The sequence below is a fragment of the Varroa jacobsoni genome, unplaced genomic scaffold (genome assembly GCF_002532875.2).
Source record: "Varroa jacobsoni isolate VJ856 unplaced genomic scaffold, vjacob_1.0 contig00775, whole genome shotgun sequence".
Taxonomy (NCBI): Eukaryota; Metazoa; Arthropoda; class Arachnida; order Mesostigmata; family Varroidae; genus Varroa; species Varroa jacobsoni.
This window is the reverse complement of record NW_019214523.1, coordinates 1-121,698: the sequence shown is the minus strand read 5'-3', so window position 1 is coordinate 121,698 and position 121,698 is coordinate 1. Positions and strand designations below refer to the sequence as shown.

The following is a 121,698-nucleotide window of genomic DNA, read 5'->3' as shown; positions in this document are numbered from 1 at the left end:
ATAATTTTAAAGTAAAGTGCTCTAAAAACTTTATCCTATGATGAACAGAACGACGTTAATAGGTCATAAAATACACTACCATAAAAACGCGAAGAGTTGATCGCCCAGATATTTGAATATTTCCTGTTTTTTTTTAATGTAGGAATAACGATAACTTACTATTCAAGTATGCCACACCAACAACAAAAACGAAAATAAAAAGGTAGTTCTACAATATTTAGACCGGTGCTACCAAATTGATCTATAGCCGCTCATTTAAGGTCGATAAAAGTATGTGTCAGTGGCGAAACGGAGCGGCGTATCTGAGCATCATGGTCGCGTTAATATGAGGAAACGCTTGTTTTTGCCTAGTAGATCCCGTCTCACGTGGCAAATAAGTCACTGAAGTCTACCGGCTGTGCAGAAAATTCAATAACACAAAGCAGATGATCTGTAATATCTAAAAATTTACTCTTATTGAATAAGCAACTGTTAGTGAATGGCATGCATATATCTACGGAGTATATGTACGCGGAGGTAGCGCATATGCTACTCGTGATGTGATTGATTGTGTTGAATACGACACAAACAATGTTGCTTTCAATTAATGGTCCGTTTAATCAATGATCTATGAATAATGGATTATTTCAGTGGCAAAGAGAAGAATAACGAAAAACAGCGAAAAAATATAACTTTATTAGATATGCCTGTGGGCGCTTTGTGACGTTGTATTGGATTTATGATTCACCGTTTTATCCTTTGAATTCTCCGATAGTTCCCTCTGTGTACCGGCGTACAAATTCAACCTTATTATTATATGTTGGCCAAGCGAATTAAACATGCTATTATTTGCGATCAAAAATCCCACGATCACTTGTAAGGTTTCGTTCTGTAAAGCAAAGTAAGTGAGCTAGCTAAACGATCTATTTGACCCAACTCATAACCGGCGATCTCTCATCTGTTGCACTACGCGAATGGGTACTTGTTTCTTGCACTACTAGTCTTATAAAGTATATTACGAAAAACAAGCGCCTGTACAGTATTCGATATATATAGCCATAGCGACTATTATTAATGATCAATCATTTTAATTTTGCAAAAAAGAGCAAATTGTATAGACAGCAATGTACATATATATACGGAGGAGCTTTAACAGCATTGCGCTTACAATTGTGTGATCATCTACATGCATATATATATATATATATATATATATATATACATATATTATATACATGAGATAAAGAGAGATGGCCTAATAAGAAAAATATATTGATTGATCGGTTACGTCATTGACATACTGCTTGATACTGAATGAAAATAGCAATTGAGTGCACCGCTGCAGCACCACGCATAGATTACCAGTGCTGACACGGCTATTCGAAGCAGTGTGAAGAAAAGTGGCCCTAGGAACTAATTACATTAATTAACAGTTGAAGATATTATATAAGCAACTATCAAGAACTTTGAAAATCCAAAAGGAATGACAAAAAACCGTAATGGCTGGCGTTAACCAATTTTCACATTGGAATGAATCATTAGCACGTTTCACGGTGAGTCCACCTAGAACGCCAGCACCAGCTTCCATGCTGAAGTAATCACTTTTAACCTTGCCATCCAAGTGTATGCATATGAGGCGGACAGCGAATGTTTGAGGCCGACTTCATACCTTTAGTAACCCCTTTCAGAAACTTGGTGAAAACATATCAATTTCTTCAAACTCTTTGGACTTTGGACGAATGAACTAAAATGAACACCTTTATTGACAAGTTTTCATCGCTAAAAAGATAAAAGAAATTTCTGTAAGGATTCCACAAATGACTCATAACTTTCACGTATTACAAAATTAAAAAAGGAAGGACTTTGCACCTCTCATCTATATGGTCTGCGCCTGTCGATCATATGCTCAACATAGATAAACGATATTGTGGAATAGTAGGGATATAGTTACGGAAGTACGCATTAGACAAGAAGTATGAATAGGATATAAAATGGGGTATACAAACACATCGGGAACAATAATAGACGATAATGAATAATAAGGAAATCTAAAGGTCCCGAAGAAGCGAACAAAAGTAATCATGGAGACGACCCGCTTTACGCCAAGATATCAGTTACATCTGTTATTACAACAATGTTATTTTAAGATAAAACGCACACCCTCTCAATAATAATAGCACACACCACTCTAAACACGATATACTGCTCATTAAGACATTAACCTCATAAACATTGCAGCAATGATTATTGTTACACTTTTAGTGTTTGCATGCTATATTATTATTATTCCTATTATCAGTATTATTTATTACCATTTTAAGCAAGACAAATCATATATTTCCTTTACTTCGACGAAGGCGTCTCAATGGGCTGAATACTGAACAGCGGAATGAGGCTATCAGCAAACTGCAAAAACAGACCGTGTATTGCGTAATAGTAGATATGTGGCATAAAAACTACACCTATATCATGTATAACCAACAATATATGTGTTATGTTACATCTGAAAGCCATTCATGGTTTTCGCAATATACTGTCGATAGAGAGGGGGTCAGCTGCGTACAGTTTCGTTGGTAAATATATTTCAATAATACCTTTTCGCATGACTGAGCTTTTCGTATTGTCGAGAATATTTTGGATGCAAGCTTTAACACGCTGTTTGGCTGGTCTAAAAAGCTGCGTGAGACTGAACAGATACTCAAAAAGTGAACATTAAAAAAAAACTAACGGGAAAATGACTGGAGAAAACAATGTTTTTAATTTGTTCTGCGGGTATGGAAAAAGGAGGCAGAACGCCAGTGCTATGTAGAACCAGTGGCAGTACTAGCGATCCGCCTTTCGCAATCAAGAAAGAAACGATTAACGAAAAAAAAGGAAACACTTGAAAAGTATAACAGTCTTCAGCTAGATGTTTGTTACGTGCGAATTTTATGGGTGCCGTTAATTGTGTCTATGGATAGATATATATGATGATATTTAAATGAGTCTGATATAATACCTGATAACAAACAGCCCCAGAAATATTGCAGTGCAAGAAGTATACTCACATGTTTATATCTGAGTACGAGTGGCAGGCAGGCTCGGTTTAGTAATGGCTATCACACGTAAGGATGCTGCAGCCGTTAGGGCCAAACCATACTATCATATACAAACGGATTCACAACAAAAGCTTATGGGTTAGTCTATAAGTATGCGTTGGCAAGTCTACATACGATTAGCTGGCACCAGTAACAGACACCTACGAACATCAGCAATGGCAAATGTAATTAAAATCTCACCATAAAACTTTTTGTTGCGTATCGTTAGTTTACGCATTATATAAAGGCTATATTAGTTATATGTAAGGACAGTGGAAGGTAAAGGCCTAAGTCTAAAATAGGCCTAAAATAAAGGCCTAAGTATAATATTAGAAATCATAATTACTATTTTGACTGAGCTTTTTTTTACACTCGTATCGCACAGCGAAAGTAGAACATGAATCAAAAGCACTTTACTCACGGGGCCACACGTAAACAGCGCTATAGCAAAACCATGTCAGAGCGATGTCACTGATTGAGTGACTAACGAAGTCAATATATAATATAATAGCGTATTACTTCACTATACGTTTATTAGCTAAATTCTTAATATGAGGAAAACAAGATAATAATGATAATGGGGCGTAAGTGATTGTGAAAATAATCATTTGCACTCTATTATCATAGGGATGAAAGGGTAGCATAGACATAAATCCGGAAATAAATAACCTCGTTGATAATTTTATACACCAAATTTGCAAGTACATAATGTCTTCACTTTTAAATAAGACTATCATTGAACAAAGTGACCTAGAATTATAATTAGTGATTTATAACAGTAGGAATGCACTCACGCAATACGTAGTCCTGATCATATATGATTATTACATTCGTAGGTGCAGTTTCTTGAAGTATCTGTTAGTTAAAAAAAAAATAGTAAAACTAGAGCCTTTGTTGGCTTTCAGCCGGCGGAATTGTTCTTTTTTGGATAGAGAACCTGTATGGATAGCTCAGATGATTGTATGGGAAGCAAAGGTTTTAGGTAGCAACGTATCAACTTGACATTCTATTTTGCATAAGCACGGTTATCTATCTGCTGCCTGAAAAGTCATCTTAGTACGATAATTACATAGGAGACTGCACAGGTCTCGACATAAAAGAAAAATCTGACAAACTTGGGTTTTTGTTTATGCAATACCTATAACCTTAAGAAGCAAAAGTTTACGCGACGTAAGCTAAATAGATGCTTCTTTTAATTTTCAAGGCGTATCTTTAGGAAAGAACCTAAAACATAGGTTTCTTATCAGTTCCTTACATAGATAGCAGATATGCTGGTCCTGTACGTAAAACATAAATATAAAGCATGTAAAGGTAAAAGCGAATAACAGATGCCTCTGTCTACACACCTCGTACAAAATGAGCCAAACCGTATTTAGACGTAACTTCTGGACTCGCACCTAGGCCACCATGTGATTCTAATCTTAGCAGGCAAACACGTACATCATATCTGTCATTCTGTAGCAATATGCAATGTGGCATAAATAGTACGATAAATTTGTAACTTTAGGCGAGTTTAGTGAGTACCTAAGATTACCTATCCATTAACTCTCCTTGCCTCCGTTTCAGGCGATAGCCTTTCAGTATATGATCACAAAAAATAAACAAACCATTTAGATTTTTTTGTAATAGTATTTTGTTTCTTAAAATATTAGGTGACTACATTTAGCCAATAACTTCAATATCTCCATCATGTTTTAACTGCAATAATTTACAATTAATTCCTTACTATAATCTTTTTTAACATTTGATTGATAGACAACTTTCGATTAAAAAAAAGCTCAATTTTCTAAGTATTTGTTTGTTTGTTGGAGAGTGTCTGGTGCATACCGAGTTCATTTAAGACTCGAAATACTAAAACGGTCTAATTTGAGGTATTGCACACAAAGGCAGTTCCGAAAACTACCAAGTGTGTTTAAATAGTCGCTAAATGTTGCATTTTTTTACAGCTAAAAATTGTAAGCTTGCTCATTTGTCAGCTCTGTTCCAACTACGGGTCTGTTTGCTTTAAACTTGAGTCTACTTTCGCTCCTTCCTTTTGTATATTAACTCTATATCTATATTGACCTGGTTTCCTTTATTTATCCAAATTATTCCCATTATGGCAGTTTGCCCAACTCGACGGGAAAAACTGCCTTGTATACATAAAATATATCAAGCTAAACGTGCAGATTGGAAAACAGATACAGCGTACCGCTGGCTACTTAAATCAGGTAAAATCTTGCATGCCCAAGACTACAAGGGTATTGTGTGCTCCTACGTGAAAGTAGAACATGCATCTTTGGATACTCATGAACTGCCCAAAATGCGAAATGTGAATAAGGCGCGATTATAAATATTCCAAAATCTTTCATACTGTTCTAGACCAATACTTTTAATAAAAATTATTTTTTAAATAATTCACGTTCACATGTATATTTAGTCTTTTGTAAGCGCTTGTTACGTGTAAGTTATCTGTGGTGATATAGTGAATAAGAGAGAGGTTTGGAGAAATAGTTATTTGAAAGTGCCCGCCCTCGCGTAAGCTAAAAGTTACCGCCCAGCGGCGCACGTCAAGGAGATCAGTATGTGTCAGACAGCAAACCAGCAGTTATTCTAAGCTAAATGCGCTGTCAGCATCCAGCATTGTTGATAGTGCAATTCGTTGAGAAAATAAATCGGCTGCTAGGGACAGGCATCAAAGCTGGACAAGTAACAATATACATATATATTTTATTTACTATCACGTTAGTATACACGCTAATTGTAATGACTGTACGTATGTAATGAAATGCTCGTTTTTGTAAATTTTTATGATTCAAAGATTGTTAACCATATTCCTTACAAAAAGTCATAGCTCATCTTGGAATATAACATAATCACTAATATTACCTTCGATATGGATTAACTGTAATATGTCGAAAATTAATTTTCGGGATCGTTTTCTTGATTACTTTGCTCGTATGTATTCAGTTTATAATATTTGAAGACACAAAGTAACTAGTTTCGATGTTCTTGATTGAATCGTCATATCACTGTTGGAACCGAGCCTATTCAGAGCAGACTATAACAGGAACTGTAATGTATCTGCCCTTTGGAGCAATGAAATCTCACGAACGCCACCTAAGGATTGAGGCGCATACAACTCGAGAGAACACAATGAAGACGTAAAGAAAAGCACGCTTTTCTCTACGTCTTCGTAGACGTTCGTTGTATGCAATCAATAGAGACTTTTTTGAAGAAGCAATATATTAAGGCTCTCTCATATATACGTTTTAGAAAACGCAGTATGCCTATATTTCCATTTGCTTGAAGCGTCTAAACGAAATTAACTCTCACAAACAGTGATACTTTGTGCACTCATATCATTCACTGAAGCAAGTCAGCTTATCGGCACCTCTAAGTAACTGTTTCCATATGAGTTTTTCGTGTACTGGCATCGATCTCGTGTGCAACGATTAGAGACAAGGGGAGAAAACGTATAAGCGGGAACTTTTCGGGATGATTCTGTGCTGGTTTTTGACTGTGCCAACGGCATCGTAGGATCATACAATGTGGCTTTCATTCATTTTGTCTTCGTCTGCATAACGACTCTTGTGCTGTGCAGCGTGCGCTACCCGCTGAGTGACGGGGCTCACATGTGTGCATTGGACGAAATGCGTCCCACGTTAGCTTCAATATTATGTCTGCTTTTTTCCAAGCTGAAAACCTAATTCGCTGGAAGAATCCGTTTCTGACGCACTGCGAGGTTACAGTAACGGCCTTGGTAATAAAGAGTCGATTGACCATCTGTTCTGAAGTTTACTTTCAATGATTTAAATCGACGAAACGGGCAACCTCGAGTGCTTCAAATTGGCAGAATGGAAATGATGGTAAGTTCACGACGCTATTTTCGCTTCTTCGGGGCAAACAAATGAGACTTTCTGTTAAGCTTCAATGGGTTGTAGGCCATCTTGAACCTCCAATCGGAGGTACATGCATTCATCATAAAATGATTCTACTTCTCTTAAATAAAGAATGTCTAACCCAATAAAGCTTAGATTTGGTAGTAGAAGATAAAACCTGTAGTGAGCGTCACAACGGCTCATCATCAAAGATAACAACTATAGTAACACGCTATAGATGATTCTGTGTAGCACTATTGTATGTATATATATATATATATATAACACTATATTGGTGATGTAGCAAGTACAATGTGGCGTTTATAGAAGTAGTTTTCGGAGACCACTGGAAAAGCAGTATTCGAGCTTATTTTTATCATCTAGAGGAACAGGCTGCCTAAAAACAATGTACCGTTAAAGCCAGTGTTGTTAGCTTTCCTAATAACACTAATGAGACTAAATAACAAAGGCAAATTGAAGACTGTAGTGTATTATGCTTTACACAATGTATGTACAATACGTGCTGTTTTCAATTTCCCATGCAGGTGACGTAGGGACGAGAATTCTATAATAGGTGGACGCTTCCCGATCGGAGCGATGAGACTGCTTTGGAATTCACGATGCATTTTCAAACTTTTCCGCGCACTTCTTGGCTTTTACTGTGTACTGCCCGTTGCTTTCTACCTGTCTCCACAGTTACGGCGTATGCTTATATTCGGAACGTATATCATATGGCCATTCCATGACTACAGCAGACCAGAATCGTATGGCCTACCGCACGCTAAGAACTTCTACATCAACTCGGCATGTATCGCACTGTTCTAGTGATTACTAACGTTGTATATTAAAAAGGAGTCTTTGTTACCATGGGTGTCAGCAAAGGCGCCTCGTAAAGTTATGTTACATTTTTAAAATTGCGAAATTAAACTTCCGTGGTCCATAATCAGGTTTAAGATTAGGTTTCGCATCTTGATCTGCTGTAGATATAGTCATACTTATAACTATTATCGAATTTCCTCAGTTATATCATTTTGTACTTTAAAACTTAGAATGTGACTGTGTAATGGATCTTAACAAAAGCTTTTTTTGCGATACTTCGGTTTGTTTAGATAATTCAGTTTAGTTCAAACCTAGCTAATATTTCCTGCTGCCTTCCTGCAAACCTTCATGTTCGTATCTATTATTGTAGAATTAATATGTTATATATATATGGTCAAGGATGTAAAGAATAAAAGCTGCTACTTCAGGTGCAGCTACGGTATGAAAGCCCTGATCAGCAGCCTTGGACGAACAGCGGTTCTTTACAGCCCGAATCCAACGACTTGGCATGCTAAACAGCGATTAAAGGAGAATCAGCCGGCGAAAGCAATCAGATTTATGTCGTATGAGGAGTAAATGACCACACACCGTGCCAAGTCGTTGGATTCGGGCTATGAAGACGTCATGATAGGCAAAAGTTCACGTCGGAGGACTCGTGCAGTTACCAGGAAGGACGCTAGCTGGCAGGCACTGTAGCAATAGGACGCAAAACTGCGAATGGCGCAACCGCACGCGAGGCATGGGGGAGTGTTGCGTGGACGCGGCTGGTAGCGATGGCCGAGTGTTACGATCAAAGATATAAATAATAAAAACGAATAGTTCGGACGCGGTTAGGGTATAAATGCAATAGCCGCTAGCTAATACCTTTACAGTTCCCGACCAACGGCCCAGTCCTTCTCGATATATACATGTAATAGTCATTATGTAATTACGCTATATAATCATAAGATTATGATATTCCAAGAATAATAATAATTTTATTTACGTTCGATTATTGATGCAATTGCACAGGTAGGTGATATCCGATTAGGCACGTGGTATATACCCCCTAAAGGCTTCTGGAAGCAACTAGAAAGGCATTCTAGTCGAGAGCCTGAGGCCTGGATGTTCCAAGATCGACGACCTGTTATAATCTACTATCATGGCCATGCCAACTGTCGAGCCTGTGACTACCGAATTGGATTATATAGGGCACTTTCGCAGAGTGAAAAACTTGACGCCCATGTTTTTGCTATCGATTACCGAGGATTTGGAGATTCAACCAAAGTACGGGTGCAATTGAACTCTTTGTTACAAGAATTAAAACAAATTTACACAACGCAAACATCTATGATTTCAGGCTTATCATGCGAGGAGCGCTGCCATTGCAGTAATTATTTTATGCCTTATATTGTTTAATATGTATAATATTCATAAAAAAAACAATGCGCGTTTTCCGAATTTAGCTTCTTCCAGATCGTGAGGGAGTACTGCATGACGCGACTGTGGCTTTTGACTACGTCCGAAAACTGTTAAAAAATGACGAGTCGCGTATTCTTATCTGGGGGCATTCTCTAGGTACAGCTGTAGTCATGCAGCTTGCAGAGGCTTTCACCGAATTAAAACGAAATCCAATGGGAGTTATACTGGAAGCTCCGTTCAACTCGCTTGTCGAGGCTTCTTTAGAGTGGCCGTTGGGAAAGCCCTACAAGTACTTCCCTGGTAAGACCAAACGCTTTATATTTTGTATCTGCAATATAATCAACACATAAGCTTTTTCTATGAGAATAAAATATTTTAGAATTTTTTAAATGACTGATAGACGAAAAGAGGTGATACAGGCTAGCTAAATCATTTCTTCAAAAGTTTAACCTTTTTTGTACCAAAATATGCCGAAGATATTTATTAATTTGGAATCGTATATGATTTCTCCGTCACAAAATATCTACCTCAATCTGGTTGAATAACCAAATCTTCAATGGTATGCTCTCTTCGGTGCTTGAACATTTACTGATTATAACTCATGTACATACATTATATATGTCTACTGTGATCTGGCTTCTTCCCACATAATTTAAGTTTAAGGTTTTCGCTAAGACGCCAGCGTGGAAATGCGTTTTAAAATGTTAATATCTATACTAGATGTTTTTTCTGCTTTTTTTTTTCATTCATTGAATGGTGCTCCAATTTTATCCTCCAGTCCGATTTTTTGTTTTAGTAAAAACTGAATTGCGTCTCGCATACTTAGTTATTTACAAGGTCATAGATAATTTCTTCTATCGATTCGCAGGGATTTCAACGATATTCGGCACGCTTCGTGATGATGACGAGACGTTCTTCGAGTCGGAACAACTTGCGGGATCAGTTCGTTTGCCTATGCTCATTATGCACTCCCCTGATGATGCCTTAGTACCCTATTCTCTTGGCGTAAAATTATTTGAGCGTCTTCGAGTTTTGTGCCCCGTGCAGCCACGATTCTATAAAGTAAACGACACATACGGGCCCGGCCATCGCTATATTCATCTTGACCCAGGAGTGCAGTCTGCGGTCGCAGATTTTATTCAGTCATTTAATAAACCTGTACCTGATAAACGAGCGGATCGAATAATTACAAAACTACAAACGCCTGAAGAAATATTAACTCACGATTTTAGCGGAGACGAAACTGGCCTTGGGGCTTCTACAGAGACCGGCTCAACGCCATTAACATACAAATAGCGATAACTGTGGATCGAAACGCGAAACTGTTTTAGCTACGCAACTTAATGTGACAGTAGAATTTAAAGCTAAATACTAATCAAATAAGTGATCCAGGGAGAAGCTTACAGATATAGATGAAAATACGTCTACAACGCTCTAAAGCTCTGGACTGAGTGCTGAGCTCTGCAGGTAGTACGCTTCTAGCATATAAAGTAAAGGTAATCTTATTTGTATCCCATCGAAATATTTTATAGTGAATTAATCGTTGAACATACAGGTATTTACAGTTATGAGCTTTTAAAAGGGGAGAAGACCGAAGTAGCGACATTTGACAACTGTTGAAGGCACGGAGATAGGTATGCAGACAGACTGCATCAGAAGACTAAACGACTTTTAGGTGGAAACTGAGTAACGTTGAGGCTGTTAACTTCATCATTTGGTTCAATGCGTCGACCGAATCGCTATGTTAGTCATCTTCAAACGTACATTTTCCTTTTATCAAAGCATTTGTGTGCAAGATGGACCCAAAACTTTGGGGTGCAAGACTGTGGATGGGGGTACAGTCGTACATAGTGTGTAACATTGTGTGGCTTATTTATCAAAATAAAAATATCACTTCGTAATAGACCTTTTTTCAGTTAAATACATCCTAATCGACAAGTAATTTTTAGACCACTTATTTTAAGCGGTCGTGTTTTATTGTGTTCACAATGAACTCACTTGTATAACAAGAGAATTATAAGTAATTGTGGGGATCATTTTATCGAGAATCTGTAGCTAATATATGAAATAAAATGGCTAGTAGACGCAACTATGATTAGATGAGTACTCGATCGGGGCGAGTAGAAAATAGCGTCTTGCTCGTAATTTTTTTTTACTCGTAATTCTTTCAATGAAAAGCTTATTAGTACGTAGTGATAGTGACGTATACAGGGAAAATGGAGCTTTGTAAAATTACTGCGAAATCGTGTGCACCAGAACAAGCCAGATCCTTCGAACGCTCCTAAAATAGCATTAACGATTTTACTAATATCGGCTTTCTTGAGAAACGTTTTGATAATATCTTAGACTATTTACCAAATACTGTCTCCTAATAGTGATTACTTTAAGATATATTTTCATTTTTCAGCTCCGTAAATAATTTCGGTCAGTCTCTCACGAGCCTATGCGTTGCTGCTCCGCTTACAATAGAATGAGGCCCCCGGTATCGACGTTGCAACTTTTTGGATAGCTCCAGCGTTTTCAGTGCAACTCTGCCGGCACGTTTTTATCATTTTCGATTTTCTCTAGGGCGGACTTTTGTTGCCTGAATCCCGTTTTCGGCTGCCGATACCAGAATCGAATCCGTGCTCATACTCGTGCAACTATTCGCGCTATACGGCACGGTAACTGAAAAACAATTTAAACGGCAACCCGTTTATGGATCTGTAAGATGAAAAGGCACCTATGGTAGCAGCTTCTGGTCGTTCATAAATCAAAGCGAGAAACTAATTATGGCGAAAAACAGCGCGTCGTCCTCAGAATTTGAGCGAAGATTAGTTGTTACTCAAATTTTTCGCGCTGAACTAACACGAATTTTTTGCTCAGACTCGATTGCCTGCGTTACTGCGACCTACGAAAAGCCAAAAAAAAGACTTTCATGAAGTAACCCGCAAGATCCGCAGTAGGGCTTAGATTTAGATGGCTTGAAAACGTATCAAGCAGGCTCAAAAAGCCATCTATCGTACACCTAAACTTCGAGATACACAAATTATTCGCCGGTTTAAAGAGAAGAATATTAATTTCCGATAGGGCCGTCTGTATGGGCTCTAATGGTAAAATTTTTTGAGCCTTTTTGCACCTTTTACACTTGTTGGCAGTTTCTGGCTTCTGTATTTCTAATATTGTTAGCCTGTTTTAATGCAACGCACTTCAGCGATCCGACTTTATCAGAAAGTCTTCTTTTCTAATATGGTTCAACACAAGGAAACTGATGCGTATTCGTAAATTTGTTATAATTATTATACTCACGGTTATTTACGAATTAACAAATATTTTAAAAATTATTCGTGAGCAGTTTAGGCCCTGAGTTGGACAAACATACCCATCAGAAACAGCACCTTTTATCGAACGTGAAAAAGTTAGGTGAACCATTTATCTTTACTTAATTATTAAAATAAATTTATCAGTAACGTTGGGTATTTTTTTGAAGAAATCTTTTGTCAACAGAGATATATAACCTAATAGTTAGCTAGCGAGTAGTATTGTTTTCATTGCCAAAATTTTGCGATTAAAGGTATCTGAGAGATATATTGTTGAAGTATCACATTAAGACGAAGCTGGACATTTTCCTGGAGTTCAGGTATTACCGACGAGTTATTATACAAAGCAACACATAAATAGGCTCACAGTTATGAAAGACGTGATGCACAAGTTTAGAAAGAACTGACACGTTTTTTCCTTTTATAGATTTCTATTTTATAACTTTATTTACCTTACCTTTGTCTCCAACAAAACGTTTCAAATTGAGGTAGTTGGTTAGAACGAAAACCCTACGCCATGCTGCTTTCCGGAAATAAACAGGAGACAGAAATGCGAGGGTAACGCTCGACACAAGAACCATAGGCAACATCATGGACCGACACACCTTTTATGTAGCTCCGACAAATTTCTTCAATTGAAAATGTCTTGTCGATTACAATATTCGCCAGAATAAGCACACTTAAGAAAAATATGAAATCTCAAGTTGTGTACGAAATGCTTTTGGCTTAGAAGAACTGATTTAAGTTGAAAGTCTAAATACGGCTGTGCGGCAAGACAAAGACAATTTCGAAAGCTGTTTAAGAAACAAAACATTGTCCAGTATACTTTGGCCACTACTAACTACTGCAACTAATGAAATACCACGTCACTAAAAAAGTTCGAGTGATCCAGCGAAACAACTGACCTCATCTGTTGTTTTCGTGCATGCCATCGTTTACCATACAAAATGTCATCGTTTTATGTCAACTTGGACAACTTGAGATACGTTTCGTAGCTACGTTCACGTAACAGCGCCAGGTAGAGACTACGATATCACATTCACACGCTCAATGACACACACTGCTCTTTTGGTGATGCTCAAATATTGTCGGTTTTATATGGTAGAGGCGGGCTTTACTAGACGCTGCTAAAGTCACACGGTCGAGACCGCATAGCTTCGACTTCTATGGGCAGATACGTCGGTACTTCATGGTACCACGGGGAATAGTGATTAGCAGGTTTAAAGCAAACACCTGAATGTAGCACTAGCTGCAAAATGTAACTTATCTTGGAACAGATAGATGGCTTCGACGGACACCAGCAAAACTACAATGGGCTGAAGGTGGACAAGCTATGAACGGCATATCATAGTTCAAGGAGCAAGTTCATCAAACTATGAAAATTCCGCGCGAAAAGCGCGCAGTCATCGCAATTTCTAGTGGTCGGGCAACAGGTTTGAGTACAACCCATGGATGCTTTATCGAGAACATCAAGAATCTGTACAGCAACGGGTATTAAATAATTGGAAATATACGACGCTTTATTGTGATCGTTAGCACAAGTGATAGAGCGAATAATTCTCAACGCCTGTATCTGTAGCAAGCATCATCTTAACAGTACCAAATAGTCCGCAACCCAGCAGTGCATCGACCCCAACGATGCATCAGAAGAGCGAGCCAGAGATGAACTTACTCACTGAAAATCGTGCCGGCTCACAGATGACGACGATAGGGACTCAAACATGGCCGAGAGTTGACAAAGCACAACGGAAAAATCATAAAACAAGTCGACCATCACTTGTTGGTCACTCGCAAATCGCAAAAAATCCTAATGTCACCACCATTCGCGAACGTACAAGATGGCCACCTGGTGACAATGAAAACAACGCCAATCGCTCAGCTGAGATATCCAACTAGGGCGAACGCAGCGCAGCAGCGATCACGTATTTTCAACTCAAAAACCGCGTTACCAGGTGGAGAAACACACATAGTTAGATCCGTTTTTTCCCCAGCTAGCGAAAAATGCGCCATCATTCTTTATGACTGACCTTCTTGCATTTCTCGCTTAAATCGTTTCTTCTGTCTTGCCAGGAATGTTCCGGCCAACTCTTAAAAAATTTGCAGCTAGTTTTTGAGATCCTCCTCGTTGCCAAATAAACTACTACGAATTTCATTCTCGAATAATTAATAACGATGGTAATTTTTCACCCTGAAATCTGTAGAGTGGTGGGTACAAAAGAATCTCTCACCCAATGCGACTTTAACGGGTGTAACATATATAAACTGGCGTCGTCATAAAGATGACCTGGTCCTCTTCATCTAGTGTTTTCTGATGGATAGTTTCGTTCTTTCGGGACAAATGATATATAGACCCTCATTGACAGTCCATCCTGTTTCAAACATTTTCTAGTGTCCAAGGCCTTTTCGGCTTTTCCAAATGCAACTTGTGGGCGTTTTAGGGCGACGATCTAGCTCAACTATGGGCCTAGACATATGTCTCGAAGTTCACCTTCCCTTCTCTGCTTCACATTGACATAGCGACGTCATATCTTAAAACAACAACAATTCTATGTAAAAGCTTGCAATTGTGACTTTACGCTGCTTAATGCCGGGCGAGTTGTTGAGAGACAATGAGAAGTTATGTTTGCCAGTACCCTTTGCTTAGTCTATGCGGCACCTAGGCTGCCAATTTTTAAGCAAATCCCATAGAAGTAAGGTGTCTGTGGATGTGTTTATTACTGCGGTTTATCTTTTGAGCTAATTCAAGGATCGCTGATCGGCTATATTTCTTTACGAATGCCTCAAAATGGTCCCCATCGACCTCGGGTAGCCGACCGGAGAGGTGCATTTTGCAGTTTCAAGGTAGCGTTATTGGGCGACACAACCTACTTTTGAGCAATCTGCTTGAGCATGCGATCCACACGACAGACGTCCGCGCTGCGTCAGCAAACTTGGCCTCGACAAACGCCAAAGAGAGCAGGTACCGAAAACGCACGTTTGTTCACAAGGGTCACCCGTCTTTAGAACCCGAACTCCATGAAGAATTCCATTCATTGCCCAATAAACTTACAACAGCTTATGAAGGAAAGATAGCATTACTGAACGGTAAAGAAACAACCAAAGGAAAAGAAAACGTTTGAAAATTATTACTTATGCAACAGCCTAATACAATTATAAATAACAAAATAATACGTAACATTCAAGAAACAAATAAGTCATCCACATTTTTACATATGAATGAAAGCACTAAACATTTTCAAGTGTACCTGCAGTTTTGGCCTAAAAATGCCTTATTTGATAATGCAGCCACAATGGCAATTGGTAAAAATTCGGGATGCTGGAATCCGCTACAACATTGCCAGGTGCATAGCGGATAACATTTTTTTTTACCATTCTGATAACCCGTTGTAAACATCAGATGTATAATGAACTTGACCTGTAACATCATTCATCCTAATGTAGTGAAAGAGAAAAAAGTTACAGGAAATTGTTATTTCAAAATACATACTTACGGTCGCCACCCACGGACCATCGCCCAATGTCGTATGTCGCGCAATGGGCCGTCGGTAGGAAATGAAACTGACAGCTACCCTACGACTCTTTCTTTGTTAATACCGATCATGTTTTTTTACCAGTTTATGTTTACACCATGCCTATAAATACCAATTCTTGAATGCAGTTACGTATAAGTAATACGCCGTAGAACTTTGCCAGCCCATCTTAAAGGATCAAATTAGTGCAACTTAGGCTTTCGTTCAATGTAGACTCAAAGACAGAGTTGTTATACAAGTGAACAACTAAGTGTTGATGCCAAAGATTATGATTTGTGTAAAGTACTATTTCGAAAGATTTTGTGTGAAAGAAACAGCTTAGACGTTTTCAGCGTAAGTGAAATGCGTACGACGTTAATGTACAGCAGATTATAATAATAACTGTATTATAAATACAATATAAGCTATAAGTGCTATAAGACACTGTGGCTGTTAACTCATAGAGCTGGAGTGTCGTTGTTAGGCCAAACGCACCTTGTACGGCAAATCGCATCTTCCGGTTCAACTGGCCCTCAAGGGATTGCATCATTTATTTAGGTCTTGGTTTTCTAGATCCGCCTGAAATGCCATTGCGCTGGTATTCGAACCTAGTAAACTTTCGCGAAACAATATCAGAATTCTTAAAAAAAACTACTGTGTAGTTACACCATACATAATGGTTTAGAAGTTTGTTGTAAGTTCTGTTGCCTGATGTCGAAATGCGGAGTTAGCTATATTTATCAACTTCAACTTATCTCGAAGTTGTAAGCCTACTTGTTTCTCATACCTATCTTTTGAGGAAGTATACTGACTAAATTAATTGCATTAGACTTAATCATAAAATAGTCGGGGTAGTATCAAAGCAGGATCAGGGTCAGAGGCAGGTATATGGCAAGCTTATAGTTGTTGGCTGGAAGAGATCGAGACGGGCGTGCTGCTGCGTGGCGGTACTGATTTTGGCAACAGGAAGGTGCTTGAATATTCGTTCAAAATATATACAGCTGAAATGAAAGCCCATAATCCGATAGTGCCAAAATCCAATTGCAAGCTGAGTGGCGGTGCATAACATCAAGATGAAGCTGGTGGCATATCGCTAAAACTTGTCCTTACACCTATGGGTGAGCTAGTAAGACTTTTCCAAGTTGTAAGATATTTCGAAACCCCGTTCGTCGTTTGAACATATGTTTCGGATTCTCTGTTCTGTAAAATATAACACGTTTAATCTAATAATATTTACGAAACTATGATGAGTCTTACAATTGCTTATTATAAGGAATAAGTTTAATAAGAGCTCTATAATAAATATTATGTACTATAATAATAATAAATGCTCGATATACACGTCACATATCGTTTGAACTCTGCTGATAAGCCCACAGGCCCAATGTGACGCTGGCAATCAAGATTATAGTCGTTGTTCTAGTCTGCACGGAAAACAGTATGTTTCCTTTACTGCCCACAACATCTGTCCGGAACTTTAGTTCACTGCCCTCAGTTCATCCGGAACTGTCTTAGTTCAAGCCACGCGTGTGTACATCTTTTTTTCATTTGCGCAGATAACGTAGTAACAGAAGTTCCATGACACAGAGCTATTCCCTAATCCGAATGGTGAGACGGCGCCGGACCTTGCAAACAATCTTATGGCTACTGCTCATCCTCCTGAGCGCTTACTCTGTGATCCCTACTGCCTTCTACTTATCATCATTAGTACGGCGTACGCTCATATTCGGCACGTTTGTCGTTTGGCCATCCCACGACTACAGCAAACCAGAACTGTATGGCCCACCACACGCCAAGAATTTCTACATCAAGTCGGTACGTTTCATATCATCATGAGTAATTATCCTGCCTGATAGCAAAAGAGCTTCTGTTTCCGTCGGCATTAGCGAAAACGCCTTTTAGGTGTATGTTAGGTTTTCCAAACTATTGTAGCAGAGCTGAGGGATTGTTCAAAAGTGTCAAACAACAAATTCAAGTAAGTAAGACTCGAGGTTTGTTTTAAAATGTTTTTTCCTGTTCTGTCTCTTTTTTCGCCACGCTATACCCACGCTGATCATCTTAATTGACCAGAGAGTGAATTTTATTCGTTATGAGATATGAATCGAGCTTGGATGTCTAGAGTGAGCTATATTTTTGTTAACAAACATTCATATGTACGCACCACGTACGATACTATACTACTCTGGGAGAAATAATTTAGTTGACTTCTTGTCATTGGTACAATTGTGCAGGTGGGTGATACCCGTCTAGGCACGTGGTATATACCTCCTAAAGGCTTCTGGAAGCAACTAGAAAATTGTTCGAGTCTGGCGCCTGGGTCATGGATGTTCCTGGATAAGCGAGCTGTCATCATCTACTATTATGGCTTTGGTGCCTGTCGAGCTTGTGACTATCGACTGGAACTATATAAGACACTTTATCAAAGTGAAAGAATTTACGCCCATGTTTTCGCTGTCGATTACCGAGGATTTGGAGATTCGACTAAGGTGCGGCGATGCTGATTCGTTCATGTTAAAATGAAAACGAATTTGAACATCGTTGTGCCTTTTGACTAACATCTGAGCAGCATTGGCCGTTACAATGTTATTATTAAACGTATCCATTGCACATTATTTCCATTAGGAGTAATGTGCGCCTTATACATCTAGCTTCTTCCAGATCGTAAAGGACTACTGCATGACGCGACCGTGACCATTTACTACGTCCGAAGGTTGTTGAAAGACGATGAGTCGCGCATTCTTATCTGGGGGCATTCTCTTGGCACTGCTATAGTGATGCAGCTCGCAGAAGCATTAACCAAGTTAAAACAAAGCCCCATGGGAATCTCCGTTCAACTCGATCGTTGAGGCCTCTTTGGACTTTCCCATTGGAAAGCCCTATAAATATCTCCCTGGTAAATTCAGTGCTTGATATGTTATATTTTACCGTATGGTTTGGACGTCATTGAATCTTTCCGCGACAGTAGATATTTTGCGATTCTCCAAGTGACAATTAAACAATAACAGGCGATGTGACATGAAAGCTAACTAAGATATTTCCCTTAAAAGGTGAACCTTTCAGATGTCGATCGCATCTTATTAACCTTTGTGGAACTCTGCAAAATGCATAAGGAAGTTACATTTTTAGCTCCTCTAAATATAAGATTTGTCCATAATATAATATTCTTAGTATTTGGACGTTTGCGGATCACTACAGTTGACGTACATTTTTCACATGTCTTCTACGATTTCGTTTACACCCACAAAATCAAACATGACTGAGGTATGGCCTTTGCCCAGATATTTTGTTCCTATTATTTTCTGGTTTTTCAAAATGTAACATCGTTTTTTTTTCGTTGGAAAAATTTTACTCCACTCAACTCGTCTATGTTTGGTTTATGAGCAGCGACTGTATTGTGTCTCGCGGTGAGCAGGGATTTCAATGATACTCGATACGCTTCGAAAAGATGACGACACGTTTTTTGAATCAGACCAACTTGTGGAATCGGTTCGTTTGCCTGTTCTTGTCATGCACTCTCCCGATGACGCCATAGTGCCTTATTCCCTTGGCGTCAAGTTATTCGAGCGCCTTCAAACCCTATGCCCTGTGAAGCCACACTTCTATAAAGCCTTGGCTTGGGCCACCGCTATATCCCACTTGGCCCAGAAATGCAGTCTGTAGTTGCAAATTTTATTCGATCACTTGGCAAAGCGGATGTACCTGAGCCTGTTAAAGAGCGCGAGCGAAGTGCCGACAAACATTAGCGGCCGGTTTTTTTTTTAAAAAAAAGCAGTAGTGCTCGAATTCAATAATAATCATAATGATAATAATAATAATAAGTTGTAGATTAAAATGTAGAGTATTTTAAACTCCTAGTTCTAAAGTTTCCTAAAAATAGTTCGACTGACTATCTACAGCAACGTATCTAAAATGAAGAATTTGAAAAGAAGCTGACATGAATAGATCGGAATCTTAGAATGGGCTTCGTAGTTCTGCAAGCTTATAACGCTTTTTAATATAATAAAGAAGAGATATAAGCGAATTGAAAAATACGATATAGAAATTATCTGTTTTCCATTTAACGCTATACGTATATAGAACTGGTTCACATTTGTATAAAGTTCTAATCCTTGCAATACATTAACTAACAATTTCACTACTATATTGCAACTACAGTATTTATTGCGGCGGTTTATAGCAGAGAGAGCTTCTCGGGTTGATAGGTTTACCGAGTCTGTGTGGATGCATTTTTCGGGAATCTATTGGTATAATTTCATTATCAGGAAGGACCTCATAGAAGGACAATCCTAGCATACAACATAACGCTGAGCTCTGTAAAAAGTTCATCTACACTCCAGTGAGCAAGATATCATATCAGAGGCACACGAAACGAGTGAAATGCACCAACGGAATGAGGGCGTTGAGATCATTAGACCGTTTCAATGGTAAAATAGGACTAGCTCCAAAAGGGTAAGAGCTTGGAGTTAGGCAACGCTTTAGACCAACGCGGTACGCACTGTCAAATGTTTAGTTCTGACGTATAGGGGGAATGAGAATCACCTTAGATTATAGTGACATTTTTAAGGTCGAAATTAGTTGATATATTTCTCCCAGTCGCGTGTAGTATGTCTGCAGTGTTGTAGTCTAACAGGACCTTTGAGAAGATGGCGACAAAATTACCATAATGGGATCATTTTCCCAGGACAGCCAGTTACTAGAACCTTACACCAACGAGTTACAGACACAAGGTAAGGAATGATCTTTTCTAAGCAAATAATTTTAACAAAATAATGGATAATTTGTTTTCTTATCAGAGTTTTATGCAGTGCTCAGGTGGTGGATAAGCTACTATTGTTAGTTACTTTCCGATTTTAAAGATAGGTATTTTTCGATAGCGAGTGCGTCCCCTGACCTGACTTGTTCACTTCTGGGCAGGCGTCTGCAAGCGAGCATGACGGGTTCAGCCAGATGATCCAAAATTAATCGATATCTACACTAGTGACAGCTGGTTAACACCGAACGCTGTTGATCTCCTATCTGTTAGTCAAGGGAATGGGGAACAAGTCGTTATAATAGACACCCGAACTTCTTTAAACTTGCAGCGCCTCATACTTTGCAAGAAAAAAGTCACATGAGCGTCTAGTTGAATGTAAGGGTATATATCAAGAAGAAACGTTATAATATTAGAGTGTATTAAAAATCTGACCCCGCGGTACTAACATTTAAGTTTGACGGTACGGCACGGCACGCGTAAAAAAAATTAGAGCGTGATCGTGAGACAGAAAGAGATGCGTTCGCCATCTTCAAAACTTGCCAGTGTACCATAAGGAGAACTATACTGAGCGTTTTTGTATTCAAGGAACGGAAAAATCTCTAAGTCTGTATTACGAATTATGTTGCGCGATACTCCAAACGTTTCGTACATCGCGACATTCGATACCGTGATTTCGGCGTTCCTGCGAGAGCTCTGCTTTGTGACTCATATAGGCTCAGACTTCCCTGAAAACACAATTTGAAATTCTGCATTTCGATAGCAGTAACAATGATTACTTTAAGTAAATATTCTTTGAGAGTTCCTGGTCATGGCGAACTGGATGTCTATTTAAAAAGTCAAGAATTTTCTGAAGTAGATAGAGTAAGATATAGTGGTGGGAAAACTCTCACATTTTAGGATAGATCTAGGAAGATAACCCTTACATATGATGTATTATAATTGTATATTTAATGGATTAGCTATTGTTTTAACCGTTATAATGATAGACCTTCTACAAATATTCTAAAATTACGTTGCAATTAATCATGCGGTTACGCCGTTACTTTTTTTCCAAAGGACAAATGTCACCACGTTAGATAGATCTCTTACTAGCTTTGTCATAATAGCATATTCACCACTTTCAGATAAAGGGACTCTATTAAAATACTGCGATTTAACGAACAAGGCTGTACAAACAAGTTGATAAAATATTCTTGTTACTTACATTCATCTAATTCTACTGGATCGCAAATTATCGCAGACGTCCAGCGCCATGGCCAGAGGATATATTACTTTTTGGCGTCTACTTCACCGCTACGTTTTCTTCTGTTATACTTTTTATAGCTTACACGTTTTACAAAGGGAATCAGTGGGTCCTCTTTTTTATAGATTAGAAATAGCATAAATAAATACTAGCCTTTCCATGTTTTGAGTGTCACGTCCGGTATGGCCGTTAGACGTTCCATCAGACAGCTGGCTCCCGCACGAAACAAGGTGTATATATAACCGTACTCGAATTTAGGGCCCAACGTGTCCCTGAGATTTACAGGGAAGCTCATTACTCACTAACCTATAAAAACGCATGTGAAAGTAGCGCAGGCACAACAGTCATTGAGTGCATCGGCTATCGCTACATATTATGTTTTTCCAGGAAAATTGCAAACGCTTGACAACAACAATGAGCGACCCAGGCTTTGTTAGCCCGTCTATAGGTATTTGTGTGCTTCTCTCTGTTTTTCAAGAAAAATAAGAAAATGTATATGTTTGAAAGTGCACTGCGTAGACACGGGGTCGGAAAGGAAGGCAATGGTCCCGCTAGTGCTCGTGGTCAATAATCTTAGGGCCCTTCCGATCAATTAGTTTCGCGTAAAGTGTCGACATGCCGCTTGACTGCTGATTGTCGGCCGCCAGTAAACATCGTCTATCTAAAATGTGGCGCACCATTGCTGGTGTCCTTAATGACAATCGTGATTCTGTTGTTGTCCTTACTGCTACTGTGCCGATAATTCCGCGCTTCCAACGCGATTCATCTTTGAGGGGACGGCGCGCTTGCCTAATTGTTGTTGCGCGTGTGTTTCATAAGGGACGTTGTGAGCGAACATAAAGCTGCTACCGTCGCTAGTGTGTCCCGACTTTCATCCGCACATGTAGCTAACTCTACTATGTAATATTGGACGCCACACTTGTACGCACTTCTTACTCATTATGGGTGATTTGTTTCGATAGCCTTTATGAGGAGTTACTACATGCGAACGTAGTAATGAGCAATGGCGTTAGCCGCGAATCTAATTCCTAATTCCCGACCGACAAGAAAAGACTAGCAAAAAGATTTTTTACATTTGTTTATTACACCATCAACTGAACATTAGCGCTCGCAGGAAATGCGACTGCAGACGCAGCTATCACTACAGCCTTCCCATAATGGGACCATTTCTGAACAAGATCGAGACGCTGGGTAAAAGTAAGTTACTGACGCCCCTTACTGCGTTCTCAAAGCGCTGCCTGTGCGGCAACCTCCACCGGTCAAACTAGCAGTGCTTCCATTCAGATACTACAATATAAAGATTTCGTGTAGTACACTTCCCTCATCTTATGGGCTTTTTCTTGCAAAAAGTGGCGAATTTATAGTTGGTCTCCTCGTGCTAAGGATATTAATGATAGAAGATAGTGTCTATTAACTGAGATGAACTTTTAGTTAATAATTTCATTAAAAAGATTTCATTGAAGAAAGACCGGACTCGTATCCAACATCGTTACATGAAGAGAAAACAGAGCAGCTTGATTTGCGTACGGAGTCCTAAAATTTATACGGTGAAAAGCCTATACTCTGGACAAACGTACTGCAAAATATAAATCAGCTTATAAAAAAAAAGGTCCTGTTGAAGATTTCTTTGCCGAGCATTGACAAAAACATTTATTCAGGTTTTTCTGAAACGTATCAAAAACCCTTGTGTTAGGCCAAACTCCCATTACTCGTATTGTGCCCTTGGACATAACGACGGGGCGTCGAAATGGGCTCAGAGGAAAGGGCTCTTACTGACGCTCAAATAGCACGCGCCGTCGTAAAAAATAGTTTTCTCTGTTTCATTTTTCAGCAATTCAAAGTCGAATGTCCGTCGAAAAGTGCGTAAATTGAAAACATCCTCATTTGATGCTACTCATTTATACGTATCTGTTAAAAGTAAAACAATTGTTTGTAATAGAAAACAATAGCAATTTTTTTTTCGTAACTTGTAATGCCACAGTAGGACGCGTCGTAAATTGGCCAAATTGTTCAATTCATCTGTGGACATAATTAATAATTGTGGATTAAATGCGTATGCTGAAGAAACAAGACGGATTTGAGTAGGCTGCAGGTAAATTACTCGTCGTGTGAACTGATCGCTCACTTGAGATAGTAAACGGATTTGCTATTAGGGTAATACGAAAAAATGACTCGCTCAGGCCTTGCTGACGGCAACGATTGCCAATAGGACACACGTTTTTTTGTCTAACTAGCTCCCATATTAGGACAGTGTGTGGCACCTCGTATTTATACTGCCACGATTGTTTTTAGTGTGTCATTAGAAGAAATATTCCTTTGCTGAACACTACTTCTGAGACGTTATTTCTGCGTTAGACAATTCAACGTTAAAACTTCAACGCCACCTTGATTGGGACCCTGTTGTTATCTCCCGATCGTCAGGCGTTGCGTTCATGTTGCACGTGCATTTCGCCCGGTACTATTCTCTCTTCGTCGTGTGTGACGCTTGAAAAATCATAAAGGTCTGCCTTCCAAATGTTTAATGCCTTATCTCAGTTATACAGGATGATTTAAAACAAGACTTTGTTGCCTCTGTCATAGGTCGCATACTATTTTTTTTCTTTGTATTCTAATTAGAATTATTTAAAGTTCTATCTCTATTACATTCGTGATATATGATGGTAGAACAGGGTTTTAGCGTCTTCAGCAGAGCCTGCGCTCGTGTATTCTTCTGTGGTCTCTCTCTTCAGTAAAGTCAACAGAGCGTCGGCAAAACACAAACAGCTTGCATCAAAGTTGTTAATTACGTCTCAGCCTAGAGCTCTAGTCAGACTTTAATTATTCAAGTTATTTTACTCCGATGCTCCATTACGCGCACGTTAGCCCTTGACATCGGAGCCGTCTTTCGATCGGATTTCGCCCGCGTTGCAAGCGCAATTGCATTTTATCTGATCAAAATGCCCCAACAGCGAGCTATCCGCAAGTTCCAATGAATCTAATGCTGCTGGATTATATTTAGCTACTGCTTTTAAGTGAAACATAAACATCACAAGTAAAACTAGGAGGTTTTGTTACAATCGGTAGTTTCATATGTACGATACGCTAGACTCCAAAACAACCGTTACTACTGTGAAAAATAATCCGAACCCGGTTGCAATGACGAACGGTACATACTGGAGTGTTTTCAATCGTTCGTTAAGGCGCACGTTGGATAGTTGTGTTCATGAAGGACGTCTTAACCGGAGGCGCACATTCCCCCATGCATATAGTGTGGCGGTGACATATGTTTGTTCTGTGCAAGGCGGCTTCGTGGACTCCTTTTTGGGATAAAATTGGCTTGAGTTCCAAAGAGATTAGAATCATTATGAACAACGTATGACTACACGGCTACATTACATGGCCTTTTTACTGCTTACCCTTTAAATAGGTCATTGTAGAAGACTTCAATGTCTGATTAACTTCAAATTGAGTTCTAATTTCTAATGTTTGTAAGAAGTTAGCGGCATGAAATGTTCGGAGAAGATCTTGAAGGAGGAAGCCCTTTACCTAAAATCGCATCTGTTTTAATTTAAGCTAATCAAAGGCGTTGCGTTCAAACTGCGTTGTAGAACGTACGATCATACTCGTCTATTTGAGAACGTTACCGTCTCAAGGCGAGGTATTAACCTCGAGCTTGCCATTGTTTTTTCATTTTATTAACGTATGTTAATTGTACGGACCTTTATATAAATAGGCACACAGCAACATGGATCAAAACATTGCTTCGTATAGGAAAAGCGCGCCGTTCATTATTGTTTTTGTTAAATATCATCACATTTTTTCTTGAAGGATTTTTGCAACTTTATGTAAAGGGATAATGTTTTTTTCACTTAGTTTAGCACTGAAATTTTATTGTCGTTAATTAAAAGGGTTAGCAGCGGTAACTATAATGGTATAGTGGCAAGGATAGCCGGTGAAACGAAGGCAGCATTCCATTCAGATCATAACAATTTGTCCGTCAAATGCCTATCGGTCAGACTATTGGTGAGCCAACATGGAACTAGATGCTTCTATATGAAGTTAAAGTTTGTTAAAGTGCTTGAATAGTTCTTCTTAAGAGCCGAGTCACATGGTAAAACCATTGTTAGCTCGAATATATAAATTTCTTTAAAAAAAATTGATGCGGTTATAATGTACTTACAGCTTACACCATAGAGAATCCCTGTTAACAGAAAGAAAGACTAGTAGGTCTAAACGGAATCACCACCATACTACACTTACGTAACAGTATAATTTATACTAGGTGGTAAATCCTATGTACTGAAAATGAGGAAGAAACAAAGCCACTGCTGATCCCCTACATTCTCTTCACCTTTCTTCACGGAAATTAAATACACTTAAAACAAGTATTTACGAAAGCAGCTTTTTTAAAATAGATAACTTTCAATAGCACGCATATAGTTTTCTGTTTACTTTAAGGGCCTTCATCTTTATAGCCTAGTTGAGACCCAATCCATAACTAAAGCCCGAAACATCAAATGCTTCTCTGATCCTGTCATCTACAAGTGGGATTACAGCGTATGCCACGACATATGCTAGCGACAGCTGTAAGTAAACATAGAAACATGCAGGTGAAAGCAGATATTTCAGGGTTCGTTCTAATTAAGAAGGGCGGAGAAGCTCAACGCAGAATGGGCACCAAATGGTTTTTGTAATTCTACCGGAAAACCCTTGTATCATGTTTCTTCTCAAATAGCCCGCCGATACCAACTAAATTAAGCAAAAATCATCATCACCATTCGTTTATAACTCTAATGTGAGTTCCCGGTGTTTGCCTCCGTCATAAGTTTACAGATATCGTTTTCGGGAGGTAAGGATAGGTCATCAAAGTCGTTCCGTATCTCCACAGGAAATCAAAGGCTAACTATGCTCATTTTTACTTCATGTTGAAGGTACAGCAAGCGTTTCATATGTAAATGGCATCTTGAGGAAGATTCTCCAAAATGCTTTTATCAGTGCATGCAATATATTATGAGTGCCCTATATTCGCAAATACAGTTTATATATATGCAATAGGTTAAATTTAAAAAAATTGGGTTTTCGGGTTAGTAGACGAATAGGATAAGAATATAGGCGGTGAGCAGAATGTCTATTTTAAATAAATTCCTGCGGAAATATTTAGTGATTGGAATCGATTGGTAATAGAGAAAAAACATTTAGATTGCAAGGCAGCAGGTTTTCACAATGATGTGGTTTTTATTGGCGTAATATCGTCCTAACCAATAAATGTAAGTCTTGTCAATTTACCTGGAAATTTCATCTGATCGGACCGTGGAATTAAGGGCACGCCACGGTTTCAATATGAAGCTAAATGACTTCTTACAAGACTAACTTTAGATTCAATTCACTTACGGATCTTAATGGGGAGTTTGGAGGCATTTGCTTTTTAAGTAAACAAGTACTTCATAACTGGACTTTATCCATTACTGTTTCCGCCAATGTAACCGCCCTTTTTATTTATCTTGAACTTGAGAAGGAGCCCTTACACATCAATACAAACCGATACTTAATTTGCAATGAACTTATTGCCATGTATTTGAGCAATGCCACCCTCTAAATGGTCGCTTAAGCTTTAATAAGAGATGTTTCCACACAACTTTTTTACACACACTTAGACGTCGCCAGGCCCCAGCTTCTCTGTCTCGGGCGTTCTCATCGCCGGCGAGGCCAGTCCCTATCCTAGTTCCCGCACAGGTGAGCATTTACATTTTCTCTCTATTATTATCAACGACCATCTTTTTAAACAAGTGTATATGTACCTAAAATATGTTTTGAAATATACTTTCGTTTTGTCGACTAGTACTGTTTATCTTATAGGTTTTCGTTAACATTCAAACAACACTCTTAGATAATGGCACATAACTGAGCTATGAATTGAAGCAGTGCCTCCTTACTTTCTAAGCTAAACTGTTAAATGAAGCCATATAAATATAATGTACATATTTGTTTGGTTCAAAATTAGTGTCACGTCCGGGGATAAAAATAGAAATGAAGTAACTTTGCAGCATTTTGTGAATTGAACGGTAGACTGCGGCACCAGCTCAGCTAAGTATGGCTTCATCAGTCTGGGCTGTCCGCGAATATGGCTAGCACGAGCGATGGCGGGACCGAGTTGGTGTAGGTCTTCGCCAACACATCGAACACGCTCAGAATCAGCATGACATCTCACTTTGCACGGTAGGTGATGACGACCATTTGTTGGCAATGTCAACAATCGTTAGCGATTAGTAAATGGCATGCTTTTTGCATTTCTGTTGTAAAACAGGTTTATCATAGTAAGGATAAATAATGGCCGTATTGAAAGAATGAAACGAACAACCTGTAATTTAATTTTATTAATTTTGCCTCAGGTTGGTTATTCGGTCGACATCGCGGGAATGCTAACTTATGTCGTGTTTTTTCGATATCCGTACCTCATCCTGCATGCTTGAGGCATGCAGGATGAGGTACGGATTTCTCATATGATTGTTTTCAGTGCTTTACACCTTATACACGCAACATGAAGTATTAATCGTAAGAGGAGTTTCTGTCATTGGACGTGATCCTTGACTGTCGATATTGGGGTAAACATCGTGTTGTTTAAAAGCACTAGATGGTGCATTAATATTGACTTTTAGGTACGATATTCTAATAAACCAGTGGTAATACAGAGATTACCTCAGTATGTGTCATCATTATATCTTCTGCTATATAATTAGCTTTGAGAAATACTTACAGTTGTATAATTGACTTCATTATGTTGCCTCTGCCATTATATGTTACTACTTTCGGATTACCTGAAATCTGTAGACTCGATATGGAAGCTATGAAGTTCAAGAATTACATTAAAACGGACGCATTTGTACTTTGGCAGGGTTCGTCATGTGTGTAATAGGTTAAGTGCGCCCAATGGACTAAATAGAAAATCTGATGCACTTATTGGACCACCACAAGAACCATCATACTTCGGACTCATGAAGACGTGTGCCTAAATATCGAGTAGGTAGACAGAAAATGAACTGAAGTCTGAATTTTTCGGCTCGTTTTTTCACATAAGACAAGCAGATGTCGAACATCTGCTTGTCTTATGTGAGCAGGCCCATGAATTGAACGTTAATGTACGTTATTTGGCATCAGTGATAAAGCTATTAGATATGCCGTTACTTCAAAGACTCCGTTCGCTGAATCTGGACGCACTTCTCGAGCCTTGAAGCGTGGGTGCAAGGCGTGGGGTGTAAGTCCTCCGTTGATATGCGGAGTTGCCAAAGCGGCTGTCTTTGCATTAAATGCAGTGACTTCTGCTTAGAACTGTCGGTGACCGGAGGTAGGAGACACCTTAGGGAGCCCTCAAAGATATTTAACGTTCCCCTACGTACAACATCATAAATCTATCATTATGAAGACGTATTGATTGAGAGCATACCTTGAAGTTGGCAGTTTGAACTGTTTATTTAGTCGTCCATAAGGTGTAGTTAGATATCTTTCGCATCATCCATTTTCATCCACGAACGCAATAGGTGTACACTGCTTTTTCAATCTCTACTGGCGTAGCATCAAGCAAATTTTTCTTCTGTAGCTTACTATTTCGTTCTTGCTTTTCTTCTTAGTTAACCGCAATAACATTCAACTGATGATTTCGTTTGAAGTTATGCTGAATCAACAATTTTTTCGAGTGTCTTATGAAAAAATAGAAACTTTCCGCTTTACTGTTGATTGTTCAATCTGTACATGACGCCAATTTAGCATGACTGAAAACCATATATTTGGAAGACTATTTATACGTTATCTTCGTTATTAAAATGCTGTGTACATACATCGTATATAGGAGGCACTTATTGGACAAATAAATAATTGTCAACGATTCGCAGACAAGAACAACGTTGTAAAAAGATGTAAACCTTTGCTTATTCCAATTCGGATTGCACTCTTCATTTTCTCAAAACGTGCACACGCGTGAATGGGTCTCCATTCATCAATACATTGCTCTTATTGATACACCGGCAAATAAGAAATCACAATTCCAATTAAAAGAGGGGATACAGCGCTCTTTTGCGCGATGTGGCCCAGGTCTAGCCAATCTGTCATTTATAACGAACGACGTTTCATTTATATTCGTCAGAATGGCGACGCTTCCTAAAAGTGTCCTTGTTCAATAATATTGTTAACAAATGAAAAACAAAATCGTTCGACTCTCCATCTCATATCACAGAATTTATTCGTCACCATTTTCACAAACGTTTCTTTAATTACCAGGTTTTAGCAAAGTGAGCCACAGGAGCAGTGTGAACCTTGGCAATGGCGGGGGCGGCGTGCGACACCACGGTTGAGTAGGAAGCAGTAACGGGAGCAGTATGGATCTTAGCGATCGCTGGGGACGCACCAGCATAATGAGCAACAGGAGCGGCGGCAATGACCGGAGCACTAACGTAGGCTACAGGGGCAGTATGAACCTTAGCAATGCTTGGGGAAGCGTGCGACACTACGGTTGAGTACGGAGCAGCAACGGGCGCAGCGTGGACTTTAGTGATCACTGGAGCAGCGTAGGCTAAAGGGGCAGCGTGAACCTTGGTGACGGCGGGGACGGTGTGTGACACCACAGTCGAGTACGCAGCGGCAACAGGGGCGGCGTGGAATTTAGTGATGGCAGGTGTAGCCGCATAATGCGCAACAGGGGCAGTGGTGATGGCCGGAGCAGCAGTATAGGCTACAGGAGCAGCGTGAACCTTAGAAACGGCGGGAGCGGTGTGCGACACCACAGTCGAGTACAAAGCGGCAACGGGGGCGGCGTGTACCTTAGCGGTGGCAGGTGCAACCGTATAATGAGCAACAGGGGCAGCGTCGATCTTGGCGATGGCAGGTGCAGCCGCATAATGAGCAACAGGGGCAGCGTCGATCTTGCCGATGGCAGGTGCAGCCGCATAATGAGCAACAGGGGCAGCGTCGATCTTGCCGATGGCAGGGGCAGTCAGAGGAGCGTTAGAAGCGGGGGCGGTGTGAGTTTTAGTGATAGCAGAAGCAGCTAGAGGAGCGCCAAAAGCTGGGGCGGCCGCGATCGCTGGGGCGGCCGCGATCGCTGGGGCGGCAGTGACAGCTGGAGCGGCCGTGATAGCTGGGGCGGCCGTGACAGCTGGGGCGGCCGTGACAGCTGGGGTGGCCCGAGAAGCAGCGGCAATTTTTGTAACCGGGGCCGCGACGCCAACAGTGGCCTCGGCATTGTAAGTGGTCGCCGCTGGGGCAGATGGGACGGTTCCGGGCTCATTGGTCAACACCAAAGCGCGGAAGCCGAGCTCATCGGCAACGTAGTTGACTTGACGGTAGATACCGCGCGCATCAGTGAAACCGTACGCACCCACACGCTGGTTGTACTGATTAGCAGCCTCAGATCGCGATTGCCGAGTGCCGAAGTCATCGACAGTATGGTAACCGAACTGGTACGGGGTGTAGCCTGCGAGTCCCGGGGCAACAACCAAAGCGGCTAAGAGTACAGCGCGGAACTGTAACAATACAAATAGTAAATAATATAGTTAGGCGAAGTATTGTTATTATTCCGTGTATGTATAACTCTGCCGTACTCAATAAAGTGACGGAAAAGCATGGTTATTTAACTTTCGAAGGGGTTCAAAAGATCTTTTTGAATAATATTTAATTTCGATTTTTACCGAAACGGCACCATTACTGACATTTATTTAAATATCAGTATAATATCCCGAAAGGTATACACATTAAGAGCTTCACTATTAGTATTCAAAGTGGCGCTAACATCGATTGTTTTCGAGCCAACAAATGTCTACAGTCTAACTCTTATTGAAGACATGACGACGCATTCCACTTACGGAAATCATGGCTTTGTTTTGCCAAGTTAGCGCGCTTTTTGAGAATCGCAGACGATGAAGATGCTTAAATGGTCCCGCGTAACCGCTTATATAGAAGGCTCTCTCCGGGCCCTCTCTAGGTGACCTTGCTTTTCTTGCTTCCCAGTAAATGCTCCACCACTAGAGGACTGGTATCCGATGCGGTGGCACCCGCCGCAACCGCGTGGACTAGGACCGTTAGTTCAATTACGCAGTGATGATCATTGGCTAAAACTGCCCCCCGCTTCTACCAACATTCGTGATACATAATTATCTATCTTCCGTTCGAATTTTTAGCAACAGAAAAAGTCGACCAAGGAGCAGTTGGAGATGACGAACAAATCGAGAAAAAAAAACATTAACACAATGATAATGGTCTCTTTTGCCGAAGATATAGAGCGTTCAAGTACTGGCCGAGGCGGGGCGGCGGGAACGATTATATCGATCGATACGTATATGCATCTATATTTTGTAGAAGCAACGTAACAGAAACGCTTGCCTGCTACACAAAATAAGATTGACGCTAACTGCCGAGTTACTGCACCTTGGCATATTTGGAGAATCGGAAATAGGTTTTCAGGTACTTACTAAGATGATTAGTATCGGACGTTTACAGCGTAATTACGAAATAGAGAACTCTACTCTGATGGGTTAATAGATGCCCTGAATTTTGAGTGCGACAGAATTTCGAAAATTGCATGCTTTCCCAAGCTGCCCGTTTGCGCTGAATCATCTACGAGGCCTACGATTCAATGTATAGCAGGTCGATTTTTCTATTATAAAAGACAAAAGAAAAGTATACAGAAACCTTGAGCTTTTTTTTTTCAAACAAAACGGAACAAAAAGTAATAATTTATTTTTTAGCACGACATAACATATGTCATAAGTCATTGTACGCACTTGAAATGGTTATTTTGGTTTTAGCTAACATAGCTGAAGAAAAAATAACAAACTGTATGTTTACAAATTTGAAGTACCTAAAAATAGAAAATACACTACATGAAGGAAGTGGCCTTAATTAAATATAATTGCAGCATATAAACGCACTCTTGTGAATTATAAAGGAAAACTTACAGCGTTCGGCTTAACCTAAAAATGCATTTAGCCAGGTACAACGGATACAATCAGTCTATTTCTTGAGTTACGTAAGGGCGTCGGAAAAAGATCGTTTAACGACAGTATAATCGAAGTATAAACACTAACCCGTCTACCCTTAAGATACAAATCATTTCCGCAGTTAACCTTTACATAGAAATAGCAGTTTTGGTACTTAAAACAGCAGGCTTGCAGATCATGGCGCCTAAACTAGGACAAACTTTACTGGGCCTTTATCGTGCATTCATCTATGGCTCCTGGTATCGGGCGAAAGCTAGTTTTTTTATTTAAGACAAAATAACCGACGAGTCAAGTTAAGCAAACATCAGTTGGTAGCCAATCTTGACGCGCTAAGCGAAGTTCCACCGAGTTTTTTGGTTTGACAAAGTGCCGTGTCATAAATGATTATATCGCTTCGGGAAAAGTAAAAACAGATCCCAGCACAATAGAGCAGAAAGTTTACCAAAAGGAAAGATCTGTTAAGATCAAAAAGAAAGTTAATCGTTTCCGTAAAAAAGTGCATTTCTAATAATTATTTTATTAAGGCATTAGCAACAAACATTTGGTGTGAATGAGCGTATGATTCTTCATGAGGTACAAGTCATATGTCATGAAGGCCAGACAGATGCTCTGTGAATTCAATAAAACTAAGAGATTTGACCAGTGTCGTTCAATCGGAGAGGACTTGCTACTTCATCCTTGACAGAACCGAGTAGCAAGTCCTCTCCGATTTTCGCGGATAAGGATTTTGTTATTCTTGATGCAAAATGAGCATCTAAATGATCACTGCTCTGCTTACGATTCTCGAGATGTGTCCATCGTGGATAGAAGCAAATCTTCGGCTAAGGATCATGTCCTGAGTGGAGTGTCCAGTAAAGGAGATGTCACGCCACCATATTCCTTCGAAAAGACGACCGCGTCATAAAAAAAAATTCATTTGCATGTACTACGAACGGTTACGCAATATTGGATGACTAAAGTGTCTGAAGGAGCATCATAGGTTCTTCAGTAAAATCGTAGATCAGTTCGAACAAGCCGATTAGCGCAGGGTTGGCTGCTTGTGAATATAAGCATGTTCTGGTCTGATCATCTATAGCCACCAGATTTGAACTGAACCCGTTGTATTACTATGCACCGAGTCTCATACAGATCTGCACACGACAATGCCAACTCGTTCATCCGCAATTATGTTAAAAAAGGCGTTTGCAGAACTGCAAAAGGGCGTTTAAAACGAATCTGTAAGTAGTTTAGGACCCGCATTGAAATTGTGATCGCAATGAATGGTGCTTACACTAAATAGATTTTACCGTTACGAACGGCACCTTTAGCACATGCAGAAAACATTGTTAATATATCTGTTTTTACTAAGATGTAATTGTTGAAGTGAAGTATGAGAAACAGCCGAGTTGAGGTCAATGATGGTCTTCCGTAGTGAATACCGTATCACTTCAAGTGATTTAGATCATACGAATGTCTAACCGTTAGAAACAGCATCTCTAATATCTAAAATAAACCCGTGAAATAATGAATATATTAAAACGAAGAAAAAGGAAATCAGGCTCGGTCTTGTGCTCCTCTTCATAGACATTGCCTTGAAGTGTTCAACTACTTATACGACCTCACTTTAAAGCTACGATTTGAAAAAGGTCTTTTTTAAGCAATTCAAGCGATCGAATGCAATTTCGATAATTTTGGGATAAGAAAACGGAATTTTTTCTATTTATGAATAAGGAGGAGCTACGAGCATTACCGATCGGTTGCGTTGATATTGCGATCCCTTAGGTAAAACCATTTGGTTGTGGATTTGGTGTATTCCCATGGACGAAAAGGTTCCGTATACGAAGTTTTTTTTCTATAGCATTTTTTCTAATAACACAAAAATCAACCGTCTACTGCGTACTATTTGTAACTATTTCATCGGAATTTTTTTAATGTGCCTACTTTACATTTTCGATACACATGGAAATAACGAAAACTGAACTCATTAATAACGTCTTTGCCACACCACACGCCCGTTCCAGTCGAAAGTTTTCAATTGAAAAACTCTAATGGCTGCATAGATATGATTAAATGATACGATCATTAAAAATTACTCTTTCTTAAAAAATTACTTTTTAATGAAAAGAGCTTCATTACAAACTGTGTCAATATTTTGTAGAAAATCGCGCAAATCTGCCCGGTGTGGAGCAATTTTTGTCGACCGCTCCTTAATCTTAATGTTCAGTTTAGGTAATTCAGTGGTCCAGATGCGGACGAAAATACATCTTAAAAGAGACTTATCTTCTTCTTTATTGATTACGTAAGCTATAGATATCATTACACATATTGAATATATAAGTAAAATACGATCTTTTTTTCGTCTAATTGATTGAGCTGTCGGCAATATTGTTTGTGAGATCAAATTAGCAGAAGTTAGACCTAGGCAACTTATCATATTTTTCTGCGCAATCGTTAAGCATCCACCTTTGTTATAGTTGAATATTTGCCTGTAAATATGAAAGGTTCCAAGTAAAACGACATTTTTACTATATTTGGGCTGTTAATAGGAGTTACCCGTTTGGATAGATAGTTTAGACTTTCCGTGTGTGAAATGCCGTGATCAAAAACACAAATGGATGTTCTCTTTGAGGCTGGTAGACTTATCTTCTGAACCAGCATGTTCTGCAAATGGTATTCTGGCCCTTAGAGTCAAACGCCTGCTTCAAGTAGAATCCCAATCCCGTCTTAACCCACTTTAGATTCTCTCGTAGGTTCGAATTAGGAAAGCCCGGATGTCTTTTCTGTGAAGGTGTTAAATTCGCTCACTTCAACTTATAAATAAACTCATATTTACGGTAGGACTCCTCTGTAGCATTTGTTGTTTTTAATTTATAGCTCTAGTCCTTCAGTATCCAATGGATGGACTTTGTTCAGGTTGCCAAGTTGAGAACTTTATCGAGATGTCGATACTCCTAAAATGCGCAATAGTAGCTGCGGCAGAATATTTTATATGACGATAGTAATGATATTCAGTTATACTCTAGCCGTTGAATGAAGGGTTTCCTTAGTTCATTACGTTTCGCGCATTCTTCGTGCAGTATTCCACTACTGATGCACTACAACAACTTTTGCATAATAGGAACAATTATTGCTACAGACCCTATGCAGATACAGATGTAAAACCCAATAGTTTTGATGGCCTCTGGCTTGAAAAAAACCAGGGATCATTGCTTTAACCCTGAAGACGATGCATACTGCTGAAACTTCTCAGATATATCATCGTTCAATCGCCGAGACCATTTTGAAGACGGCCCTAAAGATGTTGGTGTTATTTTACTCGCTGATCTGGTTAGACAAAAAGGTACTCTCGTGCAAAAAACGTATACGGAAAGATTTTTAGAGTAGTAAGTAGAAAACTTTCACTTTCTAATATCTGCAAGTGTCAGTTTCATCATAAGCCTAAGATTTGATTTTTAAAGGAAAAAATCTATCTTTCCCGTTCTTCGCCGTCAAGTTGAATATACTTTTTGTTAGAAAAATTAGTTGAAGATTTCTGAAAACTATCAATACTTTCACGCTCTTATATAAAAAAAAATTAATATAAAATTTAATTTTAACTGAAGTTGAAATTTGCGTGTGGCTCGATGAGGCAGCGAAGTCGAATGATGGGTACAAAAATATGTTACATCTTCTATACTATACACAAAAAGTGACATTTAATTAACCCAGAAACGAAAAATAGAGGATCATCAGGACGATAACATCAACTAGCCCAGGGATTACGAAAGAATCACAAAACGACATAGCCGAAAAAGATCATATAATTGTTCTAAACGAAAAGATAGATCAACGCGACGGAATGACTTAAACAATATAGGTGGGTTAATTGATTCAAGATTACAGAAGAACTGCAACGGAAAATGCCCACGCAGGTTACCAACGTAGTATAAGAGGATGGTAGAATAATTTCAACGGGTTCTAGTTCAGAGCAGATTTTGGTTCAGCAGGTCTGAACTCGCAGTCTGGCGTTCTGCGTACCCGTGGGGGTACAGTAATATAACCTGTTTTATGATCGGGCACTGGTACAGCTACCAGAGGTCTGGATACGGCAGACAATTTAACATTAGATAAGATTTTACACTTTATATGTACTCGATATTCTCTACTGTTGTCTGGCTTATTACGTTCATATGCATTGTACGGCTTCTAGAGGTTTCTTATTGTAGTGCGTCAATAGACATACCTGTGTCTTCCGCGGCGCACTGTAAATACATACGGTCCTTTTTCCGCCAGGTAACGCTTCCTCTGCAGGGCCGGAGGAAGATAAAAACAGTTATTTTATCAGTTTATTTTATTTATTTAGTGTATTTTAGTACGATTTTGTTTTGCTAGCTTTGAGGTGTTTTCATGCACATAGTACGATTTGGAAGAGTATCGAGGCCCGTGCATCTGAAAACCATAAGTTGAGTCATTTCCATTTCATCTCATAACTAGTAAAGGTATTCAAATAACTTTAAGTCGTCCCCTAATATTTGATCTTTCCTCCCTATTTAGCAGCTCGCTGCTGCGGCCATTGCGCGAAGCACACTGCTTTTGATATCCGTTACCGCTTTTAATCCGAAACGAATAATGCGCGGTGATAAAATGAGCTATTTATATATAATGGTCCTTAATAAGATAATATGCCTATTCTTATTTAATGGCACCGTATTTTTCACATCGGAAGAGCGGCAGAAGGACATGCACAGAGACATCGGCCATGGAAAATCATTTTTGTAGTACGCGTTAATTGTACTTCCGATCTGCACACAGGAGGCTTACCAGCTTCAAAAAGAAACAGCCATACACAATTATATATGTTGATAAATAACGGCATTCTTCTGAGTTTCGTATCATCCGATTTACGGTTATATCCCTTGTTCGTGCGCTTCTAGTTGATTTATGTGCCGAAACAACCTATTATCTATTATTAGTAAGAGGATTACTACAGATTTAAATTTCGAATATAACGGTAAGGGTAGTTTCGTTATGGTGAGTATACCTGTCCACTATCCTTCATCAATGTCATGTCCATTGAAGTATTCCTTAAAAGTCTCACTAAAATTGTGTTTTCGAACCAATCGTTGCCTATTCTGCCTACAGCTGGTACATGTACAACGCTAAGTTAGAAGAGCTAATCGAAAACGAATGAAAGTGAAATAAACAGTCGGCTGATTCAGGTCTCAGGAGACGTCGACTCGGGCTATCTATAAACATCGTGTTCCCTATAGTCATTCGGCCACTTATAGAGAACATGTTATCAATGAAAGAATCACAAACTCCCTTCAGATGTACATACGTGTTTTTACTGATGTGCGGTTATCTTGTCGTTTTAACAATCCGTTTCACCGGAATAACCGTTTTTACGGTTTTATCCGTTTAACCGGAAGATTTTAGAAAAGTCCCGAATTTGGAACAGCCCTATGAAGTCGCCTTAATTTCTGCCTTAATTTTAATAGCTTTTAATAATTGACTAAAATGATCACCATCACCTTACGTCATTGAGATGATATCGCTGCATAAGGTCAACTTCTTCACTGCTTAATTACATCCGTGCTTTCGGACACACACACATCCAAAAATACGCCAATTATTAGGTTACCATCGAACAGAAAGCGTAGTCAATGACCTTATATAGGACTTTATCGCGGTCTGTAACACGACGACCGTTATGCGAGACCTTTGCACGAGCTTCGAACAAGTGGTGAATTGATCTTTGGTCACAGCAGACGCTGCAGCAGTTGCCCAATAGACACCGGCTACAGTAGAAGGGATACTTTTTCAACTAAAATAGAAAGTCTTTTAGCATCATTGGCAAGCATCAAGGCGACAATACATTTGGGCCTGATTGGCAGGCCGGCCACTTGATCGGGAGTTATTACGGATAAAGCGTTTTTGGCGGCCATCGAATGCAAAGTTTCTGTTAAAATGAAAAAAACTGTCGAAACGCTTCTCTCTTGTTGCTGATGTTGTAGTTGTTGGCCATAACAAACGACAACATCTCACGTTTTTTACTACTAACGCGAGCAGTTGTATGTGCTCTGCTTTAAAATTAATTAGGCCGGTGGGGTGCGGGACAAGGGAATCGCCCCTTATCGCAACGAGCCCGGTACGTTTAGATGATAACTTTGGCTTGCATAATCCCCTCAGGGTCTTAACAATGTCTAAACAAAATAAATAGTGTCGGATACATATAAGGCGTGAAGTTTTGTCGCAGGAAATAACGTTGTCAATGAACGCCGGCAGTTTCTGGAAAACTTCAGTAATCGTTCTAATGTCTGTACCCCTATAAAAATATCGATCGATTCCATTGTGTCCCGAATGGCGATGCGGATATAGACACGCTGAGTGATGACTGTTAAAATAGATTATTAAATAAATAAATAGATAAATATGTGTATGAACTGTTTTTGCATTTATTGAAGTACATGACTAATTTTAAAAAAACATTTTATACTATCATTGTTACTATTGCTACTAGAAGACCAATAATACACTGTCGTCACATACTGTTCGCCGAGACGATAGATATCTTCTACTATTGATGAAAAATTATAAGGCAATACGAGTATAACACACATATGCTATAGCTTCATCTGCCTAAACCGAAAGCAACTATCGGCAATTGAAAGAAATTTTGAAAATAATTCCATATTCGTAAATATAATATTTGCTCTGGTGGTACATTGTTTATACGACCTATACAACGGGTTCACTGCATTGGTGCGTATTCATTCAAATCTTCAACGATAAAATCCGCAACGTTATGTCATTTCTTCATCTACAAAAGCTGAAGCTTCCCAGCAAGTACTAGTACTTAGTCAAAAAGATACTTATTTTTACACGCTTCAAAGTAGACATTTTTTTTACTTATAAATAAACTACAATAGCTATTTTTTCGGGTCCTTATTTTGCTTACTTCACCTCAGGCCGGTTCAGCACGTCAAGGTAAACGAAAGGTGCAGGGATAATTGTAGCAGTTTCATAATACATCAGAAATATAATGGCAGGTACACACGGATTTATAGCATACGTACAAGATTCCACACAGCCATTTCGTATTATAGAATAGCTCTATTTTTAGATTCAGACCTTGAATGGAATCGTAAGACGATGGATTCCCGTGGAACGAAAAAATAACACTCGCTTCTCTTATTCCCCTCGGATTCATCGCCTAGTGGTGCACTCATTACTTTGTCCTACGGGATGGCGGCAAAAACGAAAGGCTTACTCAATTATTTTGGCTTTTTTTTAGCCGAAGTAATGTTATTTAGGAACATTTACGCATTATTCGGTTTTAACATTCATGAGGTAGGGACCTATAGAACTTATCGGCTGCCTATCCTAAATGCCTAATGCTCTGATTCCTACACATTCTGACGAGAATAGAAGGTGGTCAAAAATTCGCGAGTTTGTTAACACAGCTTGGTCAATAAGCAGGTACTTCAAAGAAATATCTAATGGTAGGTTAAACTATAGGAGTGCTACAACTCACATTAGTCACATGTCGGCGACAGAAAAACCTGAAATTCAACAGAGTGTATGCCGAGGCTTTCACTCATATGAAACTGTGGTTTTAAATTAAGGTGGTTTTCGTCTCTGTAGAGGTTTTTTGAACATTAAATAATGACTATTCAGTTTTATACAGTCTGCGTGCCGCATGCATTATTGCCCATTGAAGGGGTATTGACCTTAAGAGGTTCCAGGCCTAGAAATAAAAAATACTATTTTGGACATCACATTTTAATTAATTGCGCTTTGCAGTACCATGCTTTCTGGTAGAGGTCGTAACGTGCTTTCCTTTCTTCAGCTGAAAATATGGTGTAAATATATCCATAAATATCTAAATAAGTACAGATTATTTAGACATTTATGGATGGGTCACCCATTTGGACACAAGGGATCGCTGTGATAAATGCATATGGGTATTGCCTGATACGCAATGACTTCTTTCCAAGGCTACAATTGTGGTAGCCTCGATAGTAAAATTACGAATCTCAAAACCAAGTTTGTGAAAACGTATTCGCCCTGTGCAGGGTATCACTTCGCCGGTTACGTAGCAATAATATAACTTCGAAATAAAATTGCTGAAGCCATAGGAGTCCGCACATAAGTACATACAACAGCGTACGTCCAAGAGCTGATAGATGCAATTTCATCAAACTGTGCCTTCATCGCGAAAATTCTTCTTCCCAGAAGTCTTCTCGCTTGTTGCATATCTATTCAAACTAATATATATATATATATATATATATATATATATATATCATACTGGTCGTAGGCGATAATTTTGTGTGGGCCCTTCTCTGACAGATTTTCTTCTATCCAGCTTTTTACCGTAACTGGGGCTCTTAATGCGCTGGTACGCCAAACAAACAATGTATTTACTGCATGTATAGTAATTATTGCTTCGAGGTCTCGTTGGACCTCGTTACATCTATAACAATGCAGTATTTGACGGAATGGCAGTGCTGAAGAAAGACCCAAGTATCTCTGGCCCGACGCTACATAGCCGGACTTACACAGGCCGAAATTCACAGTCAGAACGGTTCTTATTGTACACGATTCTAAACGCCGGCTCATATTTACATGATAGTCCTATAGAGTTTAGTTTTCGTTCTATAATTGCCTCTAGTCCGCGATAAGCAGTACTAATAACAGTAACAATAATGGTACGAGAATATTGATTCGATCACTATTGTTTTTATCGAACCGGTGGTAGCCGAAATGTTTGTATCAATGCCGACAATTTGCCGTTTCAAGAAGAATAGGAAACCGCCCGCAGTAACTATGATAGCTACGACGGCAAAGAAGAACTATATCAGTAGTCATCAGGGCAGTCTTGCGTCACGAGTGCAGCGGTGTATACCGAATGTCGATGCAACACACACGTCACACTTTGTATGCAATGTAACCTACCCATTTTACATAAGCCGTGTGCCAGTTGTACCGTTGTTGGCAGGACCCAAAGCTGTTACCCGCTGATCCCTTCGAACTGGAAGCCTCACCGTATATTGACAGTATAAATCGGATCTGGCGGTTAGAGTGTTACTTATCGTATGCGAACAAATTTTTGTCCAGAGACTGAAAGCGCTTTGAACTCGGCGCTTCATTAAGTGGCATAATATGACTGAAAATATTTTTCGATTGGATAGCGAACAGATGATTTAATTACCGGTTTTGTGTGAACACAATATAAACATTTCAAATGTGCTTGAAAAGCACAACGTTATCTGACACGTAAATCCATAGCAACGTAACAAACAACACGAAAAGCGTGCATGTAACACCTATACCTAATAATCAAGGAAATTTTAAGAGTGATTTAACTTGTTTACCATGGCAATGACAATCCCTGTAGAGAACGTTGACAGGGGATCGTGTCATTAACTTATACCAGTAAATGCACGTTTTTCACGCCAACAACGAGAAGTATCCTCTTGTATTCAGTTATATCTAGGCAATCTGTAAAGTGGCACAACTAATCATAGGCTGTCTTACAATTTGCTTTCTTTTACTTCGAGAAGCTGGTAACTGTGGGGGCAGCACAACGTTTCAGCTACGAAGCTCACTCTGCATTTAACTGGATGCTATATAACGAGACAACGATAACGATCGTTAAGTTACAAGAGCGCAAAGTCCTGATGGAAACTACGTGGTGAAACACGCACTTACGTAAGGCTTTAAATGCTACTGATGCGAGAAGCAAAAGAGTCAAAGGTGAACACGGAAAGGTTGATTCTGGCTGTTCGAAACGTTTCTTCGACGTAAACGTAAGCTACGTAGGCTGTGCACGTAACGAGTAGTCAAACATCCAACAATAGGTGTATCGTGAAACTTGGCTCGCACATGCCTTTTTTTCTAGTAGAGTCAATAACCTAAACCGAGAGAAGTGTGCGTGTTTTTTTTAGATTTTTTTTTTACAGATTTTAGCCTTGATGTTTAGCATGTGGGTACGCGTCAAGTCAATACTTGCAGGCGATACCAAACAGCGGATGTACCGGCTACAAGTAGGAGCAACTTTCCTGCGACTAGGGCTCTGATGATGTTCCGTTCTTGCGACCCTCTCCTTCAATGTTTTTTCCCACTGATTCAATATTACGTGCACTTAAATTACAACTAAGATGCTGTTTTCGCTTTGTTTTCCTTGGCAGGCTTGCTTCTGCTGTTTGTTCCTATATAGCTTTACTTACAAACTCTATGGTACCACTGAATATTTAGTTCATGTCCATTACAGCCTTCTATTCGCAGCTGAGGCTATAATAAATCGACCTACTCTTATGATTAGCTCCGATGAACAACATCTATGTACAATTACCTATAGCTGAGCCTAGGCCACGACGGTGCCGCAGAAAATGGAGCCCACCAAATTGGAGGTATGGTATGCTTCGAATTCTTCATTTTTTGACTACTGTTATAGTAATGGCTTCATTTAGCGAGGTGTCATACGCAGCTTAGCCCCATTTTGTACTGGTATGCTTGAGTAGCCGTATTCAATATAGATGAATTTGTCTGCCCAACGAAGTGTGTATCCAGCGATAGATCCAGTGGACTTGTCGTGCCGGCCGTATTCACCTACGGAAAATAAAGCACGAATTCTCGTTCCGCACATGTATCTAAGCTCGCCTACAGTGCCCGAACGGAACACCTTATACGTAAGTAAAATTGGGTCCCAATGTTCAAAAACGCAGGTAATACAAAAGATATAGTTGTGTACGTTACAATATCTTATTAAATAAGCAAAAAGCCGCCAAATACGGTCCTGCTAACCGAAAACAGTTGTTACCCATTACCCAGTATCGAATAGCCATAAATGTTATAGCAAATCTTATTCAAATATAATGAGACCTATTGATAGGCTCATTGCCGCCTATAATTGCCGTTAAGTTTGCATTGTATAGCTTTTGTATTATGACTAATAGATTATAATTAACAATTGATTACAGAACTAGTTTGAATCGAAGCCGTTGAACGTTGGTGTATTTCAGACTGGGTTCCAGGACCAATCGGGGTACTGGGTTAGTCAAAGATATCGCATCTGATTTATATGACTAACTATAAATTAATTTCGAAGGCTAGACGCGCATCGCTTATGCACACTCAGGCCCTTGTGAACTCGTCTCAAATTTTATCATCTTCACAAGAATCTTACGGCTACCTATTAGGTATACTCTTCTCGAGTGCAATGTTAGCTGTTAACGTATTTCGAAGTAAAGTTCGTGAAGTAGCATCGTAACAGTTTTCACTATACCTAAAAGATGCCGACTGAGCGAACAAATTATATAATAAAAAAAAAAAAAAATCATAATTGACAATCAATTTTCAGTCCGGAACACGGGAAAATAGCAGGCGACAGCAAGTAGCTGTTAATTATTCGGAGCCGAGGATGAATCGTGCATTTATACTCCGACGTTCTGAGTCTCTGCTGCGAATGAAGCCCACAGGATTTCGGCAACAGTCGTACGGTCAAAGGAAGGTCAAAGGTGTCAAAGGAAAAGTCAAGAAGCCTTTCAAACTTAACTTAGCTGACGACACTAACGCGACTTATGAATGATCCGAACAATTTTCTAGCTGTTAGCTTCGTCTAGAGGCCGCTTGATGTTCAACTCGTTCATACGTATAATAAACACGTACCAAAAACCACAATTGAACTGCTTGAATTGTTTGGTGTGGCTTTGTTTTGAAGATCTACAGGAGCCAGTACAGCGATTTGTAACACTAAAAAATGTCGGAAATCCACAGCAGACGACCACCAGCATTTCACAAAATCACAGTAATCAATATGGGGGTGATATCAGATACCATACTTGTATGGGCAAAAGACAAGTGATAACACTGGTACATCAAGTACTGACGACAAGACCACTATTATGGGTCTATTATAGCTGGCGCAATAGGTATTTAGATCTGCGTTATTTTGCTGGACGAAGTGGCTACAAGATTTTTTTATATGGCAACGTTTCAATAAACCTTCAAGACTCTGTTAGTCAAATGACCGGTGAGGATCGCGGTACATTTCAACCGGTTCCGTTTCTCGGTTTGCCAGTTCCATTCGTCGAAAAATATAACGTAGCTGTACGGGCCCAAGGCCAGCAGTCTCCTTTGAAGTGAGGTGAGCCCGCTGTTTCTGAACCTTGACCCAAGCCATCTTCTCTAGAACGTCCTGTGAGCCACCGTATGCCTTGAAGATTCGATCCACCGTCAAGCGCCTCAAACGTAAGGACGACACGGGAATCACCTCAACCTGGCGAGCACCTCTTTGCAAGCGCCTGTAATGGATTATTTGAACACGTACGTCCGTATTATGCAGAAAGAAGAGGGCAACTGTGTCCTAAAGCACGCTTTGGTATTAGTTCCCGTTAACGAGCTCCGCCTATTCCGAACAACTATAATGTCTACGCTTATTGTGTGCTCGGCGGCCGGCGGTACCTTACGGTTATTTGGTGCCTTAGCAGTGAAAAACGTTCTATTTCGTTAAAGTCATTTGTGTTTAGGGGGGGCTAATGAATTCTTTTCTAATATTGGGCTTGGTATACACATATCCTGGTATACATATACGCCATTGCATAGTGCAGCCTCCATAGCATAGAATCATCAAACGTAACTGTCGCTACCTTGCTGCACCGATAAGTGATCAAACGAGTGACATACGTACGCGTCAAGCTCTTCAGTTGAAAGTGTGATTGCTTCAATTCCATCGACTGTCTGGATAACGTCTCCAACGAACAATCTTTGTTTCCCCGATGTCTTCCATACGAAGTGGGCTGCATTCACCACCCAGCCATCCGTGTATCCTACGATTTGGGTTCGAACTAAACAGCGAAACTCTAGGAATTGGGCTGGATTCACCCCAACCGAAATTCGGGGGAGCGATTTTAACAGACAGCCGAAATCCGGGTACATAGCCGCCAGCCGAAACGGCGAAGAGGACTGTACGATAAATGTGGTGACGTCGTGCTGATGGAATGCTAGCTTCGCCTTTACGGTAGCCATCACCTCATTGATTAAGGACGTATTGTTCATCGCTAGCAGAAAGTCACCTTCGATTAACGGTAACGAGTCATAATAAAAACTATCAGAGAACCTTGTGACGTAAAAATACTTGCAGTTATCCTCACCGATCGCGCTCTCTATATGAATGCCCAATTCGAAAATGTTTCGCTTCGGAATGGTAATAACTAGGCGTTCGGCGTTATATCGGTCCAAATCAAACGTGTCGGGTATGCTGAGAGCAGGGGAGCTTGCATTATAGCCCATAACTTTAAGCAGCGGGCCTCTGCCTAATTTTTTTGGAAACCTAAAAACCTCCAAAGCTTTTCGAAATACAGGTGAAATAAACGTCGATACCTGTGGGTACGGGACATCCTCCAGCTTTGTGGGGTTACCCAATTTGTGAGGTCGGATGTCATCGAAAACCGCTTTCGGCGAGAGAGCTGCCTGTTCCGACTCGGTAAGATCTGTCCGACGAAAACGTGGCGGCACAGTTCGCTGGAGTAGTTTGCAGTAGCCGTCTGGTTGAGGGAATAATTTATCCGTTGTACTCAGCTTTTTCCAGTCAACACCAACGATGAACGGGTGCTTGTAAAGGTCGACACGATCACCGTACATACAACGCCCTCGGGGTTTTTTGGTTAATAGGCACTGGAGAAATTCTTTGGCTCCTCCCGACACAGGCACCCCATCTCGATCCGGAAACACCAGCGGGTTTCGATAAATTGCCCTTCGTATCTGGGCATCGTCTGCCCCATCAAAAGGAAATATCTTGGTAAATGTTCGATATAACGTGACCCCTAGAGTCCACCAGTCAGACGACCGACCATAGGATCTCTTGAGCACCATCTCTGGCGGCATGTACTGGGTGGGAATATTGAAATCCACATCATATGAGAACTCACCTATGCGGCGTTCCTGAAATACCAATTGCGACCTTTTCGGGATATGGGCAAGGCATATGCAGGCGTTGTGGAAGCCGACGAGTTTGACGCGCCCCGAACGTTCCATGATGACATTGTCGGTTGTTAGGGCACGATGCATCACCCCACAGCCGTGAATATGTTTTACGGCCGAAATTAACTGTGCAGCTATAGCACGAAATGTGTCCACGGAAAAATACGAGGACTCGGCTACGACATTCTCTAGCGTCAAGCCCCAACAATATTCGAACAAACTGACCATTTGGCCACCAGCTTGAAATCGCGCAAAAGGAGTAGCTACACAGCAGTGATGAATTAGGCTAAGAACACCTCCGGCGACTATTAGCTCTCGCTCTGTCATCACCGTTGATATGTCCATGGCGCACACAGTAAGTGAGCTCCGATGAGTGACTTTATATACCCGAGAGCACCTGCCAAGGGCGATTAGATGGTGCAGCTTGAAGTCCTGCATACGGGGAATTAAATATGAGTATGGGGTGCCATCCCGGGGTGCCGCATTTATACTTTCAGCTAGCCTCATAAAATCAAACGTCTCAACGTTAGCCAAACGCGCCATTAAGGCTGCCGCGTAACTGATATCGATGCCGATATTTCGCACATGCATCGCGATATAGTGCGCCTCCATCGGGTACTTTCTTTCCGCAATGAGATAAAGTTCATAAAGCGAAATAAACATTTCCTCAAGGTCTAAATAGATTAGAGCTCGTCGCTCCAACATATCTCTTATTGTCTGCAACCACAGAATCACTTGTTCACGACAGAAATACTGAAACGGTGTTATCTCCTCAGAGACGTTGCAAGTCGCTTTTAGCCTAGAGTTCACAAGACCGAGAGCGCATTTCAGTGGCCGTTCGAACATGACATTTGCTCGGGCTAGGCCGCGGAAGATATCCTCGGCCTCTCTTACCACTTCGTCATACTTCGATTTCTCTTTAGCGATTTCGTCACTCTCATCGTTCTGTTTACCAATTTGATTCGAATCCAGCTGCTTGTCTCGTTTTCTAGGCCTGTTCGTCTTCTTTAGTCTGACCACATGGTGATTTGGCACGAAGTCGTCCAGCGTCATTTTAGCGGATGAACGACCCCTATAGCCGCGGGCACCACCCTGACGAGTCGTTGCAGGTGGCGATTCCCGTTCGTTGTTTCTAAGTACAGTAACACCGGTTGTGGTACTGACATCCATAGCGGAGGACAGATAGCTGTTTACTGAGTTAACGGCAGCTGGCGTGGCCGACAACTTACGTTTGTTATCGATGCTAGAGCGAGCCATTGCATTGGGCCTGTGTTTTTCGACGTGGTTTACAGATGATAATTTGTACTTCCCCTGGTTATGGCCCACCGAAGGCTGTTCACATGATCCCAAATTGTGGGAAAATTTCGAATTGTCGTCTTTTGCAGTGTCTTTATGATCATTCCTACTTTGACGTTTGCGGTCGGCCTCTTTTAAGGATGAAGGGCTCTGGGATTTTCGCCGATTGCTCATGAAACTTCTGTTATTAAAAACTTCGTTGTTCAACGAAAGGCGATTGTCGCGCTTCGCTTGCTATCGTGGGGGCACATTTTTAGCGAGAAAATAAACAGCTCGTCTCGCAGCTGTCACCGAAGTAGATGTCCATTCCTAAAATGTTTGCTATTATATGATTGTGTGGCGTTTAGCAATACCTGCGATGTCTGGTACTCGTAGTTATCTCCTGCATTTGCTGCGTCTGGTTATGAGGATAAGATAATATAATTAAAGATCCTTGTTATAGCTTTTAAAGATTGCTGAAGTTACTTTCGATGTACAATACCAGCTCACTTTGTTTCGCCATGTTTAATGAATTTATATTGATATAAGGAAGCGGTTCATTAAAACGGTGCTCTAAGAGATTTTTAAAATTATTCCTAATCTGTGACTGATTGCAAAGAAACTTCTACCAATTGGAAATCAGCCATTTTTGACTTGGTGTGTGCACAATACGCAATAGTCGTGGCATCATCTCACCCTCGCTGTCCAATGTTTCGGCGAGATGCTTATCAACCGGTGCGATGGAGAACATCTTTTCACGCTCTGAAGCTCTCTGATTAAGCACCCAGTTAATGTTCTGCTCAGAACTCACTAAGGCTTCAGTTATGTGTAGGGGCATCGTGAGGGGTGCCCAATGCATTAATAGGACAACTTGTTGCATCTAGATCAGGAAGCGGAACTCACTGTGGTTGAGCTTTTAATAAAGTTTGTTTTATAAAGTGTACGAACAAAAAAGACGTTATGCATTTCAGAATAGCTACCACAGGTCAAATACACGTTCTCTTTGAAACCGGAACCAGATTGCCCTAGCACTAACAAGAAGCATTTTGGTACCTTTTCTAAGTTAGGGATTATTAGAGCGAAGGTACCGGTTAAGATCCAAGCGAACTCCGCGTACCATTGATAGGTTTGAAGTCGTTTTCCGACTCGATTGCTCGCTAAGTAACAAGGACACGGTTCTGTTTGTGTTGGGAGTGAGCAGAGGTCGATGCAGTTCTTTAAGTGTAAGGGCATAAACCAGATTGGCGAGTGGTAGGCGATCTTCTAGTTGCGTAAATCTGTGAGCGTCGGAACAACCAGATGCAGCTACAGCCATAAAAAAAGTCCCAGCAATCCTGAAGATAGTGAGTAAATTATGGCATTAGACAAATACTTACTTACTTACCTAAGCTAGTTAATTATAATCTGACAATGCTGTTAATTGTTCACTGTAATTTAGTAGAGTAGGACATGGCACGATGGTGTCTACTTCCACAGTGCGTCGGCACTATACATTTAGTATTTATCTGAACTTTATTGGCCAGCACGCTCATTTAGATAATTTATACGGATCTGAAGTAAGAAAAAAAAGCGCTAATTAACAGAGTTTATATTTAACTTCCGACCAGTTCAGCTTGTACACAGGAATTTCTATATCGGCAAGTAAAAAAGAGACGGATCATTTTTTTCATACCTGTCAAACGAATTACTATATTGTTATTAATTAGATATTACAATAGTAAAAATCAGTTTCTATACAGAAATGGTTCCTGCAGAATGAAAATAAACCTTGTAAGCTTCAAATCGTCGATTCGTGTACGGCATTATGACGATGTAATCTTTAGGTGTGAACAGCTGCGAAATTCTATTTTCGTTTAGTAATAATTTTTAGTTTAACTTACTTGTAGATTAGACACGGTTAGCTGAACTTAGTAGACGAAAATTTGACATTACCATACCGAACCAATGAGAAAGTCTTCCTCTTTCGTTGTTTTTTTTTTTTCCCAAAACTCTATTTGCCATTTCGTACAACCGGAGCAGTCACTATTTAAAAAAAGAAAAACAGACTCACGTTCTATAATTATGTTACTGCTCATAATGCAAGCAAGTACAAATGAACAACTGATAATGCCAAATGGCGCTGGCCGATTAGGGCGTCACACAAATTGCTATAAAGATAATACATTAATTATAGCTACCTATAATGTAGCACTCATCACTGCACCAGTATCGCAATTATGGATGTATTGACTAATTATTTCGTACTATTTTTTTTTAGATGTTCTTGCTTAAGACGCTCGATATTTGAGGTGACTGAAAATCAAAGGGTGCCTGCAACTATGGGCGCATCGCCATCGAAGAAATTTCTATTTTTTTTTTTTTTTTTTTTTTATAAAATACGAATTGCAGTTGCTAATTTTTCTGATTTATAGATTCTTAAAAAAAAAAATTGCTATAGCCTATCACACAAGTTAATCGGTTGTTTGAATGCGGTTGGTGTAGATTGTTTCATTCAACTTACATAAAAATCGATTGACCCACCCCGAAAGGGGATCTTTGTCAAAAAAAAATCCCTCTCTTAGAGCAATACGTCTCATCTTATCTGAACTATGTCACAAGTGAACATAAAAAGAATATGAAAAGGAATTTATCTACGATAATACATGCTGACGTTTTCAGCCTGAGCATTAGTATTTCATTAAGAGATAGACAAACCACCTCATAGTGTCTGGATTTGACGGCGAAAATATTAATCCAGGCCCGCAACGATCTGTACATATGTACACTCGTTGTCTGCATAGTAACAAAAAAAAAACATCGAACCTAATCACTTTAACCCCGCTAAAGCATGACCATATTTAAGGATTTGTTCGCTCAGTCGACAAAACGCCTCTTTAACAACAAACAAAGCTAGCTGAAATATATATCGATACCGTTAATATAAAGTTCGTTTATACACATTTATTTGTGAATAAAGAAAAACGTTTCTTTTAATATATACTATTATAACACGTTACATACGTACTGCATAAATAGGGTAATATCTATCGTGTTAGAAAGGCTACCCAGCAGAGTAGATCATTTATCTCTACGACAATGCCAGATACAAACCCCTTTTTTTGCAACGACTTGTATAGGGGCTCTTTTGCGCCCACCGCATTCTTCACACCTTGTAACCCACAAATTAGCATCTTTTCCGACAGTTAAGAGCCCCGCAAAAAAAGGTTGGACACCTGTCTTAACACTCGATCTAAAGGCTTTTGATAAGACCTAGTAATTTTGTTGCGAAACAAGAAAGGCCTAAGGGTGGCGAATACATACGACGTCCTTTTATCACAATCAAATCTTGCATTTTTTCAACAGGCGGAAGTCGTCATTACTTGTTGACAAGTTTATTTTTTTGGTCTCTTGACGTTTTTTTGCCATCATGCCCGTCCACTTTCACCAGAACGTAGGCGAGAAAGTGCAAGATCTATTATCGTCATCGTTTAAATGTACAGGTGCACCCTACGGTATTAAATAAGCTAGCTAAAAAGTTGAGTGGAAAGGAAATTTTGGTAATGATTTGATTTCGTCAAGTTTATATAATCGATACTTTTGTAGTAACTTGTTTCAGTCAGTGCTTTTGCACAGATCATCGAATTCGGCACTTGACGGACATTCTAGAGAAAACAGGCCTTCATTTTCGGATCGTGTTTTCTGTTCGCGAAAAAAAATCACAATAGATAAAGCGAAGAGCACAACAAAGTAGACCCCCACGATCAGCACTAGTCAATCCACATATGTATCTGTTACTAGTCACATTATTTGTTTTATTTGGTGGTGGGATATGCAGTGCTTTGTAAGACGCGAATAGCTGGCAGCTTTGATACAAGCTTCCGTCTTGAGAAAACGTCCAAACATGACATCGTGAATGGTATAACATTTACGCCACTAAGATTTATCTTCTAGCTTATCGATGAACAAATTGAATAATTATATTTCGCCAAAATTATATAATCTCCAGGTAGGATTGGTACTGTGCCAGACAGTAGCTATGTACAGAATATTTTTTTCGCGTTGACATTATATCCCCTTTAGCTAGAAGATATAGCATAATCCATAAAGTACGATACGTCAATTGTTATATATATATGTATAACATGTTATATGTTAGTGGTGTCCCCTTATTAACCAGCTATTTCATGGTCCTACTTTTTATAGTCCTTACATATATAGCTAGCTAGCTAGCGCCAGCGACACCATGGTTATTTATGGATGCAGTAACTCATCCATCAGCATCGGCCAGCATGTTTTGGATTGAATTGAATTGGACAAGATATGTATATGTAGAGAACTTTCAGCCCGTTTAGATATGACTAACTTCTCTACATCAAGGTACTTCTGTCGAAGACGGATAAAAATCGGCACTTCCCTCATACTAGAACTAAGTAGGTAATCAAAGTAGAATGCGTTCATTGGCACGGCCAATGGATTTACACGGCCTGGCATAGCCTACCTGTTTAAGTGAAAACTCAATTTTGGTAAAACGACAGAAGTAGGAAGCAACAATTCCATTTTACACGTACGAATGAGAAGAAGAAAAAAGTTTTACCATGAGACTTTGTAGAACTTCATGTTATAAATACGCAAATTTCGAGGGTTCAAGATCTAACTTAGCATTACATCTAAAAGTCTGTAGAAAAACTATTAAGACAAAGTTCAACATATCCAAATTGCCTGTTCAAAGTGCACAGTTAATACTAGTTTAGTTCCTAACACCGATTGTACGAGATGAAGCCATTAAATCTGAATATAGTTTTTGGTTCGGGTGCTTTAGAGTACATATATACATACGCCCCATTTTTTTTCTCTATGGAAAAAAAAACTAGGAATAGTATGTATGAAAGAAAGCCGTTTTCTAGGAAACTTTATTGCTTTTCATGCAAAGCTATTGTGCTTGGAGACGTACTGCATGTAAATCGTAAATCGGGATCGTAAATGCTGTACGTCGTCAGCATCCTTTAACTTTACAACCTTAAACGTCTTCGTTTGCCCAAGTGTCCTGACTTCATATGGATTGGCTGGCTATAGCGATATACAAGCGTATTATGTAGAAGATGTTGAGATTATTATGCATGTATACATATATGCACGATAGTCACAGTAAGTGGTTAACTATAGGTTAACTTTCATTCGTGATTAATAGTTGTAAGCAATATTTTGTTCAGAACAATATCGATACCGCCCTTACGTCTGAATAACTCTAGTACTACTTTTGTTCAAAACTAAGGCAAAAATATAAATTTCTGTCATGTTCAATACGAAGTTAAGATGAAGTTCTGCTATACTTCAGTGAGTTAGCGTAATGGAAGGGGTCTGTTAGCACGCCCGTTTGACCTAAGCAGCCGGCATAGCTTCGTAATCTAATTTGCAGTGACGCGCAAAAATTGCAGGATGAAGATCAGTAAACCTGCTCAAACGTAAATGAAAGGGCGTTATTGCTTTTAAAGTATCGCACTATAATCTATAATATTTTACTTTTATTTCGTGCTTAAAGTCCGTGAAGTCCAAATACGTCATCATTTACGCAAATCAAAACTTAAAAACAAAGCCCGCTACGTGTAAGGTTAATCTAAACTATACAGTAAAAAGGAATTTATCAATGAAATCCACGTTGTAAAAATGGGTTTGTCTTGCATGGATTCTGTTCATTGAAACTCTCCGATATCTGTACGAGCCTGCAGTCTACCTTTTTTGCTCGAACGGACTTTTCTTTTTCTTTTCCAAATCCTCATGGTGGTAAAGTGAGTCGAAACTGATACTCGATACGAGCGCCCCGCAACGAAGAAGCAAAAGTGCGACAGATCCTAACCGCTTTAAGTTTCCTTAATCGTTTAGTTTTTTTTTTTTTTGTTTTTTGGACTGTGCTGTCTACCCTGGCATGGAAGTTAGCTACAAAAGGAAGAAGCACGCACTATCCGGTTCAAGTGTAGTGATACCGTGAACAAGATCAGTTGATCTTGTTCACGGTATCACCGAGCTAAACTAACAGGACGGTTATCTTCTATTTGTAACGCTTGTAGGTACTCTCATTCATAGTTTTCCGTCGTCTTTTGCGGTCTTGGTCGCGAGTCAACTTGTTTCAAAGATCTCGAGATCGAACAATAACAACGACTGACTATGTGCTAGTCGAAATGGTAACGAGAACGGCCGCTGCCTAAAGGTTCGATTGTTGATGGCGCAATAAATACGCTACGATTTGTACACTTTATAAAGCTAAATCAATGGATTTGTCTACAATAAACTGCATAATATTATCATTTCTTGTAGCGTATACAGTTAGCGAATGAGTATGCACTGTTTCCCTTTATTAAAACATTTACCCTCGTCCCCATTCAATATGTATATACAAGTGTGCAGAATTAGTCTACAGTCTTCTTTGGTAATTGCACAACATTTATATAACGTAACTTATATGATGCTGTAAAAACACATTTGCAATAAATCAGGTTGAAGGTTTTTAATAAACAGTATTGGCATGTTCGTCAGCATATTTTGTACACGGAGGTTTATGCTGCTTTGGTCGTAAGGGCATTCTGAATTATGCTGTCACGATAATCGTCTAGCGTTATTATGTTGCTTGCTATAGACTAGCAGTTCCCTACGCTCGCCCTTTTTCTTCAATCCGACCGTTCGATTTATATCGCGCCACGATGCTCGCGCTTCTACGGTTTTCGATCAGCTCTCGTATTAAGGCACAGCTGACGTGTACAGCCAAAGCGTATTTTCTACTGCTGGAGTGAACACGCTATCGGTGAAACGGTTGTTTGGTCAGTCGCAGGCCGCATCTTATCACGCATCAATACGCTGCTAAGATGTCGCAGAGTCACGCCCCTACATATCTGAACAGATATCGGTAATTGCTGTGCGAGCCACTATCAGTGCTATCGACATAACCTGTAAGTGGAATAGATGTGCTATGAATTGCCTAAATAACCGAAAGTAAGTTTTGTCCCAGCCATATAATTGCAAACTAACTTACTCTACTTGGAACCATAACTATATTGATGTAGTTTCAATGTAACGTTTAATTCTCAATTTATGCTTTTCCTTTTCCCCTTCCGATTCCTGGAAGGCTAATAGAAATAGTTTGTTCATTACTATATAGCTGCTGGAAATTTGTATAATATTAAGCCCAGCCCAGCGGTTGGCCTACTGAATCGCAAGGCATGTGAAGTTGCCGAGGGCTGTACGTTTGGCTGAAGTGCTAAAAAATGTTTAGAATATTATTTAGAATTGCAACAACAAACAACTGCAGCTTTCTGCAATTATGTTTGTCTAGAATAATAACGACTACAGTGATATTAGTTACAATTACGGTGATATTAGTCACCGTAATTGTAACCAATATCACTGTAATATGCACTGGTCATAATGTAGAACGGTGCCTGAAAGGCCCGGACATAATCCTCGCAGCATTTACATTTAACAAACTGATGGAACATAACAAACGTCTGGGCTCGTCCGCGATTTAGACCCCGGACCTCTCGCACCCAAAGCGAGAATCATACCCCCCAGGCCAACGAGCCACACACATTACGACCACTCTCACTTTTTCACCCTACGAGTATACTGCTGGAGGAAATTATTTCCTAATGCTACCGATAGACACCTTGGCAAAAAACCTACGAGTAGACAATGAAAATACCTACATAAATAACCGTGTAGTGGTAGCCCATAAAATTACACCTCCAAAACACGTTTAGAAAGAATTTAAAACCTGTACACTTCTCAAGACCTACACATTTACAGTTCCGCTGCCCGATATATACGAGAGAAATTCAAGTAGACCATCGCAAGGTTGTCAAGAAGCAAAAAGACAATTTTCTATTGAACAACAAAATAGAATATGGAAATCCCAGCAAATTAATCTACCTACGCACCATCGGCATAAAAATTACGTTACCATGCTGCATTCAGAGACGCGCTTGAGATAGAACCGTTATTGACTAAGAGGCACAGAACCAATAAATAAATCGTTGGCAACGAGTTAAACGCTAACGAATCGTCGACTTTGACGAAAGCGTCGTAATGTCCGATGCAGCCACTTTTAATTGCGAACAATGCCCAGCGATATAAAACGAAGGTGCTTTCACGCTGCACGCTTCGTACCTACGGTCTGGTGTTGAGGGTAGCAAAGAAGCACGCCATAACCGTGCCGCTCTTCCATGCCCTGAATGCGGAGTACGTTGCCCACCAATCCCGGCGAAGTATACGCTGTAGTAAACCGAGAATGGCGATAGAGCAGGCCCCAGCGACCAATGCGTGCTAAACAGTACGTCTTACATAATACGTTTGTCAGAAGAAGAGTTCGTCGTTGTTTAAAAAATAAAATAATAATGCTTAATTTGTTATCGGTACGACCTCGCAAATTACAATTGTGTACCTTGAGGGCCTAACAAGAACGAAGTAGTTCCTACAAGAACATGCAATAGTCCACCTCTTAAAATGAAGTGTGTGTTAATGGAAAACTAATATCCAAGGACGTAGACAGCGGAAGCAATTCGCTTGCAATCAACGATACGAACGAGACTACTGGTTCTAACGTTCTGAATGAGAACCACTCCACCTCGATCCCGTTTGACAGATTGATCAAAATTGGTTTCGGCTTTATTTTCGTTAATTAACGTTCCGTGTGCAATTAACAATGACATGCACACCACCTTTGTTTTGCTATAACAAATAGATTTATCACTGACGATCGAGTAACATAGTTTTTGTTTTTTTTTATAAACACAACAGAACCCCAAGTGATCTGCAGATCAGTGTGAGTTCGTCATGCTTTCTGGCGCATTTCTCCGTCGCGGCACGAGTACATTTCACCATCGGATCGACGACACTTTTGGACTGGTAAACCATTAAGTTGTTGTTCCCGGAGCTCACAAATGTAGGACACGTTTCGGGGAATATTCACGTCAAGGCTAATGCTCGGCGCATGCCTACTAGAGTCGTAAGTCACCATGGCGCTGCTGATATAGACAATCGGATGCATCACTGTCCTGATCGGCCTTAGCGGAACCTGCGAAAGCGGTTTTGAATATCAAGGAAACTAGTTTAGAGAGTAAGAACACCGGACATCCGCACAATGTATAGTTATTTTTTTTTAACTGCTAGTTAAACAAGTTTGCTAAATAAATAGAACCAGCAAGATTTTTTTTATCAATCTGTTCTACGAGATAAAAATTCATGTCAATTAGTTTTGTCTTTGTTTCCGGCTTTAATAATTATCTTCGTAGAGCGTCGGCAAATACCACTTCTATTTTTATTAAGCGCTGTAGCTTAGACATGTCCTAACGAATATTTATTATAATTGTTTCTATAATTTTGACCTTTTTTGAACGTCATTGGGGGGAGATTTCAGTGTAGAACAGTGATTTTAAATACGAACGTTTAAAATAAATGAATATATAATATTTGTCCTATCGCGTATCTGAGTATATATATCAACCTGAAAGTCCTCTTTAATAACGCAGTCGTAGCGCGTACTTCTTTCAACGATAATGTGACACAACCAAAATTGAAGCCTATCTTCTGCGTAGCTTAAATCAAAACGAACGCCGATCGAATGTTTTTCTTCGGAATCCATAAACAGTTTGCCATATGACTGATGAGGTAATCGTCTGACGATTTTATGTACAAAGTTCCTGTAGCAAACAATCACTATATTGTTAACCGGTGTATAAAAATTCACACTTGTTTCCAGGATACAGATCAATCTATAATCGCTATAGTAATGCCAGTAATTCATGTTTAAAGCGTTAAATATATACACATAACATGTATTATTTTATATATAAACATATAAGTTAGTATACCTGATGTCTAAGGGGCTCGAGCAAACTAGGTACATTCGATAATGACTCGTCAGTGAACGAACGTTCCCTTAGTATCTCTATATTAGTTTCTTCCTGTTTTTGTTCTTAACTTGAACTACTTAAGTCTATTCAATTTAATTTCAAGTTCGTCCATTCATGAGTATAGCAATTAGGTATGTGCGCTTCGCTGTGACGCTAACCATTATACCTACGGCAGATATAGGTCCCCTCATCTCGTAGAAAAACTAAGGTCCGACATTGATTCACAGATGGCCTGCAAATCCTTGAAAGCTTTACCGCGGCAACCTTGAAACGCACCTCAGTCAAGCCTAGTAAGCTCACAATTACTGTAGACTGTGCCTTTTCAAAAAGAATGGCAACGGAGCCTGATAGGGTTATATAACTCACCACTCTTATAATATAAGAGTGCTCTGTGAACATTGCAACGTTGGGGTTTATCTCTAACAAAGAATGATTGACAGTGACACGGAGCGTTTTCCACTACTTTTGGACATCCAGACGTTCCATGTAAAAAGCAAGGCAATACTCTCAAAATCCATACATTTAATGAGCTGCAATTGTACAGTGTTTTTGGAATCAACTAAAAACAAAGCGTTCTCAGAACAATCGTGCGAAGGCGAACAAAAGGCTGTGCGAGGGTACAAATCACCACAAAAACGCTCAATTCCACGGAGCAACAAAGGCAGCAAAATTGACAGCTGGTAGTGTTGCAGTACTCACCTAGTAAGAGTGCCTCCTGCCGTATGACAGGGGAAGCGGATGGGGATGAGACATCACATGCCGCGGCCAGAAAAATTATAGTAGGTATGATTAACGAAAGAGACAGAAGAGGGTTTGACAAAAATGATCAAAAATGTCGTCAAAGCCATAAAGGGAGAAAGAACACAAGAAACATCTGCAATCCAAGTGATCGATCAAGCCGGGAATGAGGCCACTAGGAAACTGCTCGAAGTGTACGGCAGACATTTTGAGTATGAAATAGAGCTCTGCACAAAAACACGGAAAATAAACAATCTCAAAGCGCGAAAAGACCCGGAAACCCGAGAGAACAAGGAAAACAATACGAGGGGACCTCAACAATAAGGGTAAAAGTGAGGGACAATAGATTCTACAAAGAGGTGCTGGCGGGATTAAATTCGAGGCTGAGGCCTACGAATATCGACGGGAAAATCGGGATCCCACAAGGCGCAGGGGGAGATGTAGTGCTAAGGGTACAGGGATCTAAAACAGAAGAAGCCCAGAAAATCGCCAGCGCTCTCAAAGGCTAGGAAGACTAGGAAATCTGCGTACTATGGCTACGGAAAACAGAATACCCAATGACATCAAAAACGCATTGAGATTAAGTGCAGAAGTAATGGCCAGGGATCCTAGACAGTCACGGGGCAGTTGGTACTCACAGATAGATATAATAAGTCCTAACCGCATAAAAAACAACAGGATCGTGCAAATGGGACCCTACAAATGCAGGACTAGGTCCTCACACCGAACTGTTTCCGATGCCAGAAAGTAGGTTACAACAAGCCTACGGGTGCAAGAAAAGAAAGCAGACGGAATACGATGCTTCCACTGCGGTAACACAGGGCATCCAGGCAATATTTGTGACAGGCTAACCCCTTACTGCTACGCATGCGAGATTGATGGCCACAGAGACATATCAATGTAATGCCCCAAATATAGGACATTAGTGGATCGAGCCCGAGATACACAGAAAAGAGTAGGAAAACGTCAAAGCCCCCCACTCTCTTCTGGAGAAAGAGCTACGAAGACAGGAGAGCTTACGTATCATTCCTGCCAGGTCCTGTCGTGCCACGGACAGTTTCAGACTTACATGGCAAAGAGCGGCAAAGTGCAAGCGGACACCTGCGTACTCTGCTCGTCGGGCATGAAAGACAGTAAAACACACCGCACTAAATGGGGTCAGAGATAAGTAAGTACACAGAGAGGTATTAATGAAGGATAGAGTAAAGGAAACAGTGGAAATGATGCCGAAGAACAGGGGAAACTGGAAGAAGTTTACGGTATTTTATGACGACATTATGAAAAAAAATAAAACAGCTCGAAAGGATGCGCTGCAAGAGAATAACGGAAGCTCGAGATGAGCAAAAATCCGATATCCTATAGCCGCTTTTTATGGGAGAGCAGGGCACAAGACCCAGCCCAGGAACTAGCTTATCTGGAGAGGAGGGGAGCTAGACCGGCGGATAGACCGGAACGTGACAAATGGGATAGTAGCTCAACGCCCGTTCCTGCAAGCTAGGATTTCGAAGTAATATTAAACTATATCCCGAACCAAAGCCCAAGTCTTCGAAGGGTCCAGGGTTTAGTTGGAAAGCTGTAACTTAACTCATCACTAAAATGTCTAGTAAATTGTAAACAGAGAAAAATGAAATTTTACTTATTAACAATCAATCAATAATCTTTAGGCTCGGTACTGTTTAGAGTTAGTGTGAAATCAAGCCGAACTGGAGGAGAAATCAAATATTTGAAGTGTATTTGAATCACTTTCAATGAAACGTACTCCTATGCGATCATGCTCAGCCTGTAGTCCGCTCAATATTGAATAGCACTTCCACTATAGGTTAATCTAGTTAATGCATCATCCTAACTAAAGTAGGCCAACTGAAGTATTGCACAGCTTACATTGAATTCGGGGATAATGCCAATCGTTTGACCGTCCGGCTACTAAAATCCAAGACAAAAGCCATCACTGCCTTTTTTACTGGAATAATGAAGGCTAAAAATGGCACCCCACGCGATATACTTTGGACTTCACTCACATTTAGTTCAAAATGTGCCTGAAATGACCAAATAAAAGATTGTAATCCCTGAAACACCTTCGGGAGAATCGAGCACAGACTAAACAAGATTTGCTTCGAAGGATATATCGTTTTATGCTTACACCTCACTCAATATGATGCTGTATAACGGGCTGGCCTAAACATAAGAATGAACCTATGAGTGCTATGATAAGATCTTTCTGGCCATAAGTCATTGAGCTGTGAAAAAAATCACAAGTGAATCTGCTGGCGCATCAGCATTGAGGAAATTACCCCCTCTCTGGCCTAAGCACAATAAGTTACTTTCACATCAGCATTGAGGAAATTACCCCCTCTCTGGCCTAAGCACAATAAGTTACTTTCAAGGAAACTAGACGTATCCAGGAATCACAAGCCTACACAGAGTAAAACATACTGTGACGCTACAACGAATCGCAACGAATTACATCGGTACAAAGTGGCCTAGTCCTACTAAAATACAGGCATAGCACATTACTGCTACCTTGAACATCTGTAAAAGCTGCTTAAATGTTAACTCAAGTGGTGAAAGTACAGGGTAAAAAAGTAAACAATGGATTGCGTACTATACTGTGAATGCTGAGAACTCGAGTGTTTAGATAGTTTTGAAGCATGCTGAAGTCCTGGCTCACGAGCTTCGTTGCGAAACCCGCATCGCGTGTTTCGTATTCCGGACACCAATTCCCAAGTGAATTCTGAAGGTCTCCCCAGTCGGCAAGCTCGTCTGTCTTGCGGACCGCGCCTACCGTTTTTCGGTTCTGCACTGCCAATATAATGCTCACGATCAAAGCGACGACACCAAGAGAACAAAATGCGACGATGAGGAGCCGAGGCCACCTGCACAGCGACGGGTAGCACTCAATACGAACTAACGGACTCGACGGCTACGTGTGCTTGCTACATTGCCTTATCACTAGTATTAATTTGAAATTTTTCATGCGTGTATGACAAGCGAATCATTTGGGGGTAGTCGGCTACACATGCGTGTAACAAAAAAGAGACGCACCTGTTCCGGGATGTAATAGGTGTCAACGTTAATTTAATTAAAAACATCTTTCGAAGAAATTTTTTTTCTGTTTACTCGATTAACATGTTCTAATTTCCATAGCCCAAGCAATATGACTCATACCTGTCGCAGATTGTCAGAAAAAAAATAAGACTAAGTGTGCAATGGTCTAAATATAAATCGAGATGTTTACAAGACGGGAAGCATCTATCATGTTGCACGTTCTGCAGTCGAACTCAATTTACTCAATAAAATAATCGAAAACATTAGATTGAATCTGGTATCTCTCTTATTGCGAGAACTCGCTCTAAACCGCACGAGAGCCAGAAAGATGTTTTGTTGTGAAGACGTCTGGCCTGCGTACCGCACACACAACCAGGGGTATAACAAAATGTCTAATGACAGTTTAAAACTCCATTTTAGGCGATAGAATATGGTGAAGAAGGAGGAGAAAAATGGAAATTCCAAGGAATTTCGCTCCACCCTGTATGTATATATCATAGGTCGGCCTGAGATCGGTCCCTTTTTCTGTCAGCCTTCGGTGTGTTGTCCATGACTTTCTAACACCATTCATATAAAGGAAAGCTACTAATGAATTCAGCCGAAATGGTGTAACAAACGCAGAGCACTCCATAAAAAGAGCGTGTGGATTTACAAGCCAGACAAAGATAATAGTAAAGACATCGTTAGCAAATACTAGTGGCTCAATAGGAAATGCCTAACGGGCATGCTAGAATATACAAGTCGGGTGATGTTTTATGTTTCATATATATATATCATAATAGTAAAGTGTATATATTTTTATACACACACACACACACTTTACTATTCGACCCCGTATAGGGTGGGTTTCTTTTGAAACACTTCTTTGAACGCTTTAAGGTTATGTCCATTCTTAAATAGCATGTTGATCACACTCTAATAATTCATTCACTTGGCTTGTTATGTCAGGCTAACTATCATATGATAACAATGAAGAACATTGTTTACTCACATTTTTCGGTGCGGTTCATCGGCATCTCCTCCCCTTAGTAGCTGCCAAAGAAAGAATCCCGCATATTTACTCTTAGTATTTTTTATCTTTGGGTTCGCGCTGTCCGTAAAATCATTTTTTGTTGGTAGATGTTTGTCCTTTGGCCTATTTTCATTCCTCTTCAGATCAATCTTCTCAGTGCCCTCAGAAATCGTCTCTACCGGTTGCTTGAAGTACCGTCGAATTCGTGGCGACTGGGCGGTTCTACTGGCGAGAATTTTTGCACTCACCCCAGGTTGCTTTCGACATTTGCGTATGAGTTTACTTATGAGCGGTGGCTTCAAGTTTTTGGCCTTTGGTTTTCGACTATTCCGTGACGATTTCGCACCCCAGGGCTTTGCCGATGTATGTGTTACTTTAGAATCTATACGTGAGGGTTTAGCGGCTGGAGCTATAGGTTTATCCACCTTAGCAGAAGGTTTTAGATTAGCGTTTGTGGGCTTCCGAATAGCATTGGTGGGTTTGAAAGGCACATCCCAAGGTTGCGGCGTGAGGCTGGTAAAGGTCGTTTTTGTGTTCGGCGCATAGGGAGGCGTTTGTGCAGTTTTCCCGTCCTTCCCTAAAGGTTTCGGACACTGATCATCAGATTCCACAGTAAGTACAGAGGCTTTCAGATTCGGTTTTTGATCTTCTAGAATTGGCTTTTGTGTTTCTCTGCTTGAAGGCCAAGATCCAGAAATGCGTTTTGTAGATTGAGTCTGCGATTCAGGATTTGGTTTTGTACTTTTAGCTTGAGATGCAGGATCCCGGTCTCGGGGCTTTGTGCTACTGAGTCCCGGTCGCAGACGCCGCTTCCGAGATTTCCGTCCTGAGCCCCGAAAGCTCGATTTCTCGTTCCGGATTTTTCGGTTTAGAGATGAAGGTTTACTATCCCTAAGTGACCTATCCCTCTTTGACTTCATCGGGTTAGGTCTCAGGTAGTATTTGCTTAGCTAACTGTAGGCTTTTAACCCAAGGTCGTTGTTCTTCAGGGATGGATGGTGTATATTTCATTGTGAGCGCAATATCAAAAATTGTCGAATTTCCGAGAATCTGACTTGCAAGCCTTTTAAGGCGACGTCCGTATTGTAGGACAAGGCGGAAATTAGATGTCAATACAGTGTTCAGTACGTTGTTTTCTGTGTTGCGTTGTTGTTTTATACAGCCAATGCTAAATTTCTGGGCCTAATAAACGCTTTCTTTCGGTTAAAAAGAAAAGAAACAGCTGAAATCAAAACACATCAAATAGGCCAAAACTAGGGCTATAATACCTGTAGCGCGGCGAGGCCAATCCTTAGTATTATATATTAGATGAAGGGAGTGCATTATTTAAACTTACAGCTCAAGCTGTGAAATCAATTAAGTTTGCTTTTGAACGACGAGGCTAGTGAACATCTGCCGATAAAAGAGCAAGTATTAACCTATTTTTACACATAATCTCAAGCTCTATTCTTACAGGTGTATTGACGAGTCACTACTAGAAACTTCGAGAGTATTCAATTTTCAAACTCAATTCACTTCAAAAGTACCTCTAAGATGTCTTTACGGATTTGTGAAGCATCCCTGTTAACTGAGGGGGAAGAAGTCGTACCTATTAACAGCAGCAGGATTACCCGCGAGCGATACGTGGTCCGGGCGCCGACGATTTTCATTCAATGTAAATTCAATCTACCGGCCTAACAGTAGCAAAGTGTTTATTTTTTTAGCCGATATAATAGTGTGAATAAGTCTAAACCGACTATGTAATTAAAATGATTTTTCATTAGAATTATGTTGCTGTAATCAAAAAAGGCAGAATAATATATTATGTTTTAAGTGGTAGCGCAGAGGACTGCGAATTTTCACACGTTTTTTTTTTCTTTTTATTATAACTGCAGTTATCTGTAACGATACTTCTAAGTGGCAAACATCAGGCCGACAATGACGGACTACGTATTGCATTTTTCCCTAGCCTTTATTTATTCTTACGTTTCACATTGTAGCTATATACAAATATAGCAGAACAATAGGAATTTGGGTGATTTGAGTGAGTTTTGAGGGATTTTGGTGAGTATCGTATGTGATTTTCACCATGGAAATATCTCTAGCGAACACGCGGTCCAACCGAAACGATTCCCTAAAAACGTATTTACAAATTTGTTTATATGTAGATAGAGTTAAGAACGTGCTTTGTGGAAGGACAGCCGTTTACTTTACGGCTTGTTCAAAACGGTTGTGAGGTAAATCTTTTGCTTCTTAAAAAGTCTTATTGATTACGAGTTTCTTTCAGTTTACGCTAATATAGCTTCAGACGCAACAGGCGAAAAACCCTTGCTCAGGTAGCTCACTTGCGTACAAACAAACTGTACAAGTATTAGTATTTTATTGGGTATTTATTAAATTGCTGTTGGTCCGCGAGTGTATATATATATATATATGCGTGTGCGCGTGTGTGGCTAAAAAAACACAAGGGCAGGAACGCCTCACGACGATTTCGTGCTATCGGCAAGCTTATATTCATGTAAGTTTCCTTTTAAAAATATGTTAACAACACTCGTTGAAAAGGCATATAGAAAGTACAACTTGTGTACCTTTACGCTTGTGTAGAAACTACTTAATAGTTTAAACCGAGACTTTTCGGCAGTATAGAATGGTAACGCTGACGAAATCAATGACGTCGCTAGGAGTGGAGTGGAAAAATAAAATAATGAAAATTATAATATATAATAATAATAAAACATTCGATTTGCTATGTACATGCAATACTAGATCGTACGAGAAGATTCTCACTTACGAGCTAGAGAAATATCAATTCATTGTACAATGGCACCTATAGCATCAAACAGCGTCTTCGTTGGTAACTGTTTATTGCGCACGACAAAGCCTGCGGTGGTCCTTACGATTTCGTTCAAGAAATCTGTCTCCTTGAAGATATCTGATCGATAACTTTTCAAGCGCACAGAATTTTCTGAGCTGTTTAGTTGCTCATCCACCAGAGCATCCGTTCGAATAGGGAACAATTACAAAACACCAGGATATGTACACAGCTTTTGTTGTTCTATCTATTTTTCATCTTCTGCGGAAAAAATCATGCCTAAATGATTCAAGTATCATCTTTGCACCACGATCACTTTCGTAATAAATTGAATGAGGCATTATAAGAGAAAATTGAATTGTGAGTAACATACACGCTAGTGACCATGTCCGTTAGCTGAATTTATTTTAAAATAGAACTTTATACTACGCAGTAGACGCTTTGTATCGTGTATTTCTGCAGTCTCTCCGTACACTCCACCATGACTCGAGGTGGTCCAACGTTTGCCTTTTAATTGGTTTGTTGAGCATTTCGCACATACGGCATAGATGTAGTGAAGGCGTACCGAAGTAACCGTGTTCGTTGACCACCCGATAGCTGCGACGCCACGTATGATACGCCACGAGATCTTCAGGGTTTTTTCGTAGTCTTCTAAAATGCAAAACGTGACCAACTTTGTCGTTTGTTTTGTGCTTGCTGTACGTCATACAGATAAAAAGACGTTTCAGTATTAGGAAATATATCACTACGCTAAAGAAGTAAACCCTTCAGGTCCAAATAGAACAAAAAACCTACAGTCATTGCAACTATGTGCCGATAAATCCGGTGCAATGTTCATACAGCTGCCAGGGCTCAGAAACTCATCTGTACAATTCGCGTATTAGCAAGCTGAATAGCTCTTTACTCACTGCCTTAATCTCCTCGAGTTTCGTCAGACCTATTATTATATTGTAGGCACGCATAAGTTAAGATTAGCAAATGATGGAAATTGTTCAGAGGTGATATGGCAGTGGACCTGCTTGGCGAAAAAGAGTCGAAGCCAGAAACCGTAGCTGACTTCGAACTTGCCTCTACGATTGGTTTTAATGCCTCCTAGAGAACCCCTCTGGCAAGCAACGAGCAGTAGAATGAATATATGTGCATAATGTTCTATCCAGTGGTAAAGCATTGACTTCGCGCGTCTATACGCCGTATATAATATATTGATCGTACACACATGATATACTCAGCGAGCTCCTTAGGTGAGGCAAAGTCGTCAATGTGAATGAAGCTATGCGGAGGGCACAGTCGGTCATAGTCGTCTTTCGGAGCCCCCATCACAATCGGAATTGCCTTTTTATGGTAGGCGTTGTACCACAACTTTTCCGTTAGATACTCAGCACAATTCGAATTCTCGAAGGAAAGGTAGAACTGGTAGTCTGTGAAAGATCAGTAGTTGACACCAATACGACGTTACAAAGCCCGTTGTCCGTACCAATACATACGTGACGGATTCAATCACGTTTCTGTACACGAATATGCCATTTCAACGATTTCCGTTATGTATTTGCTTTTATTAAGTAACTTAATGAATATATTTTCAACAAAAACACACGGATACAACATAATCACAGCTATGGAAGTATACAAATAAAAATCGACCTATGTACAAAATAGCTAGCAAAAAATAATGCCTTTATTTAATGATTAATGGTGATATTGGAAATATAAGACAAGATCGCCTACATAAATAAACGACCAAAACCGATTTCTTTGGTACCTTTAATCGCATCGCAATCTTTAGAAAAATGCTCTGGACATGCTTGCTTTCCGCATCGACCGAAAATATCCACCTGAAATTCATCGTTTTTTCATTACATATACATGTATATCTCAACCGCAAGGTCTCACTCGGTAGAGATCGATTGATTACCTTTGCATTTGTTTAATAGGAACTGCCTGAGGTACAGCGTTGACGGCTGATCTTAGTATTCTTATTAATCCAATAAGATCGACACCAAAAACGATGGCACAGAAGGTGATGTCAAATACATAGAAAATTCTAGAAAATGTTAAAAATGCTTTTAGAGATCATCTATACCTGGATATATTTCGCCAGCTCGTGCACGTAATCCCACCGACCGTTTTTTCCATCGCAGTTTGAGCCGAGGATGGTAACACCTTTTGTCTTGCTCTTTAACATGGACGTTAAATCTTCGAGGTTGGGGGACAGCAGTTTTTCCGTACGACCTATACCAAAAAAAGATTTGATAGAAAATATTTCATATGCTCTTTTGAAGAACACAAATATATTATTAGCGACTTGAGCTAGTTCATAGGTTTTTACTTATGTGCTGTGGTTGTAAAATTAGACGAGCTGGATGCACCGCTTATCTGAATTCAAGTAGACATGTAATGTAATAATAGAATTCAAATGCTCTATCGAGGGAAAGTACCTCTCCGTAATACCTATCTTTTTATAATACCTACTCGTCTATTGCCTATCCTTGATTGCCTTTAGTTTTTAAACGCTTCATTATTTTGCAGGACATGGTTAGGCCCTTTATTTACAGAATAACGGCTCCGTATTTCTCTTTGTCGTAGTTTCTCAGCAGCAAGCCCCTACAGTTGTATTATTACGTCTTTTTAGCGTCAACGTCTAACGACTCGACAATCGTTTTTACATATGTGGAAAAAAGCTCAATGCAGAAGGCCTTTTTTTTTTTAAGACCAACGCGACTGGCGCCAAAAAGTTGAAAAATTCAAATCGGCCTTTTCTTAGTTTAACTTTCTCGTCCAGTCGAAGTTGATGATAGAAATTTAGGAAAAACTGGAACTTCGGATTCCCTTATAAATAAATAACAAAAGCCTACCTCATTTGAAGGCGAACGAAGAACTACATTTCAGCCAGTTTCGCCTCAAGATGTAGACTACTGGAAGTGGGTCCAGTATACATATATATATAGAAAGAAGGCGGGCGTCTCAGGGAATATGCGAAAGCTCTCCAACAATATCTTGCTGTCTGGTTGAGCTTACCACACAAAATCTTTCCATTGCCAAATTAAATACAGTCTTTTATTGTTTAAGTGATTGTTCTTTCCAGTCGCTGCTTAGCATTGTCTGACACAAAAAAACATTATGGTCCTGAACAGTTCACTACGAAGCGTTTACTGCCCGTGGCATTGCTGGCATCAGCGACCGACAGCATCCTGTCACGGCGAGACCATAAATATAGATGAGGCATTGAGGTATAACGCCGCTGTTATTTAACTTCACTGCACCGTTACGTTCAAGTTACTGGCTTTCTTTATTATAATACTATATGTGATCGTTTCGGGTCTGTGGTAAAACGCCCGTGATAATGTTAAGCTGAACTTATCCTCATTTAGGGGGCGCCAGGAAAACCATTTCGCGCTTGTTACTCAGCTTCTTTAAATAAGAATAGTGATAGTGACAGTAATAGCAGACGGCTGGCAACATACCTGAATGATAGGAAACGTTCACTGTTAAAAAAACCAAGCAGAAGAAGTACCTTGGACAAACGCACGAAGTAGAGTAGAACCATTTGATAACGATTTGGCATTAAATGCCGAAGTAGAGCTACTAGTCACATTCGTAACTAAATGATCGTTATTTAATATATTTTTTTTTATTTAATTTAAACAGTACGATAAAATATCAGAAGAACTAGTAATATAATGAATGTATTATAAAATAATTTTTAGAAAAACGTTCACATTTCTCTTTATTCAGTCAAGGACCATAGGTTGTGCTGAAAAAGGCCACTCTTAATGTAAGGACCCAACGAGCATAACAGTTACTTGTTGAAAATGTAGATAACTTCCGCTAGATAACATCCGGTAGTTCACTATTTCAAAAGTCTGGTTTTCAGTATTAGACAAAGTATGCCTATGCCTAAACAAACAAAGTGCCTTTTCGAACCTAGACCATTATCCGTACCACAGGCAAACACCTACACTGCAATCATCGAGGGGGGGGACCACTGATTCCTTGAGACATCGTAGCAAAGCCGAAACGTTTGTCGAATAGTACCTTACAGGATCATGATCATAGTATAAATAATAAAAATAATCTTATCTATGTTATAACCTTCTATCTACGTCAGCTAGATTATAGCAATAAAAATAATAAGTTATTATTTTTATATACTTTTTTTTTATATCATGATTCAAATTGCTTTTTTCGTGCTGTATCATCGTTATTAGTAATTGTCTCTTAACCCTGGCATTGTTTTTATGCTCGTCTTTGTCTGACAAGAAAGTACTTGCTAAGCCCACTGGGCTACAACAAACCGGCGCAGCCACCTCGGCTAATCGAAGAAAAAAAAATAACCATGGGAGTGTCAACATTGTTCTCATTTCATAAACCCATATGTGTGCTACTATCCTGACTGAGTAACTAGAAAGATATAATCGCTCCGAATCTTTCTATTGCCGGAACGTCTTCTATAAATTTTCTCTGCTTCATTTGAACAAAGAAACAAAAAAAAAAATTAAAGCGTTAATTTACGCACTATTGGTCTGTGTGATCCTTTGATGGGAAGTGATGTCGGAGTAAATTAGAGCTACGCCAATTAAGTGAAGTAGATATCATAGCTATCAGATATGTATAGTAATACATTTTTGAGAAAGTTAAATTGATAGCTATTGACGCCGCAACTTATAAGCCATGCGGCTCGAGCAATTATAACTTAAACTTACAATGTAACTATCGACGGAAAAATGTTAACGTATATATAATGTGGTTAATTAGAATTCTACTGTTTTACCAGACGATACGAACGGATCGCTTTGCAGAGAGACAACATTAGGACCGCTGCTACAATTGCAGGCTAAGTAGGAGCCGACTTGTCTCATTGTGGTTGCCTAGGAGATTTTCAAAGTATTTCTATGTATGAGGAACAGTTTTGGATATTTGTTGTGTACGATATAGGGTATTATAAAATAACAATTATAGAGACAACAGTCAATCTAACCTTTCGTTGGCGTCGCATTAGAATCGTGTCACGATGATTCAGGTATTAGACGCGTTACGTACATGGCACGCAACGTGTTTTTTCTATCGATTTATCAATTTGCTCTGTAACCCAATGTGACAGCATTAGCAGACGCTGCTAGGTCTCCTAGTTATTACAAATAATGTCCTTTTTGTTGTTCAGTGAACATCCATTTTGTGTGTGTTGGCCTGAAGGAATGCTAGAACTGGGAATCTAGTGAAGCTTCGTACGATCAATCACAGCCAAAAATAGCCTGAATCACCGTACAAAACAAGTAACTATAGAGCAACGGAACAGCGGATATAGTGCCATTTCTTCGGTAAATGCTTTTCGCGAGCCGTTAGCCTCTAGATAACGAGCAGCGTAATGATCTACCACGAGTTTATATTCAGCATGCGTGCATGTATATTTGTGCAATTTAGAACCATGACTATTCGCCGTTTTGTCGTCCTCCGTGATGTTTATTGGTTAAACCGACGTTGTCTGATCGAAGCCTTCTTTCTTACGATGACTCTGTCACCATCTGAGCTTTTCTTTCACTTCCTTTTGCGAATAAGCGCTCTGTTTCCTCCAGTATATATCTATCAGGTGGAGCGACTTCGTAGTCGCAACCGTTCTTCTATTAAGTATTTATTACATATAGACATACCTATATTTGACCGACTTCGGAGGTTCGTACGGTCAGTAACCGTGCCGTAGTCTAAATTTGCCGCTGTGCAAATACATGTTATATACCGTATAAGATATACAAGAAATAACAACAAATTAACTTGTGTATTTTATAGGGTCAACGCTCACAACACTTACAATAGTCACAATAGCAAAGGTAAATTTGTTTCCCTTCGAAAAATAACTAGAATCGTTATTGTTATGTGTATGACATTGTTGAAGATTCTCTTTTGGGTAGCGGCCTTGATAATTTTGAAAATCGTGGACAGACAAAAGGTAACGGCCATCGCTGCCATTTCTCGCCGTTAACGCAGCGGGCCTTCGCTGCCCTAGACAATTCCTAATAGAAAACATCATTTTTGCAAATGACAAACTAACTGTTGATACTGACAATCAGCCAACTTGTCCACCTTTCGAGTTTCATTCGGATCATTGTGCCTGTTGCGGTGAACGGACATTTCTGCGTATGTACTACCGGCATATATCAACTTTTCCAACGAGCCTCGTCCGGCACTGCAATGATCAATAAGGCCAATACGCTTGCCTAAAGTATTTAGCCTACTTTGAGTGGCCAATTGGGAACGTATTGTTGATTAGTGTTACACTTGTCACAGCCATATTTTATAACGGGATTTAAAGCTATGCCGCGTCCTCGTTCGCTCAGAATACTATTCGAACCGTCTAGTGTATGTACTTTTGAATCAGACTGATAGCTTTCGAACTTGGCAAAATTGAAAACATGATATTGATGCCCACATACTTCAACGTGTCTGCCTCGTAACAAAGCAACGCCTATCAAACTGCCTTGTCCTTACCGTAAGGAATGGGAATGTCCGAGTCTGAACGATAGGTCATGCTTAAGTTGAACAGGCCGTTGAGATCCTTCATCGTTAGCTTGGGGTCAGCCATAAAGGTATGGTAAGGTGACTCATCCGTGAAGAATATCCACTGTTGATTAATCGGCCGCGTTTTAGGTAGGGCTGTTTTGATATCTGCAGCGAGGATGTTAAAAAATAGTTATTGCTTGATTTTGCTAAAAGACATCGATAGATGGGAACAACGGCCTCTAGATAGAGAATCCGCTGAAAGTGGCATTTATGGGGCAAGACAATTACTTACTTCTCAAAAGATGCAAATGAAACATGACTGCGTCGCTGAATCTCACCAGCGAATCATTTACTTCCAGGCGGCAATTTCTGACTGAACACTGTGCGAACGGATCTCTCTCAATGGATCCGAATGATCGAAGGAAGCGCCTCTGCATGCGAGCTCCCACTTTCCATATTGAGATCCTGCCATCACCATAATAATAATAATAATAACAAATGCAGTTACTCTAAAAGCCCGAACGGGTAGCCAGTAAAATCCCAATCGACGTATACTTAATTAAGTCAGAAGAAATTTGGTTGTTACGTGAAAATGAAGAATCATGCAGAATGCAAAAATTAATTACGGAGCGAAACATCCAAGCCCCCGCCAGGACTTCACACCCCCCACAGTCATGCGAGCAGAAGTGACGTGGTCGGTCAAGAGAGTGGTTTGGGTTTTGTACCAAAAGACAGATGAAACATGCCTTAGGATGCATCATCGACAGGCATCGCTTAATTTAACCACACCGACTTCGGTCATTTTAAAGAATAAACTGTTTAATGAACAATAAATGTAAAACCTATTTTCGTTGGGCTTATATTCAAATCTTTTTTTTTTTTTTTATCTCGCCCTGGTTCAGCTAGACACAAACGAATTTGTCTTACGTATAGTTCCGTTTGTTCAATTCTGACTCTTGCAATTCCTTGATGCTTCCCAGATTTGCCTGGATGGGTAGCATGCCGAGGTTACTGACTAATGCCAAGATGACATAAGCCGAAATCAAAGTCAGGACAAGTACGGCTTTAAAGCAAGAACGATTGGTATACGACATCTGTAAAGCACAAGAAGTGTATTTTTAGGTAAAAATTCTCATAATACTAAATGTATTTACAATAAATATACGACAATACTTGAATTTTTGTTTTCTACGAACAGCCTCCACTCTTTATTTAAATGTAACACAGTCACAAAGCGCAGTCCCTTATAATCTTTTGTTTTTTATCTACTGTTTACTAGATTTTCTTTATTCGTTTAGCCATTACGCAGACGATCAGTTCTTTCGGTTATTACACTGTTTATAGGTTTGTTAGTAGTTAAGTTCATTTAATCATTTTTGCTACTTGAATTGTAGATTACTCTAGACCGCTTGCTGCTGCTCCGTGATGAACCAATCAAGCTAAATGGGCCGTTGAAAAAAACATATTAATGAAAATCAGCAACAGTTCGAGATGCAAGTTGGCCGTAGGCGTTTTGGGCATTGGCTCGCACCGCCATTGGTGACAGCTAAAAAATCATTCGTTAACATATATATATATATATATATATATATATATATATATATATATATATATAGAATGATCTTTCCTGCGCAGAAAATACCAAATGCCAGTCCGAAACCCCGTAGTAACGCGTTTATATCCATGACGTTTAGCAAAGCTATACCGCGATCTCGAAAGATGGAGGCGCCTTCGACCTATTAGGCAGATTTTGACAGTGTTGCGCGTGAGCGCAGTTCATACGAGTAGAAATCCTCGTTTGCTTTAAGAGCCCAAGGTGAACCGGTATTCAGGCGGTCGATAGTTTGCTAAAAGTATTTCTGTGGCATAAAGTAAATCGAGTTGTACAGTCAGGATAGAATACATTAATTAAATAGCGACGATTAATTTTATTATGCCATCTATAGATAGATAAAATTATCTGTTACACGTATTTATCGTTCAAACAGCTTGACATCAAGCGAATTTTTTTCCTATTTGGAAGAAAATGTCCATTTCAGTAAGCACACTGATAACCTTGTGAAAAGAAAACGTACAAAAATTAATTAGTAAAAAAAGCATGTTATCGATATTTAAACTTGTCGTTAAAGGGTTAAAATCCCATCATTTTTTTAGGTTTGCCGTGAATGACAATTATCTGCCGACCTAACGTGCCATCTCTGCCGACAATTTGGAAAGAAAAAAAAAGTTGGTTCATAAACCGTCCGATAGTTGCGATCAGTTCCGTGTGTTCAGGGAAACTTCCGAACGATACGATGATAAACAATAAGTGTATATTTATTTCTAGCATATAAAAATATTTACTGTCTACAGTTTAAAATCTCTTTCTATTTTTTTCGACACCAGCGAAAGCAGTCGTTCTGCAGAGTATTTTTCACCGAACTATTTTTTTTCCAGTCCCTTTCAGAAATCGGTTAGCGATCTTTTATTTCCTACTTCAAATCACCACATTTCCAGCTGTTATTTGGCTTAGCGGGGTAATTAGAACAGAGCGCTATACTGGATAGCGTGCGCAATGGACGACCCTGTTTGGCGAGACAACGGAAAGACCCTAGTTATCTCCGATATGCGACATATGAAAAATCTTTTCGCTTACAGCCTACCGATAGGTTATTGTTGTCGGAGAGTTCCATTCAAGTTGACTCTTTAACTTCGGATCTGTGGCACAACAATAGCCAGTCAAGTTTTCCCCCCATGACGACGTGAATAGAACGAAAAGAGAGCTATTGCCTTGACGTTTCGCCAACGGCCTGCCCATCCATGCCATCTTAAGTTAGCACCGACTAAATACATAGATAGTTTAACTTTAGCAAAATAAATGCTTTTATCTACATACTAGCAGCAAAAAATAGGACAACACAACTGCGTGTCAGTTTGTCTAGCTTCAATTAACTCATGAGCCGCATATACAGGCTAGGACTCATCCCGAACGTGAGCTTAGTATATATCGGGTGTGATGACCCCTTTTAGTGGAAATTACGTTTGCAATAGGTTTGCAGTATGCGCTCATGGCTAAACCAATGGATAATTGTGAATGTACCCGCTGAAACTTTCCTACAGTGGCGATTGTCCACTGATTTCCAGTGGCGTTTTGACTCGGTAGCATCTTGTACAGGAAATGAATTTTCTTTTGGCATGACGTACACCATTTGGCATATAAACATATAGCTCGAAGGAATAGAAGAATCCGATAAAAAGAATCGCATCTTCCGTAAACTATGACAAAGGTTGCCAGATGGTTGTCAGTATAGTAGTATGATTCTTCCGGTTTCCGGTAAGCATATTTAGGAGATGTCTTAATAACTTGTATAGCTTTTTTTGCTCTGAGCTATTGGGCCGTGATGTTGCTGAATCACATTTGTTTTCCATGTCTATATATCAGCCCCTTGGAAAATCCCTCGGCCGATTAGCGGATAGTATCAGCATGGACATTTAACATTAATATACGATGCAGCGAGATAGCCGTGTATTGAAGCAGTGGATCACTTTTGGATTTAGGATGTGTTTTTTTAATTCTCTATAGTGTGTTTAAATCCTAAGGCCGTAGGACGAATTCTGCTTACGAAAAACGGCCCAGTGGTTAGCCAAGGTTAACAATTAGTTAATCTAACGAAAGTGCCCCGCTTCTGGAAAGGCAGTACAAAAGCCATAGTTGAAGGTATCGGTTAAGAATGAAGATTTTGTGCATCGGAAGCCATAATTTAGTCGCCTTTCAACGTTGTGTTTAGCCTTCGATCAATACAAATTGCTAGAAGCTGAATGCCGGCGCAACTTAAGAATATGCAAGGCAATAGGATAAACAGAAGGTTCCCAAGTGACTAGCAATAAGATCGATGGACATATAACAAAGCAAGAGTATCACAGTGATTAAGCCTTTCGTACAGAAAACTCCTAATCGGACATTACCACCTGAGGTAGATGTCATTACATAAATATCGTTCCGGTAGACAAAACAGCATCTGTTCATGGTAGGCAGATACTACATCCGCCCTGAACGTGCTATCTTATTTAACAACGTCTCCAACATATGTATGACATGATATACCGCATAGATGTATCGTTAAACCGCTCCTGTTGCCACCTTTAATTTTGATTGTACATCGCTATATAGTGGACAAATTCCGCTATACAACAACGTGACATCGAGCTCTGAGCACATCGTATTAACTTTTCCATGTTTCCGGTTTTACGTCCGGTGTCGCCGTTAGGCATAGTTCCATCAGAAGGTTGGCCCGGAACGAACAAGTGTATCTATGCTTGGGTGCGAACCTAGGCCGCAACGTGTACCCGGGATTAATAGGCAAGTACGTATTAACGCAAATATAGTATTTACTTCGAGTCACAGAAAAACTTCTCAGCGACGTCAAGTACCGTATTCTGTTCCGTACTGATACAACGTCAAATAGAAAATGATTCATTCACAATAACGATAAATGCAATGGGACATTGGCTATCGAGCACCGGCCGCGAAAGCAAATTTAACATAATTCTTCCTCTTCTTTGAAGCACTATTATTGCCAGCAACTTCCATGTCGCCGCAGTGTCTGAGCATTCAAAATCTGCCGAGAGGCGTTACGTAATACTTTGGTCTGCCCACGCTTCGGAAAACCATTGAACCCTTCCATACGTACTTACAAAATCGTAAGAGAAGCTTCCTTATTGGATGTCTTGCCTAAAATGGTCAATGGCAGAATGCTACGTTTTATAAAAGTCATGTAATGATTACAGGTATTGAAACTGAAAAACGCCAAATATTAACAAAAAAAATAATACTGATATTAAATAACGACATTAAGCGTCTTCTGACAAACAGTGAATGAAAAATATTATATAACCAAACGGTTGAAAAGTGAGACAACGAAGATAATGATTCTTCCGAACATCGAAACCCGTCACTTCGTTGTTAAAATACGACGATCCAGTCGGACTGTCGTTTGCTCAGGTTAAATTATTTTCTTTTATTTCGCTTAATTTTGAACTGTATATTGTTGATTAGGGTATCATTAAGAGACAATAAAGGCTCCTGTAATATTTACGTAATGTAAGGAGTTATTCTGCCACCATCGCCAATGTTATGGGGACCTTTCTCCCGAAAACTCTGACTCGAAGTTGTCTAATTACGGACTGATAAGGTTGCAAGACGGTGACTACCTGACGGAAGAGTTTGAACGTTATTGCCTTTCCCTTATCCGCTTGATGAGAGGCCTGCGAAGGATACGCAGACCTACGATAACTACTAAGTTTAGTTCAATTTACTGTCACATTTGAACTTCGAAAAAAAAAAACCATATCGATAATAACATTATCACGGACAGAATGATTGCTCCAACACAAAAGGTGGTTTGGTCAACTGAAACTCCCGGGTTGGTTAGATTAAGAAATGTGATGTCTCTGCGAACTCATTTTTAATGAAGAAGATTTAATATTTTTTTAAAAATGTAACACACTCTTCTCCTTTCAGTATAGTTTACCTCCTATACAGTGTTTGTATAGAGAAGTCTGACTTGCTATGTTTTCTCGTTTTTAGTTGACATTAACGTTCTATATTTGGCATCAGAATTACTTCGACTACCCAATGACGGTCGTGAGAATGAAGTTGTTTCGTTACCGAAAACGCACTACTGAGGCGCATCAGCATTATTCCGGGCGTCCTCAATTCTCTGTTAGCAGAGGCACAGACAAAAACCGATCGTTGCCCTTATTGATGCCCACGTCATTAACATTTTACTGCTTCGCCTGGTGCAGACGTTCGCGCCAATAGAACGCGCACCAGACGAAGCAGCGCGTTTTGCGTACGGATTACTTTTGAATGGAATATGGCGTCATTTCGTACAGCTTTCATAACAGAATTATTGATATGTATCCAATGTGTACTGCAATAGCACAAACATTACGTTATTTATGTGAACAGAGAAAGCTAGTAATGATGTGCCGACCTCTGAGAATGACGGGATAGGGATGTCGGATTGGCGGCGATAGTTCCTGCGGTGAAAACGGCCAACTATTCCGCCGGATTTTCTATCGTGTTAAAAAATAACAGCATCTAATAACGTAAAATTGTACCACATCTTTGTTAAGGTACTGACGAACAAACCTAGTGACAGGAACCGATAACAAGTCGACGTAGATTAGATAAATAATAGCATTTCGTTTTGGGGTCTGAATTTTGGCTGTATTACGAGTCCTCAATCTGAGCACAGCATATTTTGAAGTTCTTTCCGAGACTTTAAAAGACGCGATCTATATCTACGCGATAGAGCTGCTACGGGTACTAGCGTTTAACAAAACCGAATTGATGTTTACGACGTAGTGTGATCCAATCAGGATCGGTCCCAGTTAGTTCAGCCGATTGGCCTTACTTCAAGGGGATCAACTTGAACAAACAGGTGGTGTTTTGCCAATTTGAGACGCTGTACTACATTAGTCGCCTATTTAATTGGCCCTATTGACGGCGTCCTCATATATATATGTTTGCCTACAGCCTATACAGTTTCGAACGCTTTGTCTGATCAACATCTTCACTAGCCACCACAAGGACACTTTCTAACATGGAACTCAGGAGTGGAACATAGTACGATCTGAAGAACAATCTCGTTCAACAACAACAACAAAACTGGCCGGCTGTTTGTCGAGAAGTACCGATATTGTCGACGGCATGAAAATCGGCATTTTATATACTTTCGTTGGTTTCCATTGTAACGAGAACTGCTATATAAAGCAATGTTGTCTTGTGTTGTTTTCGTGTGTATTGTAGATCATTTCGTTAAAGATAGTGCGGTCTGTTTTACCCTAAAAGCTTTACACACAATAACAGTTAACGTAAAATCAACACCGTATCAATAGGACTGTATGTTAGTTCAGTAACACCTAGAAAATCTAACGTCTCAGCCCAGTCACGCGCGAAACAGGGGGCAGTTTGACTTCATGGATACGGAAACTGACCGCCGTTTCAATATCAATTCACTATCTAGCTACAGGTAAATTGCCTTCATGTCCATTCTGTCGAATAGTTCCAGATACGGATATGAAAGCGGACTGAAAGTTCGAGTCGATAGATCATCGGATCGCGCTTTCCGTACGAGAACAATGGATATATACAACAGCGCCATTGCCAGCTAAATTGAAAAAACCCGAAAAACTTCTAGAGGTAAAAAAATAATGGCTACCTCGTGCTGCCCCTGTTAGTTTGTCACTCGTGATTCAGTACGCTCCGTTCAATAACATACCAGCTTCGGTCTATACGGCGCTTCGCTACACAAACGCATCGACTCAATAGGTAACGGACTGTACTTGATAAGTAAGTTCATAATGACTACCGATTTGAATTGAAACTTTGCTTTGTCAAAATGGCACAAACGCAAGTGGATAGGCAGTTAGCCCAGACATTCTATCGGGCACTTGAACAAGATAGCATATTATGAGTATGTCTTGCTACGGCGTATCGCTGCCAAGACGGCGAAAAATCAGGTACGCCTCACTGCGATTTCTCTTACCTTTTCCGTAGAGATCTTACTGAACTTCGACGGATCGCAGACGACAGACATACCCTCTACAAAAAAGATTATTTTATTCTCCACAGAAGAAGTATGCACCCCAATTAGCTACAACCTTCTGCCATTTTACCGGTATCATACTCTGTAGAAGTCAGAGATATGAGAGATGAAATCCCAAAACGCAATTTAGACATTATATTGAGATTTAGATTATTTTCTTATTACGAAATTTTGAACAAAATTTAACACCTGCATTTTTGCCACTACAATGTGAGGTCAGGCTCTGTCCTGCAAAAAGAAGAAAAGGATCATCACAGGTCGCAAATCGCTACAAGAATCACTACTATAGCGTCTCTACGTCTGTGTTCCTTCTCGAATCGCGTGGCAATCGTATTACTTTGACCAAGGTGAAAAAAGTGCGTATTTTTACCTTATAGTAAACCTGGGTGTCAACACTCCCACACTTTTATATGGGTCAACTTTTTGTTATTCCATTTTCTGTCGCAAGTTTTTTGAGCCAACCACTGACGATGTTTTCTTTGTAGGAGAACCTTTGCCAGATATATGGCAAGGACCGTTGTAGTTTCAAGATGCAGCTCGTATTCATAAATCAGTTCAATTCCCATGGCCGGCCATATTCAAATGAACGATCTGAGATATCATCACAAAACCAAATGTGTCACCGGTACAAAATAGCGTCATCTTTATATGCGATATCAACGCTTGTCACGTTGATTGACCTTATAGGCACTACTATACTCGACAGTGTTTCACTTCTCAGTAAAAAGTAACTTACCATACCGCCATAACTATTCAATAATGCAAGTCCTAAAATCCCTGGCTGATTAGAGACGATAGGTTACTATCCATGTTTTCACCATGGTCGCTAGGCTAGTGAAAATTAATCTCGTTCGCAGGTTTGCCAGCTACGTCGATCGAGGCGTTTCTATATACAGCGTTAGGCCGCATGAAAATGAATAATAAACCCATTGTAGTCGAGTTCGTTCTATAAAATTCGACCCCCACAGAAAATGCTACACGCATGTAGGAATGAAACAAAGTGACGTATAAGCGAAAGCCGATTGTATACACATTTGATTTGCAATATCTTGAGTAGGCGATATCAACGCATCCTATTCACAGTCGTTTCGTGGGACATTTTCGAAACGATCAAACACTTGAAAGGCCTATATCAGCCACATGAATTAAACAAATCGAAACGTTTCGGGTAGGCAGTTTAGAAAGCCGATAGACTTAAAGTGAACCATCGAAGCGTACGTGCGGTATGGAACGATTCTGACAATGGGAAGGATATTGTGCGACGTAGATTTCCTACAGATAGGAACGGCTGCCATGGCGGGTAACGCCAGGCAAAGGAGCAAATCGTCCGCATCGATTGACTAAATATTTTTATACAAACATATTCCCTCTCGCAGGTATTTCGATTTGACAGTGTAAGCGAAATGGCGGCGTTGTTGAGCACAGCTTTGCACACCGTAAACAATTGTTCATGGATGAAACTGTTGTGCACGTAACGCACAAAAATATTGGTGTCAGTGAAGTGTTTCAAAGGTACCAGCGACATGGACTTCACGGTTAGCTGTTGTGCGACTGCAAGAAATACAAAATGCATTTGAAAAAGCACAGGAAGTTACATGTTCTTGCCGTGTATAACAATTAAAAGAAAACTCACGTGAAAAGAGATAGTTGTTTTAAAGACAGCCAACCGAAGGTTGAATTCATTCAGTTAGCAGTTACCGGCGATAGACGATGAATAGTAGCCGAATCGGCCCCCATGACTATCGCAAAACATATCCAACCCGCATCCGCCATGCTAAAGTTTCACACAGAACATAGATACGGACTCAGCCGTTCGAATTTTCTTGACTCTTTTTATTTGAAAGTGAAACGAATCACTGATTGGGCACAAGTTTGACAGGCATAAGAGACACAGTTCTGACTCGAACGAACCATTTCCTATACACTAAGACCCACAAAAAGATGTAACGACACCAACGATAAAATAGTCGTGCATGCGTGAATTATTTATAAAATTAGAAAAAAAAAGTGCGGTCGAGGTTTACCAAATATACCAGCGCGGCTTTCAGAGCTGACCTAACGTAAATAACTTTCACGGCTTATCTGCTAGACGCACAATAATGGTCTGAACAAAAGAGTTTCATCAAGAAACACTGTGTATTGATAATAAACAGTACCGATTTATGCGTGTTACTCGTTGCGTTGTCGTGCTTCTAAAAGTCACACGGGAGCTGTCCGCTTTGCTAGTGACATAATGTGGCTCTAATGTTAGCAGCAGTCTCCGACATATATATATATATATAATTGCCGGCTCTTTTCATTCCCTAAATTATCTGTAGAAGTTTGGAAAACTCTGACCGTATTTCGTGGACATTATGTAGTAAAATACTTCTTATGTTGGCGTTCTGGTATACCTCTGTTCCCTACAGTAAAATTTACTGTGGAACCTTCCAGACAGGTTCTTTGGTTGCCGGTTAATGAATGATTTCACTTCAGTTCTTACCATCAAAATGGAACAAAGAAATCAAGCACGGTAAATGAGTAAAGCTGCAAAGACGTTATACAGACACTCGTATAAGAAGTATTTACGTAAGGCCAATTACCTTAAGACGTTGTCGCCGAGCCTCTCCGAAGACCATCATATTGCTTTCTTAGTTGATAAAGTCTACGTACAAGAGACACTTCCGAGTATGGAATAGACAGATTCCGTCCACATCAGTGTGATCTCTGCAAGAAGAATATTTTCGACACATAAAAGCACCCATATAGACTACCACAAAGTAAACGCTGGCGGGAATTTTGGCGCAGTCTTGCATTTCGTGAACTCCAGCTCCGTCTGTGCGTCCTCGACGTACCAGGCTGATGTCGCTACTAGAAGAGCAAATAGGTATAATTCAGTAAGTCATTATCCCTTTTAGACCGTCGATTTCATTCAACTTGTCGCGTCGACGTTTCATACGCATATCAGGCAGGAAAAAAGGTCAGCAAATATTTACAAAGTGCATGATAAGGCACACGCGGTCCAACCCGGCTCAGCTGTTAGCAAAAGTGTCCCTATTGGAAAAAACACTTCTGCGGCTTCTTAACGCCAGGACTCATCCTCGCAAACTGTACAGAACACACCTTACTCCACACTAGTACTTCCGTTGTTACGAATGATATGCAGAGAAGAAACAAACGCGCCTATGTTTGTTTATCAGGATATCGGCCGGCGTTGATGTCACACTCGTTAGAACAGCAACTTCGGCACAACGATAGCAAAATGGATGGCCGGTCACACTACTATCCGCTTTGAAGCAGCGGCGGCGGCGGCGCCTCCTCCTTTAAATAGCGCACTCAATCGTTTCTAGCTCATTTTGCTTTCCCTGAGCAACGGTCTGGTTACTGTTTGCTGTCGACTGGCGCCTTGTCGCTGGGTCAGTTCCCGGCACCATCGTAGTCATACCTACAACAACTGCTATCCAAGTCTTCCAGTCAAGTTGCGCCCTTACCCAGTGTGGCGAGGGGGAAGCGCTCCGATCCTACTTCGCTGTCGAACGCCACCTTAAGATCGATTGACGCCAGTATGAAACGACACAAGCAGCACGGAGCCGCAGTGCGCTGATCAAAGCGTTACCAGTAACGTGTAATAGCGTGTAACAGTATGTAAAATTCTAATAACTTCTTGTTATTAGGATTAATAAAAAGAGGCTATTTATTTATTTATGGGAATTCTTGTTGAATAAACTCTGGGCCGCCATCATTTTTCGTGACGGGCAACGGCGACAAAGTTGTAATTGATCCTATCGTTGTTGTTAGTGTCCTTTTTTGCCACAGCATCAATGACGGATGGGATAGAGACGACGGTGCTGGCAGTGAGCTACTGTCAAGGCCGAAATCTCGTAAGCAAAGAAGACAAAAAGGGAATGGAATTACATATACGAAAGTCTTTGTTTCGATCAGATATACGTCCGTGTTTATGATGTTCAAATCTTTTCTTTTATTTCGGTTAAATCGCCACAACGAGCGCACAACAAGAGGGACAATTTGTACGGTTAATTTGCAGATATGCCCGTTCCGCCGATGGTATGTACCGTATTTTTGTCAACTCAGCTACAAATACGAGACGGGCGAATGTACCCTAATCGAGTTACGCTAGAATTGTTTATTGTTGCAGTACACTGATGTGGCAGGATGGTATAGTTTTTTGCAGACGGACATTATTCCGTATACTAGTAGAGCTTCTCCTAGAAGAGTTAAACTTGCGTACAACGTACGTAAAAAAGAACTACACAGGGGAAATAATCTGATTTCGAGAACACATAGCATTAGTTACCAATAGGAACCTAAACAACAGGGCGGGAGCATTTAGGTACGTCGCTGTCCATATTAAAGGTGGCGGCTAGTTCATTTACCACAAGCACAAGGCCAAAAATTTTACACGATTGTAATCAGGGACGACCCGTCCATTATTGGTAGCAAAGCGAATGTAAATATGTATTATTTTTGCTTTCGATTCCTGCTGTTGCTGATCGTGGTTTCTGATATGTGTCGCAACATTCGGAGCCCTTACTGGAGACACCTCAGTATAGGCTGAAAATTGCTACCTGTACAGATAGAAAGTTGTTCGAGCTTGGTTGAACAGCGTGGGTTGCGTTTTACACGAAAAATAGATAAGTCCGGATTAAATATTTACTGCTAGTCGCGACACTTGAGTATTCGATAATTTCGTTTGAGTCAGTTGACTCCATGACTTTATAAGGTTTTACAAAATAACAATTTTCTCAAATAGCGCTCACCGATATTGGGAACATTTTTCCGGTAGACGCACAGCTTCCTGCTTTTTGTCGAGTGGCGTTTATTTTAAAAGCATCAATTGGGTCTCTTTAAAAATATGCCAGAAGCTCCACATTTGCTTCAATATAATAGCGCATTGAAGGGCAACAAATGTAAGGAAACGACCGCTTTTAAATTTGCACTACTTGCATTTTTTATATATGCCGTATGTACATCTAAAAGCTTTGTAAATATAAACTCGTCGACCTTACAAAATAAACCCTTGACAGTGTTTTAGTTCATCTTAAATAAGCAGCTATTCGCAAAGCAAAAAGAGAAGAAGAAGAAAAGTCAGAAGTATAATAACATCGTATGGTCTCAAACTAGCAGATCCATACCTTGATTTGAAAGTCCGTTTCTTCGCGAATCAAAAAATCAGCGCTAAGATTTTAGAAATGCTAAGAGTGTGAATCCACCAACACACAGATCATATGCCTTTAGTATTTTTTTCGACATTAAATGCATCATTTTTATATAAACATTTGACATTATGTTATAATGCATTAATCCATATCTGCGTTCAAGAGTTGCTAGAAAGAAATACAACTGCGCAATAGCTTGCCTTTCATTTTAAAATATATGCCCCATAAAGCCCCTTGATTGGTTGTTGACACATGACTGATGTTTCGAAGGTTGCCTGTTGTGTCAATCAGATTGTTAAATTTCGATTGGGCGGAAACGCGCCGCAGCATTTCGTATCGTTTCGTCTGGCCTTGTCTGTTATTGAATTAGCCTTTTTGCGCAAAAACCCCTAGTTAGTTAACACTTATTTATTAAAAAATTAGACTCGACCATAGCCCCGGCTACAGCTGTGAGTTAACAATTGGCCTTGTTGAAAGTAAACGTAGACTGTTTCATAATATTGTACATAGCTGAACACTACTTTGAATAAATAACATAAATAGGCATTCTTAAATAACCCTAGGCAAACGAAGATGATCGTAGCCGTAAATGTGGAGACTTCCGAATTCTGTCTATGTGTTCGGCTCAAGCCAGGTGATTTTCAACGATTTTATTTTAACTGCCGAAAAAATATCCTATGATTGGTATGCGCATGCTGTGACTAACGATCCGTGGTCTTGTGGCAGAACAAGCCATATCATCTTCTGACGTCAACCAACGTTTCATGCGTGTATGGACTATAAAAGACATCGTTTTCTTACCAAGCCTGTCTAAAGTATTTCATGTGTTGCTTTGTTGGACTATATTACTGCTATCAACACTTCAAATGACGCTGAATTGGATTCTTGCTTTATTTGAAGACCAGTTGCAAGGCTGTTTCGGCAGATTTTCTGATAGTATAAACACTGGCATGTAAAATGAATACGCCGTGCATCGACAAACTCTTGCACCAAGGTAGACGTCTACATTCTAATCTAAATGTCTTGTACAAAAACAAAACATATTCTTTTTTTCTGCAGCTCATTTAGATTCTGAAGCCCAAAACTAATTTCACTTAATGAATCTCTCCTGAAGAAATGAATGAAGAAAAGCTCCTTTTCTCTATACGTAAATCTCAAGTTATTGACCAACAAAATAAATAGAGCTCTGTTATGGAGGATTATATAACGCGCGCCGTCTTAACTGAAAAAGAAACCGGCGAAGCATTATAGACTCGGTGCCGTTCTAACCGTCTTAATAGCTATACGGAAAATGGTGATTTGGATTCTATCTAGATAGTCAAATTTCACAATTGAAGTAGTGACTCATGACAGTTAACCTCTTAAGACCTGGTGGAAGCGAAACTTATACGTGAAAGCTGCAATAGCAGTATAATCTAGCTTTTACAATTATGGTGCTAACAGTTACAGCATGCCATGATATTCGTTTGGATAAATAAGCAAATATTTTTAACTAGGTGAACCAGCCCCAGATCTCAAGTTTGAGCAATATAATCTACCAAAAATTAAGTAACCCTAAAACGAAACTATCTAAAGAACCCAATATCTTTGATAATGCCGCACAGAGTATCTCGTTTATATAGTTTGTTGTGCCTCTCCTAGAATCGCATTTGACTATAATTCTGAGTCTGATCTGAAAAAGGGTTTCATTGAACTGCACTTTGAAAACTGGCAGGTAGGTGGCTTTTTATCATTGGTTTCGATAATTTCTCGTAAGAGTGGTATTTTTTATACTAACGATTCCATATATCTTAGTACCATATACATGCATATGTATGTGGCATTAAGAAGGTCCGATTTCGGCACTCTGCGGATGAGCCGTTTCTGCTAAACATCCCCCTAACTTGATGGCTACTCCGCAGCGCCGTATCAGTCCGATCACCTTTTACCTCAAGTCCATGAAAGGCCTAGATTTTACGCTACAGGCCTATTAAGACTTATTTAAGAGGGAAATATTTGATCAAGGAAGATAAGGTACTCAATCTACATTTTACACCACAGCGAACAATTCACCAGTGTCATTTAGTTGTCCTCGATTGCAAACGGGGCAAAACTGACGTGCAGCTAAGACTACTCATAGCTGAAGCTTCTGATTCGCGTATTGCAAACTATATGCTGTTGGAACTCGTCTAAGCGATACATATCGGGTTGTCTGGGTTGCTATCTGCAGTGAGCAAAAAAAAATGGTGTGGCTGTCTTCACGCGCTTCTGAGGTTCCTTACGCATTCCTCAGACTGACTAACCTAAATTAGCTCTTCCTCCTGATCACAGTCCAACTGGAAAATAGAAGAAGCTGAATAATCGGCGCCTGAGAATCGCGAACCGACCATCGTAAATCGCGAGATGCTATAAACCCGAATCGTTGCAGATAGGGCTGAAAGAGTCTGCGTCACTCGACAGATAAAACGGAGCGAGTGCGTTGTCTCAAAACAAAAGTTCGCACCGCAGAACGACGCTCTCCCTTGTCAGTCCAATCGATTTACGAAACTTAAGGCGGACTTGCAAGCAGCCAAGTCAGTAAAAAGGATGCTACTACAAACTACAGAAAATTAGCATATAGAAAATACTACAAATTAAAGGAATCACGATTAAAAGGACACCCCGTATTCAGGCCAATGCTTGGTAACTGAAAATCTTAGCATATAAATGAGTTGCGGTACGCTAACATTCATTACATAATTTCATAAAGTTTAATAGAAACGCTTTAATTTCGATTTCGTCCAAATTGTCCTTCTCAGTAACTCAGGAAATAAAGCGAAGGCTTGGATCTGCTTCTAATATTATTATAGAATAACAAGTCGTATTTTAGGGATATTTACTCACTCTGATATTTAGATTTGCCGAACTAGTAATCACCTGCTCTCTAACCGAAAATACGCATTAAATGATAATGTATTCACATGATGTTCCACTGAAAGGTATTTATTATCAATGGTACTTTTATAGTGGTTGTCACACAGACTGTATGGGGTCATATCGACTAAGATGATTTACAATTTACATACAATAACGTTACACGAGCCCTTATGTAGGGTTAAATATACCGACGCCGCATGTTTCACCTATTCAAGAAGCTCCTCGTGTTGCATTTGTTACCCATGTCTCTAAGAATCTATTTTGTAATTCGACAAAAATAATCGGTAAAAGAAAAAAAAACGACACATTTACAACCCACTTACGATATTTGAACCCTATCAAATAATACGATTTTTCTAGTGGTGCATACGATGTCAAGGATTGCACAGTCTGACTTAAAAAAATGTTCGCATTGGTTATAGACGTATAATTTTGCGTTCAATTTCCTTGAAGCTTGAAATTAGAGTACTCCTTCGTTAGGCCTTCGCCCGAATTTGTTAAACCTTCTCGCTTCGATAACGAAGGCTTTGTAACAGCACCTATGCTTTTTATAAACGCGATCTTATATTGTCTAGAAACAGGGTATAACAGGGTACTATAGTCTACTAAAGCAGGCATTTTAGGCATGCTAAATTTGTTCATAATGCTGTTTCTCTATTTTAGACTAATCTATTTCGAAGATCGATTGACGAACTTTAAAATGATCTAATTAATCACCGGCGATCCTTATAAGATCAACACGGTTGTTTAATTCGTTTGTATATGCGTAGAACGGAAAAATATTATTAAAAAAAAAGATTGAGACACCTAATAATTAAAAATCCGATGTCGCACTACACTCAACAACGTTATTGAACCATTGGACTTCTCACACAAATATGCGTTGACTCCCGCTGCTGAGCACTTACTCTCTAGATTGCAAATCCTTCATGAAAGAAACGCATGTCGTCAATTCAGCGTAGGAATTCTTATGTGTAACCAAGTGGCAAAGGTATGTGCCATCTCTACACAAAAGTAATCGACCTTTTCATTACCTACACATACGAAACGCTTACTTCCAAAAAATTTTAATTGACGTTTCTAGATCCGAACTGAATCGTTTAGGCTTGAAGGCGCCCTTGGCGACGCTATATACTGTTACAAGTGTTTGTGCTTCTGCTCGTAATATACTAACGGAATTAGCTCAATTTTGTTGGGCATCTTCTAAACGATGGGACCGTGGAAGTCATCGCAGATCCTTGCAGCCTCCCGAAGCCCACTGAGCAATGCTCCGTGCACGGTGCTGAAATATTTACGCGACGTATGCTCGCCAGCAAAATACACGCGGGCGAGCTGGGATGACGAGGCACCGCCTGTAGGCACAAGAAAAATATTATGCATTCAACAGTTTTTGGTACTGCTTCTGGCTGAGAGATAGTCTAGAGTTCTAGACGTTGTCAAGCAGAAGAACTGTGTGTTATTAGTATATTTATAGTTACAAAGCTACGAGAAATAGACACAGAAAACGTTTTTTTTTTACTGAAAATACTCAATGCTTACAGATCAGTAACTTCTGGCATTAATTATGTCAACACCTGCTTTGAGTCTTTCAGCTCTAACAAGTACTCTTGCATAATCTTCTATGTTTCGGGTTGCACGTCTGCTATTGCCGTTAGGCATTCCATTAGACTCATGCATCACCCAGATTCAATGAAGTTTACCATCAACGGATGATGAGGCAGACGATTCCTTCGAATCAGCAAGAAGTGCGCAAACTGGCTCAGCTAACTGATCGAAATCTTGTCCGCAAGCACCTTTTGCTACGTAAGAAAACGAGCCACGAGCATACGGGTCCTTACGCCATCTGTTAAACATTCAAAGCGCAAAAATAAATCAGTTCTACACATGAAACTATCGTTAATTCGCATATTTAAGGCTTGTATGATTTATCTATTTGTTGTACCAAAAGTGTAGTTTGTTACATACATCGTTATATACAATGATGTCAACAAGGAAAACATTGCTGGATCTGAGTTCCATAAAGCTATACAGATCTAAATAATAATAAATTCGTGGTAACGAACTGACCGAGTGACGACACTGTCCTTTGGTTGTGGTACATTTCCCAAGCCGTACATTCCCTTAAGGACTGCTACACATCGACCTACAATTACATCATCGTTCACCTATAAAGAAACATACAACCAACACTTATTGGTACTTTAAGAAGCGTCGCGCGACTTAACATTGTCATTCGCATTAGTTCCATTCTTATTCCATTAAGACTGAGTGTTTTGGAAGTATCTGAAGATATCCATTCAAGAATCGAGTAATTCACAATTCGTAACTAACTAATGGTACTCCTAAAAAACATTCTTTGTTATACATACAAAAGCGCAAGGAAATTTAGCAGTAGAGTAATACAATGCTGGACAGATCAAAAGCTCAACCCTACCTCTTCCATAACGTTCGCAGCCTCTCCAGACACGATGGCAAGCAGAACAGGAACTTTGGGTGAAATAGTGAAGAACGTAAATAGTTCGCCACGTGATGCAGTCGTTGAGCCAATATGACCAAAAACTGGGAGATTCGGTTCCCAGAAAATCTTGTCAAAGGCCAATAATACTTTATTTAAATTACCGTAACCCATCTTAGCGATAGCGGCTGTCTTCCATTCAGGCAGCTGCGGGACGAAATGTACAATATTGCCCTGAGATGGATCCGCTTGTTTAAGAACCCCCAGGGGAAGGGTGCACAGCACCGCGTCCCCTCTAAAGGTTTCGAGAGGGGCCGACGTACCGTTTCCTGTTGTTTTTGTCGACTGAGCCAAAATCTACAAAGACAAATAGGTTGGTCAAATTAAAATGAAGAAGTTGCGTGCAATGAGCAGAAGATCAACGATGGCTATTTCACCTACTATATAAAGTAAAATAGCGGTAGAGCAGTACGAACACATCAAGACTCTTCAGGCCTTTCTATACTGGGCCTAATGTCTGCTACATGGAGTTCTCTTTCCCCTCCATTAAAAATATATTACTTCTAGTGAAATAGCAACCAATTGAAATTTGCATCGTACTTTCGGCGCAGCGATATCCCGATACTCAGTTCTATTATCGTTATACTAGTTAGGGATACGTACCTCAACTCCATCTTTATCGTAACGGACATGCTTGACCGCTGTGCTTAAACGGATATCCAATCCTCGGGCCATTGATATAGGAATGACTGTATATCCATTTCTACGACGAAAGGCAAAAAAGCTATTATCACGGACCTTGAAACCTTCCAATGTTAATTTTACGCCTTATTACTCTATTCTTAACATTAATTCAGCCTTAGTGAAGACTGAGTGAATGTGCCAACAATAAACAAAAAAAATACTTTTGAGCTTATTTGTTGTTAGTTGATGTTAAAATAGAGATGATGTAAAATATATGTCTAGGCCATGCCACCAATCTACCGAATAATTTTATGATCTCCTTTAAATTCTTCGTCTTGATCCCAATTGCGGAGCGAAAGGTCATCGAGTGTGGCCGAATTGGCGCTCTCTAAATTCGCAAAGTGCCAGTCCAACACCTAGAAAAAGGTAAAGAGTTGTGCCACAGCCGATGAGTTTTGTCTATTTTAAATGCTATTATATGTTTAAATGATAAATATATAATAGTAATCAAGTGTTTCCATAGTATACAAAAAGTACAAGTGAAACATAATTACTACACACGATCCGCGTCGACGTGTGCATTACCTGTCTGTCTTGAGGGCTGAGATAAACGTCACTCGGAGGTTTCTTTTCAAGTTCCTCGAGTTTGCACTCCATTTGAACGCGCTGCTCATTTAGGTTCTCCCATTCTTTGACACATTGCTTCAAATCATAAATCTTACTCCTAAAAAGCATCACTATTATGAATCATTGTCTTTCGGCAATTGGTCTACATATATGTATGTATATATGCATGAATATTTCAAACGATGGCAAAGTTGGACGAATAAAATAAAGTCAGAAATATGCGTGCTGACTGTTATGTATTAAATTATAATTTTCGGACGATTTGACTATTAGCCACTAGTTACTATATTCCACGTTCAAATAATATTCTTACAGAACAAAACTTAGTGATATATGTTCCGAGTGGGATCAACCCATTTCCTATATTTTTTTTAATTTTATAAACGTTTAAAGTATTCATAAATATTTATTACATGATGTATCTACGCGATGTATTAGCTACACTAACCATTTCTTAGTTTTATGCTTGCCCGCTACACGTTACCTAAATACGCACCTAAATATAAATTCCTCATTAATAGTCCTTTGGCTTTTGGCTTCCCCAAGATCCTTCTGGGCTGCAAACATACGCGCCATATGTTCTTTCAAATTGCGCATCGCCTTTTGATTGGCCTTCATTCGTTCTTGAAGCTCAATCATGCTTTTCCAATGTTCGACCTACAAACGATCAACTTCCGCGTTATATATATATATGTATACGATATCTAATAAATCGATGCAAGATTGCTCCCTCTCTCCTTTTTTTCTAAGATGATTCGCAATATTCATACCGATGCCGTTATGCGTTGAATAAATAAACTCAAAGACGTTAACCATTCAAAAAATTTTATTTTAAGAGAGGCCGAATCATTCACCTGCTATAGACAAACGTCCTATGCGTAATCTACCTGTTTCTCTTTGACCCGTTTCTCCTGAAGCTTAATTAGCCACTCTAGTGCCTGTCCCAGAGCGACCGGTTGATTATTTACGTAATTAAAGTCGAGTTCCTTTGACAGATAGCTCGAGGCTTCCAGTAGACGTTGAAATTCCTGGTACACCTGCATGAAACAAAATATGGGATGAACAGAATGCGGCCCCCACTAATTGTAATGATGGGTAAAGGCCAACACGATCTAGCAAACTAATAAAAAAGGCAAACAAATGCCGAGCGCACAGAACATAGAAAAACACGACACGTAAGTCACTCAGCTTTTTAAAGATTCTATATCTTGAAAAAACATCGTTGCAAAGCTACAATGTTAAATTTCGGCGACTATTATTGGCAAGTTTACACGTACCCTAATGTCCTTTTCAGGTGATAGCTTGTTACCGGTAGGGTCAAATAGTTGGCAAAGGGCTTTCATGTCTTGCAAATCCATATTGGGAATTTGTTTTGCCAACACTGCGATCGGGTTGCCTAATAAACCAGTGACTACCATAGCTCCCAGCTCTCCAATGTAGTTGTTCCGTTTATAGGTGGCAATGCGGCCTCCCACCTATAAATATAAGCAACGTATTTCTCAGAATTAGTGAATATTCTAACCTGGTGTAGCTCTGTTGCCATCACTCCATTAGGCTATAACCAAATGCAAGACACCTACAGGGATCCTCCTAAGAGAAATTAATATAAACATCGGAATATGTTTGTATGAATAAGCAGTTTCTTATTAAGTTCACTACATCATTCTTTTAACAAGTAAGCGACACATACCTTACATCACTAAGTTGAGAAAACTTTGAGTTCAGTCTTGGCCGTTTAATAAAAAAATTGACAAAATATATTAGGTTTAAAGAATATTGCGAAATAATTGTTTGCTACTGACTCGATCTCTAGCCTCGAGAACGGTCACCTCGAAGCCAAAGTAGCTCAGTTGCTGTGCTGCCGTTATCCCTGAGATTCCAGCCCCGATAACTAGAATCTTCTTCTTCGTAGGCGGCGCAAGCACCTATAGCAAAACGAATAGATTCTAATTAACCGTTATTCTATGCAAACTTCAATGGCACCTGAATAATGCTATAAGAACTACACTGCCTATAAATATATCATTGTGAACACTAACATCAGTATTACATATATATTAGCCATGTCGCAAAGTGCACTAAATAAAAAAAACTTTCAAGGAACTTTCGTACCAAGTTACTGAACTTTTCCATGCCAACAAAAGCATGAAAAAACTACCGTGTGTAATGACATTAACATTGTGTCGAATCTACAACATTATTAAACAAATATTACAAATGGTTAGTTTATATGAAGCTGATATGCTGTCATAGAACAAAGGTGAGTAACATAATTCGAATGGCATTGTTTATACTAGACGGGTGCAGGAACGGGAGCACCCCTTTTTGAAAGACCATACCTTTATCCGCTCAAACACGCCGAAATTAATATAGCCTTGTCTTTGTAAATAAGCAAACATCTTCTGAGCTATCGGGCGATCCATTTGCTGTGAATAGGGCGCTTCCAGTTGTTTGATCGCATTGTCTAGCAACAGTTGATGCTTTGGATTTTCCAACCATAACTGCAGTATGCGATTTCGTACGTATAGGAGTAGCTTCGTCACTTGCGCCGTATTGGCAGATGGCCTAAGGGCATCTGTAAAAAGTGCACTCTCCTGATCGGTAAGAGACTCGAACGGCAGTCGGGATTGCAAAGCCGCATATTGTAGCGGTGGCAACTGCTCAGGTGGCGTTTCAGCCATCTATTGTCAAAAAATCAGGCATGAAACGTTTCAAACGGAAAATGTTACTTCGATTGGTGCGACGCTTTTATGTTTGTATCTACAAATGTGTGAGAGAAGGTGGGTACGGACTGCAGGATATCTCGTTGCAGATTTAAGAATTACTTACTATGATTTAAGAATTAGTTACAGAATTATTTCTGAATTAATCCAGTGTGATATTTTTTCCACTTATTTACGACAGTTACACATCTCTCCCGTAGCTTTGTAACCTTTATAATAGGCTTTTACAAGCTAAAACTACTGAGAAAAATGACGGAAAAACTACGGATGAAAAAATGTTAATAGCGGCTTAAACCGTTATTAACAAATTCGGTCATGTATTAAAAATTTGGCACCTTTGTTGTTCATAGTTAAATGGATCAGACAAGCATATTACTTGTATATTTCATTTATAGTGATAACAAACTCCTTTGTAATCAACGTGGCCGAGTAAATTTTTGATGTAAAATCAGCCATTCGGTGTCCCCATTTGTTGTGATTTGAGAAAGGGTAAGTTATAAAATTGACCCAGGGTGGCCCTCGGATGGAAACTAAAGCTCAGTACAAGACAACAAAATAAGAAACTTAAATCGTCACCTTGTATATTCCCCATAATCTTAAAAAGATAACGTAGTAACCTATTGTTATCTATGAACGGTGCAGCTTTCCCTGCCTAAGCAACTGTAACTGATGTCAGAATAATATTTATCCAATCCAAAAAAATAAAACTTACATATTTGGCCAAACGCTCTATAAATAGGCCGACATTTTACTTTTTGAGGTGTTATTGCGTTTATCTAGGAACAAATTGTATTGTATGAATATTGGCAAAAACAAAAGGCTTTGCGGTAATTTTTTAATGTAAAATAGCCCTTATCGAGTACTTGCTTGCTACCTGGAGACACCTGGCTTAAAAACTAAAAGCAAATTTTCTATATAGCACAAGTTTCCTCTTGCTAAACAGACAATACGGGCATCGAATGTCTAATTGACCTTAAGCTGGCACTGTGCACTCGCCTTGTGAGTTTAATATTTTAATTAAAATTCAACGACCGTTTTTCGTTATTGTGTCGGACGTTACACCCAACCCCCCAATATTTGCTTCATGCTACTCATGTTCTGTTTTTATAAAAGCAAAATCTAAGCATGGCCAATGTCTGTTCTGACATTTTATTGAATTACAATTGGGTGATATAACAACTCCCCGGGTGTGTGCTCTATGTTGTTTGGTCGCCAATGGTTTCCCATTAGGCATGAGCGACACCTATGCTTCATCTACTTAAAGACCTACAAAATCACTTAGAATGTAGACAAATGATAAATTCCTTTCTGACTTTGTACCTTATAATAACGTTAATTTTTTAAAGCTCAGCGGTATATATGCGCGATCATTACATCCCTATGCTTATATTTAGACAACAAGATCCAGTACGTTTTGAGACAATAAATTTGAGCACTGCATCTCTAATGGCTGTCGTCGCTGCTTTTCTATCGTTGAGTTTCACTAAATTAAATCAGAGAGCTTTAAATCAAACGCATTTATTTCAAGTTATTATGAACAAAAAATAAAGGTTGACATAGGAAATGTGCATCTATTGTCGTTGAGATACACAATAGGTTGAAACTAAACAGGGCTATGGTTCCCGCCGTTCAAAAGGCTGCTCATTGGAGAGCTTTTGCCTATGATATATCTGCTCTGCGGGCACTAGAGGTAACCTACCTTGTTATCAAAGTTCCCTTAAAGATTCTTAATGCCTCACAAGGGCGGGTAAAATCGCACAAAATTTGGTCCAAGTTCACAACTTCTACTTAATTCCCTCTTTCTGCCGGCGCTTTCTGAATGAGTGAATGAATGTTTTTGTCCAAGCGCATCATTAGCGGGCGTCTGGCCGCTAGAAGAAGAGCACAAGGCAAAAGGGTTCCAACTATGAGGAGGAGTTGGGGTGAGTTTTGGAACGCTGCAGTGCGGGCTCCGCTTACCAATGAAGACATGAAACGCGGACTAAACCATCAGCTGAATACACAAAGAAACAACTTTTACGGTTGGACGGATTCTACGAAGGGCACGTTGTGAAACCGGACATTTCGGAAGAAACTCGTTGAATTCACACACAAGCTCTTTAGCGAATGCTATCTAGAACAGCGAAAGTCCCATGTGTATACGTATATATTCCATAATCTTACTAACTTCCATTCCGTCATTTCTTGTGTCTGGTTCCATTGAAAAGAATAACATTTATTGGTTTGCAAGATACCTTAGTGAGACTTGAATTGTTCGTATGTTATTTTTTTTAGTCGCACGTGCACTTTTACGCTGTGTTTTAACAATCGCACTGTGTTTTAAGAATACCGTCTAAACCATACAATCTCTATTGTTTATTATCATGATGATCGATGGCCTGGGGACCACGTGTTGGGGAATACACTATTTTTATAGTTTACTAGTACTTTATGTGCGCGTTATTTTCTTAAATCTGCTGAATAGCGATTAACCTAGCGAAGGGAACCTTCATCTGGAGGAAAGAGACCATTACGTCGTTCGTAGTTTATGTTCAAAGTTGCGAAGTCTTGTGTGCAACGCTTGAACATGTTTCGCATTGGATTTCTTCACTGGTGTGATCCAACCGAATACATAACCAAGCCGTTGTGTTTTCATATATTTAATAATAGAATGAGCAACTCACTTTTTTACACACGGGCATAAATAACACACGCGAATACCAACTAACTTTAATTATGTGTAAAGGTACATTAAATACAACTTTCATTGTCATTCTTTGCTATCCGTAAGGGAGACAAAAGAAATAATAATTCAGAGTATAAAGCAGTGCCGATTTGTTAACTCTAAATAATGCTTTTTGCTTGATCATAAAAATAAAGAAACTTATTCAGGTCAAATAATTATTCCTACAAGGTGCAATCAAACTTAATTGTGAACGTTTTACTAAATATATATGCGTTTTGTAAAATAAAAGTGTGATTTGGTTTCCCAGGAACTCTTCCGGTAACTGTCATAGCACTATTTTGTCGTAGCCAATAGACATTAACGATTTCAGTCCAGCTTTTTTCGGGGCTCTAATAGGGACCCATTGTCGGGAATTAAGTATATTCTAACTGATCGCTCAATTTTTAGATGATAAAAAATAGGACTTATTTCAAATACTATAATCCTTAGACATTTATTCAACGTGGATTTGACGAGTTTAATGGCAGATTGATAAATACAAGTGCATTTAAAGCTTAATTCACTCTAGAATGTGGCCATCGAGGAACCAAAAGCGAATGAGAACAAAAAACACATAACAGTGAAGGATTTGGATCGACTTGTGTCCTACGAAAATAACCTAAATGCATGTAAGACATCGCACCATTACTTGTCACTCACTTCTGACATTTATTATTACAAAGTATTATTTAAAACAATTAAAAAAACTTGGTCATCCGTTACAGTGATGCGAAGTTCATTATTCTATCTGTTTTCCTGGAATCCAAAAGGTTCATGGATAAGCGTACAGCGGCATTTAAAGCTGAATTTTGACAGGGTATCAAAGCTATATAATATGTATCGATGGATATTCAAATTATAACCATCTTATGGGAATTATTTTCCCTGTAACAAACTAAGTCGGACTAATGACCCGGCAGGTTTTTAAGGTTGTTAAAGGCATTATGCTGAATATTTTGGACATGCGTACGACTTTTGACTTTTGTTCTTTAGTAATAAATAGGAATTAGACCATCAAACAATATTTCGGCGCGACTTCATCGGCGAGACAATATCCTCACTTACGTGTTTTTGAAATGTCACCCTTCTGAATCGCTCATGTGCTAAATAACTCCTAGATCTTACACATTCAACATTACCAAGGTTGCAGTATCAATAAATTAGAGAATACACAACTTTTAAGTCGAGTTTGTTTAGATATATTTTTATTTACTTTTTGTTATCCAACGCATCTTGGCATTTAGCATTGGTATCTAAGATACTTAAATATTATCGCCGCTTTAGGTGCGCGTGTTATTGGGCGGTTTACAATTTGTTGCTGCTGCAGACCAAGCTCTGCTCAACGTTGAAGATAACGGCATCTTACACTAAAAGCTATTTTCTCATAACGCTCACTAAGAAAGACATTAGTAATATAGAAAATCCAGCCATATCCTAAATTCCTTATGAATTTAGAATAAAAAAAAGGCAGGCTTAAATATAGAGTCTTCTTGTTCTGTTAACGTATGATTAGCTTAAGGATATACAGGGGGTGAGAACAGAAATTCTAATAAAGAATATTAGATGAGTACCTGGCTTATACCGGCATTTTCTACAAATGATTAAGGCCTTTCACCCGCCCACCTCACTGGATGTTGGTGGATGCGATGATCAACGTAATGATGGACAACAGACTATCGTAATATTCCATACACTGCAAGAGGATTCTTAGATATTGCTGTGACAGCGACATCGATTTTTTTTAATTGTCCATTTATTGATCGTGTCATCGTTTGTACAGACCTCTCCTTCGTTGCATTTATAGAGTAGCCTAAAGGAGGGAAAGAAGAAGGGAGTGATAATGACCTGCTTCTTTCATCTATGAGACTAGCTCAACAGAGTAACAATAAATACTGAGCTGTTAACATCTGTAGTAACAACTCCAAGGATACGAACCTTTGACATGCGTTACATCTACGTAAGCACTCTGCTTGAATATACCGGGCGCTATATATACCTTCCGTGGCCAATGCTCTCTTTGCTGCGATAAAGCAAGTGCGATCGTTCGTGGGTCGAAGGGATGTTTTGTAAAGGCAGATTGTTTGGTTTTCTAACTGAATTGATCAGATTGATTATCGCATATGAGGAGGTGGCGCAAACATTGTACCGCTTTGCTTGGACACCGCGCGTGATGGTGTAAAACCAAGGACTTTCTGAACGTTCTGAAAAATCAAATGTTTGAACAATGCGACAATCACGGATTGGCTTCGTTGTTAGATTTGAGACGCAAAGATAAACAAAATAAGCGTAGTTCTACCAAAATGTTAGATCAGATAAATTCTACCACTAATCAGGGATAAATTTCTATAGAAAAGTCGAAGATAATCAGGCATGATAGTTGAAAAAAGGCTCTTGATGCATCTTAATTTTTTTTTAGAAAATTTGTAATACTTGAACTATTATTTTGTAACTCAGATTCTGCCCGCAAATTATACGGCCTAGGAAGGAAATTCGACTTACCTGTCGAATTGACATTGTACAAAGGATGTAAAGGAAGATGAAGGAACAGTCAGTGAAATCGTCACCTGCCAAATTTCGATGACTCAAACCCTGGAACCAAGAGAGCGGTACAAACGGAAGTTTCGCCACAACCCGACCGTCGAAACTTTAGCAAATGGCAATGAAAAACACCGTTAGACACTGGTCAGATGATAGTATAAAACGCCATCCCTATCTCATAGGTACTGAAACGTCATGAGCCACTTCTAATGGGGGATCGTAATCTATGCGCAAACATAACTTCGCTGTACACCCTGCTTTACATTAAGAGTTAAGAATCGTAAAGTTCGCTGTAATTAAAAGAAATATTGCTTACTACGTAGAAGAGCAGACCCAACAAGCGTCATAGTATTAGAAAGAGCTGTAAAAAAAAATTGATATTGCTATTTATAGGCTATACTTATATTGAACCAACTTACATTGAGTTGAAACATGACAAAAGAGCGGTGAAAGCAATCCCAATTGCAAACATCGACTTCATCTTTACTAGGCTGAGATCACGGTTGTTGACACGAAGACGTTCTTCCTCTCGCTCGAGACGCTTCTTCTGGGCCTTGTCTACGTCAGACACTCCGGCACCGATTTCTTTTTTCTTCTCAACTAAACGAAAAACAGTTTTTTTTTTCGAACAATTTGCTTAAACGAGTATGCAAATATACACAGCTCTCAGCATGTCATGAATACAGATAGAACGCACAATATCTATCTGTATCTCTAAGCTCGTCACAAAGAGATAAAATACAACAGAATCACACTTACGAACAGCTTTCAATAAAACACTTTTGCCTTTGTATTAAAAACGACATCAGCGAAAGAATGTTCCGACGAAGCACATTTAGAACTAAGAAAAATCATATCCACATCTTACTTTTTTTGCTTTGTTTTTCTACCTCGGCCTTCAGACGTTGGTATTTTTCTGTCCGGTAAACCATGAGCCATGTTAAGCCTGAAACAGCAAGGAAATATAGCAGCGAAGTGAGATGACACAATAAATAAACGAAATATTTCAATGAATAACACAGACCTTTGAATCAATTCATTACACAGATATGCTTGTAAATGCTTTACCCAGAGATTGCTCAGTTACCGAACCAAAATAATGGGTTTTATGATTAAATGTTACCGAATGAAGATAATAAGGATGTACCAATTGCTCGTTAGTCGCAATTCTCGCTTAAGTGGTTATTAGGCAGATACTAAATGAGCGCCCACCTGCGCACACATGAAATATATCTACAGAAGTAACTAAAACGTTGTATATATTGTTGAAACGGTGCATTGTGTTTATTCTAATGGAAATACGTTACTGTTTGTATGTATCATTTTCCTAAATTTTTTTAGTAGAAAGGGCCTGTACGTTCAGCCTTTAAAATAATGCTCCCATAATGTACGGAAGTAGAAATTGCTGTTAATAGAAATTACTGTACTTTCACTATCTACTATCAAGTAGAGGTTCAACTGCACTATTCGAAACTTAGCAAACTATGTTGTGTCGAATTATAATGACTAAGTCAGAAGGACAAAGATAAAAAGGGCCTTCCGATTGGCATGAAGAACTTCTTAGACTCGAAACGAACCTTCTCCAACAAATGCTGTGAACAAAGATATTAGAACTATCACAAGAGAATCTTGCCACATTTTCTCACTGTAAACGCCTGCCTGTTCTTAGCAGTTTTACTTTATTCTCGAAGTACTCCCCCGGCTTTCTTGTTGCTTCCAGCGCAGCTTTAACCGACTAATTCTTGTGAAGTGTCGAACACGTGATCTTTCCTCGTACCGCTGAATGGACAAATGATCTTGCTGGCTACGCTGGGCGCTGGGCATATCTGTCAGGGAATCGCCCTATGGTATCGTCTGCCGAGCTGGTTGTGTACTCACCCAGCTCACCAAATTTGAACACCGAGAAAAAATAAAACTGGGTTTTGATTGCACATGTGCTTATAGGAAACTTCGTTAATTTTGTTATCTCTGTTGTCAACATTATGTTTATATTTTTTTGATATATATCTAAATGCCAGGACATTTATGTACGGATTGTTGATGTCGCTTGTGATTACACTGGACCTTTTGGACATTGCGCAGGCGCCGTACAATTTCTGTCGCCGTTTCGTCTGTGTGTCTATCCAGCTGTATTTATCTCTGTTAATAGAAGACACAGGTTGCATTAGATCAAAGAGATATAATCTGATTGGTTCAAGGGAGAACCATACAATGCTATACTGTAAAATGATAGCGCTTCGTGAGGTTATGTTTCGAACTCGTCTGATGACACGAGCTCTTACAGGATTTTCAAGTGAGTGGAAGGTTGTGGGTTCGAATCCGAACCGCGCCAGCGCCGAGTTCGAGGAGAATCAGGTGAGCGCGATCAAAGAGCATATGGTTCAAAGGGCATTTAATGTGCGCAGAAATATATTATTAAACATGTCAATGACGCTATATTTAAGCGAAATCTCCATTAATTTATATATATATATATATATATATATACATTACTGAAACTGATATTTGTCAAGCAACGATATACTTGTGCTATTATAACTTTAGCAACCGACCGTTCAACTAACTCAATTTCAGTTGAGGCATTAAAAATGTTGAAAAAAAAAAGCTTCAAATAAGCGTTTTCATTAAACAGAAGGGCATTTCTAGTTATAAAAAAAAAAAAAGATTCTTGGAACTTACTGCTTTTGAGACGTTTGTAGCTTTAAATGGGCCTGTACATATGTAAGGAATAAATAAGCCAGTATGTAAAGAAACTGCTTTTACTGTTCATATGGGCCCCATGCTACTCAGGACATAGATCTATTTCAAACTGATCGTTAGACCTCTTGGATCGTTTTCACCGTTTCTGAGATCGTTCTCTTTGTAGCTCAAATTTGATATATCCAAAGATGTTTTCAAATCTATCTATATTAAAGCACGAAGACACTTCATTTTTTGAAGATTCGTATATCAATCAACAAGTAATATGCTGACTTACCTAGCGTCCAGACTTATATCTCCTATGTTTAGAGACTCCGTAGTTCAATGACAAATATATTAAAGTGAAAATAATACGAAAGGTACAGTAAGTCCCGTTGCTCACTTTAATTGCAGAATGCCATGCGCAAACTGGTATCAGAGCTGCGCAATAACGTTCGCATTATCTGTGAGGGCGGGGGCATTAAAGCCCGTGCAAGACACGAGTCTAAAGGAAAACTTCTTGTCAGACAGAGGATAAACACGCTCCTCGATCCGGGTCAGTACCAATAATCATGTTGAAAGAGGAGCTTAAAATGATTTCACTCTTGAATGTCATACATTTCATTCAGTCTTGTATTTCCACGGAAATCAAGTTATTAATAACCAAAGGAGCGGTTCCTATATTCAGAAAAATGAGTCACAGGCTTCTCATTTCGTCCTCATTTTTAGGCTCATTTTTCCTCGAATTGTCCCAGTTTGCAGCATGGGACATGTACGGCGAAGACAGAATTACGGGCGGCGGCCTCGTTACTGGAATCGGACGAGTGTCGGGAAGGCAGGTGATGATTGTCGCTAACGACGCTACCGTTAAAGGTGTAAAACCAGAATAAGACTGAACGCTAATTTTTTTGTGCTTATTTTTGTACTGTTGTTATTATTATTATCATTTACGATAATACTAGTTGCAGCGTTGGGGACGTCCCCATTCTAAACTGCGTACTTTTATTCATCAGTTTAGCAGGCATGTTTAATGAAGTAATAAAGTCTTAGCATGTCTGAGAGCATCACGTTCGCTAGGGCAACCGCGAACTTTGATGGACATTATTTGCCGACCGGCATTATGAAACAACTTGCTTGGCTGACTAGATACAGTTGCCTTTTCACAGGTCGTCTTGCAATCATGAAGGCGTTTGCTCGTAGCTGTACGCAATACCTTATTTCGCAAGTAGTTCGTTCTGATCTGGCAACATTTTGTAAAAAAGGGCTTTGGGTAATTCTCGGTCACACAACAATGGCTTCAACAGAGCGTGTCGGTATTTACTATGCTAGGCGATAGCGACGTGAACAATGTGGCCCGTATCGTATTGTTTTTGGTTGGTTTTTGTTTTTTTGTACGTTTGCTTTGGTCAAACTTCATTGTCTTCTTCGGTTTTCCCCAAGCTTAGCATTTCACGAAAGCACGTGGCCTGCAAAAGTTATCCCAGCAGTACCCTTTCTACGTAGCTCTCCGATAGTCTTTGCCAGTGTTACTTTGGCGCCTCTTATATCCACTACTTAGAGGGGTCGCTACAAAGTTAGCCGCTACACTATCGGTCACCGAGGCTATTGGAGTGACACAATGCACTACTCGAATCAAGTTTCTTGTGTTTGGAATCTGACTCTTGCTTCACAGCAGAAGCGTTACTTCGCATAGCCTATGGCCTCTGCTTTTACTCTATAATAAAGGATAGCTCCTAAGGTTTTCCTCTAGTTTTAAGGGGAGATGTCTGTTCCTTTGAATTCTTATCAACTTGGCTTCGCTTTCACTCTGCCTGTCTTAGGTGCGGCCTTGGGGACACGTTGCTAGATGGATATGCGCTTGCGCAGCAGTGGGGTTCGCCTAGGGTTCGAATCCGTTGTTGTCCGTTCCTATCATTGCTGTAAGCCCATTGACGTCTTTAGTTGTAGGTTTCATGCTCAAAAATGCAGGTCGATACCACAGAGACTCATTCTCTTAGCTCAGAATTAATTTAATGTGCGCTTGACCCACCGAGTTTATTCTGCTAAGGCGGGAAATGGAATGATATCGATTCGAATAATATTTTAGAATAGCATTGTACTCTCACACGTCAGTCCTTTAGCAACACATCAGGGTTATACTGTCAACTCTGCTGGAGAATTAAAAAAAAGGTGCCCAATACAGCAAATTGTTGATAATGATGAAAATAAACTAGCGGACCTCTCAAGGGAGTTGCTTGCATACCAGTTTTAAGTGCAAAGGTTATTTGGAACATATATGAGGTAACGTTATTTATATTTTGAGTAGATGGAAGTGCCATATTTTTTCATGTTGGGCTTGAGGGTAATTTGAATGCTTTTAGCAACTCATTTACTGAGTGCAATTTTTGTTTTATACTTTCTTCATTACCAGATGTTTATTAGAGAGAACTTTTAAAGCTTTTCTATATCACAAAATCAATATTAGACATATTCTACTTCGGAGTGCATTGAAATAAGGACACTTTTCTTTTTACTTATCCAGTTCACAATTTAACCTAACAAATAGATATTATCTTCTCTGTACAACGTAGGAGGGACGTATTATCCTGAAGGAGTTAAAAAACATTTACGAGCACAACAAATCGCTCGAGAGTCATGCCTTCCTTGCATTTACCTCGTGGACTCGGGAGGAGCTTTTTTGCCTAAGCAAGCTGAAGTATTTCCGGATGCTACTCACTTTGGAAGGATATTCTATAACCAGGTCAGAATCATAGTGATCGGATATGTAATAGATTCTAGAATTCTAACTGTCAGCTTCTTAAATGCTGAATCCTTTATGTTTTCTTTTCGGTCAAGTCTTTTATGGCACCATGGTTTTAGCCAGGTTTGCCATAACTACAAATATAAATAAAACTGTATATTGACTTAATCGTCTAAAAACAAGAGCATTACCACATTACAATGTTCAGTTGTAAAGAGTGGTCTAAGAACATTGCAACTAGATGATCTTGAACAGCTTGCTGATGTGTATTAATCGAAAGTGCCATTTCAGTCGACAATGTCAGCTGACGGCGTTGCGCAGATAGCCGTTGTCCTGGGTTCCTGTACAGCCGGAGGTGCATATGTGCCTGCGATGAGCGACGAAGCCGTCATCGTGAAGCGACAAGGAACCATTTTTCTAGGAGGTCCACCACTGGTAAAGGCTGCCACTGGGGAGGACATCTCTGCGGAAGACCTTGGAGGTGCCGATTTACATTGCAGGTGTTTAGCAATCACAGACAGAACAAATGACTTTATCGTGTTTGTTTCTATAGTTGGTCACTACCGCATTTCTACTTCAAAGTATCTCAGTGCGAAAAAAAAAAAAGCATTTTGCCAATTCGATATAATTGGCAAATGGGGTAACAGCACTAAATAACGACAAACATTTTTGAAGCAAGCATGCCTTATCGCGAAAGATCGGAATTAATCACATAGCAGGTACTAGCCTAAGAGGAACGTCTGATTTATAGAACATTTAGGACGTTTTTTGTGTTCTACTTTTAGACAGAGCGGCGTGACAGATCATTATGCTTTGGACGATACACACGCCTTGCATATAACCCGTCAACTCGTTGCTGATCTTGGACAAACTCCCAGTGAGTCTTTAGACTTCAGTGGAGGTGCGGCTGAGCCTGTCTTCGACGTGAACGATCTCTTCGGAATTGTGGGTCTGTCATTTTAGTCAATCGCATTGACGCGATGTATTCACATTGTGTTCTTTAGAAAATCATGGCAGTTTTTGCTCATTGCTTCCATTTGTTTATGGCCAAGTGACGTACATCGTTAGAAGCCTGAATGACTATTCTGAGCGTCTAGGTTCGGTCTTGCATTGCTTAAAATGGCTAATCTTAATGTAAAACTAGGTGTGTCAAAACTCGCTTTCGAAACTACAGTACCTCACATATCCCAAAGTTTAGGACTTGAACGTGAACTACGGCAGCATTACAAGGACAATGATTTGTTCTGATTTTTTTATCTAGATCACAAGATTTCGCCTTTGTTTCATGTTTTAAAGACATGTCAAGTGGTAAAAAACCTATTTCGTATTTTTAAAGAGTTAAAGAACAACGATTCAGCCGAGGATATTTATTATTAAGAGATATGAGCTCATTTCGTCTTCCAAAGGTAGTTGAATGCTAGTCGAGTTCAGAAAATCAAGGCAAGGTTATTCTTTAGATCGAAAATGTGGCTTTTACAGGCCACATTTCTCAGCTATAGAATCCTTATCTTACAATAAAGTCCTGCCCTTAATAACAGAAAGCTAATGAGCATTGAAAATGTTGTTAATTACCGCCTAACACCCATTCCTAAAGCACCAATTAAAAACAAAGCTTTGTAACTTAAATAAAGCTATGGCAATAGGCTTAAATAGCATGGTATATAATTAATAATAGTAATAATAATAAGAAGCTGTCAGTTTCACAACAAGATCAACATAGTGAGAAACGCAGGATGTAGAACCTGCCGGTTTTATCCGAATGGCACTTTCGATGCGTTTACGACGTTTCTTTTTTTAATATTCAGTCTCATTTCACTATCGATACACATATTGCCAAGACATAATTAGCTGTTAGGCCTGTGTCGATACGAATATCTTATAAAATAACACGTTTGTGGATATTTTTAGAATAACACTTTCTCATGATTTATATTACGCAATGGTTTATTTCTCTATTATCTTTGCTATATGATAATGCGACGATGGCTTCCGTAGTGTTTAGTACAACATTTCGAATAATACGTTTTTCTTACGTGTTTGTTTCATTTTCAGGATCAAATTTGATGAAAACGTATGACGTTCGAGAAGTGATTTCGCGCGTTTTTGATGGTTCCGAGTTTCACGAATTTAAACAACTATATGGAGAGACACTTGTTACTGGATTTGCTAAACTTTACGGACAAACGGTAAGAAAAAAAATATATATAGTTGACAAGCATTTTCTGTAATGGTGTGTTTGATGTGTATGTGGGGGACGGGTAGGTCATGGAACCCCATACTATTTTCTCCGACGTTCTAGTGCGGCTAGTAGATTTCATCACAAGCTTGTTTTTCAGGTGGGGATATTGGCTAACAACGGTGTTCTTTTCCCAGACAGCGCGGTCAAGGGAGCTCATTTCATCGAATTGTGCTCGCAACGAAGTATCCCTCTTATCTTTCTGCAGAATATTACAGGTAAAGAATAATGTTTACTTGAATCGCTGAGGTTGTCTGTGGCGCCGTACAGTGTTACGGGTTAGCGGCTATGGCGCGCTATTGACACACCTTTTGTGTTTTATGAAAACTGCATTATTTGTGATTTCGATAATTAAACACTAAAAATATTTTGAAATTGACGCTTGTTAAATCCGACACTGCTGATTATAACTATAATAAACTATGTAAAAGTAAACTAGATTAGCGAGACGCTCTACAGGTTTTATGGTGGGACGAGATGCTGAAGCGGGAGGAATTGCCAAGCATGGAGCCAAACTCGTAACGGCTGTGTCCTGCGCACGCGTTCCCAAGGTAACCTTAAGTAAGAGTTGAACCGAACAACTGAGCACCGGTAAAAAGTTTAAGAAAGCCATAAACTTTCACTTTTGATTAGTCTCTATTATAAGTATTTACGTTATTAGGTATGTGAAGCGTGTCAAAATAGTTAATGACCGTCAATGTATCATCTTTTTGTGTCTGCTAATTAGATTGGTTTATAATAAATAAAACTGTTTGAATACACTTTTCTTTTCGTTTCGTTTAATATAGTATAAATGTAGAATTTACAAGGGTCTGTTGTATTACGCCTTCGCTTTAGCTAACGGTCCTCATTGGAGGATCGTACGGCGCAGGTAACTACGGGATGTGTGGTCGCGCCTACGAACCTCGCTTCCTTTATATGTGGCCAAACGCACGTATCTCCGTCATGGGTGGGGAACAGGTAAGGACACAAATGTATGTGTCATAATTTAAGTGTAAAGCGTGCATAGTGTAAATCAAAGTCAATGCAAAAAACCTTTGATGCTAAAATATAATATCTACAGAAATCGGACCACCGTAACTATTAAATATACAGTTGTATAATAAATGAAAAACTACTCGCAGAGGATAATCGAACAAACAATGGCTTAAGCTTCGTTCACGCTCTATTGCAGGCTGCCGGCGTATTGGCCCAAGTTCAGAAAGATATCCGCCTACGGGAAGGCAAGCCCGCTATGAGTGCCGAAGAGGAGGCCGCTATCAAGAAACCTATAATTGAAAAATACGAATTCGAAGGGAACCCATACTACTCGAGGTAAATCACACTTTCAGTAAATTATTCTAACTAGGTTCAACGCTCTCGAAATCCGGCCACCTTCTTATGAATCGTTTCTAAGCGAAGCAAGCACCTTAACAGTTTTTCTTCTACGTGTTAGAAGTCACGGTCACGTTTATTCGATATAACATTTATTCGCCACATCGATTGAGGATTTAAACCATTTATTAATCGTTTTCAGAATATTCCTTCTTTAATCAGCAAGTATCTTTTTAATAAGAACCGTGCGTCGAGCGATATTGGTAGATGTAAACTGGTTGAAGTGTTGCTCGTATGCGCTACAAACAAAACATTGGACTTTATTTTTGGGTCGTAGCAGATCAAAGGCTCTAAGAAGTCAAAAAAATCAAACTGAAAAAAGCGTACAAAAACACGCAAGGAATTTTCCATGACGACCCAATCAATAATCAATTGATATTTCGCTCTTTGAAACGGCCGTTAATTTCTATATAATAAAAATCCAGGCACATTTATTTTTCGGGCCATTTCGATTAATTTTCAGGTCCTTAATTTAAAATGTATCAAGGATTTACCTCCTGGAGATCCTTTCCGAATTTTTCAGAAATCACAAGATCTAACCATGAATTAAACTCTATATTTGTGGAAAAAAGGAAGTTTATAATCACGGTAGAAATTCATCGGACGTAAACACATCACATGACAGCCGTTCTTCGCTTAACCAATAAGTTTCTCCTTGTATTAGGTACAGTCCACCAAATTTATTTTTGTACGAACTTACTTGTCTTACCTTGTGTATAAGTGAATTCATTGCAAGCCATTTCTTGTATTTTTGACGTATCGAAGCTGCAAGCAAACTGTCTAATATTGAAGCTTCGTTTCAGCGCTCGTCTGTGGGATGATGGAGTGATTGATCCGTGCGATACCCGAAAGGTATGCGACAGACTGAGCAAATAAAATATAATCGTTGACATTGGTACTGTAGTACTGCTACCATAGCAACTTACTTGCTAATCAGCCGTTCACGGGTTCAATCAATATGCATTGATTCAACAAAATATAGAACCGTCTCAATCTTGTCCAGCAAAAGGCAATACAAACGTCTCTCTTTGAATTATTTCAGGTACTTGGCCTATCGCTAAATGCGGCTTTAAACAAGGAGAGGGTCCGAGAAATGGAGCTGGTGCAAAATAAAAGCCGTTTTGGAGTTTTCCGAATGTAAAACTAGTCGCGTGCTTTCGATGCTGCTATATGTGAGACGAATAGGTCCGTCGAAGCTTAAAGCGATTGACATATACGTGCATTAGGGGGAATATGTACATAGTAATTAACGTTTTTAATTTTAGCGAATGCGACTAGTCCAATACGTTATTTGGGGCAAAGACGTAATGCGTTGTATGAGTCTCGACCAATATCTTTGCACAAGTCCACTATTATTCAATGCTAGTGAATTAGCAAATGAGACTTAAAACCAGCCCAAACCGCTGTACGGTGAGTGCTATTGGAAATAAAAATTCTCGATCTTTATATTCTTCCTGGCCGTCTATTTTGAAAATTTCATTCTATCTGGTTATCATCATCATCGTCATCGTGATCTGAAGTAAACTCATGAAGAGCTGCCAGGTTCCTTGATTTGGGTTTTGTCAAATTTCTGCATCCGAATACTACTGCACCATAATTGCCATCCACGTTAATGTCATATTTACCCGTGATTTGTCAATGAACACTGTGCTTTTTTAGAAGATGCAACTCAAAAATAGAAAGTCTACGAGAAATGTTACTAAAAATGGTTTATTTATAGACTTCTAAAAATTGTAATACAAGAAAAATATAAGTGGAATTCCTTCAATTACTATTTTATGCGAAGCGACAACTTTGTTTGCTAACAGATATAAAAGAAGTTAATGTGTGGGTGAGAGTAAAATTTAATAGATTGTAGTCATTAAAACTAATAAACTGTAAGCTTGCAAAGGGTATTTATCGTTTTCTATTGAGCAAGAATGGTAAACTGGATCATGCTCTTCATCATGATCGAACGTTTTACATTGATATAGGGTATTAATATTTCTAACCTAGACAATCCAATCTAGGGAATTAGAATGTAAATTTTTGAATCCTGCGGGCGTACCCACAGAGCACCTAAGACTGGCTTGCTTGGATGCGTAGGACTATGCGTAATTGTTTCCTCTTTGAATTCGTGTCGTCTGCTAGTAGAATTGCCTTGTGTCTGCTTTCATTTTCGTTCTGTGGTGGAGCTGTACAGCTGATATTTGTTGCTACTTGTATTTGCATCTCGATTAACTAACTGAGTCTCTTCCTGAATACAGACAAAACACAACAGGCAAAAACATAAAGATTTGCCGTGAGGTAAGATGGTTTTTAGCTTTTTTGGAGATTCTCAGCTAGAGAACGCCACACCGCAAGTGTTCGATACTGTTAAAGAAAGACCCGTTACTGCTGCCGAGCTGGACGATAACGTTGAAGACCCCATCGACGCCCGGTAAGTTGAGAAAGTTCAAGTTCTAGAGGATTGGGAACATTGATTTTTGTTTAAAAATATATTTAAAAACAGAACTGAATGTATTGTGGTAAACGAGAGTAAAGTTTCTGATTATAGATATTAGCCTGAAAATAGATTTCCACATAACGTCGACTTGGACATTTCGCACCCGTACACGGCACACTGTTTAGTTATTGACCTATTGGCAACACGATAAATAGGGATACATGTAAATGCTTTACCCTAGTTAGGATTTTCTAGCACATTTCTTGTTAGTTAGTATGTTTCAAATTATTGTAAAAAACAGATGATTTTTATGGGTCTCAATGTGTTGGTTATTTTAATTAGCATGTTATGTTCTAAACTATGCACGAAATTCGCGCATTATCGTATAGTAATATTACATTGTCTCACATATCTTGTGCACACCTACCTTCTCTAACATATTGTAAATTAATGTTATGCTTTTGCCTTTCAGTGAGGTGTTCGACCTGATCCGAGACATCAATGACCCTGAGCACCCTCTGACGTTGGAACAGTTGAAGGTCGTGGCCGAGGAGTTAATAAAGGTCAGCTCACAGACCAAGACCGTGCAGGTTAACTTCACGCCGACTATACCGCACTGCTCAATGGCCACGCTGATTGGGCTGTGCATTCGGGTAAATTTGGAAAATCCTTATCTGATGGAATTTTTTTGTGTTTAGTAAACCGATATACATGAGGATCAACAATAGCGTAACTGTTTTGCTCTATCAGGTAGATAAGGGTGCCTGATGTTAAAATTTATAAGTATTTTTTCAGTAAGCGGCATGCCTTTGCATGATATGACTTTATCTATTCTAGTTCTTACAACTATATCAGTCGATTAGCATGCAATAAAAGTAGTCTTGTTTAGTGCATAAAATGTTTATTGAAGTAAAACAGGAAGGTGCGATCACATCCAGCATGTCTATCTTTTCTAAACAACGCTAATAAATTAACTCGATGTGAAACACATATAACACCTAGGTTATTTAGCATGTATTGTTATGCACACAGCATTAATGCCAGGTTCATTGGTTATAACCTATTTTTTATGCTTCCAGGTGAAGCTATTGCGCACACTTCCTCGAGAATATAAGATTGACCTTTCGATTACCCCAGGCAAGCATGACCAAGAGAAGGCCATTAATAAACAGCTTCAGGATAAGGAGCGCGTAGCCGCTGCCCTGGAGAATCCCAACCTGCTTTCCGTTGTTAACAAATGTATTTCGGAACTCAACTACTAGAGCATTTCATGCGGCAAAGGTCTATTGACGGTCACCATAACGTCTGAAGTAGTGTCATTAACTAGAGGCAAAATAAGGTTTCTTCTTGAATCGGCTCGTTGAACATCTACTGGTGATGGAGTGAATCTTTGTAACTCGATTGAAAACAAAGTCTGGGTCCAAGTTACAAGTGTTATTAATTCAAACGCGTACGTGCGAAAGCCTTTTGTCATTGGACTAAACAGGTACTTCATTTGTTTTATTTTGTATATCATGCAAATGTTAATTCAAGAGAAGGCTTTAAAAAAGGCATGAAATTCAAGAAATGTTGAGTGGGACCTTTCTCTGTAAAATAGGCTCGTCCCCGCCAAACGGATGCATCAAGATCGGTGTCAGTGCTATCAGGAATTTCTGTTACTCTATGTGATTATGTTAGTTTGTCGACTGTCCCTTAGTAGATATGACTAAAGTATAATATAAGTAATTTTAGAGACGAATAGTTTATTATGTATAATTAATAGTACGTGTTTGTCTTTCTCAGTAGGGTCGTGTGGTGTATCTTATGCGCTACTTCTAAACTTGAGTTTCAGCATTTTAGAATTTGGCTTCTATTTTAAAGGAACTGCTCAATTTCAGAACGAGGACTAGCCTTTTTAATAGACAGCACAATAAAGCAGACAAATTATTGGGCATAAATGCAGGGTATCGTACGTTAGTGTTAGGTGTCAATGTTTGTACACACTGTTGTTGTACACGCGCAGTAAACATTAACAAAAAGTCGTCAGTTATCAAACAAAGACAAGATATCGTACCTCTGTCGTTATCTATGAGTACTTGAACTTATATAAACCCAAATGTTTTTTATCCTGTCTTAGGAATATTTTTGTTGATCGTAGATGCTTTATGCATGAAACATGATTACGACAGCTTGGCGTATATCTTTCAATACACACGAAAAATTCAGTTTCGGTCAACATTTATTATTATTATTGATACAATAGGATTTGATAATAATAATTCATAACAAAAATGGGTACATTATACAAACAGCTAATAATTGAACCACTGATTTTTTTGGGTACTATTATTATTATGGATATCACAGTGATTCTTTTCTGGGTGTCTTTAAACTAATCGAGATGTCGCTTAGCTTTGAGATTTAATGGCTTATATTCAAGTTGCTGTTTTTGCTAAGTAACCAGTCGTATCCTCAGCAGTCCACCTGTTTAACTCATCTTGAAGTGGGGAAAGATATGATACTACTAGAAATTGTATAATTATAGTAAACCTAATTTAGGCACGTGGAGGTGAGGGGTCATCATTGTTATGATGCTGCTAGTACTTATCGGATCAGAATGATCACTGCTAGTAAAATTTAATAAATCATGATGAAAAATCGAAGATCTTCGGTTATCTGTCAATAATCGATTTTCACTGTATACTTCCTAAAAAGCAGTGCGCCTTAACGTACGAAGCGATTACTAGTTGCAATTGCATTTTCTCACGAAGCCTTAACCATAGCGATAGTCGCAGTAAATGTCCCGACCAGCAAGTAAATGACTGGTAAAAGGGAATTTCGACGTATAAATGGACTGCGAGTTGCCACTACGATCCATCGCAAGTCAAGTGCGTCACAATAGCAAAGGAACAACGGAAATAGGTAAAGTTCATTAGTTTATCCAGCATCTTGGAGAATCGTTAGCAGGCCTCTATGGCACAAAGAGCATCGGGGTAGCGTCGCGGCAGTGGCTCAGGCCGAAAAATTTCGATCGTGTGTATTTTACAAGAATCTGCGTTTTCTCCCTACTCGAACAGCCTGTAAAACCAAAATCACTGCTAGACTGGTTAGTGAAAAAAGGGTTGTTTTGCATGTTTCCGCACCCAGCCAATTCAGGCCTATTCAGCTAGGCGAGACTCACGAACTGCAGTCGTCACCAACTGGGCAGTTTTGCCTATCACTTTTGTAGAAAACTCCGCCATTAAGGATATCAATGTATTTCGTGCACGCTGATTCGCAACTGCGCGTTTGTACATTTCTTATCTTTTAGAAAATGCTTACGCTCGTAGCTCCTCAACTTGTCACTTAGATACCTAGTATTCGGCCACTGTGAAAAACTGACTTAAGCATTCAAGCTTTTGGCGCTATCGATACCATCACTGTAGAGCGACACGTAATTCGAGTTGAAAGAACCTACAGAGACTTGTTGTGATGACGTGATAGACGTTGTCACTTATTTGCACGGGTTTTCTGTTAGGTTAGTTGTTGGCTATTCTCAATATCTCTTGGACTATAAAAATAATTTGTGGTACAGCATGCATTCATTGATTGCGCTCTCAGAAAGGCGTTCTCGGATTCTGTTTGGCAATGCTGATTGGCTTCAATCAATAATAATAGACCGGGTTGTAAACGGACTGATGTCGGCGTCTTTCCTATCGACTGAAATTGCACTATGGCGTGTCGTGTTATTACTCCGATGTATTACTCAAAGCAGGCGAAGGATGTGTAGCGCGGAAGATTATTAGTTGGTTGAAGAGAAATACTTGGCTTGTAGCTCGCCAAAGATGACTGTCTTGTATTCGCATTTCTTGCAAGGATCCAAAGATATTGAACACTACTATTTTTAACTAAAGAGGGTAATGCGAACAGCAGTACCCAATAACTTTTTGCTTGCAGCAGCCCTTCAAGATGTATTCAAATGCTGTTCATGGCTCTGACGAATTTCTCTACCATGCCAAGTTTCTGCAGTGTTTTGACGACGAAGCCATTTAATTTCATTCCTAGGCGTGGCTCGCGAGCTCAAGCTTGGCCAAGCGGAAGTCCAACGCCTGCATCACAATGAACCAGTTACAACAGAAAAGTGTCAGGACGTCTTTCTGGTGAGACCCTTCTCAAGGAGCTTGTCTTTCGTGGTGGCCTACCAAGGCCGACTTTCTTTTCAAGCTGGTGCGAGTTCTCAGTAACAATATCAGTAATGACGGACGTATCGCAGAGTGGTGTTGAGGATCGTGACTTTGATGTTTCATCCCGCTGGGCACACTGCGCGAGAAATGGCTTTCCGTAATAATCTATCCACAGTACGCTTGGACCTCATGCCACCTTTCCCGCCACCAAAGTTTTCTTGTATATTTTTTCACAGACAAACATCATGTATGTCGCGTTATGAACAGACTTAACTATTTGTTCCTGCTGGCAGAAGGGGACGTTGATCTACAACCAAGGCAAAGAAATTAACTAGATATCAACGTCTAATCAACGAATGGTTACTTCTTTCTGGTTCGCTCGTCATCACGGTACGCACGTTATGTTAGTCGCCCCGACTTGTTGAATAGTAATTTGGTACTTTGTGGCTTGGCTTGCCTGAAAAGGCTCGTTCTAAAGTTAAACTATGTAATTATAGGCCAGGGAACTTGAGCTTCGTAAGCAGTTCACTCTGCATTGTTTCGGCAGTTCCTGGATTCGATCTGCATTGTTATTGCAGCCGGTTGGGTCATGGAAAGTACTTCGCTGGAACCGTTCGTCAGTCTCAAACAGGATGGTGGAACGCGCACCATTAAGTTCTACTCTCGGACTTGTGCAGTAGATGCCTTGAACTACACTGCGTTGTTCGCTTGCGCGAGCACAAACTCAACTCATCTGGTACTGAAAATTTCGATATATTCGATGTTATTACAGCAAATCCTTTTGTCCTCCGGCGTTTTCTCGCTACACACTTAGGTTGTATCCAGATAATCACCTATAACGGCCATTGCTTCGACGTTAACAAGAGAACGAAAACTATCGGTAATGCGTCTTCTTTGAAAAACCGCTACCGATATTAAATCATTAATTAGTTCCATCAGCGACTCTACGATTCGCGTGCTGCTTGTTCGAAGTCGCGTTAGTTGGACTTCGCTTGCTGTTTCGCCGCTCAGCACAGTGGGCCTTGAATGGATCGTAGGCACAATGGAAACGATGCTTGAGTCGTAGCTTCGTCACTTCTAAGCACAATCGTATGTGAGCTTTTTGTGATTATAAAAAGGCGACCACTGTTTTACATCAACGGCGAAACAGGCAAGCCTCGCGCACTGGCCACAGCCCACTTTCTGACTAGTGGCCCATTGATATTTACTCGGCTCACACGTTCCTCTAAACAAGCTCAGCTCTAATGGAGAGGCTCAAAGACGCTCCGTCAGTCGAATAATTATGTTCTGACTTACGAGAACGAACTTCCTATTTGAGAGCTCTGTCATCTATTGTTATAATTAGTCCTCGACCGATTCTTGTTGATGACGTCTGTCAACCCAAATGGCCCTCTCTCATCCTGATCAGTGTAAGGCGCTTCAGGCGGATATTTTTCGTTTATGCCTGATTTTGTTTAACCCACTCGCAGTATGCCGAGAGTAGCTTTAGTTCGGGACTGGATTGGCAATTGTACAATAATGGAACACTAAGATAAGCTATGTACTAAGCTGTTATAAACGAATCTGGTTATTTTTGAAATGAAGTAATTTTCAACTGTGTGGTCATAGCGGGCGAAGTTTTGCAGGTATAGGTTCCGTATTTTTAGAAATATACTAGTAAAAACCGGTTTACTTTAAAACAAATGAGTTCAGTAGGTAAAACATATTTTAGTGTTGAAAACCACCACTTAGTGATTACACTTTTGCTAGCAGGTAACCGCGTTGCAGAAATCCATTGAAGATTGGTAAACCCATTAGGCAAGGGACCTTTAGACGAAGACACAGTACGTGAATGGTGCAAACGTTCTGTGAACTGTTGAAGGTTGGTAAAAAGGCGACCAGGTGACAAGACCCGAAGGACGGGAACGCATTGCTGCAATCGAGGAAGCTTTTTGTGAAAGCAAGGCTTCGAGTCAGCCGAAGCTGGCATTTCACATAAAACGTGCTACAGAACCCGAATACTGAAAATCCCGAACAAAAAATTGTTTATTCTAAATTGACTCGAGGCCAGTTGGAAATGCGCGTGGTGTATTCCACGTGCTATTTGCAGAACTTTAATCAACAAAAAGCCTATGTAGAGCATACGGCCGCCATAGATGAGACATGCTTTAATCTCTACCGTTAGTGAAATAGAAACCAGATAAGAGCTTGGCTTTGTCCTGAATAGAAATTGAGTTCGATGGCAATGTTGAGTAGGTTCATGGACATGAGATGCATCTGCTTGTATAGCAATAAGGCAATGCGGAGAATCAGACAATGAATGCTATTTCGAGTTGTCTCGGAGGTTCATAGACCTTCGGTACGACAATCAAGCGTACGCAATGTGGTCGCTTAATAACAACACCAAACCTCGTTGCCATGCCCTAACTTCTTCTTGCATTAAGCAAAATAATACTGAACATTGATTTCAATCTGGTTATTCTCTCGTTTTAAATGCATCAGCCTACGAGGTTTTTTATGTCCTAAAAAGGGCAACTGATGGTCAAGTGTATTCCACTATCGATTTAACTTAAGAAGCTATCGGTAGAGAAAGCACATTCAGGAACGCGGATAGTAGCTATATGGCTGTTCAGAGCGCTCTAAAAAATATATGAGACTATCTCGAACATGTATAACAACAATCACTCTGGCCCAACTTGTTAAAAAGTTACTTAATTTCGATGTCCACCGGATTCGTTTATAACATTTTGCGGTCCGGAATACACAGTAGCGCCGGCGAATTCGAGCCTTAATGTCTCCAGTTGTAACTCGGTTAAGCACGTGCAGATCTATATAATCTTGACCCGCGAATTCGTCAATAAAGTAAATTGCTAAATTTCGATATTTATAATAAATTTAGTATTAACCTCTTAATGGACACAACACAGTCTGGACCTGACCCATACATCTCAATATAAGACCCGCTACGTGCTAGTGCAACTTTGATGGGCACTGAAAAATCATTCAGGGTTTTTAGCTCAACCAGTTACGGAGGCTTATATCTATTTTTGAACGGCTAACAAGCGACGTTATTTCAATCTAGAGAACGTAATTTTTTTAAAAGTTATTTTAGCTATACGGTACATTTCTGCTTCCGCATTCACGTTCGCAGAGGGTTTGATGCCTTTCGTTGTTAAAACCTGTTTGCTTTGTGTGGGTGGCACAGACCCTTGTTGTTATGGTCATCAGATGAACCTTCAATTTTTTATAGCCCTAAATTTCCAGAAAATTCCGTGAACTATCATATACATCAAATAAGCATCCCGATAGAGTATATTTTTGAAAATATAACTTTATTTACAACATGTTGTATAAAGTACAGAGATCATAATAATAATAGTAATAATAATGCTCATTGTTACATAAAAGTCCTACCAGGCGGTAGGCAGACAGTTAAAGAGCGCCGGGTAGCGGACACACAGTTTTTTGTTTTTATTTTCCATTTTTTGGGGTTTTAGTAATTGTAATTATTTATTAATATCATTATCGTTAATTCCTGTTATTATCCGCTCGTACGCATGAAAATTGACAGATCGTAGTAAAGAAACACAGAATGAGGTGCGAAGGTCACCGTCGAGTTACAATGCCGCATATCGCTTTACTAAACTTTATTCAGTTTAGATTCACTGAATCGAGCAGGTATATGTAAATAAACGTCGCTGTTCACCTTGTGATAACGTCAAGCTAATCTCTTTCTTTTTTGCCCGCGCCTTTTATTTGCTGATTGTGAAGTCGTGGGTTTGTCCCTTTAGAATTTCTCTACAATGCGTTTGATTGACTGTGTAGCTGTATCGATCGTCTTTAAAGGTGTGGGAGAGTGTCACTCACATATAAACGGTGAGCTCGATTAGTTTATTCTTAAGTTGCTATTCAATGATAACTTTGTTAATCTCGAATCTCCCCCGGTTTAAGTAACATGTATCCATTCGTTTTATACTATGCTTTCATTGACGGCCAATCGTATCAAACAATCCGCTTGTGAAAATCTTCACATTCCTATATACGGAAATCGCGAATATAATGTTTGCTAATTTGGCGTGGTAATTCGATGGGCGCTCATAGCATGAAGTCGAGCCGTCATCATACGATACCTTATCATACTACTGCTTAATGCCGTCCTTCTCAATGTTCCTTTCTCTACATATTATTTGCGTCTGTTATGAAGCAACCAAGCCAGCCTCCATTACAATTTTCCATTGTCGCCGTTAACGGCCTTGATACTACATTATCAAGTAAATAGAAATTTAGCAGTTCCCGTTACCAGCCTTATCTTTCCTGAATTTCTTCATCGATAGCTGTTACTAGGCCAATGAATTGATTTGCTAATCGATCCGCTTCTGTTGTCGTGATGCTCACATTATGATGTTGCAGTAGAAGTAGTAATAAACATAATAAATGTTGACAGCACACGTTTTTTTATTCAAGGAGTTCTTATTTGTTGTTGGCCATTGTCTAATTCAAGTTTCCTCTGTTAGTTCCCTTTCGTTCTCTGTCGACAATAGTTTATAAGAATAATAGCCGTCGCAATTATCATAATCACCATCATCGTTACCATAATATTAATCGATTATAATTGGTTTATAATATTACAAGCCGTAGCTGTTATCATCATTATATATATATATATATATATATATATGTATATATATCTATGCTCAGGGTGTTATAATAATAGCAGTACGTGTATATAGCCAGCAGTTAGCGATAACGACACAAGTGTTGTATTAATCGGGCACGGAGTGGTAAGCGGTGACTAGAGAGTGCGTCCATTGCTTAATATGACGAGCATTGCCCGTGCTAGTAGAAATGCCTCCGACACTCCTTTTTTTCCTTCAGTGCTCCGGGAGGACACATACCGCGGAGCACCGCAGCAGAAAAGCTCAGACATGATGCCGCAGGCCGCAGCTGGTGACATCCACCGTCTCGCTACACTTGAAAACGATTGCTCCTAACAGGAAACTCTAATAGATCAGAGGGTGGGTGGTAACAAGTCCAGATATCATGCGGGCATTTTACGCGAGCTTTCAGTAAGTTGTCGCATCTTATTTTTCGTCGTTTTTTCTTACTTATCTTAATAGTAAAAAATTAATTTGGTTGAATTACCTGTCGCGCTATATAGCCGTCGTCATCAATGCCGATATGTTTGAACTTCATCCAAATAAGGACCCTAATAGATACTTGTAATCGACCATATGAGACGTAAGCTTTTGTTTTAGTTAATTTCGATTAACTAGCGTCAATTCAGTACAATAAACATAGAAGTTCCACAAATTTTATTTTCAGCATGATAGCTTGGTGAGCTCATCAACTAGTTACGTGAGCTGGTCATGTGTAGGAGACAGCGGATTGGATAATGAGGCTTATGCTGGACATTCAACAACGTTAAGATTATGGACTCGCACGAGACGACAGGCAGGGTTTAGGGGCGCGTTTAGTTTAAAAAAACAGTGCTTCCCATATCTCCATAACTCTTTCTCTCTTTTTCGCCTCATGTTTTGATGTGTCAGATTCAATATTTGATTTTATTGATTGATTGATTGATTGATTTATCAATGCATGTGAATGTGAGTGTGTGGGCGTGTACATGTATTGTGATGGTGTTGAAAGGTGCTGTTGAAAAGACAAGGTACTGTCAATAATAGCAAGACTTGAATAAACAATATGGACTGTCGTTGATGTCGATTCCATCAATTGTAGCAATAGAACAGCTTTTGATTAATTGTTGGTTTCATGAACTCTGTAGACGTTTTTATTTTCTGCTCTATCTTTTTATTGGTTTTGGTTGTTCGTTCGTACGAACGTATCTATGTCCTAATTAACCTCATTCAGATTCAACTCAGTTCAGGAGCACAATAAGGTCAACCACAATTTTATAGTGGGTAAGTGCCAGTTCCCATGTATATGCTTTACAGGTATTGCTATGACAAATATTCTCAACTACAAAATAATAACGGTTTATTATTTTTTCACAAACGCTAACAAAAAACGCACGAATTCACATAGAAACGGCAATAGGACAAGTCTTTCACATTAATTATTTTATATCAGCTTTACTTTTTTAATATTAGCTCTTGCTTCCCCTTTCTACTTCGATAAGTTTTGATTGGTTTGTCTGTTGTGTTTATAAATTTTGTTTATGAGTAATGTATCTCGTTAATATATTTGGTTAGTATTTCTATTGTTATCGTTAGTGTAGATGTCTTTCGTCGTTATTTCATTAGATACATTGAAAATATACCCGTAGACTCCACGTCAACGTAGAGGTTGTGCGCGCACGTCCACCGTCGCTTGACGATTTGCGACAAGTGTAGACAAACGGTTGTAATGCAAACGATGGCGGCGCTACGCGTTAATATAGACTTTCTTTCTCGTTCTCTCTACATACAAACATAATAATCTTCTCTCTGATTACTTCTACATAGACAATATCTAGCAACACAGTGGTCATCATCTTTCATTATAATTACTATTTCTAGTATTCATATGCCCCTTTCCCTTTTAATTAATACCATTTTTTGTCTGTCGCTCTTTTACTTCGATTATTCTTCCTCCATTTCCGCATGGCTCCATTTTTCATATTTTTAATATTCTATTCTATATATATATATATATATATATATATATAAATAAA

At 39.6% G+C, this 121,698-nt stretch overlaps 9 protein-coding genes and 3 long non-coding RNA genes across 44 annotated transcripts; 5 read left to right on the top strand and 7 right to left on the bottom strand.

Moving 5' to 3' along the window:
• Positions 1–1,176: 1,176 nt before the first annotated feature.
• LOC111271580 (lysophosphatidylserine lipase ABHD12) lies at positions 1,177–11,037 on the top strand (the record flags this gene model as incomplete). Its single annotated transcript, XM_022852473.1, is given in 6 exon segments — positions 1,177–5,779; positions 6,640–6,904; positions 7,462–7,720; positions 8,747–9,001; positions 9,181–9,436; positions 10,005–11,037. Coding segments are annotated over 4 exon segments (1,146 nt in total). The 3' UTR covers positions 10,433–11,037.
• A 38-nt stretch (positions 11,038–11,075) lies between these two features.
• On the bottom strand, positions 11,076–13,331 carry LOC111271581 (uncharacterized). The gene is made up of 2 exons (XR_002686957.2): positions 12,893–13,331; positions 11,076–11,803 (listed from the first exon to the last, which is right to left on the bottom strand). It is a non-coding gene; the product is annotated as an uncharacterized LOC111271581 (long non-coding RNA).
• A 7,039-nt stretch (positions 13,332–20,370) lies between these two features.
• LOC111271577 (uncharacterized) lies at positions 20,371–28,614 on the top strand. Of its 9 annotated transcripts, none has more exons than XR_002686947.2 (5): positions 20,371–20,671; positions 26,746–26,850; positions 27,574–27,652; positions 27,964–28,135; positions 28,434–28,614. It is a non-coding gene; the product is annotated as an uncharacterized LOC111271577 (long non-coding RNA). The 9 variants fall into 9 exon arrangements; XR_002686943.2 differs by having other exon boundaries at positions 20,374–20,671; positions 27,921–28,135; XR_015315375.1 differs by having other exon boundaries at positions 20,375–20,671; positions 26,746–26,768; positions 27,986–28,135.
• Positions 28,615–29,362: 748 nt separating this feature from the next.
• LOC111271575 (uncharacterized) lies at positions 29,363–42,592 on the bottom strand. 10 transcript variants are annotated; one of them, XM_086972969.1, is made up of 4 exons: positions 42,577–42,592; positions 37,106–37,167; positions 31,771–32,062; positions 29,363–31,431 (listed from the first exon to the last, which is right to left on the bottom strand). In XM_086972969.1, the coding sequence occupies exons 3-4, from the start codon at positions 31,777–31,779 to the stop codon at positions 30,184–30,186; spliced, it is 1,257 nt and encodes a 418-aa protein (XP_086829095.1). In that variant the 5' UTR covers positions 31,780–32,062; positions 37,106–37,167; positions 42,577–42,592; the 3' UTR covers positions 29,363–30,183. The 10 variants fall into 10 exon arrangements, with proteins under 10 accessions (XP_086829095.1, XP_086829094.1, XP_022708204.1 ...); XM_086972968.1 differs by having other exon boundaries at positions 31,771–32,066; positions 42,577–42,591; XM_022852469.2 differs by lacking the exon at positions 42,577–42,592 and adding an exon at positions 42,403–42,493 and having other exon boundaries at positions 31,771–35,369.
• Positions 42,584–44,547, top strand: LOC111271579 (uncharacterized). Of its 8 annotated transcripts, none has more exons than XR_002686950.2 (4): positions 42,584–42,674; positions 43,139–43,277; positions 43,427–43,556; positions 44,228–44,547. It is a non-coding gene; the product is annotated as an uncharacterized LOC111271579 (long non-coding RNA). The 8 variants fall into 8 exon arrangements; XR_002686951.1 differs by having other exon boundaries at positions 42,600–42,674; positions 43,123–43,277; XR_002686949.2 differs by lacking the exon at positions 42,584–42,674 and adding an exon at positions 42,691–42,795 and having other exon boundaries at positions 43,056–43,277.
• A 266-nt stretch (positions 44,548–44,813) lies between these two features.
• On the bottom strand, positions 44,814–49,102 carry LOC111271574 (uncharacterized). The gene is made up of 2 exons (XM_022852462.2): positions 45,557–49,102; positions 44,814–45,170 (listed from the first exon to the last, which is right to left on the bottom strand). The coding sequence occupies exons 1-2, from the start codon at positions 48,316–48,318 to the stop codon at positions 44,885–44,887; spliced, it is 3,048 nt and encodes a 1,015-aa protein (XP_022708197.2). The 5' UTR covers positions 48,319–49,102; the 3' UTR covers positions 44,814–44,884.
• A 7,616-nt stretch (positions 49,103–56,718) lies between these two features.
• Positions 56,719–64,239, bottom strand: LOC111271585 (uncharacterized). Its single transcript, XM_022852476.2, has 5 exons — positions 62,776–64,239; positions 61,342–61,612; positions 60,621–60,775; positions 57,593–57,788; positions 56,719–57,163 (listed from the first exon to the last, which is right to left on the bottom strand). The coding sequence occupies exons 1-5, from the start codon at positions 63,714–63,716 to the stop codon at positions 56,921–56,923; spliced, it is 1,806 nt and encodes a 601-aa protein (XP_022708211.1). The 5' UTR covers positions 63,717–64,239; the 3' UTR covers positions 56,719–56,920.
• Positions 64,240–65,622: 1,383 nt separating this feature from the next.
• Positions 65,623–83,218, bottom strand: LOC111271586 (inactive fucosyltransferase B). 5 transcript variants are annotated; one of them, XM_022852477.2, is made up of 9 exons: positions 82,647–83,215; positions 82,254–82,521; positions 73,007–73,173; positions 72,372–72,544; positions 72,068–72,244; positions 67,668–67,816; positions 67,347–67,419; positions 66,804–67,005; positions 65,623–66,283 (listed from the first exon to the last, which is right to left on the bottom strand). In XM_022852477.2, the coding sequence occupies exons 2-9, from the start codon at positions 82,290–82,292 to the stop codon at positions 66,013–66,015; spliced, it is 1,251 nt and encodes a 416-aa protein (XP_022708212.1). In that variant the 5' UTR covers positions 82,293–82,521; positions 82,647–83,215; the 3' UTR covers positions 65,623–66,012. The 5 variants fall into 5 exon arrangements, with proteins under 5 accessions (XP_022708212.1, XP_022708213.1, XP_022708216.1 ...); XM_022852478.2 differs by having other exon boundaries at positions 82,774–83,215; XM_022852481.2 differs by having other exon boundaries at positions 65,623–66,238; positions 82,254–83,201.
• A 4,549-nt stretch (positions 83,219–87,767) lies between these two features.
• LOC111271582 (lysine-specific histone demethylase 1A) lies at positions 87,768–96,048 on the bottom strand. The gene is made up of 13 exons (XM_022852474.2): positions 95,911–96,048; positions 93,828–94,169; positions 93,291–93,413; positions 92,766–92,963; positions 92,376–92,525; positions 91,985–92,145; positions 91,447–91,585; positions 91,162–91,277; positions 90,841–90,940; positions 90,157–90,534; positions 89,790–89,887; positions 89,423–89,565; positions 87,768–89,074 (listed from the first exon to the last, which is right to left on the bottom strand). Exons 2-13 carry the CDS (start codon positions 94,167–94,169, stop codon positions 88,926–88,928), a joined length of 2,097 nt encoding a protein of 698 aa, XP_022708209.1. The 5' UTR covers positions 95,911–96,048; the 3' UTR covers positions 87,768–88,925.
• Positions 96,049–98,091: 2,043 nt separating this feature from the next.
• Positions 98,092–101,258, bottom strand: LOC111271587 (calcium load-activated calcium channel). Of its 3 annotated transcripts, none has more exons than XR_002686959.2 (6): positions 101,031–101,258; positions 100,322–100,399; positions 99,873–100,053; positions 99,415–99,559; positions 98,851–99,116; positions 98,092–98,725 (listed from the first exon to the last, which is right to left on the bottom strand). XR_002686959.2 is itself a non-coding variant. In XM_022852483.2 (5 exons), exons 1-5 carry the CDS (start codon positions 101,089–101,091, stop codon positions 99,027–99,029), a joined length of 555 nt encoding a protein of 184 aa, XP_022708218.1. In that variant the 5' UTR covers positions 101,092–101,258; the 3' UTR covers positions 98,092–99,026. The 3 variants fall into 3 exon arrangements, 1 of the variants encoding a protein (XP_022708218.1); XR_002686960.2 differs by having other exon boundaries at positions 98,912–99,116; XM_022852483.2 differs by having other exon boundaries at positions 98,092–99,116.
• A 274-nt stretch (positions 101,259–101,532) lies between these two features.
• Mccc2 (methylcrotonyl-CoA carboxylase subunit 2) lies at positions 101,533–110,375 on the top strand. The gene is made up of 13 exons (XM_022852475.2): positions 101,533–101,808; positions 102,547–102,688; positions 102,862–103,005; positions 104,703–104,872; positions 105,164–105,372; positions 105,658–105,821; positions 106,925–107,058; positions 107,209–107,326; positions 107,568–107,659; positions 107,946–108,068; positions 108,283–108,422; positions 109,286–109,334; positions 109,525–110,375. Exons 1-13 carry the CDS (start codon positions 101,665–101,667, stop codon positions 109,621–109,623), a joined length of 1,728 nt encoding a protein of 575 aa, XP_022708210.1. The 5' UTR covers positions 101,533–101,664; the 3' UTR covers positions 109,624–110,375.
• Positions 110,376–110,612: 237 nt separating this feature from the next.
• On the top strand, positions 110,613–119,486 carry galla-2 (MIP18 family protein galla-2). Of its 3 annotated transcripts, XR_015315381.1 has the most exons (4): positions 110,616–110,901; positions 111,380–111,560; positions 111,987–112,393; positions 116,802–119,486. XR_015315381.1 is itself a non-coding variant. In XM_022852485.2 (3 exons), exons 1-3 carry the CDS (start codon positions 110,774–110,776, stop codon positions 112,167–112,169), a joined length of 402 nt encoding a protein of 133 aa, XP_022708220.1. In that variant the 5' UTR covers positions 110,613–110,773; the 3' UTR covers positions 112,170–112,844. The 3 variants fall into 3 exon arrangements, 2 of the variants coding, with proteins under 2 accessions (XP_022708220.1, XP_022708219.1); XM_022852485.2 differs by lacking the exon at positions 116,802–119,486 and having other exon boundaries at positions 110,613–110,901; positions 111,380–111,470; positions 111,987–112,844; XM_022852484.2 differs by lacking the exon at positions 116,802–119,486 and having other exon boundaries at positions 111,987–112,844.
• Positions 119,487–121,698: the final 2,212 nt, after the last annotated feature.

What these genes read in the sequence shown, in the direction of transcription:
- LOC111271574 (XM_022852462.2), bottom strand. Translation starts at nt 48,318, where the DNA reads ATGAGCAATCGGCGAAAATCCCAGAGCCCTTCATCCTTAAAAGAGGCC. An exon ending in TCAACTGAAGAGCTTGACGC is followed by an intron (nt 45,171 to 45,556) that starts GTACGTATGTCA and finishes AATCCATTACAG; the next exon opens with GCGCTTGCAAAGAGGTGCTC.
- LOC111271585 (XM_022852476.2), bottom strand. Translation starts at nt 63,716, where the DNA reads ATGAAGTCAAAGAGGGATAGGTCACTTAGGGATAGTAAACCTTCATCT. An exon ending in TTCTCAGCATTCACAGTATA is followed by an intron (nt 60,776 to 61,341) that starts GTACGCAATCCA and finishes TGGTCATTTCAG; the next exon opens with GCACATTTTGAACTAAATGT. An exon ending in GCATTATCCCCGAATTCAAT is followed by an intron (nt 57,789 to 60,620) that starts GTAAGCTGTGCA and finishes TGTTTGCTACAG; the next exon opens with GAACTTTGTACATAAAATCG.
- LOC111271586 (XM_022852477.2), bottom strand. Translation starts at nt 82,292, where the DNA reads ATGATGGTCTTCGGAGAGGCTCGGCGACAACGTCTTAAG. An exon ending in GGACATTCCCATTCCTTACG is followed by an intron (nt 67,817 to 72,067) that starts GTAAGGACAAGG and finishes TTTTTGGTATAG; the next exon opens with GTCGTACGGAAAAACTGCTG. An exon ending in AGCTGGCGAAATATATCCAG is followed by an intron (nt 67,420 to 67,667) that starts GTATAGATGATC and finishes GATGAATTTCAG; the next exon opens with GTGGATATTTTCGGTCGATG.
- LOC111271582 (XM_022852474.2), bottom strand. Translation starts at nt 94,169, where the DNA reads ATGGCTGAAACGCCACCTGAGCAGTTGCCACCGCTACAATATGCGGCT. An exon ending in ACGATAAAGATGGAGTTGAG is followed by an intron (nt 90,535 to 90,840) that starts GTACGTATCCCT and finishes TTGTCTTTGTAG; the next exon opens with ATTTTGGCTCAGTCGACAAA. An exon ending in TGCCTCATCATCCGTTGATG is followed by an intron (nt 89,075 to 89,422) that starts GTAAACTTCATT and finishes TTGTGCCTACAG; the next exon opens with GCGGTGCCTCGTCATCCCAG.
- LOC111271587 (XM_022852483.2), bottom strand. Translation starts at nt 101,091, where the DNA reads ATGTGGCAAGATTCTCTTGTGATAGTTCTAATATCTTTGTTCACAGCA. An exon ending in CACAGCATTTGTTGGAGAAG is followed by an intron (nt 100,400 to 101,030) that starts GTTCGTTTCGAG and finishes TTGCTGTTTCAG; the next exon opens with GCTTAACATGGCTCATGGTT. An exon ending in AGAAAAACAAAGCAAAAAAA is followed by an intron (nt 100,054 to 100,321) that starts GTAAGATGTGGA and finishes TTTTTCGTTTAG; the next exon opens with TTGAGAAGAAAAAAGAAATC.
- Mccc2 (XM_022852475.2), top strand. Translation starts at nt 101,665, where the DNA reads ATGCTATACTGTAAAATGATAGCGCTTCGTGAGGTTATGTTTCGAACT. An exon ending in GAAGGATATTCTATAACCAG is followed by an intron (nt 104,873 to 105,163) that starts GTCAGAATCATA and finishes GTGCCATTTCAG; the next exon opens with TCGACAATGTCAGCTGACGG. An exon ending in CTAAACTTTACGGACAAACG is followed by an intron (nt 107,059 to 107,208) that starts GTAAGAAAAAAA and finishes CTTGTTTTTCAG; the next exon opens with GTGGGGATATTGGCTAACAA.
- galla-2 (XM_022852484.2), top strand. Translation starts at nt 110,774, where the DNA reads ATGGTTTTTAGCTTTTTTGGAGATTCTCAGCTAGAGAACGCCACACCG. An exon ending in GAAGACCCCATCGACGCCCG is followed by an intron (nt 110,902 to 111,379) that starts GTAAGTTGAGAA and finishes TTTGCCTTTCAG; the next exon opens with TGAGGTGTTCGACCTGATCC. An exon ending in TGATTGGGCTGTGCATTCGG is followed by an intron (nt 111,561 to 111,986) that starts GTAAATTTGGAA and finishes TTATGCTTCCAG; the next exon opens with GTGAAGCTATTGCGCACACT.